We start from the raw sequence: 127,933 nt of genomic DNA, 5'->3' as shown, positions 1-127,933 counted from the left end.
AAATGGATCTGGCTATCACTCAGGAGATGAGGGCGGAATTAAATGTTGGGGGCACTGGGCATTGGTTGGGTGTTATGTCTGCAGCCTGTGAGGTATTTGGCCAGCTCGGTGAAGTGAACCTTGTCCGGAGAAAGTGTCTGTCAGTCACACTGACTCCTCTCCCTCAGCATGTCCAACAAGCAGCAGACCATTGGCCCGCTGAAGAACTTCTTTTCCGAAGGGTTTAGCGAGGTGTGCCCGGTGTTCGCCTGACATTCTCTGTGCACTATCAAGGGGAAACCGCTGGTTGGGGGGAGGGGCAATGCAGGGGTCTGTGGAGGGAGCGGGTCCTGTGTACTGATGGGGGCAGTATGGGGAAGGGGGTCCTGTGTAAAAATGGGGAGTAATATGGGGGGAGGTGGCTGTGTAATGATGTGGGAGGGGAGCCCTATGTAATGATGGGGGTAATATGTGAGAGGGGGGACTTGTGTAATAATAGGTAGTAAGGTGTGAGGGGTCCTGTGTAATGATGGGGGAGGGGGTCTTGTGTAATGATGGGGGGACCCAAAATATGTTTGCCCAGGGTCCAATCAATATTAAAGACGGCGCTGCCTATGCTGACTAACCTGTGTAAGAAAGGTGTATATATGTATCTATTTTCAGGCCGCTACGGTCTGGTCACCTGACAGAGGCATAACTAGAAACTTCAGTGCCCCGGTGCAAGAAATCATAAAGGCCCCCCCGAAAAAAGCATGATTTTGATACTATATTTCTTTCCACTGTACAACAAAGTAAAACATGTCTGTTCCTGATTTCAACTGGAGGGGGGTGGTAGCAGTGGTACTTGAGGGAGGGTGGTAGCGGTGGTACTCGAGGGAGGTTGGTAGAGGTGGTACTTGAGGGGGGGTGGTAGCGGTGGTACTTGAGGGGGGGTGGTAGCGGTGGTACTTGAGGGAGGGTGGTAGCGGTGGTACTCGAGGGAGGGTGGTAGCGGTGGTACTTGAGGGAGGGTGGTAGCGGTGGTACTCGAGGGAGGGTGGTAGCGGTGGTACTTGAGGGAGGGTGGTAGCGGTGGTACTCGAGGGAGGGTGGTAGCGGTGGTACTCGAGGGAGGGTGGTAGCGGTGGTACTCGAGGGAGGGTGGTAGCGGTGGTACTCGAGGGAGGGTGGTAGCGGTGGTACTCGAGGGAGGGTGGTAGCGGTGGTACTTGAGGGGGGGTGGTAGCGTTGGTACTGGAACAAATGATCATACTTTTTTGGTGTTTTTTTGCTTGCTAGTCTCATATCGAATACCAATAGGTTACTAAAGTTATGAAAATTCTCGTATGACAGAATACAACTTCGAAAGTGATCTAATGGGTTATTGTATTGTAATGTATTCTTTCATTTATGATGGTCTTGGACTTACACTTTTTTTTTTTACAAATCCTGTACTGATTAAACCAGTGGTCTCCAAACTGCTGCCCTTTGCTTGCTTTTATCCGGCCCCTGGGGCACTATTTCATCCACTGATACTAACAATGGGGCATAATTTCCCCTGCTGACATAAACGATGGGGCACAATTCCTCCCAATGACACCAACAACTGGGCCCACTAACACCAGTGAAGGGACACAATTCCTTCTAATGATCCAATGACACCAACAAATAGGCCCAATGACACCAATGATGGGGCACAATTCCTCCCACTGACACCAACGATAAGACACAATTCCTCCCAATGACACCAACAAATAGGCCCAATGACACCAATGATGGGGCACAATTTCTTCCACTGACACCAACGATTGGACACAATTCCTCCCAATGATACCAAAAATTTGGCCCAATTACACCAATGATGGGACATAAATCCTACCAATCACACCAACAATGGGGCACAATTCCTCCCACCAAAGATGGTGCACCATATTTTTTTTCACTGATTTCGAGACCTTTTCTATTCCCAGTGGCCACAGGGCAATACAACACACGTCCACCCAGACAGCACACACAGAACACGGATCACCTGACTCCACCCAAATATATATGTTCCCCCAGCAGGCCAAGGGATTTAAGAAAACTACTGCCCATTGGCTGAGATACCCCATATACCCATAATTTGACCTTGCATTGCCCTTCTCATATCTAATGCCACCAGGTACCAGGCCACCTAGCGGCAAAAGAGAGAAGTGCAGCAGTTACAGACTTATGCCCCGTACACACGGTCGGATTTTCCGATGGAAAATGTCCGATCGGAGCGTGTTGTCGGATATTCCGACCGTGTGTGGGCTCCATCGGACATTTTCCATCGGATTTTCTGACACACAAAGTTGGAGAGCAGGAGATAAAATTTTCCGACAACAAAATCCGTTGTCGGAAATTCCGATCGTGTGTACACAAATCCGACGGACAAAGTGCCACGCATGCTCAGAATAAATGAAGAGGTGAAAGCTATTGGCCACTGCCCCGTTTATAGTCCCGACGTACATGTTTTACGTCATCGCGTTTAAAACGATCGGATTTTCCGACAACATTTGTATGACCGTGTGTATGCAAGACAAGTTTGAGCCAACATCCATCGGAAAAAATCCATGGATTTTGTTGTCGGAATGTCCGAACAAAGTCCGACCGTGTGTACAGGGCATTAGAGTGAAATCAATTGTTCCTCAACAATTAGCCAAGGCAGCTATACCCGGCAGGTAAATTTAGGAGTGACCCTGCCTAAACACCAGTGTTCTACATCTACAAGATTTTTTTTTGTGTTTTTCCTTTTGGATAATTTTGCATAAACTGTCATGATCAACTCTCGAAAGCTTTGTACTAATGATTGGATTATTGTACAATCGCTTCCAAAGTGGTATTTATCGTCCGATTTCTCATCATGTGTACTAGGCATATGCTTTGTTTATATTTAATGTCTGAGGTTTACAACTACTTTATGATTTCTCTGAACCCATTTGCAGTCTAATGCCCCGTACACACGGTCGGACTTTGTTCGGACATTCCGACAACAAAATCCTAGGATTTTTTCCGACGGATGTTGGCTCAAACTTGTCTTGCATACACACGGTCACACAAAGTTGTCGGAAAATCCGATCGTTCTGAAAGCGGTGACATAAAACACGTACGTCGGGACTATAAACGGGGCAGTGGCCAATAGCTTTCATCTCTTTATTTATTCTGAGCATGCGTGGCACTTTGTCCGTCGGATTTGTGTACACACTATCAGAATTTCCGACAACGGATTTTGTTGTCGGTAAATTTTATAGCCTGCTCTCAAACTTTGTGTGTCGGAAAATCCGATGGAAAATGTCCGATGGAGCCCACACACGGTCGGAATTTCCGACAACACGCTCCGATCGGACATTTTCCATCGGAAAATCCGACCGTGTGTACGTTGCATAAGAAGGGGAAATCTTGATATTCAATTCAGTCCTTTTGTAGGACTGATAAACCATCTACTGTCAAATTAAAGAATGGGAAGCCAGGCACTGCCAAGGGGGATATTAAAGCGGACCTTGTTGTTTTAACTTTCGATAGTAAAACACTTTTTTTTCTGCCAGTAAATACCTTATACAGCTTGTATAAGGTATTTTACAAGGTATCCTGTTTCTTGTCTGGTCATTAGCCTAGGCTTATGACATCATGCACAGCTCTCTCTCTCACTCTCGTGAAAGTTTGCCAAGAAGGGAGGGGGGATGAGTCTTAAGAGGGCCAATGAGAGCTGCAGAGCTGGAGGTGTGCCTGTGTGTGTCTGTGTAAATCCAGGAAGTGAACAGGCAGCAGCTTCAGCTGCCCACAGTTAAAATGGATGCAGCCAGAGTTAGTAGAGGGAAAATTCTGCAGCATATTTGGCAAGTACGGAATCGCAGTATATATAAAATAATATGAAAAGTGGTTGGAGGGAAGCTTCAGAATGGCAAAATGTTTTTTATTACAAATTATGTGAAAAGACTGCAGTTCCTCTTTAATTAATGGCAAAAAAAAACATCATAAGGAGAGAGACTTCAAGGATGATATTAAAATTACACAAATCATTTAAATTACAGTTTGGGCTTAAATAGTTTTACATTCCTTGTACTTAGGCTGGCCATACACTATACAATCTACTTGTACAATTTTCCTTTAGATTTACCAAAACCATATAATATGAGGTCAAACCTAAACAATTTCAATCTGTATGCAGCCAGGCAGGCTCTTGTACTGTACTACATAGTTGAAGGTAAATCTAAAGAAAATTGAGTAAGAAAATTGTATAATGTATGGTCAGCTTTAGGTTTAATATGGTTAAGCCCAAATATTCTGCGCATATTGGCCACACCCATTTTTCACAGTGACAAGCTGCAAATGATGCACAATTTTAACCTTCCCAGGTTGTCCCAGATATAGGCAATTATATTCACACTGGTAAGACACGACAGTACCACTTTGAATCCAACTTTGCCCTGCGACTTGAAGTCCTTCATGTATCTGACTTCAATGAACAGGGATCCGACTTTGATCTCTGACAATACCAGGCACTTTGTCTGGTATTCATTTTTAGGTGGAACTCCACGCCAAATAAATAAAAAAAATGGCATGGGTTCCCCCTCCAAGAGCATACCAGGCCCTTCGGTCTGGTATGGATTTTAAGGGGAACCTGCACGCCGAAAAAACGGCGTGGGGGTCCCCCCCAAAATCCATTCTAGACCCTTATCCGACCACACAGCCTGGCAGGTCAGGAAAGGGGGTGGGGACGAGCGAGCTGCCCCCCCTCCTGAACCATACCAGGCCACAAGCCTTCAACATGGGGGGGGTGGGTGCTTTGGGGCAGGGGGGCCCTGCGCCCCCCACCTCAAAGCACCTTGTCCCTGTGTTTATGAGGACAAGGGCCTCTTCCCGACAACCCTGGCCGTTGGTTGTCGGGGTCTGCGGGCGGGGGGCTTATCGGAATCTGGAAGCCCCCTTTAACAAGGGGGCCCCCAGATTCCGGCCCCCCACCCTATGTGAATGAGTATGGGGTACATTGTACCCCTACCCATTCACCTTTAAAAAAAATATATAAAAAATAAAACACATTACACAGGTTTTTAAAGTAATTTATTAAGGCAGCTCTGTCGTCTCTTCCGATTTCTTCTTCCCACTCTGGCTCTTCTGCCTCCTACACTGACGTCTTCTGCCTCTGCCGGTTCTTCTCCCCTTTCCGGGTCTTCTACGCTCTCCACTGATGTCTTCTAGCCCTCTACGGTTTTTCTCCCTCTGTCTGCTGCCTTCTCCGCTGTCCAGGTCTTCTCCGCTAGCTTCTTGCTCTTTTGCTGGGTCTCCTCCGCTGTCCTCTCCCTCTGTTCTTCTTCCGATGTTGACTCGATAATCTCTCTCGCTCTAATGCCGGGTGCGCGGTGTGCCACTACTCCCTTATGACGTCACCACCCATCATGCCCCGGGTGGTGACATCATAAGGAGCGGGGCCTCCGGATGACGTCACACTGTGACCCCGTCCTATGCCAATATAAGTAGTGGCACACCGCGAACCCAGCATTAGAGCGGGAGAGAGCATTGAGTCAACATCGGAAGAACAGAGGGAGAAGACAGCAGAGAAGACCCAGCAAAAGAGCAAGAAGATAGCGGAGAAGACCCAGCAGAGGCAGAAGACAGTGGACAGTGGGAGAAGAACCGGAGAGAGAGTGGAGAAGACCCGGAGAGGGCTATAAGACATCAGCAGAGAAGACCTGTAGAGGGGAGAAGAGGTCGGAAGAGACGCCGGAGCTGCCTTAATAAATTACTTTAACACCCTGTGTGCTGTGTTTTATTTTAGACACTTTTTTACAGGTGAATGGGTAAGGGTACAATGTACCCCATACTCATTCACATAGGGTGAGGGACCGAGATCTGGGTGTCCCCTTGTCAAAGGGGGCTTCCAGATTCCGATAAGCCCCCCGCTCGCAGACCCCGACAACCAACGGCCAGGGTTGTCGGGAAGAGGCCCTTGTCCTCATCAACATGGGGACAAGGTGCTTTGGGCCCCCCCTGCCCCAAAGCACCCGCCCCCCCATGTTGAGGGCTTGTGGCCTGGTACGGTTCAGGAGGGAGGGTGCTCGCTCGTCCCCACCCCCTTTCCTAACCTGCCAGGCTGTGTGCCTGAATAAGGGTCTGGTATGGATTTTGGGGAGGACCCCCACACCGTTTTTTCAGCATGGGGGTTCCCCTTAAAATCCATACCAGACCAAAGGGCCTGGTATGCTCTTGGTGGGGAACCCATGCCGTTTTTTTTTTTTAATTTGGTGTGGAGTTCCCCTTCAAGATCATCAGAACACAAATCACATGCCAAAGTCTGATCAGTCAAGATGGTGATCCGACTTTGATCCGACTTCAGTGATATTCAATGGGCTGAAGTTGAATCAAAGTCGGACCAAAGTAGTGCAGGGAGCGTTTTCAAAGTCAGACCGACTTGTGCCGGACCAGTTAGGATGGCTCCCATAGGGAAACATGCAACATGCGACATGAGCTCCCAATGTCAGAGTGTTTGTTGTACCAGTTTTGATAACACCATTTGTACTTTTGCTTCAAGTGTGAAAATACTATGAAATGTACTTTACAAATTTCTCACTAGCAAACACATATATGAGAGAACAAAAACTAGAAACCACCACTAGCAGCTTCTAAGTATTATTCACCATATGCCCCTGTCTAGTCAGTGTGGTTTTCACAGTTCTACACGCTGAGGTTCAGGGGATGCAAAAAAAATAAAGAAACCGATAGATACCTAAGTTATAAATGGAGTGCCAGAGATTTAATAGAGGAGAAAAGGGGTACCTACGTCCTGTCAATGTAGAAGCGATTGTTGTTTGAGGCTATAATGGACTTTAACGGTACCATAACACTTGGGATACAAAGGTAGAAAAAAAAAGTTGAATTTTATAAAATTTACAACAACATATTAAAACATACAGATTTAAAAAGCTCTGTTAGTTCAAACATATAGGGTGCAACTAAGAGAGATAGTGATACCAGTTCACCCTGTAGCAATCATATTGGCATGCTCAACATGTTTTGTGGGTTATTAACCGCTTCTTCATAAACATCATATATATATATGATGTTTATAGAACAAAGATATTGTATTGTATAATTATTTTTTTCTCTATTTTTGTAGTATTATACAATATCTCTGTTCTATAAACATCATATATATACAAATAAAGCTCCTGAAGAAGTGGTTAATTACCCGCGAAACATGTCAAGCATGCCATTATGATTGCTACAAGGTGAACTGGTATCACTATCTCTCTCAGTTGCACCTTGTATGTTTGAACTGACAGAGCGTTTTAAATCTGTATGTTTTAATATGTTGTTGTAAATTTAATAAATTTCAGCTTGTTTTATCTACCTTTGTATCCCAAGTGTTATGGTACCATTAAAGTCCATTATAGCCTCAAACAACAATCTCTTCTAACCTATAGATACCAATAAGAAAACGGATTTCTCTAGTAGGACCAGGGAGAGGAAGTTTTCCACATATTATTATTATTCTTTTATTGTGTCTTATGAAATACTGTAAGTCTGACCGACTGAAAAGAATGAATGTGCATTAACCCATCGTCTTCCTTTACCCTTACAAATTGACAACCTGGAGTTGTTCCATGCACTGTATATTTGGGATGCACTGTTACAATTTTTTTACAGCAAGTACAAGTGCTGATACTTTTTTTTTTTTTTTTTTTTTAGGTACTCGCTGATACCAATGACTGATACCTACCGGCAACTGTTCTGTTTACATTTCAGCTGTCAGCAATGGTACAAAGCATTGAAAAGTTATTTACAAATTAAATACATTTTTTTTTCATCTTGTGCTTTTTTTTGTCACATGTGTAAATATGTTAAAGGTGTAAAAATATTAACGAACAAAGTAAACAAAAACAAAAAAAAATTGTTTATAAAATAGAAGCGAACAAAAAAATATCAGGAGGAAAAATTAAACGGAGAAGGAGAATAAAGAGTTAATTAAGGCTGATTAAAGTAAATGAAAGATTAATAAGGGATTAAACAGAGGAACATTTAATAAAGAAAAAAAATAAACTTGACAGGTTGCTTTAACCTGACTTCATCTGCAGATCGAAGTTCATCCCTTTGATCTGTACTAGAATAAACAGAATGATACAAAACTAAACAATGTCTCCCTTTTAACTTTCTGTTTCAGCAGCTGAGCAATGTTGTTGATAAACATTGGCAGCCTTTTTTTTTTTTTGACAGCTCCAAATGCCAGGACTTTATTTACACTTACACATTACACATTACACAACAAGGGGAACCCCACTGACAGCTGAATGAGTCATCAGTTGTTAAGCGTGCGATGGCTCCGCTTCTTAACAACTGGTAATTGCCTGCTTTTTTTCTGTTTTCAGTTGTGGGGGAATCCCGCTGACAGCTGAACGAACCGAGCCTGAAAGTATTGGTTTCAGGTATTGGAACATTTGCATGAGTACCGATACTGGTGCAAATGCTTAGTATATCAGCACCTTTACTGATATTGGTATCGGTGCAACCGTACTGTATTTGTACAGAACTATTATAGAAATGTATTTTCTGCTTGTGTGATTGGCTCACTCTGCACTGAGCTACAAGCTACAAGAAATCCCCTGCAATATGTTCTGTTTTCCTTGCCCGTCCTACCTGGAGAACTTACTTCAAGGTTCTGGGAGCAATTATGTCCCCATTTCACCTAGCCACAAGTCAGCTAGCCAATGGGTTTGTTACATGTCAGGGGGAACCACTCATTTCAAACCTTACTTAGACCTGGGCTATTGTGATGTCATCCTCCTTCCGCTGAGATCTGGGGAATGTAGAATTCTCCAGGTCTCACTGAGAAAACACTCCAGTCGCTGTGCTGCAGATTTCTCTAAAAAAATATAGAGTACTCAGCATTCCCTGTGATCTTGTCGGATGATGATGTCACCCCCTGCACCATAGTAAACAGAGAAGAAGTGAGCATAATATGTTATTTTTCCCCCTTACCGGAATTTTTTATTTTATTTTTTCCTAGCATTTCAACAAATGGGGGAAGGGAGTATAAACATAAACAGCAGACCCATGTGGTGATCATGTGCGAACAAGGGCCATGCTCATAGGAGGAGAAAGAAGAAGGACAGAGGGATGAGCTCATCAGTCTGCTGCTTCTCCTTTCAGTGTCCAATGACAGACTGGGGGGGAAGGACAAGATTTGTTACTGAACTGCAGCAAATAAAAATTGGGTTTCCTGCCCTGCCAGAAAAGGCTGTTCTCTGTGGGAAAGCTTTGTAAAATTTTCATTTTGCACAATTTTAAAACTAACTTCTATCCGTCTATGTTCCCTTCATAGTAAAAATATTCTAGCCGTAAAAGTGAGACTGCTTGGCTGGTAATGATTTACTTTAGGGCCTCATGCACACTGGATGTTAAAAAAAAAAGCCAGCAACGTTATCTGAAGCTGTAGAGTGAGTTTTTCAGTGTTTTTGCACTAGCATTTTTTGGCTTTTTTAGCTTTTTTTTAAGCAAAACTATACTCCTATAAAAGCTTATGGCTCAAAAACGCAGATAAACGCAGAATAGCCAAGTTTTTTAGCGCTTTTTGGCATTTTTAAGCTGCTTTTAGCTTTTTTTAGAGTTAGAGCTGTTTTACAGCTGAAAAACTCTTCTCAGAACCCGCTAGATCTGGGGGTTTTTTTCCAGCCAGAAAACACCCCTGCCAAAAACTGCTGATAACAGCCTATGTGTGCATGGACACATAGGATAACATGCTGGAGAGTTTGAGTTTATTGACTGTAGAAAAACACGTTTGAAGCCAAAAACAGCAGCTGTAAAAATGTCCAGTGTGTGTGAGGCCTAAAAGAGAAGTATGGTTGGTGAATATGGACTACACGAGTACATAAGGGCATCATGAATGTAGCCCTGATTGAAGCAGGGTACAAGGTGTTTGGGAGATGGTACTTACTACCAGAACATCTCTCGAAAATGTACCCTGATTCGTCACCCTCCTGCTTCAGAGGTTGTGGCCAGGTGGGCTCTGCTCTCCACATATGGTGGACCTGTTCCAAGGTCTGGAAATTTTGGGTACAAGTTCATTCCCTAATTTACTCACCTTGGTTAACATTACTAAAGATCCTGCTCAATGAACCGATGGAAAATATTCCTAGATACACACAGACTTTAACCACTTCCGGACCAGTCGCCGCAGTTTTACAGCGGCAGGTTGGCTCGGCTGGGCAAATCGACGTTACCTTACGTCGCTTTTCCTTTTGGCCACTAGGGGGCGCGTTCCCGCTTCGTGTGCCCGGAGCCGATGCGAGTGCCCGGCGGGCGTGATGACCGCCGGACACCCGCGATTGCTCGTGACAGAGCGAGAACCGGGATCTGTGTGTGTAAACACACAAATTCCGGTTCTTTCAGGGGAGTAGAGACAGATTGTGTGTTCATACTAAGTATGAACACTGATATCTCTCCTCCTAGACAGTCCCACCCCCCCATAGAAACGTTGGATTGAGAAGGAGGCTTGGTTAACAGTACAGGAAGTGCTCAATGTAAGGGCGGAAATACACTCTACTGTGGAAGTATTGTTTAAGAAAACGATACTTAAGATGGCGCTGCCTTACCCATGGAAACAAGTTTTTTTAAAGTTTCTTTAAACAGTAGGTAATATGCGATTTGGGCTGGATTACAGTGGCTATAGTTTGATAATTACTTATTTTAATGGACTAAATAAAAATAAGCATCAGAGTGGGAGAGTTTACCTACTCTTTAAGTTCTTTATGTGACAAGCTACTTTGCAGTCAATGGCTTGGTGCCATAGTGTTTACAATATTAGTTAAAGTTAAATCTTATATTATTATGCTTTTCATTGGCTCAGTCGGAGGGGTGGGCGGGGGTAGTCCTGCTTGACCCTTTTGCTGGGCCTATAATATTTACCAACAATAAGTCCCATTCTTGGTCTAGCCTTGGTCTAGCCTTATATTATTATGCTTTTCATTGGCTCAGTCGGAGGGGTGGGCGGGGGTAGTCCTGCTTGACCCTTTTGCTGGGCCTATAATATTTACCGACAATAAGTCCCATTCTTGGTCTAGCCTTCTAAAAATACAGTTTCATATGTTATGATACATGAGACTCTTCATGGTTGATCACTTCGAAGTAGTTTCTCATACTTGCTTATGGCCTTATTAGGGGGTCCATGTTTGGACCCCCTCATTCTCCACATATGTTATGGTCCTCACTGTTCGTACAAAGACTATACTGACAATTCTATTTTTGTACTTGACTTGGTTTACTTACAAAGTTCTGTTACGCTTTGAAATCTTAATAAAAAAGATTGAAACAGAAAACAGGTCGATGCAGCATTAATCCTATGCTGCATCTGTCCCCCGCCAGCTCTGCACCGAGAACTGATTGATCAAACACCACTAATTGCTCCGTTCTCCCCCTCCATGACTGTCAGTCAGCGGCTCCCTGATCTCCCATTCAGCGCTCACTGGAGTGTTGGGCTGGGGAGGGAGCGGCTGGCTCAGGCTCTCAGTGGCGCAGCTGAGAGGCTAAGTCAGCTGTTGGTCCAGGGATCTGGGTGGATCCTGACAGTAAAGTCGGGATCTTTCCCCAGCCTGGACCAGCTGAGGTAACGCCAGCCGACATTGTGCATTAGGCGTGCATTAGGCTGGTTGTCTTGGGTACAACCAGCATGCCCATAGATGGATAGAATGTCCCTGCAGGACTTGTCGAGATTTGATCCATCTATGGCCGGCTTTAGGCGTAGTGGGACATGTAGACAGATAAAAGAAGAGGTTTTTAGATTAAAGAAGAGGTTTTATTTTATTAAAGGACCTTTAATTTGAGACCGACAATACTGTGTTATAATTTCCTAGCATACATCACCAATAGCAAACATTATTTTCCTCCAGGGGAGTCAACCAGCTCCTTTTCTTGAGGTTCTAGTGTAAAAGGCCCGAAGACACCGTTAGTAGGATCCTCCTCTGGGGCTCAAACCATATCCATGAAGGAACAGGTCTCAGCACCAGGCCTGAGCACATCCAGATCCCTTCAGGCAGAGTAGGTCTAAAGAAGTGACTCCATCACATGCACCCTCTCCAGGCCAGAGCCTGGGGGGAAGAGCGCTTGCATCAGCCAGCTCAAAATATTTATACCCTTTCCCATAATGCACCACTGGCACAGGAGACTCCTAGTGGTGGGCTAGGAAAAGATATGAATATTCATAATCCACACCTACTGTGTAATCTCACACTAATACCCGAGGTGACAGCGTCACCTACTGACAGAAGTGAGAACTGACAACCAGACTAGACTTAGGGGACGCTGAACAAAGCACAGACTACAAATGGCTGACTGCAGCCATGCCTAACTAAATTTAGAGACACTTCTGCTTAAGGTGACTAGAACAAATGTTGCAAAGGGTGTCGCTATCAGCATTGTCATTGCTGATTCACATGCCTGTAGTTTAAAGCGGTTGTATACCCGGTTTGGTAATTTTTACCTACAGGTAAGCCTATAATAAGGCTTACCTGTAGGTAAAATTAGTATCTCCTAAATGTGCACCATTTGGGAGATATTCACCCTGCATGCAGCCAGTGACATCACTGGCGCATGCGCTCTGAAGGTTGGCATACCTTCAGAGCTTCGTGCCAGAACCGAGGGCTCCCACACGCATGCCTGCGTGACTGCATTGCAGCTCTGGCTAATCACATAGCCGGAGCGTGCAAACCCGGAAGAAAGACAGGGGGAACGTGTCAGCCCTCTCAGCGGTGACATTACAGTGCTGGAGGGCTTTGTTCCAGGTGGGTATTTCATAATGTGATGCACACTAGCACATTATGCCACTGCCTTGCAGGTTTTTATTTTTTTATTTTTTGCAACATCCGTGGTTTACAACCACTTTAACAATCAGCATCTGGTCATAGTGCTGCCCACTGCTTTCTGGATTGACATTACTGGCTCTGCTGCTGAAACGCTCCTACTGTGAGCTGTAGCCTGGGAGGGGGAGCATGTGAGACACAAATGAAGGAGTATTTGACTCAGTCAAGAAAGGTAAATATTAACACTGTTTTGTTTCAAATGTAGCTGTATGCATTCACATACAGTATCTCACAAAAGTGAGTACGCCCCTCACATTTTTGTAAATATTTTATTATATCTTTTCATGTGACAACACTGAAGAAATGACACTTTGCTACAATGTAAAGTAGTGAGTGTACAGCTTGTATAACAGTGTAAATTTGCTGTCCCCTCAAAATAACTCAACACACAGCCATTAATGTCTAAACCACTGGCAACAAAAGTGAGTGCAACCCTGAGTGAAAATGTCCAAATTGGGCCCAAAGTGTCAATATTTTGTGTGGCCACCATTTTGTCCAGCACTGCCTTAACCCTCTTGGGTATGGAGCTCACCAGAGCTTCACATGTTGCCACTGAAGTCCTCTTCCACTCCTCCATGACGACATCATGGAGCTGGTGGATGTTAGAGACCTCGCGCTCCTCCACCTTCCGTTTGAGGATTCCCCACAGATGCTCAATAGGGTTTAGGTCAGGAGACATGCTTGGCCGGTCCATCACCTTTACCCTCAGCTTCTTTAGCAAGGCAGTGGTCGTCTTAGAGGTGTGTTTGGGGTTGTTATCATTTTGGAATACTGCCCTGTGGCCCAGTCTCCGAAGGGAGGGGATCATGCTCTACTTCAGTAGTTCACAGTACATGTTGGCATTCATGGTTCCTCCAATGAACTGTAGCTCCCCAGTACCAGTAGCACTCATGCAGTCCCAGACCGTGACACTCCCACCACCATGCTTGACTGTAGGCAAGACACACTTGTCTTTGTTCTCCTCACCTGGTTGACGCCACACACGCTTGACACCATCTGAACCAAATAAGTTTATCTTGGTCTCATCAGACCACAGGACATGGTTCCAGTAATCCATGTCCTTAGTCTGCTTGTTTTCAGCAAACTGTTTGTGGGCTTTCTTGAGCATCATCTTTAGAAGAGGCTTCCTTCTGGGACAACAGCCATGCAGACCAATCTGATGCAGTGTGCAGCGTATGGTCTGAGCACTGACAAGCTGACCACCCACCCCTTCAACCTCTGCATCAATGCTGGCAGCACTCATAAGTCTATTTCCCAAAGACAACCTCTGCATATGACGCTGAGCACGTGCACTCAACTTCTTTGGTCAACCATTGTGAGGCCTGTTCTGAGTGGAACCTGCCCTGTTAAACCCCTGTATGGTCTTGGCCACCGTGCTGCAGCTCAGTTTCAAGGTCTTGGCAATCTTCTTATAGCCTAGGCCATCTTTATGTAGAGCAAAAATTCTTTTTTTCAGATCCTCAGAGAGTTCTTTGCCATGAGGTGCCATGTTGAACTTCCAGTGACCAGTATGAGAAAGTGAGAGTGATAACACAAAATGTAACACACCTTCTCCCCATTCACACCTGAGACCTTGTAACACTAACGAGTCACATAACACTGGGGAGGGAAAATGGCTAATTGGGGCACTTAGGGGTGTGCTCACTTTTGTTGCCAGCGTTTTAGACATTAATGGGAGGGGCTGGGGAAGACCCGGCTGTCATGGTGCACGTTGGCACCAATGACAAAGTCATAGATAGATGGAGTGTCCTAAAGAAATGTCCTAAAAGAAATTTTAGGGACTTGGGAGCTAAATTGAGGAAAAGGACCTCCAAGGTAGTATTCTCAGGAATACTACCGGTACATAGAGCCACACCAGAAAGACAGAGGGAGATTAGGGAAGTAAACAAGTGGCTAAGGAGCTGGTGTAGTAAGTACAGGGGTTTTTAAACTAGGCAAAGGGGGGAGGGCCCAGAAGTAGAGAAAGTCAGTGCGGAACATATTCCAGAGGGTAGTATTGGGGGTATTAGTGGTAGGTTGACTAAAGCAAATAAACCCAAGGTAAGTATAATAACAAGTCCTAGTTGCAATCTCGGAACACCCAATAACAGGATAGTATGCGACCGGTCTAAATTACGTGGCATGTTCACCAATGCCAGGAGCCTGACGGACAAGATGGGTGAACTAGAGATACTGTTGTACGAGGAGGATTTGGATTTTGTGTGAATTTCAGAGACCTGGTTCAACAGCTCTCATGATTGGCTGGCAACCATTCAAGGGTATACCCTTTATCGCAGGGATAGAGAGGGTAAAAAAGGGGGAGGAGTATGCCTATCAAGCCTATATCAAGAATAATGTACAAGTGAATGTGAGAGATGACATTAAGGCACTAAGGGAGCTAGGGAGGAGGTGGAATCCTTATGGGTAGAGCTCCAAAGAGATGAAGCTAAGGGGAAAATATTACTGGGAGTATGCTATAGGCCCCCTAACCTGAGGGAGGAGGGGGAGACGGATCTCCTATCACAAGTTGGATTAGCAGCAAGGATGGGAAGTGTTATCATAATGGGGGATTTTAATTATCCAGACATAGACTGGGTGGAGGGAACCGCGCCTTCATCTAAGGCTCGCCAGTTCCTAAAATGACAATTTCATGGTTCAAATGGTAGACGCACCAACTAGAAATAAAGCGTTACTGGATCTACTGATTACCAACAATACAGACCTGATCACGGATATGGAAATATGGGGCAATTTAGGAAACTGCGATCACAGGTCAATTGGCTTCAGTATAAATCACACAAATAGGAAACATAAGGGGAATCTAAAGACACTGAATTTCAAAAGAGCCAACTTCCCTAAACTACGAACCTTGCTAGAAGGCTTGAATTTTTTTAGGATTTTTCTACGGAAAATGTGTGATAGGACCTTGTTGTCGGAAATTCCGACTGTGTGTAGGCTCCATCACACATTTTCCATAGGAATTTCCGTCACACAAAATTTAAGAGCTGGTTCTCAAATTTTCCGACAACAAAATCCGTTGCTGGAAATTCCGATCGTGTGTACACAATTCCGACACACAAAGTGCCACACATGCTCGGAATCAAGCAGAAGAGCAGCACTGGCTATTGAACTTCATTTTTCTCGGCTCGTCGTACGTGTTGTACGTCACCGCGTTCTTGACGTTCGGAAATTCCGACCAACTTTACATTGTAGCAAAGTGTAATTTCTTCAGTGTTGTCACATGAAAACATATAATTAAAATATTTACAAAAATGTGAGGGATGTACTCACTTTTGTGAGATACTGTACCTCCTTAGACACAGTCTGTCCAGACGGTATGCTGACTTGGCATCATCCACAGGCAGCTTAACTCTTCAATAAGACACTAAAGGTAAATCAACACAAATTTTCTTCATCTAATTGCAGTATAGACAATGCTTTTTCCAATCTTTCAAAGTGCAAGGAGCCAATGACTTTCCTAAGCCCTGTCTCTGCGAAGTACAAGCACTAACTGTAGAACCTTGGAATAAATAGGGAGGGTCTTGCTAGGACTGAACTAAATAGCACTAAGCTCAAAAGGGATACCAAAGATACCAAAATCACATAGTAAACAAGTTGTAGTGGCCCAAAACTGCCACTAGATGCCAACAAACTACAAAACAATAGTAATCTGATGCAGTTCAATGCAACCCAGGAAAAATGACAAAAAAGCAGGGCAGAGAAAACATAACTGGAGTTGGTACTTGTGTAGATTGTCATACGGAGCCTTTTGTTTTACTTTAAGGATATGCCCAAATATTCAGAGCAATTAACACTTTCTTTTGCGGGGATGTTGCATGTAGCAAACTTTTTTTTTTTTCCAAAGTGTCACTTTTTCTCATGCTCAGATGTTGGGAGGTAAGTCAGTGCTCCTTCTAACATACCTCCCAACATTTTGAGATGGGAATGAGGGACACCTACTAGCAAATGTATGTAGGCATAGGACACGCCCCCTGCCACACCCCCTTAAAGGAGAATTAACCCCCAAAAAAGGTTAATTAAATCCACAAGTGATTTTTTACCACTACTATTCCTTTATATTGGCTTTTAAAATGTACAAATGCAGCAATTTAGAAATTGGATGAAAGGTTTGGCACTGGGAAACACTTTTTGAAAGATTAAAAGTGCATTTTATATACAACTATATAGATCAGACCAAAATTAGGGACAAATGAGGGGGAAAGAGGGACAGAGGGACATTGCTCCAAATCAGGGACAGTCCCTCGAAATCAGGGACAGTTGGGAGGTATGTTCTAATGCTACAAATGAGACGGATATCCTTTTGATAACACCAGTAATACCTCTGGTTCAAGTGTGGAAATACTGAGAAATGTACCCCTGGCATAGTTACATAGTTACATAGTAGGTGAGGTTAAAAAAAGACACAAGTCCATCAAGTCCAACCTATGTGTGTGATTATGTGTCAGTATTACATTGTATATCCCTGTATGTTGCGGTCATTCAGGTGCTTATCTAATAGTTTCTTGAAGCTATCGATGCTCCCCGCTGTGACCACCGCCTGTTGAAGGGAATTCCACATCCTTGCCGCTCTTACAGTAAAGAACGCTCTACAAAGTTTAAGGTTAAACCTCTTTTTTTCTAATTTTAATGAGTGGCCACGAGTCTTGTTAAACTATCTTCTGCAAAAAAGTTTTATTTCTATTGTGGGGTCACCAGTACGGTATTTGTAAATTGAAATCATATCCCCTCTCAAGCGTCTCTTCTCCAGAGAGAATAAGTTCAGTGTTCACAACCTTTCCTCATAACTAAGATCCTCCAGACCCTTTATTAGCATGTTGCCCTTCTTTGTACTCGCTCCATTTCCAGTACATCCTTCCTGAGGACTGGTGCCCAGAACTGGACAGCGTACTCCAGGTGCGGCCGGACCAGAGTCTTGTAGAGCAGGAGAATTATCATTTTATCTTTGGAGTTGATCCCCTTTTTAATGCATGCCAATATTCTGTTTCCTTTGTTAGAAGCAGCTTGGCATTGCATGCCATTGCTGAGCCTATCATCTACTAGGACCCCCAGGTCCTTTTCCATCCTAGATTCCCCCAGAGGTTCTCCCCCCAGTATATAGATTGTATTCATATTTTTGCCACCCAAATGCATTATTTTACATTTTTCTACATTGAACCTCATTTGCCATGTAGTTGCCCACCCCATTATTTGTTCAGATCTTTTTGCAAGGTTTCCACATCCTGCGGAGAAGTTATTGCCCTGCTTAGCTTAGTATCATCTGCAAATACAGAGATTGAACTGTTTATCCCATCCTCCAGGTCGTTTATGAACAAATTAAATAGGATTGGTCCCAGCACAGAACCCTGGGGGACCCCACTACCCACCCCTGACCATTCCGAGTACTCCCCATTTATCACCACCCTCTGAACTCGCCCCTGTAGCCAGTTTTCAATCCATGTACTCACCCTATGGTCCATGCCAACGGACCCTATTTTGTACAGTAAACGTTTTTGGTGAACTGTGTCAAATGCTTTTGCAAAATCCAGATACACCACGTCTACGGGCCTTCCTTTATCTAGATGGCAGCTCATCTCCTCATAGAAGGTTAATAGATTGGTTTGGAAAGAACGATTCTTCATGAATCCATGCTGATTATTGCTAATGATACGGTTCTCATTACTAAAATCTTGTATATAGTCCCTTATCATCCCCTCCAAGAGTTTACATAATATTGATGTTAGGCTAACTGGTCTGTAATTCCCAGGGATGTATTTTGGCCCTTTTTTAAATATTGGTGCTACATTGTCTTTTCTCCAATCAGCTGGTACCATTCCATTCAGTAGACTTTACAATTATCTCATTAGCAAACACAGTAATCTGACAAAAAAAGCAGTGACCAGCACTAGCAGATTCTTAGTATTATTCACCATATGGTGTAGTCAGTGTGGTTTACACGGTTCTACACGTTGAGGTTCAGGCATTGCATGTGGTGGTGTGCAAAAACAGTGATCAACAGGCACCAGTTAGATAACTAATTTCACAAGTAGCATAAGTGAAAGGAATATAAACTAGCTGATACATTTTGATACCTGAGCAAGTTGGCCTTGCTCAGAGTTACGCTTTAGAGACTCCAGTTTTATATTTGTTATATACGTAGGGGTCCCCCTTAACCACTTGCCTACTGGGCACTTTCACCCCCTTCCTGGCCAGGCCAACTTTCAGCTTTCAGCGCTGTCTTACTTTGAATGGCAATTGCACAGTCATGCAACACTGTGCCTATATGACATTTTTATATTTTTTTTTCACACAAAGAGAGCTTTCTTTTGGTGGTATTTAATCACCGCTGAGTTTTGTATTTTTTGCAAAAAAAAATGAAAAAGTACCGAAAAAAAAGTTTTCCTTAGTTTTTGTAAGAAAATTTTGTAAATAAATACATTTTCACCTTCACTGATGTGCGCTGATGAGGTTGCACTGGTGGGCACTGTCAGGCAGCACTGATGAGGTGGCACTGATGAGGTGGCACTTATGAGGAGACACTCTGATGAGCACTGAAAGGCAGCACTGACTTGCATCACTAATGGTCACAGATTGGCATCACTAATAGGCACAAATTGGCATCACTTCTGGGCACTGACTGGCTTCACTGCTAGACACTGTTGGGGCTGCACTGATAATCAGGGCACTGATTATCTGTATAGTCTCCCCTGTGAGAAGATGCCACTGACCGGCTCTCCTCTCCTCACACTCTCTCAGCAGGGCTGCTGCAAGGATTTTTGACACCCTAGGCAAAACCTAATTTTGCCACACCCCTGGCTGCTCCACCCCTGACTCCACCCCCTTTGTCCTGCCCATGTATGTCCCACCTTTTTAATGAAGCGCCCATCAAATTCAGCCCACCAGCACCCATCAAATGCAGCCTCCCCATTGCCCATCAAATGCAGCCTCACCAGTGCCCATCAATGCAGCCTCACCAGCACCAATCAAATGCAGCCTCACCAGCGTCCATCAATGCAGCCTACCAGCACCCATAAATGTAGCCTACCAGCACCCATAAATGTAGCCTACCAGTGCCCATCAATAAATGTTTGCTTGCTTCCATTCATTCAGGAATTGGGACACAGACACAGTCCTCCGCCGCCGCTGTGCCTCTGACACTATATGCGAATGGAGCGGTGGCTGCCTGCTGATGCTGAGACTTAGTTTCTTGCTGCAGAGAGAAGAGAGTAGGAACACCAGTGGCCGGGCGCCCTAGGCAGCAGTGCACTCTAGGCGGCTGCCTAGTTTGCCTAGTGGTAGCACCGGCCCTGTCTGTCAGTGTGAGGTGAGGAGAGCCGATTACCGGCACTTCCTTGTTTACATCTGATCCGCTGTGATTGGACACAGCTGATCACGTAGGTAAAGAGCTGCATCATTGCCCAGGGACACAGCGTGCCCGCAATTGCCACGTAAGCAAATTAAACTGGGGCGACGTCATATGACATCGTCCCAGAACAGGAGAGAGTAATTTTCCCATGATAACATGGCTGAAGCAAACTACCTCCCACTCGCCGTATAAACAAATGAAGGCGTGGGGGGGTAGTTTGCTTCAGTTGCGTTATCATGGGAAAATTGCGATAACATTATTTCATTATTTTCATTATTTCTAGACTCCAGTTTTATATTTGTTATATACGTAGGGGTCCCCCTTAACCACTTGCCTACTGGGCACTTTCACCCCCTTCCTGGCCAGGCCAACTTTCAGCTTTCAGCGCTGTCTTACTTTGAATGGCAATTGCACAGTCATGCAACATTGTGCCTATATGACATTTTTATATTTTTTTTTCACACAAAGAGAGCTTTCTTTTGGTGGTATTTAATCACCGCTGAGTTTTGTATTTTTTGCAAAAAAAAATGAAAAAGTACCGAAAAAAAAGTTTTCCTTAGTTTTTGTAAGAAAATTTTGTAAATAAATACATTTTCACCTTCACTGATGTGCGCTGATGAGGTTGCACTGGTGGGCACTGTCAGGCAGCACTGATGAGGTGGCACTGATGAGGTGGCACTTATGAGGAGGCACTCTGATGAGCACTGAAAGGCAGCACTGACTTGCATCACTAATGGGCACAGATTGGCATCACTAATAGGCACAAATTGGCATCACTTCTGGGCACTGACTGGCTTCACTGCTAGACACTGTTGGGGCTGCACTGATAATCAGGGCACTGATTATCTGTATAGTCTCCCCTGTGAGAAGATGCCGCTGACCGGCTCTCCTCTCCTCACACTCTCTCAGCAGGGCTGCTGCAAGGATTTTTGACACCCTAGGCAAAACCCAATTTTGCCACACCCCTGGCTGCTCCACCCCTGACTCCACTAGGGTGACCACATTTCCAAACTGCCATTCAGGGACACCCCGCCCCCCCCCCCCCCGGAAGAATGGAGGGGGAGAGCAGGACAGAGGGGGACAACATCAGGACAGAGGGGGACAGCAGCAGGACGGAGGGGGACACGGAGGGAGAACGGAGGGGGACACCAGAATGGAGAGGGACAGCAGCAGAACAGAGGGGGACACGGAGGAAGAATGGGGGGCTACAGCAGGACGGGGGGGGAACAGCAGCATAACGGAGGGGGACAGCAGCAGAACGAAGGTGGACATGGAGGAAGAATGGAGGGGGACAGCAGCTGAACGGAGGGGGACAGCAGCAGAATGGAGGGGGGTGGGGGACAGCAGCAGAACTGAGGGGGGTGAGGGGAAAGCAGCAGAACAGAGGGGGTGGGGGACAGCAGCAGAACAGAGGGGGAGTGTGGGGGACAGCAGCAGAGTGGATGGGGGTGGGGGGGACAGCAGAAGAATGGAGGGGAGTGTGGGGGACAGCAGCAGAATGGAGGGGGGTGGGGGGGACAGCAGCAGAATGGAGGGGGAGTGTGGGGGACAGCAGCAGAATGGAGGGGGAGTGTGGGAGGACAGCAGCAGAATGGAGGGGGAGTGTGGGGGACAGCAGCAGAATGGAGGGGGAGTGTGGGGGACAGCAGCAGAATGGAGGGGAGTGTGGGGGACAGCAGCAGAATGGAGGGGGAGTGTGGGGGACAGCAGCAGATCTGAGGGGGAGTGTGGGGGACAACAGCAGCAGAACTGAGGGGGAGTGTGGGGGGACAGCAGCAGAATGGAGGGGAGTGTGGGGGACAGCAGCAGAATGGAGGGGGAGTGTGGGGGACAGCAGCAGATCTGAGGGGGAGTGTGGGGGACAACAGCAGCAGAACTGAGGGGGAGTGTGGGGGGACAGCAGCAGAATGGAGGGGGAGTGTGGGGGACAGCAGCAGATCTGAGGGGGAGTGTGGGGGACAACAGCAGCAGAACTGAGGGGGAGTGTTGGGGGACAGCAGCAGAATGGAGGGGGGTGGGGGGGACAGCAGCAGAATGGAGGGGGGTGGGGGGGACAGCAGCAGAACGGAGGGGGAGTGTGGGGGGACAGCAGCAGAATGGAGGGGGGTGGGGGGGACAGCAGCAGAATGGAGGGGGGTGGGGGGGACAGCAGCAGAACGGAGGGGGAGTGTGCACTGCTCACTGTAAGTGTAAAGTTACACTAACCTGGAAGTTTGTCTGGCGACGGCAGGCGGCAAACTCACGGACTTCGTGGGCGGGAGGGAGGGAGGAGTCGGAGACTGGACTGGAGAAGTTGAAGTCGGGCAGCTCGGAGTCGGGTTGCGCTGCTGGCAATGTGCTGTTGCTCTCTGCTGCACCGGCTGCTGGATAGTCGGCGGCCCCGGGACTGGCACTGACTGGGCACAGGGCCACAGGCTAGTAAGTGTGGCTGGCTGCCTGGGCCAGGCTGGCAGCTGCTCTCTCTATCTCTCGGAGCGGAGGACAGAGGCGCGCTGCTCAGCTGTAGCCGTAGGTCACTGCCCAGTGCCCACAATGTGCCTGACTGCTCACGTGACGTTGTCCGCTGACGTCACTGGTTGCTAGACGCGGGGCGGGCGGCCCTAGCCTAGCAACCAGTTAACTGTTAAGCATATGATGATGTGTGTGTTTTACTGTTACACAGTTTATGATTATAAGGGTGGCGGAGTCGGACTGGTGCTGGCGGTGTGTTTTTTTTTCCATTCCGGGACACTGTATTGTCCCAGAATGAAGCTGCCCGGGACACGGGACGAAAATCTGAAATAAGGGACAATACCGGGCAATCCGGGACACGTGGGCACCCTAGACTCCACCCCCTTTGTCCTGCCCATGTATGTCCCACCTTTTTAATGAAGCGCCCATCAAATTCAGCCCACCAGCACCCATCAAATGCAGCCTCCCCATTGCCCATCAAATGCAGCCTCACCAGTGCCCATCAATGCAGCCTCACCAGCACCAATCAAATGCAGCCTCACCAGCGTCCATCAATGCAGCCTACCAGCACCCATAAATGTAGCCTACCAGTGCCCATCAATAAATGTTTGCTTGCTTCCATTCATTCAGGAATTGGGACACAGACACAGTCCTCCGCCGCCGCTGTGCCTCTGACACTATATGCGAATGGAGCGGTGGCTGCCTGCTGATGCTGAGTAGGGATGAGCCGAACACCCCCCGGTTCGGTTCGCACCAGAACCCGCGAACGGACCGAAAGTTCGCACGAACGTTAGAACCCCATTGACGTCTATGGGACTCGAACGTTCGAAATCAAAAGTGCTCATTTTAAAGGCTAATTTGCATGGTATTGTCCTAAAAAGGGTTTGGGGACCCGGGTCCTACCCCAGGGGACATGTATCAATGCAAAAAAAACTTTTAAAAACGGCCGTTTTTTCGGGAGCAGTGATTTTAATGATGCTTAAAGTAAAAAAAAAAAAGTGAAATATTCCTTTAAATATCGTACCTGGGGGGTGTCTATAGTATGCCTGTAAAGTGACGCGTGTTTCCCATGTTTAGAACAGTCCCTGCACCAAATGTCATTTTTAAAGGAAAAAATCTCATTTAAAACTGCTTGCGGGTTTAATGTCATGTCGGGTCATGGCAATATGGATGAAAATCAGTGAGACAAACGACATGGGTACCCCCCAGTCCATTACCAGGCCCTTTGGGTCTTGTATGGATATTAAGGGGAACCCCGCACCCAAATTAAAATAAGGAAAGGTGTGGGGCCACCAGGCCCTATATACTCTGAACAGCAGTATACAGGCGGTGCAAACAAGACAGGGACTGTAGGTTTGTTGTTAAGTAGAATCTGTTTGTAATTTTGAACATTTTTAACGTGTTTAGCTCCAGCCAAAAAATCTTTTCTAAGCTTTTTGGAAAACATAGGGAAGGGTTATCACCCCTGTGACATTTGTTTTGCTGTCTTTCCTCCTCTTCAGAAGATTTCACCTCACTTTTTTGTCCCAATGAAAAATGTTTTTTGAAAATTTGGGTTTTTTTGTGGAACAAGGATTGGAAAGCATCAGTGGAAAGGAGAAATTGTTTTCCCATATTAACTCTTACAGGAGAGAATTTCCCTTCCTAGGGGTAGATTTCATCTCACTTCCTGTTGTCTCCTTCCGTTTGCAAGTAGGAGTCGTTTGTAAGTTAGATGTTTGAAAGTAGGGTCCTGCCCTATATACTCAGCAGAAATTTGGGCCTTAGGTGTTGCTGTGGCCACAACACTGTAAGCCCTCACAGGGCCCTGCTGCAAAGTATTGCATCAAAAATTGTAATTACACGCCCCTGTTAGACAGGGGCAGAAAAATTGGGCCTTAGGCACTGGTGCTGGTGCCACAACACTGCAACCCCTCACAGACACTCTAGTTGGAACGCAGGAACGAGCCCTGCTGCAAAGTATTGCATCAAAAATTGTAATTACACGCCCCTGTTAGACAGGGGCAGAAAAATTGGGCCTTAGGCACTGGTGCTGGTGCCACAACACTGCAACCCCTCACAGACACTCTAGTTGGAACGCAGGAACGAGCCCTGCTGCAAAGTATTGCATCAAAAATTGTAATTACACGCCCCTGTTAGACAGGGGCAGAAAAATTGGGCCTTAGGCACTGGTGCTGGTGCCACAACACTGCAACCCCTCACAGACACTCTAGTTGGAACGCAGGAACGAGCCCTGCTGCAAAGTATTGCATCAAAAATTGTAATTACACGCCCCTGTTAGACAGGGGCAGAAAAATTGGGCCCTAGGCACTGGTGCTGGTGCCACAACACTGCAACCCCTCACAGACACTCTAGTTGGAATGCAGGAACGAGCCCTGCTGCAAAGTATTACATCAAAAATTGTAATTACACGCCCCTGTTAAACAGGGGCTGAAAAATTGTGCCTTAGGCACTGGTGGTGGCGCCCAGAACCAAAAATGTTCTTACAAGCTATCAGCGTGATGATTGAGGAGGAAGAGGATAATTACTCAGGGATAGTCACTCAGCATCAGCATAGGCAGTCTTTGAAGGGATCTGAGATTTCAAAAAAAATTATTCGGTTACATCAGCATCAGGTGCTTGGTAGCTGGTGGTGATCCAAGACTCATTCATTTTTATGAAGGTCAGCCGATCGACCGAGTCGGTGGACAGACGCACCCTGTGATCGGTTACCACGCCTCCAGCAGCACTGAATGTGCGTTCCGAAAGAACGCTGGATGCAGGACAGGCCAGTAGCTCAATTGCATACTGTGCAAGCTCTGGCCAGTGATCCATCCTCAAGACCCAGTAACCCAGAGGATTTTCGGTGGGAAAGGTGTCCAAGTCTGATCTTGCCCCTAGGTATTCCTGCACCATGTAAAACAGACGCTGGCGATGGTTGCTGGAACCGATCATACCTTGGGGCTGCGGACCAAAAAATTGTCTGAACGCATCGGTCAGACGGCCACCTTCTTCACCGCTCCTTCTTTGACTGACCGAAGCCTCAGCAACACGTTGTCCAGAAACAGGAGTTTGTAACCTCCCAGTCTCTGGGAACGCGTTGCACAGACCTTTCTGCAAGGCCTCCCGAAGATGTTTCATCCTCTGCTCCCTCTGCGATGGCAAGATAAGGTCCGCAACCTTACCCTTGTAACGTGGATCAAGGAGGGTTGCCAGCCAGTATTGGTCCTTCTCCTTGATACCACGAATACGAGGATCCTTACGCAGGCTTTGCAGGATCAGGGAGGCCATGCAGCGTAGGTTTGCTGAGGCATTCGGTCCGGAGTCCTCTGGGTCACTAAGAACGACATGGTCCGCAGCCACCTCCTCCCAGCCACGTACAAGTCCATGTGTTTCTTGGGACTGATCCCTTAAAGACTGCTGCTGATGCTGAGTGCCAGGCTCCACCTCCATACTGACACAATCTTCCTCCTCCTCCTCTTCCTCCTCGTCCTCTTCCTGTGTGATCGGCGGGCACGCAGGAACACTGTCTGGATAAAGGGGGCCTTGAGAGCTAAGGAAGTCCTCCTCTTCCTGCCTCTGTTCTGCCTCAAGTGCCCTGTCCATTATTCCACGCAGCGTGTGCTCCAACAGGTGGACAAGGGGGACAGTGTCACTGATGCATGCACTGTCACTGCTCACCATCCTCGTGGCCTCCTCGAATGGTGACAGGACAGTGCATGCATCCCTGATCATGGCCCACTGGCGTGGGGAAAAAAAACCAAGCTCCCCTGACCCTGTCCTGGTGCCATAGTCGCACAGGTACTCATTGATGGCCCTCTGCTGCGTGTGCAGCCGCTGCAGCATGGCCAACGTTGAGTTCCACCTGGTGGGCATGTCACAGATTAGGCGGTTCTTGGGCAGGTTAAACTCCTTTTGGAGGTCCGTCAGCCGAGCACTGGCATTATATGACCGGCGGAAATGCACACAGACTTTCCTGGCCTGCCTCAGGACATCCTGTAAGCCCGGGTACCTGCCCAAGAACCGCTGCACCACCAAGTTAAGGACGTGAGCCAAACAGGGCACATGGGTCATTTGTCCCTGTCGGAGGGCAGAGAGGAGGTTGGTGCCATTGTCGCAAACCACCATTCCTGCCTTAAGTTGGCGTGGCGTCAACCACCTCTGAACCTGCCCCTGCAGAGCTGACAGAACCTCTGCCCCAGTGTGGCTCCTGTCCCCCAAGCACACCAGCTCAAGCACCGCATGGCATCTTTTGGCCTGCGTACTTGCGTAGCCCCTTGAACGCCTACGGAGCACCGCTGGTTCCGAGGAAGAGGCCATGGAGGAAGAAGAAGAGGAGGGGGTGGAGGAGAGAGGTGTGTCACAATCAGCATTTTGGAGGCGTGGTGGCGGAACAACCTCCAACACTACTGCACCTTGTCCTGCATCCTTCCCAGCTGCCAGCAGAGTCACCCAATGCGCCGTGAAACTTAGGTAACGTCCCTGTCCATGCCTGCTGGACCATGAGTCAGCGGTAATATGCACCTTACCGCTGACCGCCCTGTCCAGCGAGGCATGGACATTGCCTTCCACATGCCGGTAGAGAGCCGGAATCGCCTTCCGTGAGAAAAAGTGGCGTTTGGGTACCTGCCACTGAGGAACCGCACATTCCACAAACTCACGGAAGGGGGCAGAGTCTACCAACTGAAAAGGCAGCAGTTGAAGTGCTAGCAATTTTGCCAAGGTGGCATTCAACCCCTGGGCATGTGGATGGCTGGGAGCAAACTTCTTTCGGCGGTGCAGCAGCTGGGGCAGGGAAATTTGCCTGGTACAATCTGACGTCGGTGTACCAAAAGCAGATTGCCCACAAGTACTTGGCTGTGACACACCTAATTCTACACCTTCATTCCTCTCACTGCAGGTCTCAGAGAGGACTGAAGGTCTAGTGGGGTTGGAAATCTCAGCTGATGAGGAGCAAGGAGAGATCCTCTTTGTTCTTTGGTGTGGGTCTTTTAGATACGCTTGCCAACGAACTGCATGGCAGGTCAACATATGTCTGGTCAAGCATGTGGTACCCAAGCGGGAGATGTTTTGGCCACGCGAGATACGCTTGAGACATATGTTGCAAATAGCAGCGGTGCGATCTGATGCACTCGTCTCAAAAAAGGCCCACACCAAAGAACTTTTTGAATAACGCGCAGAGACTGCAGCGCCCTGCACATGTGGAGCTTTGGGGTGTGATGCAGTCAATGTGCTGCCCTTAGGCTGGCCCCTGGAGGGCATCCTGCCTCGTTGGTGATGTGCCGCCGCCTCCTCCTCCTCCTCCTCCTCCTCCTCCTCTCTCCTATCAGGCACCCACGTTGAGTCAGTGACCTCATCATCCCCTCCCTCCTCATCACTGGAGCAAACCTGGCAGTATGCTGCAGCAGGGGGAGCATGACTGCCAGATTGCTGTCCTTCTTGGGCACCCCCTCTGTCCGTGCTCATGTTACTGCCTTCATCGAGCTCAGTATCGTCATCAGAGCCTTCCAAACGCTGGGCATCCTCCTGGAGCATGTACCCAACACTGTGGTCAAACAGTTCGAGGGAATCCTCATGAGGACATGGTGGAGCTAGGGAAGGAGTCACTGATGACATTGAGCTGAGGGAAGAGGCCGCTGCTTTGCCAGACAAAGCACCCTGGGCATGGGTGAGAGAGGATGAGGAGGATGAGGACGGCTTGGTCATCCACTCGACCAAGTCTTCCGCATGTTGCGGCTCAACACGGCCAGCTGCCGAAAAAAAGGCCAAGCGTGTCCCATGGCCACGTGCTGATGAGGATGCACCGTCTCCACGACCAGCACTAGACACAGAGCCTGCTTGCCCTCTCTTATTGGCTTGTGACTGTCTGCCTCTCCTTCTTGGCCTTCCAGACATACTAATGGCCTGTAGCTGCACTAAGCTGGGATAGAACACCTGTAATTTTCTTCAAGTAGCTTTATATACTGTAACCAGACAAGCCTGCCTGTCAGTAGGAAGATAACAGGAACGGATCTAGCTGAACACTGTGAGCAGGACGCACTGTACTAAATGTAAATAGTCTAGCTGCCTGACCGTGGTACTAATAGGATCAAATAGAACACCTGTAATTTTCTTCAGGTAGCTTTATATACTGTAACCAGACAAGCCTGCCTGTCAGTAGGAATTTAACAGGAACGGATCTAGCTGAACACTGTGAGCAGGACGCACTGCACTAAATGTAAATAGTCTAGAAGATAACAGGAACGGATCTAGCTGAACATTGTGAGCAGGACGCACTGCACTAAATGTAAATAGTCTAGAAGATAACAGGAACGGATCTAGCTGAACACTGTGAGCAGGACGCACTGCACTAAATGTAAATAGTCTAGAAGATAACAGGAACGGATCTAGCTGAACACTGTGAGCAGGACGCACTGCACTAAATGTAAATAGCAGGAACGGATCTAGCTGAACACTGTGAGCAGGACGCACTGCACTAAATGTAAATAGTCTAGAAGATAACAGGAACGGATCTAGCTGAACACTGTGAGCAGGACGCACTGCACTAAATGTAAATAGCAGGAACGGCTCTAGCTGAACACTGTGAGCAGGACGCACCGCACTAAATGTAAATAGCAGGAACGGATCTAGCTGAACACTGTGAGCAGGACGCACTGCACTAAATGTAAATAGCAGGAATGGATCTAGCTGAACACTGTGAGCAGGACGCACTGCACTAAATGTAAATAGCAGGAACGGATCTAGCTGAACACTGTGAGCAGGACGCACTGCACTAAATGTAAATAGCAGGAACGGATCTAGCTGAACACTGTGAGCAGGACGCACTGCACTAAATGTAAATAGCAGGAACGGATCTAGCTGAACACTGTGAGCAGGACGCACTGCACTAAATGTAAATAGCAGGAACGGATCTAGCTGAACACTGTGAGCAGGACGCACTGCACTAAATGTAAATTGCAGGAACGGATCTAGCTGAACACTGTGAGCAGGACGCACTGCACTAAATGTAAATAGTCTAGAAGATAACAGGAACGGATCTAGCTGAACACTGTGAGCAGGACGCACTGCACTAAATGTAAATAGCAGGAACGGATCTAGCTGAACACTGTGAGCAGGACGCACTGCATTAAATGTAAATAGTCTAGATAGAAGATAACAGGAACGGATCTAGCTAAACTGAATACAGTGTATATATATATATGCAACACCTGGGATGCATATATATACACAATACACTGTAAGTGCAGCTAACTGACTGACTGTTCTGCCTAATCTATCTAACTCAAATCAAATGACACTGTCTCTCTCTCTCTCTATCTCTCAGCACACCGGAACACACACTACACAGGGCCGCCGTGCAGGCGGCCTTATATAGTGTGGGGTGTGTACTAAATCCCCTGAGCCATAATTGGCCAAAGCCACCCTGGCTTTGGCCAATTACAGCTCTCTCTACTGACGGCGCTGTGATTGGCCAAGCATGCGGGTCATAGTGCATGCTTGGCCAATCATCAGCCAGCAATGCACTGCGATGCCGCAGTGAATTATGGGCCGTGACGCGCCACACGAATTTAGCGCGAACGGCCCATAACGTTCGCAATTCGGCGAACGATCGAACAGCCGATGTTCGAGTCGAACATGGGTTCGACTCGAACACGAAGCTCATCCCTAATGCTGAGACTTAGTTTCTTGCTGCAGAGAGAAGAGAGTAGGAACACCAGTGGCCGGGCGCCCTAGGCAGCAGTGCACTCTAGGCGGCTGCCTAGTTTGCCTAGTGGTAGCACCGGCCCTGTCTGTCAGTGTGAGGTGAGGAGAGCCGATTACTGGCACTTCCTTGTTTACATCTGATCCGCTGTGATTGGACACAGCTGATCACGTAGGTAAAGAGCTGCATCATTGCCCAGGGACACAGCATGCCCGCAATTGCCACATAAGCAAATTAAACTGGGGCGACGTCATATGACATCGTCCCAGAACAGGAGAGAGTCATTTTCCCATGATAACATGGCTGAAGCAAACTACCTCCCACTCGCCGTATAAACAAATGAAGGCGTGGGGGGGTAGTTTGCTTCAGTTGCGTTATCATGGGAAAATTGCGATAACATTATTTCTAGGCATATAGCCAGTTGTGACTTTGTTATATATATAGCACACCCCACGTAGGAGCTGCAAATTAAAGGTATTCCCCACTCCTGCACAGCCAGGCACACCAAATCTTACCAGGTACGCAGGGTCAGAAAACAGTCCATAGCTTTGTTTCTGTTTTATTAGGGGGTTAACAACTTGGATAGGGATGGGAGGTTATGGGATGCCCATTTTACTTTAGCACAAACTCCTGTTCAGTTTCCTCCTGCACTTCTCCTAGTTTTTCTCTTGCTCAGCCTCTGCCGGTACACTCCTAGAGGAACTTGACAGTCTCCCTGTCAGTTCAGAAATGCGCATTGCAGGCAGGAACTCACAGTCCCTTAACAGTGGCACATATGGAGTGACATAGCATGTAACTTTCCCCTCTGCTTCCTTTGTGGTCACTGGCCCCAGCATCACCTCTTTAGGCCCTGCCAGTGCCAGACCTCCTGGCTGCAGCTGCCTCTCTACACCAGTCCACCCGAGTGACTTCACCAGCCCACCTGGCTGACTCTCAGGAGGTCTCTCAAGGAAGGAGTGAAGACTTAAGCACACCGCTGTCTTCAAGGGAGACTGGCTACATGTGGCAGCCTCTCTCCTTGTTAGTCACCAACAGTCCTGAGCTACTCACACTACCCTGTCTTGCTCCCAGGAAGACCTCCTGTGAGTTTTAGCAGGATTCCTGGCCCAAGGCAGGAAACCCCTTCCCCCCACAGACTAGGGAGTACTCCTCAGGGCCACCAACAGCCTCCTCAACACTGCATTTCTATGTTCCACTCGACTGCCCTGCTGGCATGGCCCATGTCTTTTTATGGAGTTATCTCAGCCCCCTGCCAACCCACTTCTGAGGATTGGTTGAGGCCCCATAAATATTCAAGGTAGCTCCTCCTAAACCCCCCCCCTCTACTTCTAGAAGATTTTCCAACCTTCTAGACCAGGGGGAGACACCAGAGAGCTGCCAGGATGAGTCATCCAGCCCTGAACTCCAATGCACCCTCACCCAATTAAGACTCACCAACTTAACATGTGAGTCAGAGTATGGTTTGCCTACACCAGGGATATGCAATTAGTGGACCTCCAGCTGTTGCAAAACTACAAGTCCCATCATGCCTCTGCCTCTGGGTGTCATGCTTGTGGCTGTCAGAGTCTTGCTATGCCTCATGGGACTTATAGTTTTGCAACAGCTGGAGGTCCGCTAATTGCATATCCCTGGCCTACACTAACTCTAGCACACACCAGAGGTGCTACATATAGAATAGAGCACAGACATAGAACTGTATTGTTTCAGGCAAATGACACGTGATCTATCCTTATCTCTTAGCTGTACAAGCGTTTTTGTGTATTAGTGTGGGATTACATTCTGGAAAGGACCATTTGGGTTTTTTTTTCCACCTACCTTTTATTTCATCCTTTATGGATTTTATAGAACACTTTTTGGACTTTTTTTTCGTGTTTTTATTAGCACATATATATATATATTTCTTATGTGTATTTCATATCCTAACACAGGTTTAATTCAGATTTTTTCTTGCTATCAGTTTGCTGATATATGTTCTCATTGGGTTGTTTTGACGAGATATTGCACCAATCGGTGTTCCTATTCTGCACACATTTGATTTTCCTTTTGTTTGGGTTGCGCATCTACTTTCTTACATCTATTGTAGAATAAACTTGGTAATCTTCCAACCTCTAACCTCTAGAGTGTTTGCATGGCTTCTCCCTGTGAACATAGCTTTTTGGGCACATTTTTGGATATATTTTTAAGTTAGTATGCCACAGACCGCTTCTAACTTTAAGAATACCCGTTACACGCCTGCTGTCAAATTACATGAACAGCAGCTACATCTTTCTGGATGCAGCTGCTGCTCAGCCGAAAATTTTCCGGCAGGCTCCTTCAACAAAATTTGATTTGATTTAATATTTTTTTGTTGAAGGAAGTATAGCTGGCTGGGCCACCCATGGAGCAAATTTTTGACAGCTCTTCAGGAACCAGCTTAAAGTGGAACTAAAGTCAGGAATACTCACCTATTCTCCAACAGTCCAATGCCAGGAATGTCTCTCACAAGTACCAGCCTCTTCTTCTTGGCACCGGTCTTTGGCCGATGTATGATGATGTCATGATTAGAATACCTATTAGGTTTTTTTGGTATCTGTGCACCTGCTAGGGAGATTCACCCTCTCTATTTGTCCTGTTTAACATTATCACTGAAAGTGAAAGTAAAAGAAAATCCCAAATTTTGGGTTGTCCCAGAAAAGTAATAGAGGGGAAATCTTCCAATGAGGACACTAGTCCTGGTGACCTGGGGGGGGGGGGGGGCACCAAGGGATTCCCTTAATTTGCAGGTATTTACACTCACTTCCTGTTTTGGCTATGGGACAGGAAGTGAAGGGAAATCTCCAAAATGGGACACAGATGACAAAAAAAAATCTGACGGGTTATAACTCTCGCTTACTGTATCCAAAATGGAAAAAAAAGTTTTTGCCTATAGTTCTACTTTAACTGTCATTAGCCAGCAGTTTGCAATTGGCTGCAACTTCCACTAAAGAAATTTATGATGAGCACGCCAAGGTTCAGGCACTTGACATTATGGGGTGACACCCGTATCTCAACTGTGCTGCTGTTTTGTCACCCTGTCACATCCTCCTCTGGTGTAGATTACATACTGAAACCATTGTCACCATCAGAAAGCTGATCCTGACCAATGATGTACAGCTGACTCTGGAGTTAGTGAATGTAAACAGAAAATGGCTCAATGATACTGGAGGAAATCAGCAGCACTGAGATGAAATTGAAAAAAGGATAAAACAAATTGAAAAATGAATTTAATGGAAAGAAAAAAATAAAAATTGTTTATTATATATTATTTACTTTAGCAACCTATCATCCAGTTACGGTTTTCTATCCTATTTAGTCTATCTACCAGTGGCGGCCCGCTCATTAGGGTCGCAGGGGCGCTGCCCCCCTCATCCCGACCCATAATCTTCATGCAGGGCGCCAGACGCATGGATTTCAATGTGTTTTTTATTTAAGCACATGATTGGCTTTAAAAAAAGGGTGGGCGCAGAGCACTGTACCCTGAGCCCACCCAGTTATGTGACATTCTAGATTATAAGCTCTAACAATCAGGGTCCTCTGATTCTTTCTGTATTGAATTGTAATGTAACTGTACTGTCTGCCCTCATGTTGTAAAGCACTGTGAAAACGGTTGGCGCTATATAAATCCTGTATAATAATAAAAAAAAGCAAATTAATATTTGCTAATGTCTTCCTGCTTCTCCTCCTGGCCAATCAGAAAGCGGGTCCTGAGACCCGATTAGTCTTAGGACTCCCGGCCAATCGGGTATCAGGACCCGCTTTCTGCTCAGCCAGGAGGAGAAGCAACGGCCCCGTCAGTAACAGCCTCTTATAACCCCTTCCCGCCGACCGTACGCAGATATGCGTACTCGGCTTTCCGGGGTTATACCGGGATGATGCCTGCAGCTGCAGGCATCATCCCGGTACCGTTGTTTCGAGCGGGCGATGGGCTATCCGTATATAACAACCGATGCGGCTAAAAGCCGCTCGGCTGTTACACCGGAGGAGCGGGAGGGGACGTCCCCCCATCCCGCCGCCTCCCGCCGCTCTTACCGGGCCTCCAATGCGATCGGGAGGCCCGGTGTCCAATCGGGTGCCTCCGGCGGCTGTGGGCGGGCTGGAACGAAGCTGTCGGCGGCTTCATTCCAGCCTTCTCAATGTAAACGTAGAAGCGGCGTCATGACGTCACTTCCCGTTTACTCGGCTGCCAATGGCACCGAATTTAAAATAATACACAGTATTCAGAATCGCCGTTTTCGGCGATCTGAATACTTTGAAGTGTAAAGGAGGGATGGGGGGTCTTTTAGACCCCTGATCTCTCCATAAAGAGTACCTGCCACCACCTATTACTGTCACAAGGGATGTTTACATTCCTTGTGACAGCAATAAAAGTAAAAAAAAAAAACATCTTTTTTTTTAAACATAATTTATAAGTATAAAAATAAATAAAATAAATAAAAAAAAAAAAAAAATTTTTTTTAAAGCGCCCCCGCCCCCGTCCCCGCGAGCTCGCGCAGCGGAAAAAACGCATACGGAAGTCACGCACGCATATGTAAACGGTGTTCAAATCACACATGTGAGGTATCACCACGATCGTCAGAGCGAGAGCAATAATTCTAGCCCTAGACCTCCTCTGTAACTCTAACCTGGTAACCGTAAAAAAAATTTAAAGCGTCGCCTATGGAAATTCATAGCTACCATAGTTTGTCGCCATTCCACGAGTGCGTGCAATTATAAAGCGTGACATGTTTGGTATCTATTTAATCGGCGTAACATCATCTTTCACATTATACCAAAAATTGGGGTAACTTTACTGTTTGGATTTTTTAAAATTCATGGAAGTGTCCCTTTTCCAAAAATTTGCGTTTAAAACACCGCTGCACAAATACCGTGTGATATAAAATATTGCAACAATCTCCATTTTATTCTCTAGATTCTCTGCTAAAAAAATATATATAATATTTGGGGGTTCTAAGTAATTTTCTAGCAAAAAATATGGATTTTAACTTGTAAACACCAAATTTCAAAAATAGGCTTAGTCATGAAAGGGATAATCACACACATAGGTTGGACTTGATGGGCTTGTTTTTTTTTCAACCTCATCTACTATGTAACTATGCAACTATGGAGCCCTACCCCAGATTCAGCTCGCCATCGGTCTCCTCCTCGCACCTGTACTGCAGCACCGAAGCATAAGGTAAGGCCATGGATCGCCGCATCCCCGATCAATCGTGTGCCGGGGGGGGGGGTGTAGTGCGAGTGCTGCCCCCCCCCCCCCCCACAATATTGAGGACCAGCTGCCACTGCTATCTACTAATCTATTTTAAATGCATTGCGAAAACAAGCTGCCAAATTACATGCACACAGAGTTGAAGGAGTTGGAGAAATGACACACACACAGCCTACTTAAATGCCCTGCACAGCTCTGTAATGATTTTCAATTAGAGACAGACAGACTGAAAGGAAACAGCTTCTGCTATACCTTTTTTTAGGAAACCCATAATGCTCTATCACTCCAGTGTTATGAGTACACCATTTATTATTTTTTTTTTTTTTTGGGGGAAACAACGTTTATATATAAATATTACAAAACATCAGTTCAAAAACATATAAATGTAAAAATAAATTGACTTCATTGAAACCATTGTAGATTCTCTTCAAGCCTTCTTCATGGTCATTCTTTCACAGTATGTCACGTAAAACGGATCTGAAACAGGAAAACAAACTCCTCTCCGATGATACAATAGAAAATGTCTGTCTTCAAGTTCTGAGGTTCCCTTACAAAAGAAAAAAAGCATCACTAGCAATATTAAGATATTTTAGCAACTATTTGTTATGAATTAAGACAATGCTTTCCATTAGGCTGGAGTTCCTCTTTAATTTGAAGGAAATGGGCCCTTTCCATGCTCCAGGCCCCAGTGCAAACTCAATGCCTGCCCTTCCAGCAGTTCTTATTCCGAGGATTAAAAGCCTAAATGAGAAAATGTTTTATCAAACTGTAATCCCGTTTTTGGTGAGTATAGAAATATTTGTGTCCGTCCCTTGCTCTGCCATTTGTTCTTGTTTGTTTCCTGCCCTTAATACCACCAAAGGGATATAGACAAGGGGACTTAACTCATTCCTGTCATCCAGAAACCTTTTAACCCGTGGAAAGGATTCCTTTAGGTATAACAAAATGAAAAAGGTCAGTAAAATACTACAGATTACACAACCTATCCAATATTCGTACGAAGTTAAAATATGTAACTGAGTATACAGTGTATATCCAGTATACTGTACATCCATAGTGTGCACATTAAAGCTCAAATCTGGGCAGATATAAAAGACAAATAATGCAGCTCCTGATTCATTAATACATAATTTTTTTTAAATGCAAACTGAATTTGGTTTGATATCACCCACTTGCAATCCACTGTGCAGCAGAGATTACACTGGAAGAGGGAAATACAGCACAAGGATAAGGTGAGTTGCGCTGCTTTTTTATATACTAACTAGAAACATTCTGATAGGAAGATACAGCAGAGTGACAGAGAGGATAGCTCATCAGTTTGGTGCTTCTCCTTTTCCTGTCCATTCAGAGACTGGGGAAGGAACAGGAGCTGCAAATGATATTTACCGCAGTAGAGACAAATCAGACAGGGCTGTGCTGTGCGGTAGATATGTGTAAATATTGGGATTGGAGAGATGGAAATACAAATCCATGGGTACAGTGGCAGCTGTTGCTCAATATTTTTTTGGGGGGGGCGGCAAACCAACGGCGGCCGGAGATAGACAGGAACGCGGCTATTCACCCCCCCTCCCGCGTGGGAGACGGACAGGAAGGCGGCGATCAGAGGCCTCCTTACCTTTAGGAGGCAGGTGACAAGGATCCGGGGTAGGGCCGTTGCTTCTCCTCCCAGCTGAACAGAAAGTGGGTCCTGAGACCCGATTGGCCGGGAGTTCTAAGACTCCCTGGCCAATTGGGTCTCAGGACCCACTTCCTGATTGGCCGGGGGGAGACTCAGGAAGACAATAGCAAATATTATTATTATAATACTATTGTCACACAACTGGGTGGGCTCAGCTCACAGTGCTCTGTGCCCCGAGGCCACCCTTTTTTGAAGCCAATTAGAGCCTCAGGCTCTAGTCATGTGCTTCAAACAAAAAAAAAAACCTTTGGAATCCATGCGTCCGGCGCCATGTAGATTAGGGACCGGGCGCATGGATTAGTGGGGCGGCGCCCCTTATGGACAGGCCGCCACTGCTTGGGTAGGTAAAATTGCTCGTATATTTATATCATCTCTGTCTACCTGGAGATACGCTTTAAGTGATCTCCTGCTTCACCCTAACCCTCACATTCCATGGGAAGCATTCTGGCTTTTTAAACTGTTTATATATCTGTTCATCGATCCATTCAGCCACTTCCTATCTATTCATATAGCCCTAATTTTTGTCTATCTATTTCTCTATATAGTCACCATCCATTCTCCATTCATAAGGGGAAGGGAGGTATCACCGCTCCAGGAGGATCGACCAAAAGTAAATCTCTTCACCAGTTAAGAAGCCACAGGTGCAAGCAATGCATATAGCAAATAGATAAAAAGTGGTACTGGACAGCTGCACTCCGAATATGCCTTTTATTCAAAAACTACAAAAAATACATGCCACAGCAGAACAAAAGAGCTAACGCGTTTCACACTATGTAGTGCTTAATCATAGCTTAGATTAAGCACTATATATACTGTGAAACGCGTTAGCTCTTTTGGTCTGCTGTCGCATGTATTTTTTGTAGTTTTTGAATAAAAGGCATATTTGGAGTGCGGCTGTCCAGAACCACTTTTTATCTATTCATTCTCCATTCATCTATCCATTCACTCCCTATTCATCTACTGTCAAACCATCAATTTATCCACCATCCAATGTCAGTCCATGTATTCTTTCACTAAGCATACATTGATTGATACATCCATCCATTCACTCCTTATACATTCATTCCATATCCATCCATTCATCCATCCATTCACTCCTTATTATGCCCCGTACACAAAATCCATGGATTTTTTCCGATGGATGTTGGCTCAAACTTGTCTTGCATACACACGGTCACACAAAGTTGTCGGAAAATCCGATCATTCTGAACGCGGTGACGTAAAACACGTACGTCGGGACTATAAGCAGGGCAGTAGCCAATAGCTTTCATCTCTTTATTTATTCTGAGCATGCGTGGCACTTTGTGCGTCGGATTTGTGTACACACGATCGGAAATTCCGACAACGGATTTTGTTGTCGGAAAATTTTATAGCCTGCTCTCAAACTTTGTGTGTCGGAAAATCCGATGGAAAATGTGTGATGGAGCCTACACACGGTCGGAATTTCCGACAACAAGGTCCTATCACACATTTTCCGTTGGAAAATCCGACCGTGTGTATGGGGCATTAGACATGTGCAATTCATTTAGTTCCAAATTCGTTTTTTAACGAATTTTGACAAATTTGTTATTTTCCAAATTTCGAATTTCCTAATTTTCGCAAATTCGAAATTTTGGAAATTCAAAAATTTGAAATTAGGAAATTCGAAAATTCAAAAATTTGGAAAATTGAAAATCCAGAAATAAGAATGAAAATCTGAAAATTCGAAAACCCCAAAATCTGAAATAATAACTAACTAACAATAAGTATTAAATTACAGGTATTGGAATTTCCTTTCAAATTTGGCTGTTTGTGAACGTAACGAGTACGAATTTATCTGAAGTTACGAATCATGTGAAAAAACTAATCTAAACAAATGGAACGTAACAATCTAATAATAATAAAAAACAATAATAATAATAAAACTTTTTTATTAATATTATTTATTATTAATTTGTTCTATTCCATTTGTTTAGATGCGGCATTCGTTATTTTGGATAGTTCGTAACTTCAGTAAAATCTGTATTCGTTACGTTCACAAACAGCCAAATTTGAAAGGAAATTCCAATACCTATAATTTAATTGTTCGTTATTATTAGTTAGTTATTATTTCAAATTCTACTGATTTTTTTTCTTTTTTTCAGATTTTCGAATTTCTGAATTTCTGAATTTTCGAATTACGAAAATTCGAAAATTTGAAAACTCGGAAGTTTGAAAATCCGAATTTTCGAATTACGAATTTCCGAAAAAAGCAAAAAAAAACGAATGAAACGAAAATGAACAAATTTTTTGTCAGTGCACATGTCTACTACTTATCCATCCATTCACTCCATATCCATCCACTAAGTATACCTTGATTGATACAACAATCCATTTACTCCATATCCATTCATTCTCTCTCTCTCTCTCTCTCTCTCTCTCTCTCTCTCTCTCTCTCTCTCTCTCTCTCTCTCTCTCTCTCTCCCTTTCTCTCTCCCTTTCTCTCTCTCTCTCTCCCCCTCTCTCTCTCTCTCTCTCCCCCTCTCTCTCTCTTTCTCTCTCTCTCTCTCTTTCTCTCTCTTTCTTTCTCTCTCTCTCTCTCTCGTTCTTTCTCTCTCTTTCTTTCTCTCTCTTTTTCTCTCTCTCTCTCAATATATATATATATATATATATATATATAGATAGATATATATAGATAGATATATATCTATCTATATATATCAATCCAATGTCAGTCTATGTATCCATCCTATCTATCCACTAAGCAAACGTTGATCGATACATCCATCTGTTCACTCCACATGCATCATCCAATGTTGTCAGGCCATGTATCCATCCACCAAGCATACATACATTGATTGATACATATATCTATTCACTTCATATCCATCCAAACATCCAAATATCCATTCTTTATACATCCATTGATATTCCTATACATTCATCCACCCATCCCTCCGCCATCTATTTGTTTATCTCTCCATCCTACGTCCATCCTCCCACACACTCCATCAGGTTCCGTTCACACTAGTGCTACAACAAAGTCGCACGATTCCGAGTGCGACTTTGTTGCAACTTTCATGCGACTCTACACTCTCTGGCATTTAAGCTGCAAGAAGATTGCATCAAAACAGTGCAGGAACTTTTTCAAAGTCACTGTGACTTTAAGTCGCATAGATTGGAACGGGTGCCATTAAAAACAATGGGCTGCGACTTGTCATGCGACTTTGGACACAAAGAAGTCGCACTAGTGTTTGAGTGGAGCCTCAGTCTTCTCTGCCCAGATCAGGGGTAAAACATACAGGAAATGAAAAGTGAAATCTGATTGGTTCTCTTACCAAAACGTCTGGAGTGAGGATGTGTTTCCTGCAGACACCTCCCGCCTGGTGAAGAATGTTTGTAAACAGCACCAACCCAACCACCAGAATGACGACCACAAATATCACTACAATCCAATAGACTCTTCCATCACCTGCAATGAGAAGTATGGTATAACCGGTGTGCTGCTGGTATGGTACACTCGTGAGGTTCATAATGATGTTGGAAGTCAACAAGGAGTTTTATGATACACTATATTACCTAAAGTATTGGGACGCCTGCCTTTACACGCACATGAACTTTAATGACACCCAACCCTTATGCCCTGTACACACGATCGGATTTTCCCGACAACAAAACCGTGGATTTTTTTCTGAAGGATGTTGGCTCAAACTTGTTTTGCATACACACTGTCACACAAATGTTGTCGGAAATTCTGAATGTCAATAGCCAGTGCGGCTCTTCTGCTTGATTCTGAGCATGCGTGGACTATTGTGCGTCGGACTTGTGTACACACGATCAAAATTTCTGACAACAAGTTTTGTTGTCGGAAAATTTGAGAACCTGCTCTCAAACATTTGTTGGCGGAAAGTCCGACAGCAAATGTTCTATGGAGCATACACACGGTCGGACTTTCCGACAACAAGCTCACATCCAACATTTGTTGTGGGAAAGTCCGAACGTGTGTACGAGGCATTAGTCTGTAGGGTTCAATATTGAGTTGGCCCACCCTTTACAGCTATAACAGCTTTAACTCTTCTGGGAAGGCTGTCCACAAGGTTTAGGAGTGTGTCTATGGGAATGTTTGACCATTCTTCCAGAAGCACATTTGTGAGGTCAGGTACTGATGTTGGACAAGAAGGCCTGGCTCTCAGTCTCAACCATATCTTTATGGACTTTGCTTTATGCACTGGTCCAAATCATTTGGTGGAGGGGGGATTACGGTGTGGGGTTGTTTTCCTGGGGTTGGGCTTGGCCCCTTAGTTCCAGTGAAGGGAACTCCTAAGGTGGCAGCATACCAAGATATTTTGGACAATTTCATGCTCCTAATTTGTTGGGAGTTTGGGGATGGCCCCTTCCTGTTTCAACATGACTGCGCACCAGTACACAAAGCAAAGTCCATAAAGACATGGATGAGCGAGTTTGGGGTGGAGGAACATGACTGGCCTGCACCTCAACCCGAGAGAACACCTTTGGGATGAATTAGAGCGGAGACTGCGAGCCAGGCCTTCTCGTCCAACATCAGTGCCTGACCTCACAAAGACGCTTCTGGAAGAATGGTCAAACCTTCCCATAGACACACTCCTAAACCTTGTGGACAGCCTGGCTTATCGTACTGTCCTGACATTTTTTATTTTACAAAAAATCTAAGAGAGTCAAGTTATCACATCATTGAAAACTGAAAAATGGCCTGGTAATGACTCAAGTGGTTAACAACAGAGCATAGACTGTGAGAGGGATGGTCAGCCAAACAGGCCCTATTGTTTGGTATTTTTAGCAATCTAACTTTGCAAACACACTTAACAAGAGGAAAGATAACAGGCATGATCTGGCCATTGTACTGTTTTTGTACCTCATTGTGTAGTCATAGGCTGGGTCTGGGATGTTGGCCAAGCTGTTGTACACACTATAAGTTTTTTTTCTGTATCAAAGTTTTATAAAGTTTTTCACAAAGAGTAGAAAAACAACAATATAGATATTTGGGTAATGTATAGTTTACAAAATCGGAAAGGGTCATATACCGACAAAAGGACTATCAGTTTTTTTTTTTTCGTTCAACCCAGCAGGCTTGAGCGAAAAAAAAAACTGGAGAGCTTTGGAGGAGATCCTGTGTTAACAATCCCATGTTAGTAAACGTTTAAACGATCTCTCCACTGAGCTATTGTGTTCTGACGGGGGGGGGCGGCGTCCCCCCTGCCAGAATACATTGATCAACGCTCTCAGCCAATGGCCAATCTGCAGACCTCTATTTAACAGAGGCCGGTCGGTCAGCCGGCTTCTGTCTGACCGACTGCCCTTCATGCGGAAAGAACATTGGCCGGTTTCTATTGAACCAGCCGATACCGCCCAATATTCAGCCCGTGTGTAAGGGGCTTTAGTTAGTGAGGCTGAAAAGAAGACACAAGTCCATCCAGTTCAACCAATAGAAATATAGAATAAAAAAATAGAAAACCTCATAGATCCTTAGTTGATCCAGAGGAAAGGGAAAAAAAACAATAAAGCATAATCCAATTTGCTCCAGAGGGGGGGAAAATATCCTTCCTGATCCCTTAGGAGGCAACTGGGTATTCCCTGGGTCAGCTACCCCTTATTATCTAAAAATGTTAGTATCCAGTTATATTTTGGCATTTAGGAATGCATACAGACTTTTTAAAAATAATCTACTGAGCTTGCCAGAACTAGTCTTTGGGGGAGCCTTTTCCACATTTTTACAGCTGTTACTGTGAAGAACCCTTTCCGTACATCATCCATCATCATCATCATCAACATCACCCACCGTCAGCAAACAGGAAAAAGTGACTTTCCTTTTATTTTGGGTGTGAAAACTGAAAAAATATATATATTTTTTACTTACATCTTACACGTGGAGGTTTAGTGAGGATACATTTCATTGGAGATGCTACTGAAGGGTTATTAAGATTGCTAGAAGCATTTACAGACACACAGTAATTGCTGCATCCCACACTGTCTGGTATCAGTTTAGTATAAATTTCTTTACCAGCCTCGGTTTCCTGTATTGAAACCTGTTCAAATAACAAAATTAGATTACTTTAAAAATAACTTTTAAATTATCTTAGCTTTCACGTAAATCAAGAAAATTAGCAAACAAATTCTTTTGCCTTTCTCATACTGACATCAGCAATATGTGCTGGGTTAATCAGGGGTCATACTTGTTTAAAAGATTCCCTTAATTTGCAGGGATTTTATCTCATTTTATGGTTTGGCTATGGGACGGGAAGTGAAGGTAAATCTCCCCAATGGGAGATTGGGGAGATTTACCACTCCCTTACTCTATCCAAAATGAAAAAAAAAAAGTTTTTCCTCTAGATCCACTTGAACTCATATAGTGAAGATTTCCTATAGGGAGAATTTTGGGTGCTCAACCTGTGGCCCTCCAGCTGCTATGCAACTACAAGTCCCATCATGCCTCTGCCTTTGGATATCATGCTTGTTACTGTCAGCCTTGCAATGCCTCATGGGACTGGTAGTTCCACAAGAGCTGGAGGGCTACAGCTTGAGCGCCCATCTTGTGTCTTGAATTCCTCCTGGAAAATAGCAGTGCACTTCCTGATAAGTGCCTACAGCCTCATAGCTGTATATATCGATGTAGCAACCTGATGTTTAGGCAGGGTTGCTATCAAATTTAGTTGCCAGGCGATAGTTGACTTGGCCAATTGTTAGGAGATCAATTGATTCCTCTCTAGGTCTGGACTTGTTGCACTCCCTCTCTTTTTGTCACTGGGTGGCACTATGCTAGTGACCTTAGATAAGACAGGGGCTTTGCTCGGACATGAATGGATGGGGTGTCTCAGCCAATGGGAAGGGATTTTCTTTGGTCCCTTGGACTGCTGGGAGAGCCTGTTTGGATGGAGTCAGGTGATCGGGGTTCTGTGCCACATGGACGGCTGTCTGGGTGGACATGTGTTGTGCTGCCCTGGGCTGCTAGGCCAGAAACCGGAGGCCTATCCCAGGGACATTTGTCTGCTAGGCTGTCTGAGGGCCTTTCCGGGGGAGCAGCATAGGGTTGGGACTGCTGGCTTGTAGTCCAACCAGAAGTAGCAGTTCAGCCGGATGGGGAACCAGCTGTGGTCAGAGGTAGAAGGGGAAGCTCTCAGCACTAAGGGACCATCCACTGTGAGTAAGGTGAAGCTAGTATCAGAGCAGTCTTATCATTAGCCGGGGACGGTGAAAAAGTGGGAAAACCTCAGAGAGTGCCAAGCCAGGGACCCAGCAGGACAGCAGAGGTGACGCTTGAGGAGCATCAGTGGGTGCCAAGCCAGGGACCTAGCGGGTCAGCGAGGTGATGCTTGAAGAGTTTCTGTGAGTGCCAAGCCAAAGACCCAGCAGGGAGGCGGGGGTGACGCTTGAGGAAGATACTGAGTGCTAAAAGTGGAAGAGCTCAGGGGATCCAGTGGCTATTGGATCCGAAGTCTAGTGAAAGACTGGGAGTTCGTTGAGTGAAGACCCACAGTAAGTGACTGTGGAGTAAGCAGAGAACTGTTTGTGTTGCCTTTAGTTGAATATAACTACCATTAGTAACTGCTACAAGATTGTTGCCATAGGGGACAGTGGTCCTACCTATACAGAAGTGGTATCTGTCTGGAGGCCTTCACCTGTATACAGTAGCTGTCTACCTATAGAAGTCTCGGAGTCTGCCAACTATCATTGCATCTACTTAAGGGTGTCCTGGCCCTAACCCTCTCTCCCACAGTTCTGTTCAAGAGACAATAAATGTCTTTGCATTAAAAAAGTGTCTGGCGCCCACCATTTCATCTTGCAGTACACCCATCATGCCTTGTAACCCACTCTACACAGAAGCTAACTCTGGAGGTCACCATTAGGCCTCAAGGGACCCGGGACTTTGCTACTTCTGCAGTATGAGATCAAAGGCACTGCTGCATCTGACTGCTAGTTTTAGGAGATTTTGAGTGAGATTTTGAGTGTTCTTTTAAAAAGTGATTTGGACAGATATGCATACTTGATATTAACTTCTTGAACTACCAGTCAAAGAGGAACACATCCTGTGGACTACTGAGGCATAAAGCTGGTGACCCAGGGTACAGGGTCACAGCTGTTTGCTGGCCTACAATGAAAGCTACCATGATGCTGATGGTGCTACAAATCAGCATAGCTACACTTCATAGTCAAGTCCAAACTTAGAATTCATGCTGCCCTACCACTTGTGATAAATGTTCCCTTAATAGTGGCTCCACCCTGTTATTATTATCCATGTCAAGTGGTTATAACTGGAAAAATTAAAGCCAAAAAGGCAGGATGCTTTACACATATTGTAACATTCTCCAGAAAAAATAAGGACAGCTGCTTTCGTCTTGTGATTTGCCTCAGCAGCCATTGTAAAATCCCAAAGTTCAATGCAATTCCTGGATTTAGGAGTGGTATAGGTAGGGACTGGCACTCAATTAAAGGTACTTCTATTGTTAAAGGTTATAAGCATCACTGTTTTTCGCAGTTGGGCTAAAGTGTGGGGTTAAGCATTAAATTGGTAGGAGTGAGGCTGGCTTCCCAAAGTGTCAGTCAAGGGTCAGGCTCGAAGTCCAGTAGCTATAGCTTCCACTAACCAGCTGGATAAGTGCAGCAGTAGGTCATCCTAGCAGATGATACAGGCTCACCTGAGGTGCGGAGTCTAAGTACTAACTGGTGTTCACCAGAGCTCCTGATGGTGGAGATGGGTTTTGCTGCCTGTCAGTACCAGGTCATGGTCTTCAGGATCATCCCACCAAAAGGTGAGCAAGCCGGGGTCTAGTAGCAGATATAGCAGGTAGGGATCAAGCAGAACCATGGTCAGTAAACTGACCAGAGGTCAGTAACAAGTGGTTGCAGATTAAGCAGAAGCGTAGTTGAGGAACAAGCCAAAGGTGAGTACCAAGTGGTAGCGAAGATACAGATGGCAGTAGGAGTGACAAGAGTGAGATATTGGCTGGAGAGAGCAAAATAATTTGGGAAATGGTTTAAAGTGGATGTAAACCCACCACTCACCCAGTATAAACTAATGGCACAGTATTAATGTATATATACATGTAAGCCTCCTGCATGTATTCCTACCTTGCAAATGTCACCCCCCTTCAGTAGTAGGAGCCCTGCAAAACTCTGGAAGCTCGGTGGGCGGAGTTGTGATGTCAGAAGACTCCCTGCCCACCTCTACACTCTACTATTCCTGAGTTTTAAGTAAAATCGAGTCAAAACTCAGGAAAGGCACCACATGACTTCAGTATGTGCAATCATGCTGAGGTGTGGAGCATCCAATCCTGGGAGAGCTGGAGAAGAAAAAAACACAAGAGGATTGCTCAGAGCTGGATTAACTCTTTGTATCAAGACTGTGCACAGATGACTTGACATCCTCTACTGTACCAGGTAGAAGTCTTTATTAAAACATTTTATTTCAGGTTTACATCCACTTTAAATAGGAAGCTCATGGGAGGAGCAAGGAGTTCAAGGTTCAGCAGAAACAATGCAGGGTTATCCAATGGGTCAGACAGGGAGCTGTCCAGCATCTCAGGTGGCTCAGCAAGAAGAGACATCGCCAGACACAGCAGAGGTCGTAAGTTCAGACCTGGGTTCTGATACAAAGGTTAGGAGCTTTTTGATTATCCTTGATTAAATTGGCTCTTTGGATTGTGGGGACAGAAAGTTTATGTATATGGGTGGGTACCTGAATTCAATCCGAAGGGATCTAAGTAAGTTGGATTTCCCCCCTCTTGTTTTTGAAGGAGGTGGTAAGATTCTAAGACCTTTTAACTCATGTTTTATAACATAAAAATGGCCAGTTAGCTTACCTGTGTTGAGTCCTTCACCAACTGAATTGTATACAACAGCAATGGATAGACATCGTCACTCAGCATGGTAACATTGTGCTGCTCCTTTTCACTCCATAGATGAGAGACCGGAGGGCGGATGGAAACTTTTAATCCATTATCATCTGAAATAACATCCACAATGGGGGGGCCAAGGCAAGCTAAAAAGGAGATAAATACTATTAGTTAATATACAATGCTGTGAAAAAGTATTTGCCCCCATTCCCGTTTTTTTTTTGCATATTTGTCACACTTAAATGATTTAGATCATCAAACACATTTTTATATTACACAAAGATAACCCGAATAAATGCAAAATGCAGTTTTTAAGTGATGATCTTTATAAAGGGAAAAGGCTGTCCAAACCTGCCTGGCCCTATGTGAAACAGTAATTGCCCCCTAAACCCAATAACTAGTTGTGCCACCCATGGCAGCAACTGAAACCAAGCGCTTGCGATTATTGGCAATGAGTCTTTCACATCGCGGTGGAGGAATTTTGGCCAACTGTTCTTTGCAGAATTATACACCGCTCCTACAGCGCCTCAGAGATGCGGCTTGCAGGACTTTTTTTTGCTGTCCTGCCAGCGCACCGCTCCAGTGTGAAAGGACTCGGGCTTTCACAGTGGAGTGAGAGGAGAGGCTCTTTACAGACGGCATGCAGTCGCTATTTTTAGCGCTATAGCGCCTGTAAAGCGCCTCAGTGTGAAAGCAGCCTAATACGCCTGCATAACCATACCTTTGCGTTACCATATGACAACATGGCATAGCATGTAAACTTCATACAAAAAATATATATAATTTTACAACAAATAATAACACCGCCAAAGATTGTTATAATAGCCATACAATATAAGTATAAATATGTTAAAGTGTAAAGGAGAAAAACTTAAATGACAAATAGCATAATATTGAGAATAATAGAAACTAACCCAAATATATGGATGAGAAGTATAAATAAATTAAAGGGCTTGTATGGGGGTTTTTTGGGTTTTTTTTAACCTCCCTGGCGGTATGATTATTTCAGATTTTTGCGCCTCAAAGCGGTACAATTATTTTGCATAGAAATTTGGGGGTTTTATATTGCAGGCCTGTAATTCTTAGCAATAACACACTTAGATCTGTCCACCAAGAGTCTAGTAGATATCCCGGGTATGATGAAGTTTGAAAAACAAAATCATAAATTATAATATAATAAATAAATATAAATAATTTAAAAAAATAATATAATAATAATAAAATAAATAATAAAATAGATTCACTATCGCTCAATTCTGCAAGTGTTCTAATTTATTATCGCTGTTTTCTAGCTGGTCTAAAGCCACTTTTGACGTAAAGGGACACTTTTTGGTTGCTATGGACAATCTCAAGTTTCCAGGCAGAAAGAACGATATATATAATATAAAACTGCATGCAGGGCATGGGCCAAAGCATTGGGGACAAAAGGGATGTGAAATGATTTCATACAGTACTGTAATCTGTAAGGGGGGGGGGGGGACATCGCAGGATCCTCGGGACAAGATAAGTATACTGCACCAGGATCCTGAGATGTAATCCCGAGTGTGGCTCGGGGTTACCGCTAATGGTGCTGAAATTTAACCCTGAGCCACACTCTATCTAATCAACGGCCAGACTCCGTGGAGAAGAGGACGCTGGGGGACGCGCACAGCAGTTGCACGGGCTCAGGTAAGTAAACGGGGGGGGGCCGTCATTGCCAGGTGTTTTTTCATCTTAATGCATACGATGCATTAAGGTGAAAAAACACGAACCTTTACAACCCCTTTAATATAGAAATAGTGTCCTATATTGATAAAAAATTAAATAGCATAAAATAAATAAATCAGTTTGATATTGTGGACGCACAAGAACAAAAAAGATCTCTAAACGGGAAGATGTGGAGTAGGTGGTGCTAATCGAAACTACTATGTTAAAGATAGCATACTAGCTCATTATGAATTACTTACCTGAGATCAAGACCCCCGAATCGGCCCTCGTTCGCCACTTCCGACGCCGCCACCTATCCCGGAGTGACTTCCGGGTATCGCGGCTCCAGCGGCGAGCACGCTGGTGCCGCCACTAACGGCATGATCGCCGTTAGAAACGGCATGCTCAGTGCGCCTGCCCCCGATGTGCTACGGCGCATGCGCCGTAGACATCGGTGCCTCTATTCCTGCAAATATCTCCTAAACCTTTTAGGTCTGGGAGATATTTCTTGCACCTACAGGTACCTACAGGTTTACCTGTAGGCTTACCTGTAGGTTAAAGTGGTTGTAGGAGGTTTACAACCACTTTAAAACCAATAAGACTAAAAGGCATCATTTCCCCTGGCACACTACATGGTGACCCCAACCTATAGCCATAGAAAAATACTCCACAAAAGACATGCCCTAAGTACAATACAAACAATGTCCACAGTCCCATCAACCCGCTATAATAAATTGTCAGTTAATTGTATATAATAACCAATTTTGGGCAAAATATTGGTTATTACTTATCGGGCAAAAGATAAGTAATTAGACATCCCTTCCTGCCCTGGAGACTGTGAAGTGGTTCCTATAGATTTCCTGGCCACATTGTAAGTATCCAATTACAGTCTCTCCCAGGCAGCCCACCTGGACCATCAGTATTATGGAGGTGATAGTAGGAGTGCTTTATAATGGCCGTGCCACTGTTTGGAGCCCTATCAAAATTTTCTCATGGGGCCTGTTATTTCCAGTTATGCCCCTATTCAGGCTTGTGACCCAGGTACTTCTGTCAAACAGTACGGCCAAGTCCAGTCCCTGCTCTGTACAAGCAGTACATCTTGGTCACACCCTGGTTCAAAGTTGTTATAGTATTATATTTTTCATTATTAATATATAGATCTACAGAGGTGTTTCAATGTATTCAATGTATTTCAATGTATTTAGTTGACCCACTTTTTTTTAGCACCTCTTTTATACGCCATCATTTATCTCCAGTGTTTATTTTCTATACACTTCAGTCTTGCTTTTGAATCCCTCCTTTAAAACTTTTAATTCTTTTCTATGCTGCCATGTAAAATAGATCAATTGGAGGCTATGGCTTACTTAGGGGATGGAAAAACCTCTGTAGATCATATAACTTTAAATCAATCCCATGTGGACAATGTCATCCCTGCACAAAGGTTTTCTACTGCGTTACTGGTGCTTTTTAGTTTATGCACTTCCCACAGTGTATCAACTCTGGATCTGAAGTCCATTGATGCCTCCAGTTGTAACAGTAGGTAAGAATATCCCAGCCAGTGTGCAGATCGCATTTTTGTACTTACTGTCTGATATGGGGTTCAGGGATGGGGAGAAAACTGAATCTGATGAATCATTATGAGTGAAGATCTGGATTTGTGCCGCATAATTTCCAAAGATGTCTGTGAAATCTTTTGTCAGGTCACAGCGAGGAATGGTGATATTGGTGCAATCTCTGGTGGGAACCAATTCTCGGCTGTTACAGCAAAAAAAAAAGAAAGGATAAAAAAGTTATTTTTTCAGGACCAGGCTATAATTATACTATAATAAAAATATATATGTATATATATATATATATATATATATACATATACAGTGCCTTGCAAAAGTATTCACCCCCCTTGGCATTTTTCGTGTTTTGTTGCCTCACAACCTGGAATTAACATGGATTGTTTGAGGATTTGCATCATTTAATTTACAGAACATGCCCACAACTTTGAAGATGTTTTTTTTTTATTGTGAAGCAAAGAGCAAATAGGACAAAATAACAGAAAAAGTCAATGTGCATAACTATTCACCCCCCTAAAGTCAATACTTTGTAGAGCCACTTTTTGCGGCTATCACAGCTCCAAATCACTTTGGATAAGTCTCTATGAGCTTGCCACAACTTACCACTGGGATTTTTGCCCATTCTACCTTGCAAAACTGCTCTAGCTCCTTCAAGTTGGATGGTTTGCGCTTGTGAACAGCAATCTTTAAGTTTGACCACAGATTTTCGATTGGATTGTGGTCTGGGCTTTGACTAGGCCATTCCAACACATTTACATGTTTCTCCTTAAACCACTCAAGTGTTGCTTTAGCAGTGTGTTTGGGGTCATTGTCTGGCTGGAAGGTGAACCTCCGTCCTAGCCTCAAATCACACACAGAGTTGTACAGGTTTTGCTCAAGAATATCCCTGAATTTAGTACCATCCATCTTTCCCTCAACTCTGACCAGTTTCCCAGCCCCGACTGCTAAAAAACATCCCCACAGCATGATGCTGCCACCACCATATTTCACAGTGGGGATGGTGTTCTTTGGGTGATGTGATGTGTTGGGTTTGCGCCAGACATAGCGTTTTCTTTGATGGCCAAAAAGTTCAATTTTAGTCTCATCAGACCAAAGCTCCTTCTTCCATGCATTTTGGGAGTCTCCCACATGCCTTTTCGCAAACTCAAAATGTGCCATTTTGTTTTTTGCTGAAAGTAATGGCTTTCTTCTGGCCACTCTGCCATAAAGCCCAACTCTATGGAGCGTACGGCTTATTGTCATCTTATGTACAGATATTCCAGTCTCTGCTGTGGAACTCTGCAGCTCCTCCAGGGTTACCTTAGGTCTCTGTGCTGCCTCTCTGATTAATGCCCTCCTTGCACGGTCCGTGAGTTTTGGTGTGCGGCCGTCTCTGGGCAGGTTTGCTGTTGTGCCATGTTCTTTCCATTTGGTTATGATATATTTGATAGTTCTCCTAGGGATCATCAAATATTTGGATATTTTTTTTTAAAACTAACCCTGACTTGTACTTCTCAACAACATTGTCCCTTACTTGTTTGGAGAGTTCCTTGGTCTTCATGGCAGTGTTTGGTTAGTGGTGCCTCTTGCTTAGGTGTTGCAGCCTCTGGGGCCTTTCAAAAAGGTGTGTATATGTAATGACAGATCATGTGACACTTAGATTGCACACAGGTGGACATCATTTCACTAATTATGTGACTTCTGAAGGTAATTGGTTGCACCGGAGCTTTTTTTTGGGCTTCATAACAAAGGGGGTGAATACATACGCACATGCCAATTATCAGTTTTTCATTTCTGAAAAATAGTTTTATGTATATATTTTTCTAATTTTACTTCACCAACTTAGACTTTTGTGTTCTGATCCATCACATATAATTCAGATTAAAAAAACATTGAACTAAAGGCTGTAATGTAACAAAATAGGTAAAAAGCCAGGGAGGGTGAATATTTTTGCAAGGCACTTTTTATATACAGTATCTCACAAAAGTGAGTACACCCCTCACATTTTTGTAAATATTTTATTATATCTTTTCATGTGACAACACTGAAGAAATGACACTTTGTTACAATGTAAAGTAGTGAGTGTACAGCTTGTATAACAGTGTCAATTTGCTGTCTCCTCAAAATAACTCAACACACAGCCAATAAAGTCTAAACCGCTGGCAACAAAAGTGAGTACACCCCTAAGTGAAAATGTCCAAATTGGGCCCAAACTGTCAATATTTTCCAACACTGCCTTAACCCTCTTGGGCATGGAGTTCACCAGAGCTTCACAGGTTGCCACTGGAGTCCTCTTCCACTCCTCCATGACAACATCACGGAGCTGGTGGATGTTAGAGACCTTGCGCTCCTCCACCTTCCACTTGAGGATGCCCCACAGATGCTCAATAGGGTTTAGGTGTGGAGACATGCTTGCCCAGCCCATCACCTTTACCCTCAGCTTCTTTAGCAAGGCAGTGGTCGTCTTGGAGGTGTGTTTGGGGTCGTTATCATGTTGGAATACTGCCCTTTGGCCCAGTCTCCGAAGGGAGGGGATCATGCTCTGCTTCAGTGTGTCACAGTACATGTTGGCATTCATGGTTCCCCCAATGAACTGTAGCTCCCCAGTGCCAGTAGCACTCATGCAGTCCCAGACCATGACACTCCCACCACCATGCTTGACTGTAGGCAAGACACACTTGTCTTTGTACTCCTCACCTGGTTGCCGCCACACACGCTGGACACCATCTGAACCAAATAAGTTTATTTTGGTCTCATCAGACCACAGGACATGGTTCCAATAATCCATGTCCTTAGTCTGCTTGTCTTCAACAAGCATCATCTTTAGAAGAGGCTTCCTTATACATAGTTACATAGTAGGCGAGGTTCAAAAAAGACACAAGTCCATCAAGTCCAACCTATGTGTGTGATTTTATGTCAGTATTACATTGTATATCCCTGTATGTTATGGTCGTTCAGGTGCTTTTCTAATAGCTTTGAAACTATTGATGCTCCCTGCTGAAACCACTGCCTGTGGAGGAGAATTCCACATCCTAACCGCTCTTACAGTAAAGAACCCTCTACGCAGTTTAAGGTTAAAGCTCGTTCCTTCTAATTTTAGTGAATGGCCGCAAGTCTTATTAAATTCCCTTTTGCAGAAAAGTTTTATCCCTATTGTGGGGTCACCAGTATGTTATTTGTACATTTAAATCATATCCCCTCTCTAGCGTCTCTTCTCCAGAGAGAATAAGTTCACTGCTCGTAACCTTTCCTCGTAACTAAGGTCCTCCAGTCCCTTTATTCGTGTTGTTGCCCTTGTCTGGACTCTCTCCAGTTCCAGCACATTTTTCCTGAGGACTGGTGCCCAGAACTGGACAGCATTCTCCAGGTGTGGCCGGACCAGAGTCTTGTAGAGTGAGAGAATTATTGTTTTATCTGTTGAGTTGATCCCCTTTTTAATGTATGCCAATATTCTGTTTGCAGCTTGACATTGCATGCCATTGCTGAGCCTGTCACTCCCAGGTCCTTTTCCATCCTAGATTCCCCCAGAGGTTCTCCCCCAGTGTATAGATTGCATTCATTATTTTGCCAACCAAATGCATTATTTACATTTTTCTATCTTAAACCTCATTTGCCATGTAGTTGCCCACCCCATTCATTTGTGCAGATATTCTTGCAAGGTTTCCAATTCCTGCCGAGAAGTTAATGCTTAGCTTTGTATCGTCCGTAAATACAGAGATTGAGCTGTTTATCGTTTTGTCGTTTATGAATAAATTAAAATAGGATTGTTCCCAGTACAGAACCCTGGGGGACCCCATTTTTCACCCCAGACCATTCCGAGTACTCTCCATTTATCACTACCCTCTGAACTCGCCCCTGTAGCCAGTTTTCAACCCATGTACTCACCCTATGGTCCATGCCAACGAACCTTACTTTATACAGTAAATGTTTATGGGGAATTGTATCAAATACTTTTGCAAAATCCAGATACACCACATCTACGGGCCTTCCTATATCTAGATGGCAGCTCACCTCCTCATAGAAGGTTAATAGATTGGTTTGACAAGAACGATTCGTCATGAATCCATGCTGATTACTGCTAACGATACCGTTGTCATTACTAAAATCTTGTATATAATCCCTTATCATCCCCTCCAAGAGCTTGCATACAATTGATGTTAGGCTAACTGGTCTGTAATTCCCAGGGATGTATTTTGGGCCCTTTTTTAAATATTGGTGCTACATTGGCTTTTCTCCAATCAGCTGGTACCATTCCAGTCAGTAGACTGTTCGTAAAAATAAGGAACAATGGTCTGTCAATTACTTGACTGAGTTCTTTAAGGACCCTCAGGTGCAAGCCATCTGGTCCCGGTGACTTATTAATGTTACGTTTTTCAAGTCTAATTCTAATTCTGTACCCTGTTAGCCATGAGGGTGCTTCCTGTGACATGTCATGAGGATAAACATTGCAGTTTTGGTAACTGAAGTCCCCCTGATTTCCTCGTGAAGACTGAGGAGAAGAATAAATTCAATACCTTCGCCATCTCTCCATCCTTAGTAACCAGATTCCCTTCATCATTCTTTATGGGACCAATATGATCTGACCTCCCTTTCTTACTATTTATGTACCTAACGAAATTCTTGGGATTTTTTTTGCTCTCCTCTGCTATGTGACTTTCATGTTCTATCTTAGCCGCCCAGATTGCACCCTTAAATTTCTTGTTGCATTCTTTGTAAAGTTGGAATGCTGAAGATGATCCCTCAGCCTTGTATTTTTTGAAGGCCTTATCCTTTGCTTTTATATGCATTTTTACATTGGAGTTAAGCCACCTAGGACCTTCTTCTGGGACGACAGCCATGCAGACCAATTTGTAGTGTGCGGTGTATGATCTGAACACTGACAGGCTGACCCCCACCCCTTCAACCTCTGCAGCAATGCTGGCAGCACTTATACGTCTATACCTCAAAAACAACCTTTGTATATGATGCTGAGCACGTGCACTCAACTACTTTGGTTGATAAGAGCGAGGCCTGTTCTGAGTGGAACCTCTCCCATTAAACCGCTGTATGGTCTTGGCCACCACGCTGCAGCTCAGTTTCAGGGTCTTGGCAATCTTCTATTAGCCTAGGCCATCTTTATGTAGAGCAACAATTCTTTTTTTTCAGATCTTCATTGAGTTCTTTGTCATGAGGTGCCATGTTGAACTTCCAGTGACCAGTATGAGAGAGTGAGAGCGATAACAGCAAATTTAACACACCTACTCCCCATTCACACCTGAGACCTTGTAACACTAATGTGTCACATGGCACCGGGGAGGGAAAATGGCCATTATATTTACTATCAGATATATCAGTCTGGATGTCACACCACTTCCTCAAACTCAATCTATCCAAAACCGAACTTATAATTTTTCCTCTCCCATATGCCCCTTCCCCTGATCTCTCTGTCAAGATCAATGCCACAACTATAAGCCCATCCCCACATGCCAAGGTTCTAGGTGTAGTCCTGGACTCTGAACTCTCTTTTAAGCACCACGTCCAATCACTGTCCAAATCCTGCCGCCTCAACCTCTGCATCATCTCCAAAATACGCCCCTTTCTAATCAATGACACAACAAAGCTCTTAATTCACTTACTGGTCATCTCTCGCCTTGACTACTGCAACTCCCTTCTCATTGGCTTACCTCTACATACCTCTACATAGTCTATCACCTCTTCAATCCATCATGAATGTGGCTACCAGACTCATCCACCTTACCAATTGCTCTGTCTCTGCTATCCCTCTTTGTCAATCCCTCCACTGGCTTCCGCTCGCCCATAGAATTAATTTGAAAATACTAATAACTACGTACAAAGCCATCCACAATTTAGCTCCCAGCTACATCACAAGCCTAGTCTCTAAATACCAACCTACTTGTTCTCTTCGTTCCTCTCAAGACCTTCTGCTCTCTACCTACCTCATCACCTCCTCCCATGCTCGCCTCCAGGACTTTTCCAAAGCCTCTCCAGTCCTATGGAATGCCCTACCCCAATCTGTCCGCTTATCTCCTACTCTATTAGCTTTTAGACGATCCCTGAAAACCCTTTCTTTTCAGAGAAGCCTACCCTACCCACACCTAACAACAACTGTTTTTTCATTTTCTCCATCAGCTAACCCCCCCACAGTTATTACTTTTTGTTTCCACTTGACCCTCCCTTCTAGATTGTAAGCTCTAACGAGCAGGGCCCTCTGATCCCTCCTGTATTGATTTGTATTGTAAGTGTACTGTCTGCCCTCATGTTGTAAAGCGTTGCGCAAACTGTTGGCACTATATAAATCCTGTATAATAATAATAATAATTATATATATATATATATATATATATATATATATATATATATATATATATATATATATATATATATATATATATATATATATATATATATATAACTTTATATACAGTGTTTTACAGAAATGTAAAGTAAGATTTATGTCAATATCACAATGAACATTTGTTTAGCTCATTACATGAAAGTAAGGCTACTAGTATAACTTATATTACAAAATCTTCAGTTTTACTCAAATTAGTTGATGCAAAAATGAATACGCCCCCCAAACAAAAACATCTAGTATTTTGTATGACCTCCATGATTTCTAAGGACAGCACCCAGTCTTCTAATCATGGAATGAACAAGTTGGCAACATATTACAACATTTATCTTTTTCCATTCTTCAAGAACGACCTCCTTTAGAGCTTAGATGCTAAATGGAGAGTGATGCTCAACTTGTTTCTTCATAATTCCCCATACGAGTTCCAATGGGTTCAGATAAGGAGACATACTTGACCACTGAATCCCTTTCACCCTGATCTTCTTCAGAAATGCAACTGTGGCCTTAGATGTTTGTTTTGCATCATTGTCATGTTGGAAAAGTGCACGACGTCCAAGGGCACGGAGTGATGGAGCATCTTCTCTTTCAATATAGAGCAGTACATCTGTGAATTCATGATACCATCAATGAAATGCAGCTTCCTGACACCAGCAGCACTCATGCAGCCCCACAGAAGGACACTACCACCACCATGTTTCACTGTAGGCACCACACATTTTTCTTTGTACTCCTCACTTTTGCGACGCGATACAGTTTTGAAGCCATCAGTTCCAAAAACATTTATCTTGGTCCAATCACTCCAGAATGCAGAGCCTCAGTAGTCTTCTTCTTTTTCAGCATGGGCCCTGGCAAATTCTAGGAGGGCTCTTTTGTGCATGGGCTTTAGGAGAGGCTTCCTTTGATACAATCACCCTAGTTTGGCTTTCTACTTCTACTTCTAGCTTCTTAAGCTAACTGCAGTGAACTTGCATGGTGATTTTCTTCAACCCTTCTCATCAGAAGATGCTCCTGTTGAGGTGTTAACTTCCATGGATGGCCTTGATGTCTCTGTGAGATGGTTGCAGTTCCGTCTTTCTTACATTTTTGTATCACTTTTGCTACAGTATTCTGACATGTAAATCTTTGCTGATCTTCTTGTAGCCTTCACCTTTATTGTGTAAATAGATTATTTTCTGTCTCAGGCCTTGTGACATTTCTCTTCCATGTGGTGCTACTGCTGACAGCATGAAATGGGAAGGGGTTTTCTTTGTTAAGCAACGCCCTTTTATAATAAACTGTCTGCTAGACACCTGTTTAACCCCTTCCTGACCAGCCGCTGCAGTTAAACTGTGGCCGGTTGGCTCTCCTGCGCAAGCCGTCGTAGCTGTACATCGACGCTTTAGCGGCCGCGCGCGCGTCCCCGGAGCCGATGCACGTGCCCGCGATCGCTCGTGACAGAGCGTGAACCGGTATCTGTGTGTGTAAATACACAAATCCCGGTTCTCTCAGGGGAGAGGAGACAGATCGTGCGCTCCTACTAAGTAGGAACACAGATCGGTCTTTCGCCTAGTCAGTCCCATCCTCCCCACAGTTAGAACACACCTAGGGAACACAGTTAACCCCTTGATCGCCCCCTAGTGTTAACCCCTTCCCTGCCAATGACATTTATACAGTAATCAGTGGCTATTTTTAGCTCTGATCGCTGTATAAATGTCACTGGTCCCAAAAAAGTGCCAAAAGTGTGCGATCTGTCCGCCGCAATGTCGCAGTCACGATAAAAATTGCTGATCACCGCCATTACTAGTAAAAAAAAATAATAATAAAAATGCCATAAATCTATCCCTTATTTTGTAGACGCTATAACTTTTGCACAAACCAATCAATATGCGCTTATTGCAATTTTTGTTACCAAAAATATGTAGCAGAATACTTATCGGCCTAAACTGATGAAGTCGTTTTTTTTTTGGGATATTTATTATAGCAAAAAGTACAAATTATTGTGTTTTTTTCAAAATTGTCGCTCTTTTTTTGTTTATAGCGCAAAAAAAAAAAAACAGCAGAGGTGATCAAATACCACCAAAAGAAAGCTCTATTTGTGGGGAAAAATGGACATCAATTTTGTTTGGGTACAGCATTGCAATTGTCAGTTAAAGCGACACAGTGCCGAATTGCAAAAAATGGCCTGGTCAGGAAGGGGGCAAATCCTTCCGGGGCTGAAGTGGTTAATGAATAATTAGACTCACCTGTAGTTGAATTCGTGTTAATTAGGATTTTGTTGTCTAAAATTAGGCTTTGCTCCTAAGCCCCATACACACTATTAAATTTTCTGCATATTTTTGTCTTCAGATTTATCAAAACTGCAAGGGCCTACCTGATAGCATACAAATTGAAACTCTTAAGGTTTGACCTCATATTATATGGTTTTGGTAAATCTGAAGACAAAAATCTGCAGAAAATCTAATAGTGCGTATTGGGCTTAAGACTTTAATTGGGGTGCATTAATTTTTGCAACATGGTCTTGAATGAATTTATTAGGAAAAAAAATTTTTTTATGTGTGCAAATGACCAAATCTTGGTTGCAATCAATAGCCCGTATTTGTGGGAGTGTTTTGTAGTATAGTGTCCCATAGAAAATGTTGATTCTGAAAGTAAAGTAAAGGTTTTCTGACAAATCGGTGTGCCTTGCTGAATAATGAACAGACTTAAGCTTCGTAAACACAATCGGATTTTCCGCCGGGAATTGTGTGATAACAGACTGTTGGCCTAAAATCCAACCGTTTGTACGCTCCATCAGACAATTGTTGTCGGATTGTCTGCGGACAAATATTAGATGGCAGGCTTATAAATTTTCCGTGGACAGTGGTCTGTTGTCAGATTTTCCAATCGTGTGTACACAAGTCCATCAGACAAAAGTCGAAAGTACAAACACGCATGTTTGGAATCAGTGCTCACCAAACACAACATTAGCAGAAGGTGCCCAAAGGGTGGCGCTAAAGAGCTGAAAAAAGACGTAGTACGTCCCTACGTTCGTGTTTGTTGGCCGACAAGTGGGGGGCCGTTTGTATGCAAGACAAGTTCCTGGCCAACGCCCTTTGGACAAAAGTCTGACGTTTTGTCTGCGGAAAATCCGATCGTGTGTACGAGGCTTTAGGAGAGGGTTCTTGTACGACAGCATGTGAGTCAGCAAATGCCTCTCCCCCTTCAGCAAAACTGAGCCTTTGCTGTTGCTGACACTGTGATCCGCGATCCACCAATAAAATTTGCTTAGCCGCATTCAGCCCAGAAGAGAGAACTCCTCACTCACAAGGATTATATTACACAGTTTGTTGTAGCTGTTGCTAATTTCTGCTGTACACAGGTAGGATTTATAACCATATAGCTGATATGTTTTCTTTAACCCCTTACGGACCGCCGCACGCCGATATACGTCCTGAATTTGAAGAGGAATATTATTGTTATGGCAGCAGCTAGCTGCCATAACCCCGGTATCCTCTTCTTTGGTCGGCGGTCCGCTTTCAGATAAAAGCGGTCTCTGCAGCGGATTCGCCGCAAGATCACTTTTATCGGCGGCAGGAGAGGGCCTCCCCTCTCCCGCTGCGCTCCGGTGCCCTCCGCGGCTTACCGGAGCCAATGGCAGTGACGGAGGTGATCGGATGTTGTGCCTTCCTTGGCATGGAGACGACTGAGGGGAAGATGGCCCCCACCCATCTCCATACCATTGCAGGGCGGAAGTAACGTCAAAACGTCATTGCCGCCCAAAGCTTAATAATTCTAGCCCTAGACCTCCTCTGTAACTAAAAACATGCAATTTGTAGAATTTTTTAAACGTCGCCTATGGAGATTTTTTTAAGGATAAAAGTTTGTCGCCATTCCACAAGCGGGTGCAATTTTGAAGCATGACATGTTGGGTATCAATTTACTCGGCGTAACATTATCTTTCACAATATAAAAAAAAGTTGGGCTAACTTTACTGTCTTATTTTTTAATTAAAAAAAGTGAAATTTTTCCCAAAAAAGTGCGCTTGTAAGACCGCTGCGCAAATACGGTGTGACAGAAAGTATTGCAACGACTGCCATTTTATTCTCTAGGGTGTTAGAAAAAAAATGTATAATGTTTGGGGGTTCTAAGTAATTTTCTAGCAAAAAAAAGTTTAAACAACAAATCTCAAAAAGAGGCTCGGTCCTTAAGTGGTTAAAGAGATTTTGCTGTCAAACAAAACTGTCTATAGAAATAGATGGCAGGCATCTAGAGGTGTCCGCATATACATACAGCCTTAATAACCATGCTGCTATGATAGGCAAAGCTCTGATATTTCTTAATAGTAATGAATACCATATATACTCGAGTATAAGTCGACCCGAATATAAGCCGAGGCACCTAATTTTACCACAAAAAACTGGGAAAACTTATTGACTCGAGTATAAGCCTAGGGTGAGAAATGCGCAGCTACTGTAAGTGGAAAAGAGGGTCAACAATGCCCATTTGCATGCCTCACTGTGCCCATTTGCAGTCACAGGTCCCCCGAACTTCAAACTCGGTAGTTAAGGGTCCCTAGATGCCCCCTAGCTGCAGCCAAAATTTTGGGTCTCTGGACCCAAGGGGTCCCAAAATGACATTGCTGCAGATGGACACAGTTGACTGACTTTGGGGCCCTGTATCTCGGGGCCACTTGGTGCTAGGAAACCCAAATTTGAAGTGCATACCCAGTGGAACTAACACTACAACATATTCAACGCTGGGGTTCCTATCTCCAAGTGACCCTGAGATACGGACCCCAAAGTCGGTTCGGAAAATGTCAAGCACTTTTCTGCAGCAGAGAATGACATTTTCTGAACCAACTTTGGGGCCCCATATCTCAAGGCCACTTGATGCTAGGAACTTTGGATATGTTGTGGTGCTAGTTCCACTGGGTTTGCACACCAAATTTGGGGTTTCCTAGCACCAAGTGGCCCTAAGATACGGGGCCTCAAATTCGGTTCGGAAAATGTCATTTTTTGCACCAGAAAAGTGCTTGACTTGAGTATAAGCCGAGGGGGGCACTTTCAGCACAAAAAAAGTGCTGAAAAACTCGGCTTTTACTCGAGTATATACGGTAAGCTTTTCTGACCCTTCCTGCCTCCTGTACAATATTTTTGGCCACTGAGGCAGCCTATTATAGTGATGGGACAATAGAAGTGTGTAGGGTGAAATGAAGGAGAAGCTTTGGAGCTTTGATTGTAAGAGCGGACATTGGTTTGGGCATGACAGTAAGGTTTTGGAACAGCCATGGAATAGTCTATAAACTTACTAGTCTTTAGAGTATTCTACTTTGTAGTAGACGGCCAATTCATAGTTGGGGTCTTCCCAAGTCAGGATATGCTGAAAGTTGTTAGAAGAGAATTTAGGGTTCCTCGGAGGCTGCAGAACAGCTGACACTACAGACAAAGCATGAAGAAAATTATATTAATAAACCAATAAATATGATTTTTGATGTTAGAAGGAAGAGTTGTGATTCATTCCAGTTTAGGACTTTGAGGTTAATTTAGTAAAAGTGGACAGTGCAAAATCTGGTGCAGCTCTGTATAAAAACCAATCAGCTTCCAGGTTTAAGCCTAGGTTCACACTGACTGCAGGAATGGAATCGTGCTAGTTCAGCTGAACTCGCATGGTTTCATTCCTGCATGTCAGTCCCGATTTCGGGGGCGATTTCAGAGACATCTGTGCGGGTCTCTGCACAGATGTCAATGGAACCCCCCCCCCCCGAAATCGCCAAAAATAGTACAGAAACTACTTTTGGGAATCGGTGCACATGTGGCATCACACAGATTCAGGCGCTGCCATTGCCGGCAGTTGCCGTCGATTTGGCATGCGCTTTGACATGTCAAATCGCATACCAAATCGCATCAATGTGAACCAGGGCTCATTGTCAAAGCCTAATCGAACAAGCTGAAATTAGAAGCTGATTGGTTACTATGCACAGCTGCACCAGATTTTGCACTCTCCGGTTATAGTAAATTAACCCCATTGCATTCACTGCATTGACCAATCTCATAATGTCCATAGAACAGACATGACCAACCTTTTTTTTTTTGAGATTCTGGGCTGTATAAGATTATCTATGGGCCTGTGAGTGCCCCTGTGGGCTGCTCAGCCTTCTGCAGCAGCCCAGATTTAACAAAACTGTGAAATAGATTCTAAATTGTCATGGCTCCCAAATTTTTCCTCTTTTGGAACCAAATTCCCTTTGCCCCACTTTTCTTTTCACTGTTTATAAAATCATTTTCAGGTTTCAGAGAAGCCCTGCTAAAAATTAATAATCCTATAGAACAGGGTACATTAGCATGCTCAGTACGTTGAATAGGCTTTAAATTAAAGAATACCTACCATATTTGACATCAAGGGAAGATAATGTTTTATTTTTTAGCACCCGCTAGTGCTATGTAACAAAATATTTTTTAGTAACAATCAAAAAATCGTGGTGTCCCCCTACATTAGTGGTCATTGTAGAAGTGACCCCTTACATTGGCGGTTGGTGAAAAACTGCTTCCTTGCATTGGTGGTCAATGTAAGTGGGAGATCAATTTACCATTGCTCATTGCTCAAGTCAAGGAACCCCTAGCAGCCTCAAAAGAACTTTCTAGGATTCTACAGAAACCTGTCTGAGAAAGGTTGCTCTAAATTATGTATTTTGTTATTTTGAAAATCCGGTAAAAAAAAAAAAAAAACACTTGTAGGTTTAACCTCCCTGGCGGTATGATTCTTTCTGATTTTAGGTGCTGAAAGCGGTACAATTATTTTGCATGGAAATTTGGCGTTTTATATTGTAGGCCTGTAATTCTTAACAATAACACACTTAAATCTGTCCAAACCAGAGTCTAGTAGATATCCCGGGTATGATAAAGTTTGAAACACAAAAACATAAATTATAATATAATAAAAAAAAAATAATAATTAAAAAAAATAAAAATAAATAGTAATAAAATAAATTTCCACACGATTCACTATCGCTCAATTCTGCAAGTGTTCTAATTTACTATCGCTGTTTTCTAGCTGGTCTAAAGCCATTTTTGACGTAAAGGGACACTTTTTGGTTGCTATGGACAATCTCCAGTTTCCAGGCAGAAAGAACAGTATATGCAATATAAAACTGCATGCAGGGCATGGGCCAGAGCACTGGGGACAAATGGGATGTGAAATGATTTCATACAGTACTGTAATCTGTAAGATTACAGTACTGTATGTGTTATGCTTTTTACATTTTTATTAATTTGCCGCCAGGCTCCGCCCCCGTGCGTCGCGACGCTCGCAGGGAACGGAGCCTGGCACAGAGAGGCTTCGGAACAGGACACAGCCTGCGGACACTGCGGGGGACATTGCAGGATCCCGGGGACAAGGTAAGTAAGGAGGCACCAGGATCCTGCAATGCAATCCCGAGTGTGGCTCGGGGTTACCGCTAATGGTCCTGAATTTTAACCCCGAGCCACACTCGGGAATACCGCCAGGGAGGTTAACCAATCATGTTTTGGCGTATTAAATCGTAATGGTCCCTGTAACTGGAGATGTGGCAGAACGTGTCCCCTTTGTCTACATTCTTTCTTCTAAGAGATGTCTATTGTTCTTATGCTAGAAAGTTGGAAGATATTCTTATGCCGCGTACACACAAGCGGACTTTACGGCAGACTTTGCCCGGCGGACGGGATTTCGTTGGACAATTCGATCGTGTGTGGGCTCCAGCGGACTTTGTTTTCTCAAAAGTTGGAGGGACTTAGATTTGAAACATGTTTCAAATCTATCCGACGGACTCGAGTCCAGTCGATAAGTCCGCTCGTCTGTATGCTAGTTCGACGGACAAAAAGCCACGCTAGGGCAGCTATTGGCTACTGGCTATGAACTTCCTTATTTTAGTCCGGTCGTACGTCATCACGTACGAATTCGACGGACTTTGGTTGATTGTGTGTAGGCAAGTCCGTTCATTTGGAAAGTCCGTCGTAAAGTCCGTCAAAGTCCGCCGGGCAAAGTCTGCCGTAAAGTCCGCTCGTGTGTACGCGGCATTAGGATACGATAGAGAAAATGAATCATATTTTATTGTTCACAATTTAAAATAAACCTCCATGAGGCTCATAGCATCTTATAAAAACATCAATGACAGTGTTTATACAAATTATATGTTCGGTGGTGATACCCAAAACCATATACGACTGTACATTCAAAACAGATTCAGTAACAATTTTTGCATGTAAAGGGAAAACCAACGCGTTTCAAATATCTATAAATTATCTTCATCAGGAATATCTATCACCACCATTTAACATCTGCCAGTCTCTAGGAAGAGCTCGAGAGCCCTCCACCCAGAAGGGCAATTATGAGATCACCCAACAGGACTGCATGGAGGTGTGCGGTGCCAATTCCCCCTACTGGGTTAATACTGGGTTCAAAGATGGAAAGAGCTAGTAGATTTGTTGACAAATATCTTCGTTCACATGTAGTCGCATTACCCTCTTACATAAAGGACACCTCAGACCTTTTAAAAAATCTGGATGGCCTCCATGTACCACAAGGGTGTCTCCTTGTGGCCATCGACATCGAGACCTTAAATTCCTCAATCCCTCACCAATATGGTTTAGAAAACTCTGGTACAGAGTCAATATATAAAGTCTAAGAATAAACAATGTGACAGACCAGGACTTTACGAATGTGGAGCATGTGACTACTGTCACCTGCTTATTGAAGGTGCTTCTGTCTTGCTAGTGTCCCAATCCGTATCACACCCCCCCCCCCATTCCTTCTCTCCTGGCTGTGGCTTTTCCATGTGATAACCTTGAAATATACTTACCACAGAATATTTCCAGCCCAGTGAGTATCTCCTACTATCTTCCTTCAAACACTCGTATTGTTTTTTCGATTTTTTTGAATGACTATTGTCATTGTATACTGTTCTAGTTGGCGTTCTTGTACGAACACTCAAGTATCGGGAATACTATAGATGAGAATTTTTTAAAACTCTATGGGTGACACTATCTTTCATGAATTCCTCTGCAAAGTATTTCTGTATGCTGTATATGTTGCTCAGATATGATGATAATCTATTTTTAACATATGTGATTGTTATATAAAGTTTTACCTATATGTTTTCATTGTAGATAGTGAGACCTTCTTTTCTCCAACAATCCCTGAATGTGTCCTGACGAAGCTAGACAGTGAAACGAGTTGACGAACAGGGACTCACTATTATATATACTTATATACTATATGCTTATCTTTGCCGTGTATTATGTATATGTTTTTAACTCTTTACCCTTTTTTTGCTCTATGCACCATATATTGTTATAAATAAAATATACTTTTCTATATTTTTCTATATTTTTCACTGTCTATGTTGCCTTTAAAGTCCGACCTTTGTGGCTATCATATGCCCAACTTTTTCTTTTATGCCAAATTTTCATATGGATGTGGCTATAGGAGTGTCCTTTTCAATTTTTTCGTGAATTGTTCAGTGTATAGTGTCTGGTCACTTTCCTTACACAATAAGGCCCCTTTCACACGGGACAGAACTGTCAGTTGGCAAAAGGAGGCAGTTTGTCAAAACCAGTCCATGACCGCTGGATAACCCCATACACATTGCCATGGCCCCAAAGCTGTGCTTCATGGCGAGCTACATAGAGGTGAACGGGGCCGTGCCACAACTGCAATTTTAGTGTTAAATTCCTCTTAAAACATGTGTGCAGGAGGCAGCATATTGCCCCCCAATTTCCTGCTAACCATGGGCCAGTCACTACTGACAACGCAATTCACCACGGATCACAAATCAGCAGCTAGGCTGGTGAAAGGGACCTTAAAGCGGAACTTCACCCTAAAGGGAAAGTTCTGCTTTTTTCCTCCTCCAACTCTTTTGGACAATTTTTTTTTTTTTTTTGGGGGGGGGGGGTACCTGGCTTTGACAAGTTCCCACTCCCACTTCCAATTGGATCGCTCAGGTGAGTAAAAGTTTGGCCTTCGCTCTCTTTGCCCGCAGCCTTCACAAAGCGAAGCGTGGCTCACACATGCACCGTGAGAAGCCAGCTGTGTGAAACCGAAAAGAGTCACAGCCAGCTTCCTTTAGTAAATATGACAACACCAGGAACCCGAAGACCGGCAAAGAACCGACCTGGGTGAGAACGGCGCTGAGTCCTTGAACAGGTAAGTGTCCAGTATTTGTAGCTGCTGCCTTTTATTTTTTTTTTTTCTTTCTTTCAAACAGGATGAAGATTCTCTATAAGGTCAGATTAGTTGCTGAGTGTTGTGCATCATTTTCTTCAAGCAAAGCAAAACAATGAGAAAGTGCCACTGCCTATTATTGTCAGTAATGGAGAGAATACCCCCCATTCAGGGGTCACAGGGGTGTTCTTATCATGTATTTGTATATTATGACATCTCTGCTGCTAGTGAGTTGATAGAAAAGTAAAACTATTAAAAGTAAAAAAACACGTACCTATTATAGGAAGGACACAAAGCTGCAGCAAAACTTGTAGACAGGTCATCACTCCTGCAGCACAACACATATTTAAACACAAATTTTAGTAAAACAGTATTAAAACAAATTTGTTGCATAATATAATAATAATAACATATATCCATGAAACACAAAGAAAGACACAGGGGTCGACTTACTAAAGGCAAATAGACTGTGCACTTTGCAAGTGCATTTGCTCCAGAACTTAGTAAATGAGGTGACGCTTTTCTTTGCAAAGACTACCCAATCACATGCAAGAAAAAACAAAACATTTACTTGCACATAATTGAATGATGGAAGTCAGCAGAACTTCCCCTCATTTACTAAGCTCTGAAGCAAATACCCTTGCAGAGTGCACAGTCTAGTTGCCTTTAGTAAATCAGGCCCATCACACCTGACATCACGTATGACGAAACATGTAGGGCGGAGCAGAGACACTCGTCATTGCACATGTGTGAACCAGCCGCGCCCATTTATTAATTTGGGCAATGGACTACACATGTGATTTGAAAGTGCACTCAATTTGATTAAATATTGCTGTATTTACAGTTTTATCGCTATGGAAGGTGTCTCTCTCTCTCTTCTTTTCTACTATCTTGCCTGTGTTGCCTGTGTGGAGCCTCATCACATACTGATTGGTGGAATGCACTGAAGTGCAATGGCCTGTCATGATCCCTGAAGTGTTTTGGGGGCTGGATAATCATGAGCTTTTTTTGACCTCTCCTTTGTGAGGGTCATGAGAATCTGGTAAGCCCCCACTCTGTACACATTATGGTGGACTTCCAATGCTGAAAGGCTTGGAGGCTGTCTTGGGATTCACAATCTTCCATTTATCTCAATATACACAGGAGGACTTTTTCAATCACTTTTGTTTTTTCAGTGGGACTTTTTGTTTTATTCTCAACTTATACGTATACACTCACATGTGAATATTTTGTTTTTCTTATGTTGGACAATTGTTTATTATGTTTATGTGATTTTTTTTTATGTGCTGCACTGAATTTTTTCTAATCTAAGCATACCATGCATTAGGGTTTTGTACCAGCTGCTTAGTGACATCACACATTTGGAGTCTTAGAGCAATTTTCCTTCTTTAATCAACCGCTTAAGGTCAACCCTATAGCAGGTTTATTGCTACAGGGGAGCACCTCTGTGCCGTATCACCTATATACATGTGATCCCGGTCTTCTGGGTAGGAGGCATGTGCTGCTCACTCCCTTTGCTGCAAACTCGATGTCTGCCAGCACCCGCCGATCATCCAGCATAGAGGCAGAACAGCACTCTGCCTATGTAAACAATTCAGATCGCCGTTCTGACAGGAGGAAAGCCATGGATTCTGTCTCTCTGTAAAGCAGGGACTAGGATCCATGTCTTCCCCTAGTAAAAGCACCTCCCCCCAGTTTAGTAAAACACCGGTTAGGCACACAGTTAACCCTTTGATCACCATTGATGTTAACCCCTTCCCAGCCAGTGTCATTAGCACAGTGACAGTGCATATTTTTTTTAGCACTGATTATTGTTTTAGTGTCACTGGTCCTCAAAAAGTGTCAAAAGTGTCAGTTAGTGTCAGAATGCCCGCCGCAATATCACAGTCCGATAATAAAAATATCCCATAAGCTATAACTTTTGCGAAAATCAATATACGCTTATTGGGATTTTTTTTTTTTTTTTACCAAAAATATGTAGCAGAATATATATTGGCCTAAATTTTATAATGAAATTTGATTTTTCAAAACTTTTTATTAGATATGTTTTATTGCAGAAAGTAAAAAATATTGTTTTTCTTTTTTAAAAATTGTGTTTTTATTTGTTTGCGTTGTAAACAAACAAAAAAAAAAAAAAAAAACAGCAGAGGTGATCAAATACCACCAAAAGGAAGATCTATTTGTGAGAAAAAAAAAAGATTTTATTTAGGTACAGAGTCGCGTGACCGCGCAATTGTCCGATAAAGTAACGCAGTGCCGTATCGCAAAAAGTAGCTTGGTCATGAATGGGGGGTAAATCTTACGGAGGTCAAGTGGTTAAAGTGTTTGCTTATCTCCATTAAAAACAAATAAATACACATTTGTTTCAGTTTAATAAACATGTCATAAGGGGGATCCTAGTAAAACTGGAGGAAAGTCAAGTTGTTACCTATAATAACCAATAAGATTTGATCTTCTATCCCCTGTGAAAATGAGACAGAACAGTATGAATCTGACTGTTCAACTTTTTGGTTATGTATCCATAGTTCCCATTCAAGCACTAGATGGATGTCAGTATATTGTGAGGATATCTGCAGTGCAATGCCAGTCTGCCCAGGGATTGTTACCGTCACAGATCATGGTTAAGCACTATTACATATCATTAATAAAATGCATTAATACTTTATTATTGTTGCAGATTACATCAATATAAAATAAACAGTCAATATCGATTTTTTTACATTTTGTTATTGTAATGCGTCTATAACAGGTTTAACTGACTGCCATCCATTTAGCTCCTGTCTCTAAAAGTAACTTTAAGAAATATTAAAAAATTGCTGCTTAGATTTTTATTTGTTCCTACTTTTTGCTCCTAAAATGAATTTTCCTGTAAAATTCAAGGGGGTTGGAGGATAACCGTAAATAACCCTTGTCTGTACTGCACTGGCAGATCTCATTATTAGTCGTAAACTGCTGGACTGATTTACTAAAGGCAAGGCTTTCTTTCACCAGGAACGTGGGGGAACACTGTTCTGGCACCTCCAGCACTGAATGTATTTTACGGCAAGGTGCGCTGGGGGTCTATTGATGCTGGCTGCTGGGGGATCTATTGTCGCTGGTAGGGATCTATTTTTGGCTGGGGGGACTTACGTTGCTGGGGGGGTATATTTTTGCTGGGAAGGATCTACTGTTAAGGGAGATGTCTATTGTTGCTGGCTGCTAGGAGATCTGTTGTTGCTGCAGGGGGCCTATTGTTTCTAGGGTGGTATTTTGTTGCAGGGGGTCCATTGTTGCTGGGGGGGTCTGTTATGTGGGGGATCTATTATTTCTGTGGTGGGATCTGTTGTTGCTGGGGAAGGGTCTACTGTTGCTGGGGTGGGGGTCTATCAAATTCTATAGAAATTTCTTGGTAGCACAAAATGATGCTTCTGTATTTTCTAAAAGGGGCAGTACTGGGAGGTGGGTAGGGGGTGGGGCCAAGAGACAATGCTCAAAGGTGGATAGGGGGCGGAGACAAGGGGTGAGTTCTTGCATCTATCCTCAGAAAAAAAAACCCTGATTAAAGACAAATAGGCTGTTCACTTTACAAGAAAAGTTGCACTTGGCAAGGGGATTTTCCCCAGAGCTTAGTAAATGTAGTGAAGTTTCAATTTGCAAAGAATGAGAAGAAACATGCAAACAGCATTTTTTTCTTGCACCAGTTTGATTATGGACGTCAGCAGAGTTTTACCGTATTCACTAAGCTCTGGGGCAAATTCCATTGCAAAGTAAAAAAGCCTATTTGTCTTTAGTAAATCAACCCCTGTATGTCCTAACAAAGGATTCAAGTTATAGAATCGGATCTTCTATTCAGAAACATATAACATGTAGGAAATATATATGGAAAAACACTTTAAAGTGTATGTAAATCAGCCCTTTTCAACTTTTTTTTATCCTAAAGGAAATCCAAAAATAATTTTCAGGTCTCTGGGAACCCTTACTGAAACCAACTCATTGGCAATGGAAAAATGCGACTTACATTGGTGGTCATACAGACGCAGTGCTGGAACTACCAGGGTCACAAAGATCACTCTTGCAACCAGGCCCTGGTGTTCCGCCACTATAGGGGGGCCCGCTGCCTGAAGGCTCTATTTCTCTAGTTACACTTGGGAGGTAGTACACTGTACACTCAAGTCACTGCCATAGTATCTGCCCAGCGCCATTCACCTAACCTTTCCACAGCCGTCCATTGAGTTCAGAGCTGGAGGAAGATGGGCCATTGGCGGGTGGAGATGATGACTTCCAAGTCAAAACGCGTCGGAAGGATATGCTGAGACCACTGTCTTCTTTTATACAAGCGCTTGATTTTACTTTACTTTGCTTTTCATGTATTAAAATTTCCATACGGAGTTACGCTATATGCCTTCCTCTTTCTTTCAATGGTGGGGCTGACTGCCTATATCTACTGAGTCCATCCATATCTTTCACCTGTTCGGAGGTCCATCTGGAGGTCACATCTGGATACAGCATCTGATCCCCTTGGTATATTATACCACAAAGCTTGATTGACTCACTAGGTGTACACCTGTTCGAGTTCAATCCCTCTGGTAAGCAGCTTCTGGTGTCTTTGGTGGTGGATCTACTATCAACTGTTATTACATCATACATATATGAAGTTAAAGACTGTCACTATATCATATCCACATGTGGTTGAGGATTATCATCACACATGATTGAAGTTTGTCACTGACTTTTTTTGGACATCACACGTTCCTCTATTTATAGACATCACATGTCATAATAGAGGACTGCTTGGAGTATTTTTGAGCACATCATTTATTATTCACGTTTTTTGTACTCATATTATTTGTTATGGTTTATATGATCACATAAGCGCTGCACATTTCACCCAATTGGAGACTTGAAGAGAGTCAGCTGACCTGGGAAGAGGAGGAGCTGGAGGAAGTCTATGCTGTGTGAGGAGACCCCATCTTGTGATCTCGGGACAGGTGTCACTGGAGGCACATGTTGGGAGCCAGGGAGACAAGGAGGGGGAACTGAGTCGACAAGTGAATGCCACTGATGCTGATACCATCTCCACCCAGCACTGCCACTGAACCCAATCCCCCTCACCACTGCTGCAACGGATCCAATCCCCCGGCCCCCAAGCACTGCCACTGATCACACCACCCCAGCACTGCAACTCACCACCCCACTACTGTCACTGATCCCATTTCCTCCCCCACCACCACTGCCACTGATTCCATCAACCCCCCCAGCACTGCCACTGATCATGAGGGCCCTTCATGGTTTCTTGCACCGGGGTCCTGAAGGTACTAGTTACACCTCAGGTAGGATACCAGTAGAGAAATGGCCAAAAACGGCAATACAAAATTCTGCTGAGAGATATAAAGTGCAGGTACCTACAGGGGTCCTGACATACCTGCAGCGGCTTTCTGTGTCAACGCTCTGCAATTCCTGGTATTGTCAGAGTCTGTCTGCTGCCTTCCCCTATCCATTCTTATTGGCTATTATGATGCTGGGCTACCTCACTGGTCAGTAGGATTGCAAGTTACCACTGCCTGTTATTTTGTCTCCATAGCCATAGGATGCTTAATCACTGTAGATGTATGCATCCCTTTGGCTTGATGAAGGGCTGTTGCTGGCTTGAAACTGTTGCCAATTTGTTGCCAACATGTTACATTGTAAATGATTTGCTTTGATTATTAAAGGAGAAGTAGAGCCAAAGCTTGTTTGGCTGTATTTCTCCTATGGATCACAGGAGTGCAGTTCATTCTGCACTCCTGTGACCTGTTTTCAGCAGACAGCGGGCTGAATCTGCTGACGTCACAGAGCCGGTCCAAGATTGTGATAATGGAGTTGGGATCCGCCCACATGCCTGGTTCAGCCTCTCAGCAAGCCAATGGGAGCCTGAGCTGGTTGCAGTGAGTATCCCAAAATAGTGTATGCCCTACTTTTGGTGTGGTGCGATTTCAGCCCATTCTAAATGATTGGGCTGGAACTGCACCGCACAGAAGTGCATGTGAATCGCACAGGAACACACAGCTCTTTCCTGTGCTATTTCTGGGGGAGAATTGGCCCTAAGTGCATTGACACTTCTTCCTAGCTCTATTTATTGCCACAAAAATTCTTTGAAAGGTTTTCAAACTTCAAAGGTTTGAGGCGTAAAACAGGAAAATATTTATATTATAATATCGATGGATCGCAGCCAGCAGGCTCCACAACAGGCTCCCTTTGTAGCCTTTGTTTTACACAGGATGGGCCTTTCATATTTATTGTACAACAAAAAACATCTTAGACCCTTCAGAGTGCGCAAATGTCATTTTTCTCTACATCCTCATGCCACTATTGTATATAATTATCTGTAGATGAGCAATAGAAATCCCTGTATATCTTTATCCAGGAAATGTAAAAATGCTACAGATTGGGAAAATTAATTGTAGGAAAAGGAAAAATTCTTTAAAAACATTAGCATTTCTCCAAGAAAAATATACTTCCTACATACATACCGTGATCAGCAGTCCAATCATGGAATAATACGCCCTTTACTAAACTTTGTAGTGTAATGCTATTTCAACTTTCATTATATTAATGCCTATCACTGTTTACGGTAAAGAAAGATTCAGTATTTTCTTGTCTTAAAAAAAGCATTAGGGATTGGTTACCTTGAAGCAGGGGTCTCCAAACTGCGGCCCAAGGGCCAGATGAGGCCCTTTGCTTGCTTTTATCCAGCCCTTAAGGGACTATCTCATCCACTGATACAAATAATGGGGCATAATTCCCCCCCACTGACACCAATGAACGGGCACAATTCATCCCAATGACACCAACAATGGGACACAATTCCTCTCAATGATACCAATGATGGGGCACAATTTCTCCCAATGACACCAACAATGGGACACAATTCCTCCCAATGACAGCAATGATGGGGTATAATTTATCCCAACAACACCAACCAAGGGGCCCAATGGCACCATTGATGGGGGACACAATTTTTTCCAATGACACCAACAATGGGACACAATTCCTCCCAATGACAGCAATGATGGGGTATAATTTATCCCAACAACACCAACCAAGGGGCCCAATGGCACCATTGATGTGGGACACAATCTTTTCCAATGACTCCAACAATGGGACACAATTCCTCTCAATGATACCAATGATGGGGCACAATTTCTCCCAGTGACACCAACAATGGGACACAATTCCTCCCAATGACAGCAGTGATGGGGTATAATTTCTCCCAACAACACCAACGAAGGGGCCCAATGGCACCATTGATGGGGGACACAATTTTTTCACCAACAACAATGACACCAACAATGGGACACAATTCCTCCCAATGACAGCAATGATTGGGTATAATTTATCCCAACAACACCAACCAAGGGGCCCAATGGCACCATTGATGGGGGACACAATTTTTTCCAATGACACCAACAATGGGACACAATTCCTCCCAATGACAGCAACGATGGGGTATAATTTATCCCAACAACACCAACCAAGGGGCCCAATGGCACCATTGATGGGGGACACAATTTTTTCACCAACAATAATGACACCAACAATGGGATAAAATTCCTTCCAATGACAGCAATGATGGGGTATAATTTATCCCAACAACACCAACCAAGGGGCCCAATGGCACCATTGATGGGGGACACAATTTTTTCCAATGACACCAACAATGGGACACAATTCCTCTCAATGATACCAATCATGGGGCACAATTTCTCCCAATGACAACATTGATGGGATATAATTTCTCCCAACAACACCAACCCAGGGGCCCAATGGCACCATCGATGGGGGGACACAATTTTTTCCAATGACACCAACAATGGGACACAATTCCTTCCAATAGCATTTAACCACTTAAGAACCAAAAGGATTTACCCCCTTAATTGCCAGGCCATTTTTTGCAATACGGCACTGCGTCGCTTTAACTGACAGTTGCGCGGTCATGCATCATTGTACCCAAACAAAATCAATGTCCTTTTTTTCCCCACAAATAGAGATTTCTTTTGGTGGTAATTAATCACCAAAAGAAAGTGGTGATTTATCGCAGTCCCGATAAAAGATCGCCGCCATTACTAGTAAAAAAAAAAATAATAATAATAAAAATGCCATAAATCTATCCCCTATTTTGTAGATGCTATAATTTTTGCGAAACCAATCAATATGCGCTTATTGCATTTTTTATTTTTTTTTACCAAAAATATGTAGAAGAATACATATCAGCCTAAACTGAGGAAGACATTTGTTTTTATATATATTTTTGGGGGGATATTTATTATAGCAAAAAAGAAAAAATACTGCTTTTTTTTTCAAAATTGTTGCTCTTTTTTTTGTTTATAGCGCAAAAAAATAAAACCGCAGAGATGATCAAATACCACCAAAAGAAAGCTCTATTTGTGGGAGAAAAGGACTTCAATTTTGTTTGGGTACAACGTCGCACGACTGCGCATTTGTCAGTTAAAGCAACGCAGTGCCGTATCGCAAAAAATGGCCTGGTCATTAAGGGAGCAAATCCTTTCGGTCCTTAAGTAGTTAAAGAAGTCGTTTGCAAGCCGCGCTGAAGTCGCGCTGTGCGGGGCGGCTTCAGAGTTGGGCGACTTTGAAGCCGCCCCAGTGTGAACTGGCACTTAGTCACCTTTGATGAACTGTTACTATGTTGATATGCTTTAATAATTTTGGACTATTTTTATTAAGTGGGTATTTTATTTCACACTTATTTTATTTATTTATCAGTTGTGATACACTTTATAATATGTGGTGACATACTTATATTATGAATTGGTAGCGCAGCATCTATATTTTTTTATTTACACACTCGGGTTGATTTGCTAAAGGCAAAAAGGCTGTTTACTTTGTAAGGGACATTTCACTATACAAGGGAATTTCCCCCAGAGCTTAGTGAATGTGGTGAAGTTTCACTTTGCAAAAAAAAAACCCTTTTAACTTGCAAGGAGAATTAAAACGAACAAAACAGTTTTTCTTTCCATTTAATAGATGATGGAAGTCAGCAGAGCTTCACCTCATTCAAAATGCTGTTTTTTTAACTTTTCCTTGCAAGTAAAAGGGTATTTTTGCAAAGTGAAACTTCGCCACATTCATTAAAGTGTTTGTAAAGCTTGTTTTTTTTTTAAATGACAAACATGTTATACTTAGCCCCTCTGTACAAGGGTTTTGCACAGGGTGGCCCCAATTCTCCTTTTCTGGGGTCCCCCCGTGGCGCTCCTGGCTCCTCCTCTTCTTGAGTGCCCCCACAGAGAGCCGTTTCCATGGGGGCACCCTTGCAGGCGCACTCTTCAGTCCTGCTGCTGCATCTGTTGACACAGACAGCAGGACTCGGCCCCGCCCCCCGTGTCACTGGATTTGATTGACAGCAGCGGGAGCCAATAGCTCTCGCCACTATCAATCTATCCAAAGAGGACCCGAGACAGCAGCTGGAGCTGGTGTGCTCGTCCCTGTCGCTGGAACGATCAGGTTCAGGTAAGTAAAGGGGGGGGGGGGCTGCAGCACAAAAGTTTTTTTCACCTTAATGCATAGAATGCATTAAAGATGAAAAACTGTGAGGGTTTACAACCCCTTTAACCACTTCATTACCCAGCCATAGTCATATGACGTCCACAGATGGGATCTCCCATCCTGGGTGGACGTCATATGACGTCCTGGGATTTCCGGCCACCTAGGGGGCGCGCGCGCGCCGCCGGGAGCGCGCGCGCCCGCCGCGTTACTCGGGACCCGGTGCGTGTGCCCGGCGGCCGCGATGTCCGCCGGGCACCCGCGATTGCCCGTTAACCGGGCCGGCATGTGGATCTGTGTGTGTAAACAGACAGATCCACAGCCTGTCAGCTCTGAGGAGAGCGATCTGTGTTCCCAGAACGGAGGAACACTGATCGGTCTCCTCCCCTTGTGCGTCCCCTCCCCCTTTATCGCTGTATAAATGTGAATGGTCCCAAAAATGTGTCAAAAGTGTCCGATGTGTCCGCCATAATGTCGCAGTCACGGAAAAAAATCGCGATCGCCGCTAAAAAAAATAAATAAATATTTTTTTTTTAAAAATGCCATAAATCTATCCCGTATTTTGTAGACGCTATAACTTTTGCGCAAACCAATCAATATACGCTTATTGCGATTTTTTTTACCAAAAATATGTAGAAGAATACGTATCGGCCGAAACTGAGGAAAAAATTAGTTTTTGGGATATTCATTATAGCAAAAAGTAAAAAATATTGTGTTTTTTTCAAAATTGTCGCTCTTCTTTTGTTTATAGCGCAAAAGATGAAAACCGCAGAGGCGATCAAATACCACCAAAAGAAAGCTCTATTTGTGGTGAAAAAAGGACGTCAATTTTTTTTGGGTACAACGTCGCACGACTGTGCAATTGACGTTTAAAATGCGACAGCGCTGAAAACTAAAAATTGGCCTGGGAAGGAAGAGGGTGAAATTGCCCTGTATTGAACCGGTTAACCACTTACGGACCGCCCACCGTCATTATACGTCTGTATTTTGAAGAGGAATATCGTTGTTTTGGCAGCAGTTAGCTGCCATAACACCAGTATCCTCTTCTTCAGTGGGCAGTCTGCTTTCCAATAATAGTGGTCTCTGTGGCGGATTCGCCGCAAGATCACTTTTATCGGCGGCAGGAGAGGGCCCCCCCTTCCGCCACGCTACGGTGCCCTCCGCCGCTTACCGGAGCCGTCGGTAGCGGCGGAGATGATCGGTTTCTTCTCCCTGTTCGGTATGGAGACAACTGAGGGGAAGATGGCCCCCACCCGTCTCCATACCATTGCAGGGCAGAAGCGACGGCAAAACGTCACTTCCACCTATAGCTCTTAAAGAGACATTTTTGTTTTACATTTTTTTCAAGTGACATTAAATTTTATTTTTTATTTTTATTGCATTTTAGTGTAAATATGAGATCTGAGGTATTTTTGACCCCAGATCTCATATTTAAGAGGTCCTGTCGTGCTTTTTTTCTATTACAAGGGATGTTTACATTCCTTGTAATTGGAATAAAAGTGACACCATTTTTTTAAAAAAAAGAACAGTGTCAAAATAAAAAATAAAAGGTAAAATAAATAAGAAAAATATATATATTTTTTTAAACGCGCCCCGTCCTGCCGAGCTCGCGTGCAGAAGCGAACGCATACGTGAGCAGCGCCCGCATATGAAAACGGTGTTCAAACCACACATGTGAGGTATCGCCGCGATCGGAAGAGTGAGAGCAATAATTCTAGCCCTAGACCTCCTCTCAAGACAGGCAACCTGTAGAATTTTTTAAACGTCGCCTATGGAGATTTTTAAGGGTAAAAGTTTGTCGCCATTCTACGAGTGGGCGCAATTTTTAAGCGCGACATGTTGGGTATCAATTTACTCGGCGTAACATTATCTTTCACAATATAAAATTGGGCTAACTTTACTGTTGTCTTATTTTTTAAATTATAAAAAGTGTATTTTTTCCCAAAAAAGTACGCTTGTAAGACCGTTTTGCGCAAATACAGTGTGTGACAGACATAGCCGGGACAGAGGCTGTTGGAGAGGACTGAATGCAAGCCTGTTGCCTTTTGATTATGGGCCCTGGATTTTCAATGGAACAATACTCTTTGTGAGGTGAATGAGAAATCCAGTCTGAACTGTACTAATGGGACTCAGTCGTATATATATGTATATATTGTATGTTGTTTGATTCTGTTGGGGACTCCTTGCTGTGGATCTGTGTCCCTGAAGAGGGAGGGGGGATTCCTCCAGCAGCCCCCTGCTGATAAGAATGATTCATTCTGTTGGGACACATCCTGTGAGGAGATGCTGGTGTCATCAACCTGTGTTTATGTTAATTGAGAGAGCTGATCACATTAGCCACCAGCACTGGCTAGGAGACGAATGGTCTAGGCTGAGGAGGGGGTAGATCGTTGTTTGTATTGTTAATTGTAATTAGCTCCAGCTATTGTGTTTATACTACTGTGTGAAGCTCGGTGCCCACAAGTCTGTCATCTGGTCTAGGTAAATTTTTTAGGTAAGTAGCTCATGTTAATTATGTTATTTAGGTTACAGTTGTATTGTTAGAGGAGGTTCCAACGGCATATAAAGTCTTGTAATTTTGATTCTAAATAAAACAGTTCATGGTAGCAACAAGCAAGTGTCGCCTTGTTTTGTGCTCAGAGAGGTTGGAATATCTGATATCTGTATACAGACTGGGAGGAAGTGGTATATGGTGGAAGCACTCAAGCGGAGTGTGGGACGTTCCGTGACACAGTGTGACAGAAAGTATTGCAACGACCGCCATTTTATTCTCTAGGGTGTTAGAAAAAAATATATATAATGTTTGGGGGTTCTAAGTAATTTTCTAGCAAAAAAAACCCTGTTTTTAACTCGTAAACACCAAATCTCAGAAAGAGGCTCGGTCCGTAAAGTGGTTGTAAACCCACTTTTTCGACTTCTACCTATAGGTAAGCCTAGAATACGGCTTACCTATAGGTAGTGGAAATACCTCCTAAACATGCGCCGTTTAGGAGATATTTCACCTGTAGCCCGCTGAAAATTCCAACAGCGCATGCACGGGGAAGAAACAAAACTGAAGGCCGTAACCTTTGGATGGTGGGTCGTTTGTGTACCTGGAGGGAAGGTGTGGTGGAGGCGGGGAGGGACAAGGTTTGCCTTTTTGTGTGAATAAGTGTAGACGGGTGCATGTATGGTGTGGATGTTGTGTTCATGGAAATATCCCTGCTGTATATAGCATTGAGATTTTAGGTTGTGGTGCCCTACGATGTCCACACTCATTACCCTTATGTGACCAGTGGTATACTTCATTCCTCTGTTGAGGAATTTGGTAAATATCATGTATAACTATAACAGTTGGCCCCCGTTGGGCTATTGCACTTTCTTTTATATTTTGTAAAAGAGATTTGTTTATGGATGCATTTGTACTATCTGAACCTGTACACTACTTTCTATCAAAACAAATAAAAACTATTTTGTAAAAAAAATAAACAAAACTAGGAGCTGTTTTTTCCCTAACCTGTGCCGTTAATCACGGCTCCCGCGCGCATGTGTCACGTGGCTCCGGCGAATCACAGAGCCGGAGTACACAGCACGAAAGGAAGAGGGGCCAGAAGATGGATGCTGCCTACACAGGGAACATCGCTGGATTCTTTTGCAGGTAAGTGGCACATAATGGGCTAGTATGAGATGCATACTAGCCCATTATGCTTTTCATTTGCAGGCTTTGCAGCAAGCAAAAGACAAAGTAAAACCCATCAGGGTTTACTTTCTCTTTAAATGGTTAAGCTCTAGGGGAAATTCCCTTGCAAAGTGCAACTTTCCTTGCAAAGTGAACAGCTTATTCACCCTCTTTCTCCCAATCACTTGCCCTTCATTACATAACGTTACACCATTGGTATGAATGTTTAGTATGTAATATTGAAATAAAACAGAAGATATACCCTCCAGATTCTTCATTACATTTGGCTAGATGCTGGCAGTCTACATCACTAGCTGGCTATTTCCCTCCCCAAATAGTGATTCCCAGCTCCACCTACCTCCTGCGGTGATGAGGATCTCCGGTCTCATTTTCCTTGTCAGATTTTGCATTTATGGAGATATTTCGCTATGGAGCACGCAGCAGAAGGAGTGAGACTCAGTGAAGGAAGGGATCATAGCTAGGAGATCTTGATTGCTGGGTCCCAGTTCCTGGACAATCAGCAGTGATTCAGCCAACCAGCATCTACCCATGGTGGAAATATCAGTATTTAATGGACTGATCCTTAAAACAGCTAAAAAAGATAAATAGTTCTTAGAATACCTGTCTGGAGCGGACGGTGACTCTAGTAGAGCAGAGAGGGTGACACCTGTAAGACAAAGACTTGTCCAGCAATGTGATTACCTGTGCAGGAATTCTGCTCTGCTCGATCCGCAGCTCTCTCACTGTAATCTGTATTTCAGCTCCACCCTCCTTTACTTGGCAGGCGGAACCCGGAGAGAAAAATGTTGTATTTCCAGTAAATGTAAAACAAAGGAGTCAACATAACGACAGGGAAGGAGAAGTATTTCTATTGACCATTGCCACTATTCCGACTCCAGCTGGGGTAAATCAGTGAGGGGGTCCTCTGAAAATGTGCATTGCCGAAAATATGAGAAGAGCTTAGATGAGGTTCAAAGGAGAACTCCATTCTAAACAAGAATTTATCGGTAGAATTCATGTGCTCTGAACCAATCAGAGGAAATTTACTAAAACTGTAGCACACAGAATCTGGTGCAGCTGTGCATAGTAACCAATCAGCTTCTAGGTTTTATCATCAAAGCTTAACCACCTGCCGCCCGCCCACCGTCAAGCGACGGCTGGGCGGTGCGGCTCTCGTTCTGGGTGGACATCATATGACAGCCTCCCAGAACGACCGCTCTCGCGCGCCCCCCCGGGGGTGTGCAGCGTGGCGATCGCGGCCGTGTTGCTAGGACACTGCGCGACCCCGATCTGTGTAAAGAGCCGCGGCTGCGGCTCTTTAACCATGTGATCGGCTGTGTCGAATTACAGCCGTTCACATGTAAACACGGAGATGCCGGTGTTCTGTCGAGAAGTGCCCCCCATCGAATAGTGCCCGCGCATGCGCAGGATGGAGCCGCACTTCAGCTGATTTGCCAATCAGCTGGAGCGACGTGACCAGGGCACAAGCACACATCGTAAGAGGCATCTCTTGATGGGAGATACCATTTCATGGCCACAATTGAAACCTATACAAACAGCAGGGGGAGACTGTAGTTCTCACATTGTGCCTCGCTGTTGCGGGGCGGCTTTACAGTGTGCTGATGGTCGGGTTTCGTCTGTGTTGCAGGGCGGGTTTTCTGTGTTGAACAGCCGGTTTTGCCTGTGTAAATGGGCGGGTTGCAACACAGACAAAACCAGCTCTTCAACACAGCCACTAGCCGCCCTCCAGCAGCAGCGATGCACAATCTGAGAACTATAGTCTCCCCCGCTGTTTGTATACAGGGATGGTGCAAGGATTTTTGACACCCTAGACGAAACCTCATTTTACCGCCCCCCCGGCTCCACCCCTGACTCCACCCCCTTTCCCCTGTCCATGTAAACCCCACCTTTTAAATGAAGCGCCCATCAAATGCAGCCTCACCAGCGCCCATCAAATACAGCCTACCAGCGCCCATCAAATGCAACCTCACCAGCGCCTATCAAATGCAGCTTCACCAGCGCCCATCAAATGCAGCCTTACCAGCGCCCATCAAATGCAGCCTCACCAGCACCCATCAAATACAGCCTCACCAGCACCCATCAAATACAGCCTCACCAGCACCCATTAAATACAGCCTCACCAGCGCCCATCAAATGCAGCCTCACCAGCGCCCATCAAATGCAGCCTCACCGGCACCCATCAAATACAGCCTCACCAGCACCCATTAAATACAACCTCACCAGCGCCCATCAAATACAGCCTCACCAGCACCCATTAAATACAGCCTCACCAGCACCCATTAAATACAGCCTCACCAGCGCCCATCAAATACAGCCTCACCAGCACCCATTAAATACAGCCTCACCAGCGCCCATCAAATACAGCCTCACCAGCACCCATCAAATACAGCCTCACCAGCACCCATTAAATACAGCCTCACCAGCGCCCATCAAATACAGCCTCACCAGCACCCATTAAATACAGCCTCACCAGCGCCCATCAAATGCAGCCTCACCAGCACCCATCAAATACAGCCTCACCAGCGCCCATCAATGAATGTTTGCTTGCATCCATTCAATCGGGAGTCAGAACACAGACACAGTCCTCCGCCGCCACTGTGCCTCTGACACTATGTGCAAATGGAACAGCAGCTACCTGCTAATGCTGAGACTTAGTTGCTTGCTGCAGAGAGAAGAGAGTAGGAACCCCAGTGGCTGGGCGCCCTAGGCAGCAGGGCGCCCTAGGCGGCTGCCTAGTTTGCCTAGTGGTAGAACTGGCCCTGTTTGTATAGGTTTAAATTGTGCCTGTGAAATGTTATCTCCCATCGAGAGATATCTCCTACGATGTGCGCATGCGCCCTGGTTACGTCAGCCCAGCTGATCGGCAAATCAGCTGTTGTGCTGTTCCGTACGGCGCATGCGCAGTACATACCAGGCACTATTTGATGAGGGGCACTTCTCGACAGAACACCGGTAATCGGTGCTACTCACCTCACACTGATAGAGGGTGAGGAGAGGAGAGCCGATCAGCGGCATTTCCTCACAGGGGACAGCTAGGAATGTAATCTGGGCACTGATCATCAGTGCCCTGATTACAATTACGATTACGATTACAATTAGTTCCCACCACTGCTAGCAATCAGTGCCAACCAGTGCCCACAATTGCCACTAATCTGTGTCCACAAATACCAGCAATCAGTGGCCATTAGTGATGCCAGTCAGTGCTGGCTATCAGTGCTGCCCATCAATGCCCATCACTGCTGCCCATCAATGCTCATCACTGCTTCCCATCAATGTCACATCAATGCCCATCACTGCTGCCCATCAATGCTCATCACTGCTTCCCATCAATGCCTATCAGTGCCGCCCATCCGTGCCGCCTATCTGTGCCCACCAGTGCTGCCCATCTATGCCAACCAGTGCCACCTATCTGTGCCCAGTGCCCACCAGTGCCACCTATCAGTGCCACATATCAGTGCCACCTATAATGTCCCATAAGTGCGGCAAATTCGTGCATTATCATCAGTGCCACCTAATCAGTGCCCATAAGTACCACCTCATCAGTGCAGTCTATCAGTGCCCATCAGTGCTGCCTCATCAGTGCCCACTAGTGAAGGAGAAAAATTACTTATTTGCTGACAGAAACTAAGAAAAACTTTTTTCTTCAAAATTTTTGGTCTTTTTTTTTTTGAAAAAATAAAAAACCCAGGAGTGATTAAATACCACTAAAAGAAAGCTCTATTTGTGTGAAGAAAATGATAAAAATTTCACATGGTTACAGTGTAACATGACCGCACAATTGTCATTCAAGTGTGACAGCGCTGAAAGCTGAAAAATGGCTTGGGCAGGAAGGGAGTGTAAGTGCACTGTATTGAGGTGGTTAAAGTGATTGTAAAGTCAGAAGGTTTTTTTATCTTAATGAATTCTATGTATTAAGATAAAAAACCTTCTGTGTGCAGCAGCCCCCCTCTACTTACCTGAGCCCCATCTCTGTCTAGCAATGTCCACGAGTTCCTCGGCCCTTCCTGGACTCTCCCTCCTGATTGGCTGAGACACAGCAGCAGTACCATTGGCTCCCACTGTTGTCAATAAAACTCAGTGAACCAATCAGGAGGGAGAGGGGGCAGGGACATACTCCGGCTCCTCGTTTGAATGGATATACGGAGCTGCAGCTCGGCTCGGGTGCCCACATAGCAAGCTGCTTGCTGTGTGGGCACTTAACGGGAGGAAGGGGCCATGTTGATGCTTTGGCAACCACAAAAGAAAAACAAAAATGAAAAAGTCTCAAAACAACAGCAAAAATTATATAAACTTACAATTGCTGGTATGTTTTTGTTTCAGTGGTCCCGGAAACTGAACTAGTGGTTGGTCCAGGGTAATCCACCGATGTTCCCGGGTAGTATTTCCTTTCAAGAGAAGGCGGAACCTGACTGGGTGTAGGCTGCCTAAGTTGGTGAGTGGTCGGGGGGCCAAAGGTAGAGGTAGTGGGGGCAGGAATTGGATGCAACATGCGTGGCCTTGAGGGATTCAGCATATTACCATACTGGTCACAGTATGGCCGGTTTATTGGTGGAGCATACTGTGTACTTTGAAAGTGAGGGTATTGTTGATAAGGGGGATATGGGGGGGGGGTTGCATATATGCTGAGGATGTTGTTGGCTCCTCACCCACAAAGGATTGAGCAGTTGGCATCAAAGCCATCCTGAGTGCATATTTTTTCTCTCTGGGAACCTGTTTACATATGCCTAAAATTACAACGAGAAATGCTGTGTCTTCACACTGGTTTTAAGCCATTTTAGTGGACATCTGACTGACTACATCTAAGATTTTATCCATGGGTTTCACAGGCCTGGCACTTCCCCTTGAAGATCTTCGCAAAGGCCTAGAGACATTGCTAGGCCCTGGTTCTGCATCCTCCACATTCATTGAGTTTGTTGTTGACCTTGATTCATCTACGAACAGTTACTTGTCAACATTGTCTTGGAATTGTTCTTCCTCCTCCTCCGCAGTAGCTTCCTCTGACTTATCTTCTGGTGCCAAACCTTGTGTGCTCTCTTCCCAGCTTGCTTGGGTTCTCAAATACAAATAACATATTTTTAAAGTAAGCATTACAATTTGATATGTCAAGTTCATAAAATATGCCTGCTGATAACTTACTCTCGCATTTCCAACACCGGTTTTAAAAAATCAAGATCCCCGACATGGGCATATGGGGCTAATCTTTTTTGAGCCAGAACCACTCCTTCCTTCTTTTAATTTTCATAAGTAACGGTTGTAACAGTCTTTGAGACTTATGCTGCGTACACATGACCAGACTTTACGGCAGACTTTGCCCGGCGGACTTTTCGACTGACTTTACGATGGACTTTCCAAATGAACGGACTTGCCTACACACGATCAACCAAAGTCCAACGGATTTGTACGTGATGATGTACGACCGGACTAAAACAAGGAAGTTCATAGCCAGTAGCCAATAGCTGCCCTAGCGTCATTTTTTGTCCGTCGGACTAGCATACAGATGAGCGGACTTTTCGACCGGACTCGAGTCCGTCGGACAGATTTGAAACATGTTTCAAATCTAAGTCCGTCAAACTTTTGAGAAAAAAAAGTCCGCTGGAGCCCACACACGATCGAATTGTCCGACGGACTCCGGTTCGCCGGACCAAGTATGCCGTAAAGTCCGCTTGTGTGTACGCGGCATTAGGCCCTTTTCGCACGAGGCGGACTCCGCTTTTACGGAGCCCGCCCCGGTCCGCCTGCTCAGCAGGAGATCTCTCCGTTGATCTCCGTTGAGCCAGCGGATGACAGGTCGCTCTCTGCTCACTGAGCGGGGAGGGGCTTGTCAGGCGCCGCTGCTGCCTATGGAGAGATCGGATGAAAACGGACAGCATGTCCGTTTTTATTAGATCTCACCCGATCCGTCTGCTTTTAGCGGATCGGACCGGGTCGGATGTCAGCGGACATGTCCCTGGTGACATCTGTCGCTCCATAGGCTAAGTCAAAGGCTATGGTCAAAACTGACAGGCGGACCTGAACGGTCCGATCGTGTGAAAGGGGCCTTCTCCATCGACTTTGTAACGAGTGCACTGCAAAATATAAAGACAATACCAAGTTCAAAAAAATCATTCTTTATTAACTGCCCATAGGTCATTCATTTGCTAGGCTGCATAATTGATGTTGATGGTGGGAAAACAACCGCTAGATATATTATCCATGACACCTGCATAATTTGTCATGTGCTGAAGGATGTCGACAGGGCCATCTTTTATATTATTTGGACCATGGGCAAATATTATTTGGTGTGCCACACACACACACACACACACACACACACAGATTTACTTTCCTGCAGCCACAGGTTGCAGGAAAGAAACTAGCTAAATTCCACCATCAACACAGATAGTGTTGACAGGGGATTCCCTCTTGTCAAACCATTGTGATCTCCTGGCAGGAGAAGCGGTCCCCACCAAGAAAACACAGTGCACATTGTTAACACACATCCATTGGTTGCTGAATATTTAAATAGGTGCAAGGCGCAAAGTGCTAAGCAGCATATATCAACCATTTACTTTTTTGAAGATATATGCATGCCACTTCCAATCACGCTCTCCCCTTCTTTACATGATCTTTGTAACATGGATCTCTGAGGTCATATATTGCCGGACATTGTCTGACAAGCCGAATAATTTCTTCATTGTCATGAACTTGTCGCTTGTTCTTTCTAGCCCTAGTCATGTTTCCTGCTGTCTTCCACACTCATGTACATCAATATAGGAAGTGATGTATTTGGGAGGAGCAGAGATCATGTGCTTCCGTAGACTTCCGTGGAAGTTGCAACAAAGTCGCGGTGTCAGACATGTAAATGCGACTGCATTGTGACTTAATTCCTTTTCTATGGAGAACAAGTTGCACTGAAGACGGAACAAAGTAGAGCAAGAACCTTTTTTGGAGTCGCTGTGACTTGAGCCGCACCAATTCGAACGGAGACCATTGAAATATATGGGTTTTGACTTGTCATGTGACTTCACATGTGTCAAGTCGCACAACAACTCGCAGTAGTGGAAACAGAGCCTAAAAGTGCATGCAGGGCACTTGACAAAGTACTGGGGACAAAAGGGAGGTGAAATGATTTGAAACAGTAACGTAATCTGTAAGATAACAGTGTACTGTATGTGTTTTACATACACTGACCTACCTGACATACACTGACATACATGACTGACCTGACTGACATACACAGATTGTTGCTGCTCAGTGCTCAGCCTTACCTGTAGTGTGCGAGTACACTCATCCCGGGCCCCGGCATTCACCACCACCCAGACAGCCTTTCAGGCACCAGGCAGCCAGAGCCAGGATAGAAGAGCCGTCCATCCATTTACACAGAGTGAGCGGCTCAGCGGGGATCTCCCAGTGCCCAACGCGGCCGCAGGGTCACTCCTGCCTCCTCCTGGACCTGACAGCGCCTATGATGGCTGTCACACTTCCCGCGGTCTCGGCATTGGACGACTGTGACGTCTGTCATAGGAGCCCGGACTTTTTGTACGTCACTCGGCCATGCTGGCGGGAGATCGTTCCTCGTTGCCGCAGATCGGGGCTAATAATGCGTTTAGGGATTTTGAGACCCGGGGCTTATTGGGGGCACACTCAGGGCTCCAGCCCCCGTCAGCCCCCCTCCCGACACCACTGGAGGTTAATTAAACAAGCTGAAGTTAGATGCTGATTGGTTACTATGCATAGCTGCACCAGATTCTGTCTGCACCAGTTTTAGTAACTCTCACCCATAGGGGTTAATTTACTAAAGGGAAATGAATTACAACAGCAGTTGCTCCAGGGCTTGGTAAATGAGGCGAAGCTCTGCTGACTTCCATCATTCAATCACGTGCCAGCAAAAATGCTGTTTTTTTTTATTTTCCTAGCATGTGATTGGGTATTCTTTGCAAAGTGAAGCTTTACCTAATTTACTAAGTTCTGAAGCAACTGCACTTGCAAAGTGCACAGTCTATTTGCCTTTAGTAAATCAACCCCATAGTGTCTGATAATGTGTGTAGGAGATGATCACCTGAACTAGACCGTCGAAATAGCTTGATCAATTAATAAGTAGAGGGCTATTAAAGTGGTTGTAAACCTCAGACCTGAAATGTGAACAGAGCATATCCCTCTATAGTGTGTATTTGTCTTAATTAAGAGTGCTAAGTGTCATTTCTGTCTGCTGCTTCATTCCTCTGCTATCTGCATGAGTCACTTCTGACATGTTTTCCTGACACCAAGAGAAAAAAAGGTGACAGGGGAGGGAGCTCCAGCACACAACCTGTGATTGACAGCCTCAGCTCTGTTCCTGTGTGCTGTGTGAAGGGGGGGTGTCCCTTCCTTCCAATCAGCTCTCAGAGTGGGAATTCAGTTCTCATTTTTTCAGAACGCTCAGTCAAGCTTTATAAATCCTGGACTTTGAATGGCTGGAAAGAAGAGAAGACTGCAGATAAACAGGCAACTTATGTAGGACAATTTATTTAATTTCTGTGACTATTAAAGCTATGATTACATTACCACTAATTCTACTTAACATAAAGGGAAATTCCACAATCTTAATACCGAATACTAATTCTAATACTAAAATAAAATCTGAAACTAGTTTTAAAATGTGTACAGACTATATATAGGACGCTTCTAAAAATACAATCATTCTGGAGCTATAGGGAGCGCCCCTTTACAAGCTGTGTGTGTGTCATGTTTGGGGGTAGTGGTGGGTACGGTGACATTTAGAGGTGTCTGGAAATATTCACAGTTAGTGGCTTTTGCAGTTTGCTCATCAGTATGCACAGACAAAAAAGTGAGAGGTACACATTCTCAGTAATATTCATCATAGACTCGAGTTCCCGATTTGAGATATGCAGCTTATGTCATAACTCCATTATTTATTCAGCTAAAGCCCAATTGTTCCCTCAGTTTTTTTACCTTACTCAAAGTCAGGGCGTGTATTAATTATATATTTTAAAAATAATGCTATGTTTATATATTTTATATTTTTATATTTATATTTTTATGTTTATTTATTAGAACTGAACTAAAAAAAAAAAAGAAAAGTAGATTTACTTTGTTACAATGAACATTTAGAAATCTTAATTGCGCTTAAAGAGGAACTGCAGTCTGCTCACATGATTTGTAATAAAAACATCTTTGCCATTCTGAAGCTTCCCTCCAACCACTTTTCATATTATCTTATATATACTGTGATTCTGTACTTGCCAAATATGCTGCAGAAATCTCCCTCCGCTGAGTCTGGCTGCATTCATTTTTACTAGTAATGGCGGTGATCTGCGATTTTTATCGGGACTGCGACATTATGGCGGACAGATCGGACACTTTTGATACATTTTTGGGACCATTGACATTTAGACAGCGATCAGTGCTATAAAAAAGCACTGATTACTGTGTAAATGACACTGGCAGGGAAGAGGTTAACACTAGGGGGCAACCAAGGGGTTAAATGTGTTCCCTTAGTGTGTGTTCTAACTGTGGGGGGAAGAAACTGACTAGAGGAGATGACAGATCATTGTTCCTAGCTAGTAGGAACACACAATCTGTCTTTCCTCTCCTCATAGAACAGGGATGTGTGTGTTTACACACACATCCCTGTTTTGGCTCTTGTGCCCGTGATCACACATGGCCGGCGGTCATTGTGGCGACGCGCAACGGTTCCCCCGCAGTTCAACGGGCGCGCGCCCCTGCTATCCCTGCTTAAGGGCCGATGTACAGCTACGACGGCTCACTGGAAACTTGCCGACTTGCCGCAGTATAATGACGGCGGCTGGTCGGCAAGCGGTTAATAGATAGAAAGATGAAAAAATGACTGCAGTTCCACTTTAACCACTTGCGGACCGCCCGCCGTACATATACTGTGGCAGGGTGGCCTCTCTGCGCCAGATCACGTACCTCTGACACTTCCGGATCTGGAGTGTGATTTTACACAGTGGGCACCCAGCAGTGGGTACCGCGTACTCGATGTCCGTCGGCACCCGCTGATTACACAGAGCACAGGCAGAACGACAATCTGTGCATGTAAACAAGGCAGATTGTAGTTCTGTTAGAAGGGAAGGCACAGATCCTGTGTTTCTGCTAAACAGGAACACAGATCTTTTCTTTCCCCTAGTCAAAGCACCTCCCTAATCAAAGCACAACCTAGGCTCGCAGTTAACCCTTTGATCTCCCCTGATGTTAACCCCTTCCCTGCCAGTGTCATTAGTACAGTGACAGTGCATGTTTTTTAGCACTGATCACTGTATTAGTGTCACTGGTCCCCAAAAAGTGCCAAAAGTGTCAGTTAGCGTGTTTAATTTGTCTGCTGCAATATCGAAGTCCCGCTATAAGTCGCTGATCACCGCCATTAATAGTAAAAATAAAAAAATAAAATTAATAAAAATATCCCATAGTTTGTAGCCGCTATCACTTTTGCGCAAATATGCGCTTATTGGGATTATTTTGCCAAAAATATGTCGCAGAATACATATTGGCCTAAATTTATTAATACATTTTTTACATTTTTTATCGGGTATGTTTTATAGCAGAAAGTAAAAAATATCGTTATTTTTTTAAAATTGTCTTTATTTGTTTATAGTGCAAAAAAAAGGGAAGTGGAAAAAATGGACTTTATAGGCACCAATTATAAAATGAAATATAAATATTTTATTATACACATAGTACACAAACCAAAAACACGAACATGTTAAAACATTGCAATTGAAGTGCAAAAGACTAGCTAGATCTCTCTCAAGGGGGTCATAGACTCCAGAGAGGCATACCCTTAAAACAGGGACATATCCCTCTAATCAAAATAAAGAAAATCAAACTAAAAAAGCTCTACATGTTTCGCAATTAAATGCTTCTTCAGGAGCTCGTTTGAATGGTCTGTAGAGAAAAAGAGAGAGAGAAAAAACACAAAAGCAAAAAATACATACAATTAATATTGACTTTGAGCCTTTTGGTAGTACGTCTCAATCAGTAGCAGGGAGTACCACAAAGAAACCAGCGGGTGGACTTCACATAGGACATGCAAAGGGTGACAGAAGCTCACATGTGGGGACGTGCCTGGTAGTAGAGCCATAAGAAATGTAAAAAGACAAAACGGACAGAGGCAGCAGAGAAACAAAAGGGTTGTAATTTCAACTGCCAAAAATGAGGGAAAAATAATATGTGTAACCATACCAAGCTTAAAAATGGGGTAAAGTAAGCAGTATCACTCCATGCAAGGGGGGAAAAAAAAAAAATTATAGCGCAAAAAAAAACAAAAAACGCAGAGGTGATCAAATGCCACCAAAAGAAAGCTCTATTTGTGGGGAAAAAAGGACATCAATTTTTTTAGGGTACAGCGTCACACGACTGCGCAATTGTCAGTTAAAGCAACGCAGTGCAGTATTGCATAAAATGGTCTAGGGGGGTAAATCTGCTATAAAACACACCCAATAAGAAAATGTAAAAAATCGACGGTAATTTCTTCATCAGTTTAGGCCAATATGTATTCTGCTACATATATTTGGTAAAAAAATCCCAATAAGCGTATATTGATTGGTTTGTGCAAAAGTTATAGCGTCTACAAACTATGGGATAGATTTATGGAATTTTTTTTTTTTTTACTAGTAATGGCGGTGAAGTAATTGGTGCAAATAAATATTATTCGAGGGTGGTTATGTATTCCCTCTATCTATTGCACCTATGTATTACCTTGTCTATTCTTATAGTAGACTTTTGACAAATCACATATTTATGGGGCAGTCCTCCTCAAAATATTATATTACTGTCCGTCCTTCTGTATTGGCTTCTAGGGGCAGCATTGTCCATGTCTATGTATCCTGGTCAATCTTTAATGCCTTTGATCTTTTGATCTTCTGTAGCAGGACATTCATCAATCATCTTGTCAGCTATGGTCCCTTTCAAGCTGGAGCTTGTCTGGAGACGGTCTGGAGCACAGAGCTGTTCAGCTTTGATGGAGGCCTGATCTCTTCTTTCAGATATGCTACAAAGACATTCCAGACCGCCCCCAGGAAAGCAAATGCTTGGTTGTATCAACCAGAAAGAAACTCCAGAAATATTATATTAAATCATGTTGCCTTCCAACAGGCGGCGATCAGCGATTTTTAGTGGGACTGCGACATTGCGGTGGATAAATCGGAAGTGACACTTTTTGGGGACCAGTGACATTCTTACAGTGATCAATGCTAAAAAAAATGCACTCTCACTGTACTTATGACACTGGCAGGCAAGGGGTTAACATCAGGGGTGATCAAAGGGTTAACTGTGTTCCCTGGGAGTGCTTTCTAAGTGTGTGTGGGCGGTGGCTTAACTGGAGAAAGACAGAGAGCTGTGTTTCTGCTTAGCAGAAACACAAGATCTACATCTTCCTCTCAGACAGAACGGCAGTATATCTGCATGGGGCGGTCCTTAAGTGGTTAATTCATAATTCTCTGCCTATTGTTACCTTATTGGTATCTGGATGTAGAATTCTGTAATCTTTTTCAAACTCACTGTAGCCAATAATATAATGTACCTTCTCCAGTACAAGGTTCCCATTTTGTAATTTTTTTTGTTAGGAACATATGCAGAATGTATGCTTTACTTCCAAAGATTTGATTATATTTCAGGTCAGACTTTCATTTCATGGCTCATATAGAGTTGTCTCTGTTTCTTTTCCAGATAAGTGGTTTTGGAGATATTGGGCTGTCACAATTCTTTTTCCCGGTCTGCTGTTGGCCTATCCACATCAAAAATCATGCTTCTGCCACTTACATAAAGTGCAGTTTATTGTCTCTGCAACACCATTTTGTTGTGGATTGTATGGTGCGGTAGTCTGCAATATAATTCTATGCTTCTTCGGAATAGCTTGTGTGTTGCAATTTCTGTTTTGTGTGTTTTAGTCATTTTGCCAAATTCATACCTCCCAACATTTAGAGATGGGAACGAGGGACACCTACTAACAAACGTATGTAGGCATAGGACACGCCCCTGCTGCACCCCCATAAAGGGGAATTAACCAAAAAAAAAGTTAATCAAATCCACAAGGGCTTTTTTTTACCACTACTATTCCTTTATATGGGCTTTTAAAATTTACAAATGCGGCAATTTAGAAATTGGTTGAAACACTTTTTGAAAAATAAAAAGTGCATTTTATATACAGCTATATGGATCAGACCAAAATGAGGGACAAATGAGGGGGAAAGAGGGACAGAGGGACATTGCTCCAAATCAGGGACAGTCCCTCAAAATCAGGGACAGTTGGGAGCTATGCCAAATTTGTTGCTAACTATGGCAAGACGGGCAAGATATTGTTTAACTGCTTGCCGACCACCTGCTGTCATGATACTGCGGCAGGTTGGCACAGCTGCGCGAATCGCTGTCATTGTAGGTCAGCCACTTTAAGAGCAATAGGGTGCCCGCAGCGCGATGCAGGAGCCAATGCACGTGGCCAGCAGCCGCGATGTCCGCCGGCCACCCGCGATCGCTCCTCAGAGAGCCAGAACAGGGATCTGTCAATGTAAACAAACAGATCTCCGTTCTGACAGGGGAGTAGAGAGAGACCTGCTGTTCCTAGCGATAAGGAACAGTGACCTCTCTCCTCCTCCAGTCAATCCCCCCCCCCACACAGTTAGAAACCCCTCCCTAAGGAACACTTAACCCCTTGATCGCCCCCTAGTGTTAACCCCTTCCCTGCCAGTGATATTTATACAGTAATCAGTGGCTATCTTTAGCTCTGATCGCTGTATAAATGTCACTGGTCCCAAAAAAGTGTCAAAAGTGTTCAATCTGTCCGCCGTAATGTCGCAGTCCCACTAAAAATCGCTGATCACCGCCATTACTAGAAAATAAATAAATAAATAATAAAAATGCCATAAATATATCCCTATTTTGTAGACGATATAACTGACCTAATGCATTACCAACATAACCATTTTATTGAAAGATAAAAAAGTAATCAACTTACAAACACTTATGCCGCGTACACACGGCCGGACTTGCCAATGATTTAGAACATTTTTATGGTCCAGTTTATTGAGGCCCCAACTAGGAATGAAGCTCTGTTGGACCTGGTAATCTCAACCCATGCAGAGCTTATTACTAATGTTCAGATAAAGGAACACCTGGGTAGCAGTGATCATAACATGATTTCATTTGATGTTAGCTGTAAACAAGAGATACATATGGGAAAGATAAAAACACTTAACTTCAAGAGAGCACATTTTCCAAGGATGAGGGCTGCTCTCCAGGATTTAGACTGGGAGGGAATATTTGCATTGATAAACACAGAACAGAAATGGGAATTCTTCAAAAAGACTGTTTGGGATCTCACTGCAAAGTATATTCCCATGGGCAATAAGTTTAAAAGGCTAAAAACAAAACCTATGTGGCTCATGGCCAAAGTTAAAAAAGCTATAAACAATAAGAAAAGAGCTTTTAAAAAATATAGCAATGAAGGAACACTAGTGTCGTTTAAATGTTACAAAGAATTTAACAGAATATGTAAGAAGGAAATCAAGGTTGCAAAACTTCAAAACGAATGACAGATTGCAAAAGATAGTAGGACAAACCCCAAAAAATTCTTCAAATATATTAATAGTTAAAAGGTCAAGTCTGAGCATGTAGGCCCTTTACAAAATAATCTAGAGTGGGTGACTGGGAACAAAGAGAAGGCAAATTTATTAAAAACTTTCTTCAGCTCTGTGTATACAAAAGAGCATGGGGGAGCTCATGTCCATAATGGGGGTAGTAGTGACACAGCTCCGAATGATCCACAATGGCTCAAAAGTGATATGGTCCAGAAATATTTAGACAGAATAAAGGTGAATAAAGCACCTGGACCTGATGGCATCCACCCACGGATCCTAAAAGAATTGACCTCTGTAATTTCAAAGCCATTGTATCTAATTTTTAGGGACTCATTACTGACGGGCATAGTACCACTGGACTGGCGCAGGGCAAACATGGTGCCTATATTTAAAAAGGGATCAAAGTCTTTACGAGTAACTAAAGACCTGTTAGTTTAACTTCTATAGTCAGAAAGATACTGGAGCGTTTAATAAAAGACCACATAGACAAGTTCTTGCTGGAAAAAAACATTTTAAGCAACAGACAGCATGGATTCATGAAAGACAGAAGTTGTCAGACAAACCTGATTTCTTTTTATGAAGAGGTAACTAAAACCTTGGACAGAGGGGTGGCTGTGAATGTGGTATACTTGGATTTTGCAAAAGCGTTCGATACAGTTCCGCACACACGGCTCATGTATATGGTAAAGTCTACAGGCTTGGAAATACCAGTTTGTAAATGGATAGAAAACTGGCTAAAAGACAGAATTCAGAGAGTAGTGATTAATGATTCTTACTCTGAATGGTCTAAGGTTATCAGTGGTGTACCCCAAGGTTCAGTGCTGGGACCCTTACTTTTTAATATCTTTATAAATGATATTGGGTCTGGGATCAAAAGTAACATTTCTGTCTTTGCAGATGACGCCAAGCTATGCAGTGGAATAACGTCCTTACAGGATGTCTACAATTTACAAGCTGACCTCAATGCACTGTCTAATTGGGCGACTATGTGGTAGATGAGGTTTAATGTTGAGAAATGTAAAGATTATGCACTTGGGGGCTAAGAATATGCATCATGCATACTAGAGGGAGTACAACTGGGGGAATCAACGGTGGAGAAGGATCTGGGGGTTTTGGTAGATCATAAGCTCAATAATAGCATGCAATGCCAAGCTGCGGTTTCCAAAGCAAGCAAAATCCTTTCTTGTATTAGGAGAGGTATGGACTCCAGAGAGAGAGAGATCATTTTGCCTCTGCACAAATCATTAGTATGACCTCATCTGGAATATGCAGTTCAGTTTTGGGCAACAGTTCTCAAAAAGGAGTGCAGAGAAGAGCAACTAAACTGATAAGAGGAATGGAGGAGCTCAGCTATGAGGAAAGATTAGAGGAACTGAATGTATTCACTCTTGAGAAAAGGAGAATAAAGGGGGATATGATCAACATGTTCAAATATATAAGGGGTCCATATAGTGAACTTGTTGTTGAGTTATTCTCTTTACGGTCAACACAGAGGACAAGAGGGCACTCTTTACGTCTAGAGGAAAAGAGATTTCATCTCCAAATATGGAAAGGTTTCTTGACAGTAAGAGCTCTGAAAATGTGGAATAGACTCCCTCCAGAGGTGGTTCTGGCCAGCTCAGTAGATTGCTTTAAGAAAGGCCTGGATACTTTCCTAAATGTACATAATATAACTGGGTACTAACATTTATAGGTATAGTTGATCCAGGGAAAATCCGATTGCCTCTTGGGGGATCAGGAAGGAATTTTTTCCCCTGCTGTAGCAAATTGGAGCATGCTCTGCTGGGGTTTTTTGCCTTCCTCTGGATCAACTGTGGGTATAAAATTGGGTATATTGGATTGTATGATATTTTTTTAATTTTATTTATTTATTGTTTTTAAGGTTGAACTGGATGGACTTGTGTCTTTTTTCAACCTAACTATGTAGAACATGTTCTATATCTGAGTCTGTCAGTAATGGTGCCAATGAGAGCACCTCAAGATCCACAGTCCTCAGCCAGTGGTATGGGAAGCCCTCATAGCATCTAGGCTAACGCGTTTTGAGGGTCGAGCCCTCTTTGTCAAAGCCAAAGTATGGACGTTTGACATCAGCCTTAATATCGTAAAGATCTTTTGGCCCAAATGTGACCCACCCTCATGCCTTTAAAGAGGGGAGGGGTTAGAGGTGGGACACAGGTCACATGAGCCAATAAATAGATAATAGGTAATACATGTATTAATAAATAGATAAATTCAATAATTCATAGTCTTCTTAGCAACAGTTACATTCAAAAGTTACATTCAAAAGTAGGAACATGTAGTACATCTGTGATAGGTATCTTTTTGATGACTGTTTGAGATAGAAGGCAGTGTATGTAGTAACATTCCCCTATCCCAGTGGTCATCAACCCTGTCCTCAGGGCCCACTAACAGGCCAGGTTTGCAAGATAACTGAAATACATCACAGGTGATATCATTTGCTGCTCAGTGATTGCAGTATTCTAGTCTGCATCTCCTCAAGGTAATAGATAAAACCTGGCCTGCTAGTGGGACCTGAGGACAGGGTTGATGACCACTGCCCTATCCCTTTTAAAGCCATATACTGTCCATTAGTTTTTGTAACTCTTTGTGAGTTATTTACTAAAACTGGAGAGTGCAAAATCTGATACAACTCTGCACAGAAACCAATCAGCTTCCAGGTTTTATTGCCAAAGCATAATTGAACAAGCTGAAGTTGGAAGCTGATTGGCCACCGTGCACAGCTACACTAGATTCTGAGTGTACCAGTTTTAGTAAATCTATTCCTTTCTGTCTTGCTTTGATCCAGCTGGGTGAAGAAATTTGAATCAGTCATATGACTTGTACCTTCAGAGTCAATGTACCAGGTGACAAATGATGAACATTTCCTCTCTGGAGTGAAATCCACAAAGAGGGGTTGATTAACTAAACGCAAATAGACGGTGTACTCTGCAAGAGCAGTTGCTCCAGTGCTTAGTAAATAAGGAGAGCCTCTGCTGACTTCCATCATCCAATCATGTGCAAGCAAAAATGCATTTTTTTTTATTTTCCTTGCACGTGATTGGCTATTGTTTGGGTATTGATCTACCTAATCTTGGCTTGGTATCAAGAGATCCCCAAATTTTCCACTTCTTATTAAACGATTGAACAGTACTGACTGGCATATTCAAGGCTTTGGGTATCTTTTTATATCCTTTTCCATCTTTGTAAAGTTTCATTACCTTGTTACGCAGGTCTTTTGAGTGTTCTTTTCTACCTCCTCATGGCTCAGTGTCTAGCCTGCTTAGTGCATCCATGTGAGAGCTAACAAACTCATTGACTATTCATACACAAACACTAATTGTGATTTAAAAAGCCACAAATGTGATAAATTAACCTTTAATTGCCATTTTAACCTGTGTGTGTGCCACCTTCCGTGTCTGTACCAAGGCCAAACATTCCAGGGTATGTAAACTTTTGATCAGGGCCATTTGGGTAATTTCTGTTATCATTATGATTTAAAAAGAATCCAAAAAAAACAATGTGATAATAAATGGCTTCATGTGATCACTATCCTTAAATAAAAGACAGGTTTTTTTTGCATGATCAGTCATATTTTCAATATTAATGCCCAAATTTCACAATTTCTGCCAGGGTATGCAAATATTTGAGCACAACTTTATACAGCTATTGTGTTTTTTTACTATTTTGGGCCAGTTTTCCTTAGATAATAAAAAAATTAAGGCGATATCCATTAACATTTACCACCAAATGAAAGCCCAATTTGTCCTGAAAAAAAAAAAAAACGCGGTACAATCCACCTGGATGCGCAAAGTAGTTGTGATGTTATGTACGGTTTTACTGACACATGTCAAAGTTGAAAAATTGTGCTTAGGCATTTCGATTTGTTTTACCCTTAGGTGCAAAGGGGTTAAACATAAGAATTCTGATCGTATTATTGCTGTAAAGACAAACGTTGTTCAGGGTGAACCCCTTATAGGGATCTTCGTTGTTGTCTCCATCTCATTCTTATGGTAGGAACGGTGACATTTAGAGGTGTGAGGAACATTCAGTAGTTAGTGGCTTTACACATTGCTCATCCTGAAACTAAGGCAGCATTGATATGATGATGGAGGATGCCACGTAATATTCACCGCATGCTGCTGTTTACACCACAATGTCTCTAGATTAGGCTATTATACTAGGAGGATGTTGTTGTTATTATAGTACTATTATTATTTTGTGTGATTTATTAACCAGTGAGTTCCACCGTCGGAAGTAAACAGGTTATTTACTCAGGCACAGTATGTACTAGGAAAGTACAGTCAGGGGAGGCATGAACATAAAAAACAAAAAAACCCCACAAAAAACAATAAAAAATACAAAACAATTGAGCTTTGAGGGTCGTAGCTGGGTGATCCCAAATTTGAGAGGTAGGTAGGCAAAGTCCTTTCCCACCACTGGTCAAAATTTGGGGCTCCTGTCATCTATGGTTCCGGAGATACGGGGCTCCTTGCACAGCCTGTCAGAAGCTACATACAGAGTGGCCAGTTTAAATACAAGCTGACACACTCTGTTTGCAGCAGACTGAGAGGATGAGCTCACAGTGCCTCTCCTCACTTCTTGTCAGAGGCACTGAGCTCAATGGACAGCTTGGAGTCTTGGACTAAAGGTAAAGTACGATTGGTCCAAGCTGTCCAATAAAAATACTGCAGTGGAGGCACGCCTCTCACTGCAGTGTCATAGAAGGGGGCATGTGTCTAAAAGACACGTGCTCCCTTCCAGCCCAACCCTCTTAACTACAAGGAAAAAACACGGGTTTATGTGTATAAGATTTACCCACCATCCCATGTTTTTCTCACACAGTTAGGAGGGAGAATGAGGATCTGCTGATGCTGAAAAAGAGATCAATCTATCAATCAATCTAAATAATATATTATTATGCTATATGTTATAAGATAATAATTTATTATTTATCTATTAACTGGGAAATTACTGGTTTGAGGTTATGACTTCGAACTTCAGTAATTCAGTAATTTGTCCATTAAGCCACCTGCTTTAGTATAGTGTTTGAAAATATAGTAAATTACCTTAAAAACAATATATAATAGTTATTTGCATTAGCATTTGCCTGAGTACTTGTGGCGGGGGGGGGGGGGGGGTTATAATCACTGATCTCCCTGTGTGGCTTTCAATAAAGCAGCTGACAGCCGCTTCTCCCTTCTCCTCCCTGCGGCTTTCAGCTGCTTTATTGAAATCTATACAGGGAGATCAGTGATTATAACCCCCCCCCAGCGACGCACCGATCGTCCCTGACTGTCCCCTATATGCTCCTCCAGTCCCCCTCCATGCTCCGATCCCTGTCCATAATCCGGTCCCCCTCTGTTTACCTCGGTCCCCCTCTGTGCTCCTCGGTCCCCCTCCATGCTCCGCTCCGTTCCCCCTCAGTGCTCTGGTCTGCCTCCATGCTCCGCTCCGTTCCCCCTCCATGCTCCGATCCCCCTCCATGCTCTGATCCCCCCCATGCTCTGATCCCCCTCCATGCTCTGATCCCCTCTCTGTGCTCCGGTCCCCCTTCGTGCTCCGATCCCCCTCCATGCTCCGATCCCCTTCTGTGCTCTGATCCCCCTCCGTGCTCCGTTCCCTCTTCGTGCTCCGATCCCCCTCAATGCTCCAATCACCCTCCATGCTCCGGTCCCCCTCCATGCTCTGGTCCCCCTCCGTACTCCGATCCCCCTCCACGCTCTCATCCCCCTCCGTGCTCCATTTCCTCTTCGTGCTCCGATCCCCCTCAATGCTCCGATCACCCTCCATGCTCTGGTCCCCCTCCGTGCTCCGGTCCCCCTCCGTGCTCCAGTCCCCCTCCGTGCTCCAGTCCCCCTCCATGCTCAGACCCCCCTCTGTGCTCCTTGGTCTCCCTCCATGCTCTGCTCCAGTCCCCCTCCATGCTCCACATTAGTCCCCCTCCATGCTCTGATCCCCCTCCATGCTCCGATCCCCCTTCGTGCTCCGATCCCCCTTCGTGCTCCGATCCCCCTCCATGCTCTACTCCAGTCCCCCTCCATGCTCCGCATTAGTCCCCCTCTATGCTCTGATGCTCCTCTGTGCTCCGATCCCCCTTCTTGCTCCAATCCCCCTCCATGCTCTGATTCCCCTCCATGCTCTGGTCTCCTTCCGTGCTCCTCGGTCCCCCTCTGTGCTCTTCGGTCCCCCTCCGTGCTCCACTCTGGTCCCCCTCCGTGCTCTGCCCCCCCTCTGTGCTCCTCGGTCCCCCTCCATGCTCCACTCCGGTCCCCCTCCATGCTCCGATCTCCCTCCATGCTCCGATTCCCCTCCATGCTCCGGTCCCCCTCTATGCTCCGATCACCCTCCATGCTCCGATCCCCCTCCATGCTCCGATCCCCCTTCATCCACCGATCCCCCTCCATCCACCGATCAGCCTCCATACTCCTCGGTCCCCCTCCGTGCTCCAGTCCCTCTCCGTGCTCCAGTCCCCCTTTGTGCTCCGATCCTCCTCCGTGCACCCCCACCCCCTCTGTCCTCGATCTGTCAGGATGGAGAGCAGAGGAAGGAGCCTGTAAATATGTCATTTACCGGCTCCTTCCTTTTCTGAATGAAGAGTCAGTGATCACTGACTCTGTTCTTTCACAACTGTCACTGAGCACCGTAAACTGTGTTTACAATGCTTTAGTTTATGAAAGGAGAGGAGCCTCTGTCTCCTCTCCATTCATCTCCAGTGCATTAGATCCTGCAGAGAAAGGGACAAGGGAATCTGTGTCCTCAGTCCCTTTCTCTGTCTCAAAAGGGAGATGTCAGGGGTCTGTTGAGACCCCTGATATCTCACCAAAGCCTCCCCAAACAGGGATAGAAAAAAAAAAGAATTGTAATAAATAAATATTAAAAAGGTTAAATTGTAAAAAATATTTGGAAAGAAACAATTTAATGAATAACTGTATAATATGAAAGATGAGCTTTCAAACCAATCTATTAACCTTCTATGAGGAGGTGAGTTGTCATCTAGATAAAGGAAGGCCCGTAGATGTGGTGTATCTGGATTTTGCAAAAGCATTTGACACAGTTCACCATAAACGTTTACTGTACAAAATAAGGTGTGTTGGCATGGACCATAGGGTGAGTACATGGATTGAAAACTGGCTACAAGGGCGAGTTCAGAGGGTGGTAATAAATGGGGAGTACTCAGAATGGTCAGGGGTGGGTAGTGGGGTTCCCCAGGGTTCTGTGCTGGGACCAATCCTATTTAATTTGTTCATAAACGACCTGGAGGATGGGATAAACAGTTCAATCTCTGTATTTGCAGACGATACTAAGCTAAGCAGGGCAATAACTTCTCCGCAGGATGTGGAAATCTTGCAAAAAGACCTGAACAAATTAATGGGGTGGGCGACTACATGGCAAATGAGGTTCAATGTAGAAAAATGTAAAATAATGCATTTGGGTGGCAAAAATATGAATACAATCTACTCTCTGGGGGGAGAACCTCTGGGGGAATCTAGGATGGAAAAGGACCTGGGGGTCCTAGTAGATGATAGGCTCAGCAATGGCATGCAATGCCAAGCTGCTGCTAATAAAGCAAACAGAATATTGGCATGCATTAAAAGGGGGATCAACTGCAGAGATAAAATGATAATTCTCCCGCTCTACAAGACTCTGGTCCGGCCGCACCTGGAGTATGCTGTCCAGTTCTGGGCACCAGTCCTCAGGAGGGATGTACTGGAAATGGAGCGAGTACAAAGAAGGGCAACAAAGCTAATAAAGGGTCTGGAGGATCTTAGTTATGAAGAAAGGTTGGGAGCACTGAACTTATTCTCTCTGGAGAAGAGACGCTTGAGAGGGGATATGATTTAAATTTACAAATACTGTACTGGTGACCCCACAATAGGGATAAAACTTTTTCGCAGAAGAGAGTTTAATAAGACTCGTGGCCACTCATTACAATTAGAAGAAAAGAGGTTTAACCTTAAACTACGTAGAGGGTTCTTTACTGTAAGAGCGGCAAGGATGTGGAATTCCCTACCACAGGCGGTGGTCTCAGCGGGGAGCATCGATAGCTTCAAGAAACTATTAGATAATCATCTGAATGACCGCAATATACAGGGATATGTAATGTAATACTGACACATAATCACACACATAGGTTGGACTTGATGGACTTGTGTCTTTTTTCAACCTCACCAACTATGTAACTATGTAACTATATCTTACGCTGAGTAGATAGATACCTAACATGTCACACTTTAAAATTGCGCACACTTGTGAAATGGCGCCAAACTTCAGTACTTAAAAATCTCCGTAATTTTTACAGGTTACATGTTTAGAGTTACAGAGGAGGTCTGGTGCTAGAATTATTGTTCTCCCTCTAATGATCGCGGTGTATGTAACCTGTGTGTATCTGGCTCTGATACTAGCCAGTGCCTCACCAGCCACTGACCTCACCGCACGTCTCTGGTATGTACTCAGGCACAGGTATGTACACCCTAAGAACAAACTTATTTTATTTGTTCCCTTTTAGTTTGTTGAATAGACCATTGAAAGTGTTTTGTTATATGTGTTCAATAAGTGCAAAAAAAGTCTGTTGATCCTGGCAGAAATCGAGTGATCCTGCAAGCTGCTCTGCCTTTGCTTTGATAAAAGCAGTGTTATCAGCCCAGACACCTCCATGAACAACAGAACAGCTCCCCCTACATTATGGAGATGAGGAGAGGGGGAGGTGTTCCATAAACGGAGACTCTTATGTGAAGGGAGGGACTCTCATGTAATGGGGGAACTCTGGTGTGATGGGAGGACACTAATGTGAAAGTGGGGGAACTCTGATGTGATGGGGGCTGACTCCAATGTGAAGGGAGGAGGTGTAAATGTGGGGACCCTAATACAAGTGGGACTCAATTGTTATGAGGGTATTCCAATACTCTGATGTGATGGAGGACTCTGGTATGAAGTGGGGACTCTAATGTGAAGGGGGAACTGTGATGTAATCAGGAGCTCTGTTATGATGGGAGGCCTCTAATGTGAAGGGAGGGCTCTGATGTAATGGGGGGCTCTTATGTGAAGGGGGGGAAATCTGTTGCAATGAGGGACTCTGGTGTGATGGGGGGACTATGATGTGATGGGGGCCGACTCTGATGTGACGGGGGCTGAGGGAACTCTAGTGTAAATGGGGGGACTCTAATATAACAACTCCATTGTTAATAGTGTATTCTAATGTGAAGTGGAGGGGTTTCTGATATAATGCAGATACTCTGGTGTGAAGGGGAACTGTGGTATGAAGGGGGTCTATAATGTGAAGGGGGAAGAATGATGTAATGAGGGACTCTGGTGTGATGGGGGGGGGACTCTAATATGAAGGAGGGCCTCTTATGTAATGTGGGGACTTCAATGCGAAGGGGGGAACCTTGTTCTAAAGAGGGACTCTGGTGTGATGGGTGGACTCTAATGTGAAAGGAGAACTCTGATGTGAAGGGGGAACTGTGATATAATAGAGGGACTCTAGTGTGATGGAAACTCTAAAGTCAAGGGGGAATCTGATGTAATGGGGGACCTCTTATGTAAAGGGAGGAACTCTGATGTAATGAGGGACTCTGGTGTGATGGAAAGTCTAATGTGAAGGGGGACTCTGGCATGATAGAGGACTCTAATGTGAATGGAGGAGACCTAACGTGAAGGGGGAAGCCAATGTGAAGCGGCAACTCCTCCATGGGAACTCTTAAGTAATGGGGAACTCTGATGTAATAGAGGGACTCTAGTGTGATGGAAACTCTAAAGTGAAGGGAGGACTTTGATGTAATTTGGGAGGGGGGGGGGGGACTCGCATGTGAAGGGGGGAACTCTGATGTAATGGGGGACTCTGGTGGGATGGGGGAACTCTAATGTGAAGGGGGGACTCTGGTGTGATAGGGGACTCTGATGTAATGGGGGAACTCTTAAGTGAAGGGAGGAACTCTGATGTATTGAAGGACTCTGATGTAATAGAGGGGCTCTGATGTAATAAGGGACTCTGGTGTGATGGAAACTCTAATGTAAAGGGGGGGACTCTGATGTGAAGGGAGGAGACTCTAAAGTCAAGGGAGGAATCTGATGTAATGGGGGACCTCTTATGTGAAGGGAGGAACTCTGATGTATTGAGGGACTCTGGTGTGATGGAAAGTCTAATGTGAAGGGGGGACTCTGGCGTGATAGAGGACTCTAATGTGAATGGAGGAGACCTAACGTGAAGGGGGAAGCCAATGTAAAGCGGCAACTCCTCCATGGGAACTCTTATGTAATAGAGGGACTCTAGTGTGATAGAAACTTTGAAGTGAAGGGAGGACTCTGATGCAATGGGGGGGACTCGCATGTGAAGGGAGGAACTCTGATGTAATGAGGGACTCTGGTGGGATGGGGGAACTGAAATGTGAAGGGGGGACTCTCGTGTGATAGAGGACTCTGATGTAATGAGGGGACTCTTATGTGAAGGAAGGAACTCTGATGTATTGAAGGACTCTGATGTAATGAGGGACTCTGGTGTGATGGAAACTCTAATGTGAAGGGGGGACTCTGCTGTGAAGGGGGGACTCTGATGTGAAGGGAGGAGACTCTGATGTGAAGGGAGGAGACTCTGATGTGAAGGGAGGAGACTCTGAAGTGAAGGGGGGATGCTGATGTGAAGAGGTGGCGCCCCCATGTGGCTCCAAGGAGAAGGTGATCTCTTCATCCAGTGGTGATATCCGTGTCCTTCAACCCAATAAATACAGTTGAAGACTGGGGGGGGCCTCATGATTTTTTATAAGGTGCCTTTATGGAAAAAAGGTTAAAGCCCGCTGGCCTTATACATGTGCTTTTCCTTGCAGCCAATGGCCATGTAGGGATGCAGGTGGTCTGGCGCTTCAATTTACATTCTTGTTATATTTGGATGAGCGGCAGTGTCTCCAGGCACTCATTCAAGCTGTACGGGCCGCAGTGCCCATGTGAATGAACCCTAAAAATCTGAATATGAACTACAAAAATAAAAAAAATATGTGAAAATTGTAAGAAAACAACTTGCAGATAAAGGTTGCCCCAGCGTAAGGTCCACTATGGTTTCCCATGGTATGGCATGAGGTGGAGGGGGCAGTAGGGAAAGTTTGGCGGTGGTCATGCTGGGCACAGACACGATATGGTTCTATGAACAATCACACCTCTGTATTTTCCATCCCCAGAGATAAGACGGAGTTGTGAAACAGGCGCTGTTGGGACACCTCAACCACATCCTGATCCCTTCATATATTGTCTTCTGAGTACAAACTATAACTACTAATAGATCTTCTGAATGTGTATGCTTTGTATATGGTTAGTATACATCCAACTGTGAAATCTCTATGCTTGTTAACATGATGCCATGCATATAAATAAATAAAGTGAAAATACATAACACCCGCCAGCCCCTCTAATCAGTCGGCAGTGAGGAAGGTAATAAGCAAATATGTAACAATAAATGAAAATAAAGACAATCATCAATAAATCCCAAATCAATGTGTAAACAATACACACCCGGCTGACCATCAAATGCATATATATATATATGCAAAACATATAAATAATTAAACAGAATGTGAAATATATAAATATAGTGAAAATAAAGTTCAGTTAATAGTAATACAAGTTCCAGTGTTGTGGAATGGTCCCACTATACTCAGCATTATCAATCCACAGTGTGAATTTTCAAAGCAATCCACCGCAGTGCTCATTCACCCCCCGCCGTGCGCTCACCTCCTCTTATGGGCCGAGATAATATACAAGTCAAAAAGCGCTCAAGTAGTCTCCACGGTCATTCCATCATATCCAATATGGGAATACCCTTCAGAGGGCTCACTCAGATAGATAGATGCTCAGAATAGAAGATAAAAAGCTTCCCCCTGTCCCCCCCCCCCCCCCCCCCCCCGAGTGCGTTGATGGGGGAATTAAGTGATTTTAATTCCTGTGATTGCAGGAAAGAAAATCGCATCATCTATGGATGGCTTTATGTAGAGCAACCCTCGTAGGAGCTGCTGGATAGGGCAAGTTCAGAGGGTGGTGATAAATGGGGAGTACTTGGGGTGGTCAGGGATGGGTAGTGGGGTCCCCCAGGGTTCTGTGCTGGGATCAATCATATTTAATTTGTTCATAAACGACCTGGATGATAGGATAAAAAGTACAATCTCTGTATTTGCAGACGATATTAAGCTAATCAGGGCAATAACTTCTCTGCAGGATGTGGAAACCTTGCAAGAAGATCTGAACAAATTAATGGGGTGGGCGACTACATGGCAAATGAGATTTAATATAGAAAAATGTAAAATAATGCATTTGGGTGGCAAAAATATGAATGCAATCTATACACTGGGGGAGAACCTCTGGGATGGAAAAGGACCTGGGGGTCCTAGTAGATGATAGGCTCAGCAATGGCAATGCAATGCCAAGCTGCTGCTAACAAAGCAAACAGAATATTGGCATGTATTAAAAAGGGGATCAACTCCAGAGATAAAACGATAATTCTCCCGCTCTACAAGACTCTGGTCCGGCCGCACCTGGAGTATGCTGTCCAGTTCTGGGCACCAGTCCTCAGGAAGGATGTACTGGAATTGGAGAGAGTACAAAGAAGGGCAACAAAGCTAATAAAGGGTCTGGAGGATCTTAGTTATGAGGAAAGGTTGCGAGCACTGAACTTATTCTCTCTGGAGAAGAGACACTTGAGAGGGGATATGATTTCCATTTATAAATACTGTACTGGTGACCCCACAATAGGGATAAAACTTTTTCGCGGAAGGGAGTTTAACAAGACTCGTGGCCACTCATTAAAATTAGAAGAAAAGAGGTTTAACCTTAACTAGTTGCCGCCCGTGGCCGCGTTGTGTTGCTAGGACACGGCGCAACTCCGATCTCTGTAGAGAGCCACGTCCGCGGCTCTTTAACCATGTAATCAGCTGTGTCCAATCACTGCCGGTCACATGTAAACACGGAGATGCCGGCAATCGACGCTCCTCGCCTCACACTGACAGAGTGTGTGGCAAGGGGAGCCGATCAGCGGAATCTCCACGGGGGGACGTCTACACATGTAATCAATGTCACCAATCAGTGCCCACCATTGCCCACCAGTGGCAGCAATCAGTGCCCACAAGTACCACCAATCAGTGCACATTAGTGATGCCAGTCAGTGCTGGCTATCGGTGCCGCCTATCAGTGCTGCCCATCAATGCCCATCACTGCTGTCGATCAATGCCCATCAGTGCCGCCCATCAGTGCCCATCAGTACCACCTACCAGTGCCACCTAAAAGAGCCCACCAGTGCCGCCTATCAGTGCCCACCAGTGCAGCCTATCAGTGCCCACCAGTGCTGCCTATTAGCGCCCATCAGTGCCACCTAACAGTGCCCATCAGTGCCGCCTATCAGTGCTCATCAGTGCCACATATCAGTGCCACCTATCAGTGCGCATATTAGTGCCTCCTCATCAGTGCCACCTAATCAGTGCCCATAAGTGCCACCTCGTCAATGCCGACCAGTTTAGCCTATCAGTGCCGCCTCATCAGCGCACATCAGTGCTGCCTCATCAGCACACATCAGTGAAGGAGAAAAATTACTTAGTTACAAAATTTACTGACAGAAACTAAGTAAAAAAAAATATTTTTTCAAAATTTTTGGTCTTTTTTTTTGTAAAAAATTAAAAACCCAGCATTGATTAAATACCATCAAAATAAAGCTCTATTTATGTGAAGAAAATGATAAAAAATGTGTTTGGGTACAGTGTAGCATGACAGCGCAATTGTCATTCAAAGTGCGACAGCGCTAAAAGCGGAAAAATGGCCTGGGCAGGAAGGGGGTGCAAGTGCACTGTAGGCGAGTGGTTAAACTACGTAGAGGGTTCTTTACTTTCACAGGTGGAGGTCTCAGTGGGGGGCATCGATAGTTTCAAAAAACTATTGGATAAAAACTATTAGATAAAAACTATTAGATAAAAACTATTAGATAAGCACCTGAACGACCGCAACATACAGGGCTACACAATGTAATACTGACATATAATCACACACGCAGGTTGGACTTGATGGACTTTTTTTAACCTCACCTACTATGTAACTATATGTGTAACAGAGAGCACGCAGCGAGGTTGCACTTACCAGAAATGTAGGTACAGTACACATTGAATTTGTAGTGAAGAGATATCTGCACCAGCCTGCGGAGGAAGGACATAATAGCCAGGGATTGCGACCTGCCTTTGTTTACAATTTCAGACAGGTTGTCTATGGATAAGACCACGGTCTGCTCTTCTCAGGTGTGGCCCCAGATCTGAGCTGCTGCAACATTATGGTAGAGCTCGAATAAGGAGGACATCTGGCTAAACCCGGGGACCAGGAGGATCTCTTGTGGCCATGGATCTGTGAACCAATGAGGGCCAAAAATTTGCAGCGAAGCCTGTGGAGGCTGCTGCGTCTGTCACTACGTGAGGTGATTAGGCTGATGCCATGGGGATGAACATGGACACGTCATTCCAGTTTTCGAGGAAAACATCCCACATTGCCAGATCCGCAGTAGCTGCAACTTGTGAGATGGTGAAGGCATAAATGACAACCTGATCCGGGACAATTTGTTTGGAGGTAGGCTGGCCTGCATGGAGCGGGTGTCAAGAGTGATGCCTAGAAAGGTGATGAACTGCGCCGAGCCGTCCACTTTATGCTCCGCTATGAGCACATGGAGGTTGCCAAACATTTCTCTTAATCTGTCTATATCTTGCTGGGCTGTTCGATCAGTAGGAAGTCATCCAGGTAGTGGCTTTCTTGGTGAGTTAGAGCCCTTTCACACTGGGGCGGGGGCGGCGTCGGCGGTAAAACGCCGCTATTAATAGCGGCGTTTTACCGTCGGTATGCGGCCGCTAGCGGGGCAGTTTTACCCCCCGCTAGCGTCCGAGAAAGGGTTAAAAACCACCGCAAAGCGCCTCTGCAGAGGCGCATTGCCGGCGGTATAGCCGCGCCGTCCCATTGATTTCAATGGGCAGGAGCGGTAAAGGAGCGGTATACACACCGCTCCTTCACCGCTCCGAAGATGCTGCTAGCAGGACTTTTATTACCGTCCTGCCAGCGCATCGCTCCAGTGTGCAAGCCCTCGGGGCTTTCACACAGGAATACATGCAGCGGCACTTTCGGGGCGGTTTGCAGGCGCTATTATTAGCGCAATAGCGCCTGCAAACCGCCCCAGTGTGCAAGGGCTCTTAGGATCCAGGTGAGGGACTGAGCGAACGTATCGAACAGCCATGGACTGCTCTTAGAGCCGAAGCTCAGTTTAGTGGCGAATTAGTATGAGCCTTTCCATTTGATGCCATGCCACTGCCACAAGGATGGCTTAATGGGTAATAGTTTAATGGTGTCCGAAATGTCTTCTTTGGACAGCCATGCGCCCATGCCTATGCTAATGATGAACTATATTGCTTGGTCAACGGACGCATATTTAAGGGAGAACTCTTCAGATGGAATCAGTGAGTTAAGACTAGGGATGTGGGAAGAAAGGTATAAATCCAGCTCTTCCCTCCTGCTGGGGCTGGCCGAGCACAAGACCTCCCTAAACATGTCAAACGCCAACACAAATTTGGTGACAGACAGCTTGCGATCGAGTCTAGGGTCCTTGGACTTCACTACCACTGAAACATCCCCCCAGGCATAGGACTTGTTCTCGGCTACGACATGCACTAAGATGAGAAGGGAGGCCAACTTAACGTCCTTGCCCTACTTCCTAATGCTGGCTGGGATGAGATGTGCAGGGAAGATGGTGGGACTGACGTTCGTCATACCTGTGGGTCGGAGACTGCCGTGGTCAATGTGTCAACCATGTTATGCAGCTGGGCGAGAGAAGAGGAGATAGACTGCAGGGACGCCTGCTGAGTGATGGGTCCAGCTGCTGCTGGTGTTGGGAACAGCAGTCTGAACAGATTGGCCTTCCTGGCTGTGGGGTGGGGTAGGGAATGGCCCTATGCTGCAGTTCTGCCGTGAGTTTGGGGATAGTCCATCCCTCAGGGTCTGAGTGCTGCCATAGTCTGAACACATGGAGGGTGACAGAGGGGTGGAGGCGAGGTCCTCGCTGCAGGTCCATCCACTCCCATATACAGTATGTATTTCATCTGTGTATTTAGATGTTTGTCTGGAGTTTGGCCATAAATTTAAATGGACAAAGAAAAGTCAACTCTAGATACAGGTCTACCCTGTTATCCCACATCTCTAACTTTCCTAAGATTATCTGTGTCCAGAAAAGGCTGTCATTAATTTTGCCAGGGTGGTTGACGTGGAATACCTGTATTTCCCTAGTCATGTAAACACAACCCTCAGCATGGAGGTACAGGTCTATGTGTCCATGTGAATGAAGCCTAATAGCATATTTCTCCAGTATGAGGTCATCTAAGACACTGCTGCCTCCAACTGCTAGAGAGATTTGTAAATATCAGTATTATGCCACTCGAAGCTCTCCATGCTGGAGAGGATGTTGTACCTGAGGACCTGCAGTGCAAGGATCTCCCTGCTTTTGCTTCATCCATTCTGTGGATCTGAGAAGTTTCCACCTCTCCTGCTGTTTCTTTATCTTTAACCCACCAGTCATCAGATCACCAGTCATTTGAGGAGCAGCTCTAACATTAGGAAGTAAAGCCCTGCGCCTCTACCAAGATGGCCTCATTCACACCGAGACACGATATAGAGCAAAGCATGGTAAGTCAGTCAGAATCAGCTGCAGGGTACCTACAGGCAATACTATGACTAGTTCTTTGCCTGTTCCTGTACATTGTATATGGGTTGGGATGGGTCAATCCTTTAACAACTTCAGCCCCGGAAGGATTTGCCCCCTTAATGACCAGGCCATTTTTTTGTGATACAGCACTGCGTCGATTTAACTGACAATTGCGCGGTCGTGCAACGCTGTAGCCAAACAAAATTTACATTCTTTTTTTCCCCACAAATATAGCTTTCGTTTGGTGGTATATGATCACCTCTGCTGTTTTTTGCGCTATAAACAAACAAAGAGCGACAATTTGGGAGAAAAAAATTTTTTTCTTCTTGCTATAATACATATACAAAGAAATATATATAAAAAAAACACATTTATTCATCAGTTTAGGCCGATATATATTCTTCTACATATTTTTGGTAAAAAAAATCACAATAGGTGTATATTGATTGGTTTGCCCAAAAGTTATCGCGTCTACAAACTATGGGATAGATTTAGGGACTTTTATTTATTTTTTATTGTTTTTACTAGTAATGGCAGCAATTTTTAGCGGGACTGCGACATTGCGGCAGACAAATCTGACCCCAAATGACACTTTTTGGGGACCAGTGACATTATTACATTGATCAGTGCTATAAAAATGCACTGATCAATGCAAAAATGACACTGGCAGGGAAGGGGTTAACACTAGGGGCCAATCAAGGGGTTACGTGTGTTGACTGGGAACAGTAGATCTCTGTCATGTCCCCTGTCAGAAGGGGAATCCACTTGTTTACAATGGCAGATCCCCATTCTGTCTCTGTACGAGGCGATCGTTGGTCGCCAGTGGACATCGAGTCTGTCCGACCTGCTGGCACGTTCCCGCTGCAGCGCGCACCTGCCAGTCAAACATTTATTGTATTGCAGATATAATGGCTGCATTCGTTTTTTTTATTTTATTTTTTTGGGCTTTTTCATTTGGTGATCCAGCCAGTAAATCTGTTCTTTTTCTACTTCAATCTAAATTTACTGGAAAATTATTGTACAAACAAACACGCATTCATACATAGATGGCATAATCATACTATCAAACATATTACAAAATATTACACAAACCAACAACTAAAATAAAAAAAGACAACAAATAGACATCATGTATTGGTATTGAAACCTTACTTAGTCACATTTAAGTCCTACGCTACTTCCCATAGTTTCCTGTTGATTCCCTGAAAGTCCACTAGGGGGCCCATAACTGACGGAATTTTTCATATGTATCCAGATCGTGTGCTAAGAGGGTCTCCGACCTCTCAACGCAGGCCATTTCTATAACTCATTCATTCACTGATGGGGAGTGTATTGACTGCCAATGCAGCGGAATGACCAATCTCACCCCTGTCAACCAATGTCTGAGAAGACCGTTTTTAATATATTTATATGGGCCTGGTAAAATGGAGAGCAGGGTAATTTGAGGCGTATTGGGAACTAACCCCCCGTAACTGTAGTATACAGCTACATAATCCTATCCCAAAAGTTATGAATTTGAGGGCATTCCCACCAAATGTGTAGCAGCGAACCCTTGGCCATGGGCACCCGCAGAACTTTTTTAAGGGGGGGGGGCATCATTTTAAGGTCACCCATGCACCGCCCCCTTTTCGACAATGTCATTATCACATTATTATGGTCAGAGACTGCAGACGTATTACAATCCTTAGGATAAGCAATGGATAATTGCCAACCGGCCCTCTTACCAGACCCAGTGAAACTACAGCAGTGATCCCTCTGGCTGGACGATCGGTCACTCTGGGTTCCCCGGGGGCGACTCTTGTCAGTAGTGTAGCATGTCTGTACCCTGGCAGTGGCTCAGTCTTTCTCTCTCTGGTGGCGCTGGACAGCATGGCTCTCTTTGGTGGCGCTGGGTAGTGTGGCTCTCTTTGGTGGCGCTGGGCAGCGTGGCTCTCTCTCTGGCTTCTGCCCAGCTCACTCCTCGCTCTTTGTCCCATAGCACTCTCTCCCTCAGCTTTTTTCCAGGCTGCAGCCTCTCAATCTCTCTCTTGATCGAGCTGTAGCCTCCTCCCTGTGGAAAATGGGGCCACCAATCTTTGGGACTACATGTCCCATGATGTTCTCCTCTCCTAGTCTCCTTTGATTGGCCCCCAGGAACGGAGTGGGCAGGAAGCTGGGTGGGGGAACCTGGTGAGAGCCGCCGTCTCTTCTCCCTGTCAGGAGAAAGGGGGGGGTGAGTGGGGGGAAACCTGTGACAGCCCACAGCTTGCCTTTCTCCTGTCACAGCGCCGCCAAGTTCTCAGCTGGACTGAGCAGGTAAAAGAGCCAAAGTCACACTACACTGATGGGGGGGCTTGACAGCATCTCAGAGGTGGCACCCCGGACCTTAGAAATAGAACAAGTTTCAAATCTTTCCGACGGTCTCGATTCCTATCGAAAAATCCGTTTGTCTGTATGCTAGTCCGACGGTTAAAAAACGACGCAAGGGCAGCTATTGGCTACTGGCTATGAACTTCCTTATTCTAGTCCGGTCGTACGTTATCACGTTGGAAAGGATCGGGCTTTGGTGTGATCGTGTGTAGGCAAGTCCGTTTCGTCGGAACTCCGTCGAAAAGTCCTTCGGAGTTCAGTCCGATGAAAAGTCCGCTCGTGTGTACGCGGCATAAGGAAACTTGTCCGGTCCACTGCCGGTGGGAATTGAGGATTACCGAATAGGGGTGTCATAGGCAGGGCCGTTTTTAAGGCAGGGCAAAAGGGGCAGCTGCCCTGGGCCCTGTCATTGTTGTGGGGCCCAAAGCAGCTGCCTCATACTTGCAAAATATCCTGGTTTAAATTCCCTCATCCCTTGAGGTTTTAGTCTTGTGCTGTGTCCCAATATCTGAGTGTGAAGTGCTGCTCCTAATGCTGCCCAGCTCTGCCCTATTGTTGTATACAGATGACTCACCTGCAAACCTTAAGTTTACATGTAAATTACCGGCATTCATATGTAAATAGCGACGGCATTCATATGTAAAAAGTGGCGGCCGGCGGCATTGATATGTATAACATGCCCCCCTGAGGTCATATCCACAGTAATCTCTAGCAACCAATCAACAAGCAGAAATCACGTGCTGTAACCTCTAGCAACTAATCAGTGAGCCATAATGTGTGCTGTAACCTCTAGCAACCAGTCAATGAGCAGTAATGATACCCTGTAACCTCTGGCAATAGCTGCCTGATATGATTTAGTAACCTGATTTTGAGTCTAGCTACTATTTATTGTATGTCTCAGAGCAGGTGGAGAGCGAAACTGCATGGGCAGGGGGGGCCCAAGAAAAGATTTGCCCAGGGTCCAATCAATATTAAAGACGGCCCTGGTCATAGGTCCTGCTTGTGAAGAAAGTCCTAGCCGCAAGATCATTTTATCCCAGATATTCAATAGATGAGAAATAAGAAAGGGGTAGGGCAGAGTTTGAGTCTCGGTGAGTATCACGGGAAGGTAAATCTATCCAAGGGAGTGCCTGAAGATCAAATTGATTCAATCACTGTTCTATTAATACCCATTGTTTAGTATCAGAATGGTGAAACCAGTTCACTAACCTGGTCAGGACTGCCGCAACATAGTAATAGTATAAATCCAGTGCACCCGCTCCTCCTTTCATTTTCGGTAATGATAGAATTTTCTTATGTAGTCTGGGTCTCTAATGCCCCCAGATAAACCTTGTAAAAGCAGATTGTAGAGTGGTAAAAAAAGATCTAGGGAAAAAAAAAACAGGGATAGTTTGAAAAAGATATAAAAACCGAGGTATTATGTCCATTTTCAATATATTGATCCTCCTGAACCACGAATATAGATTAGAATCATATTTTTTGAGATCCTGTAGAGTACGTTGAATAAGAGGGATATAATTTGTTGAGTATAGTTAGTAAGGTCGAATAAAGACACCAGTCCAACCCTAGTGCGTGTCTACAATTGTCCCTATCCCTGTACAGTGTGTCTCATTAAGATGTTCATCTATTATATCATTTTGTATTTAAGGTACCCATATAGCACCGTCAATTTATGCAACGCTCCACACATACATATCAGTCCCTACCCTCAAGGAGCCCACAATCCAAGGTCCCCAACTCACATTCATATACTAGGCCCAATTTTGGACAGAAGCCAATTAACCAGCATGTCTTTGGAGTGTGGGAGGAAACCAGAGTACTGGAGGAAGCCCACGCAGGCACAGGGAGAACATGCAAACTCCAGGCAGGTAGTGTGGTGGTTGGGATTCGAACTAGCGACCCTTTTTACTGCTAGGCAAGAATGCTACCCACTACACCACTGTGCCGCCCGGATCAGGAGGAATATTAAAGAGGAAGTAAACCCTGGTGGGTTTTTTCTTCCTCTTTATTTCCCTGCAAAGGTAAAGCATAATGGGCCACTATGCATCGCATAGTAGCCCATTATATGTCACTTACCTGAAACCGAAGCCCGCAATGTCACCGTTAACCCCGCTAGCAGGGAGCGTCCATCTTCGCCCCTCTTCCTTATGGGGCCACGAACTCCGGCTCTGTGACTGGCCGGAGTCGTGTGACGTCATGTGTGCGGGAGCTGCCAATCACGGCATGAACCCTATTAGAAACGGCACAATGTGCCCTTTCTAAAGTGCATCGGCGCATGCGCCCTAGTCATCGGCACTTGCTTTTTTCATAAATATCTCCTAAACCGTGGAGGTTTAGGAGATATTTCCAGCACCTACAGGTAAGCCTCAATATAGGCCAGGGATATGCAATTAGAGGACCTCCAGCTGTTGCAGAACCTCAAGTCCCATGAGGCATAGCAAGACTCTGACAGCCACAAGCATGACACCCAAAAGCAAAAGCATGATGGGACTTGTAGTTTTGCAACAGCTGGAGGTCCGCTAATTGCATATCCCTGATATAGGCTTACCTGTAGGTAAAAGTGGTTGTACAGGATGTACAATCACTTTAATACCTAGATATTTTAGTGAAGAGGAGGAGATTTTAAACGAAAAATGAGTCCTCAGCGCCGTGACTTGTTGTGGTGTAAGTGTCATATTAGGGAATTTCCGATTTTGATACATTTACGTTAAAATGACCCAAGGCTCCAAAACGCTGAAATTTAGATAGGATAGAAGGCATAGAAACATGTGGATTGGTGACATAGAGTAACATAGGGGTCATCAGCCAACAGAACTCATTTTATTTCCTGTTGTTTTTCAAAAGCTCAAGCTCTCCAGAAAAATGTATCAGTTTACATGAATGAGAAAAATAACTTTTAACACTGGCATGAGTCCTTTTTTTTTAAACAGCTTGAATTTATTCATGTCAAACTTTTATCCCAAAATGAAAAAAAACAAAACAAAAAAAACTCTTTGCTGTAATTGATTATAAAGTGTGAGCTGGGTCTGGTTTTAATTGTTAGTGGTTCTAAATCTGCTAATACATTTAACATTCCTCTCCCTCCAGACTGACAATGCTGCTGTCAGCCGTGCCTCCTGTGCTCATTCCTCCAGAGTTGTACAGAAGGTGGGTTGCTGATCACCAGGTAAAAACACAGGGGAAAAAAGTCACAGAAAAGAAAACTGATGCAGCCACCGCATCTAATGATTGGTAAGCTGCAATATATTACAGCGGTTTAATACCGCTTTTAAATGCTCTCATGCTTTCTCTGGCCTGGACACACAACTCTCAGTATTATTCATCATAGTAAAACTAAGTGACACAAAGTAAGTCTAAACTTTGACAGTAGAAACTGTGCAATGAGTGATAACCGGCCCGTGATCTGATTCAGATATGTAGAAAGACTGCCACCCAGTGATCAATGTTAGTATGCCACCCTGGAACTATTCATCATGTTCAGAAGATATTGACTAAATGCAGCACCACTATTCTGCAACTGCACGCAGTAGCAGCATGGCCCCATTCACCTGAATGGGTCACATTTGGGGGTAGTAATGCCCACCAAATGCAACAGGGGGTATAGTTTATGCTGCGGCCACACATCCGTGTGTGCAACCCTGGCCACTGCTTCCGCAGCTACAGGGGGAATAGCTGGGGGGGGGGGGGGGGGGGGGTAAAAAGACAGCTCAACTGCATGGTTTTACCATCCTTCAACCTCACGTGTGAGCGAGCCCTTAGATTGGGGTACCTCAGGACGGAAGATACTTTTAAAGGGCGCCCTGGCTGAAAAAAGGTTGAGAACCACTGATCTAGACCAACCTTTCCCAACCAGGGTTCCTCCAGTAGTTGCTAGGGGTTCCTTAAGCAACGGGCAACTTCTGCCTCTCAGATGAGTAACTACTGACAACAATGATATTAAAGCAGAAAATTGCACCAACATTTTGTTTTTATGGGGGGGGGTCCACTTATTTTTGGTGGAGAGCAGCCACCCTTCTGAAGAATGGCTCCTCTTTGCCTGAATCTTCCTGGGATAGCCATAACATGCATCCCAGGAGGCTTTGGTGCTATGTAGATTAGAGCGTCATTAGGAGGAGACCATTGCTAGAATCTAGAAGAGACAACTGACATCCTGTGAAGGCCTGTTCATTAAGGGCACACGGGCACCGCCCCCTCCCTCCTGCCACCCCTTCTATCACCAATAGATAGATTCATGCATTGCATGAATCTATCTATGGCCGCCGCTGCCACCTCCTATTCAGGCACCCGGCCCCTTTTTCGGGTGCAGGACGCCTGAATTACAGCAGTGGGGGGGGGGGGTGTGTGGTTTTGAAGCACCTGATTGGAGCCATAGGCTCTAATAGGCGTCAAAAAAGGTGACCTGCGAGCGTCATGCTGGGTGCTCGCAGGTCACTCAGCTGTGTTAGAAAAGCGAATGAATATTTGCTTTCCTAACACTAAACCGCCTCTCCGCCAATCAGGTGCTCGGGTCTGTTACCTGTCTCCTGATTGGCTGAAATGACAGGCGCCGCTATTGGACGCCTATCAGGAAGAGAGGACGGGAGACACAGGACCCCTACGAAGGACCCCGCTCGTCGCCGTCACCCGCTACCCCACCAAGACAGGGTAAGTGCCGGGCAGACGGCGAGCAGGAGGGGGTCACACTGGGGGCATTCAAGAGCACACTGGCAGCATTTAATGGGCACACTGGCAGCATTTGATGGGCACGCTGGCAGCATATGATGGGCACACTGGCAGCGTTTGGCACAGTGGCAGTGTTTAATGGCACCGTGGCTGCGTTTGATGGGCACAGTGGCAGCATTTGAGGGCACAGTGGCAGCGTTTAATGGGCACAGTGGCAGCGTTTAATGGGCACAGTGGCAGCGTTTGATGGGCACAGTGGCAGCATTTGATGGGCACAGTGGCAGCGTTTGAGGGCACAGTGGCAGCATTTGATGGGCACAGTGGCAGCGTTTGATGGGCACAGTGGCAGCATTTGATGGGCACAGTGGCAGCGTTTGAGGGCACAGTGGCAGCGTTTGATGGGCACAGTGGCAGCGTTTGATGGCACAGTGGCAGTGTTTGATGGCACAGTGGCAGCGTTTGATGGGCACAGTGGCAGCATTTGATGGCACAGTGGCTGCAATTGATGATTTTTTTTTCAAATTTTTTTGCGCCCCCCCCAAAAATTTTGAGTACCAGCTGCCACTGGTCCTGATGACATCACAAAGATGATGGTGGCACAGGACCCAGTGCTGGCAGGTTTCAGCAGGGTACAGTTGGACCACGCTGGATTCACTGAGCGGGTGGACATGTTATTACAGCTCAACCCAGCAGACAACGTAAAAAACGGGTTAAACTCAAAATGAGCCTGGATGGGGAAAAGTTCCTCCTTAAACACTAAAATGTTAATAGCAATTAGAACAGCTTACTTGTCTGCTGCTTCTTTTTCTTTAAAAGATCCCTGTCGCAGCCTTATTTCTCTGGGGTGACTACGTTGCCTTGCAGGGTCCTATGAAGCCACCCTTACATAGTTTATAAGGTTGAAAATACATTCAGTTCCACCTTTGTGAGAGATTTTTATTCTCTAAACAATTCCCATAGCCCTGTATGTTCAGCTTCCTGAGGAAGACACCAAAAAATGTTTTGAAGTTGCCGACACTCTCAGCTTGTACCACTTCCTGGGGGAGGGAGGTCCACAATCTAAGGTTAAACCTCCTTTCTTGTATTCTCAAATCATGGCTGCACGTTCTCCTCAGGGACCTTAGAGTAAACTTTTTATTACAGTTGCTGAAGTCACCTTTGATCTACAGTGCCTTGAAAAAGTATTCATACCCTTTGAAATTTTCCACATTTTGTCATATTACAACCAAAAACGTAAATGTATTTTATTGGGATTTTATGTGATAGACCAACACAAAGTGGCAAATTATTGTGAAGTGGAAGGGAAATGATAAATGGTTTTCAAAAATTTTCACAAATAAATATGTGAAAAGTGTGGTGTACATTTGTATTCAGCCCCCCTGAGTCAATACTTTGTAGAACCTTCTTTCGCTACAATTACAGCTGCAAGTCTTTTTGGAGATGTCTCTACCAGCTTTGCACATCTAGAGAGGGACATTTTGCCCATTCTTCTTTGTAAAATATCTCAAGCTCTGTCAGATTGGATGGAGAACATCTGTGAACAGCAATTTTCAAGTCTTGCCACAGATTCTCGATTGGATTTAGGTCTGGACTTTGACTGGGCCATTCTAACACATGATTATGCTTTGATCTAAACCATTCCATTGTAGCTCTGGCTGTATGTTTAGGGTTGTTGTCCTGCTGGAAGGTGAACCTCCGCCCCAGTCTCAAGTCTTTTGCAGACTCTAACAGATTTTCTTCTAAGATTGCCCTGTATTTGGCTCCATCCATCTTCCCATCAACTCTGACCAGCTTCCCTATCCCTGCTGAAGAAAAGCATCCCCACAACATGATGCTGCCACCACCATGTTTCACGGTGGGGATGGTGTGTTCAGGGTGATGTGCAGTGTTAGTTTTCTGCCACACATAGCGTTTTCTTTTTAGGCCAAGAAGTTTAGTTTTGTTCTCATCTGACCAGAGCACCTTCTTCCACATGTTTTCTGTGTCCCCCACATGGCTGCTCGTAAACTGCAAACGGGATTTCTTATGACTTTTTTCAACAATGGCTTTCTTCTTGCCACTCTTCCATAAAGCCCAGATTTGTGGAGAGCACGACTAATAGTTGCCCTGTGGACAGATTCTCCCACCTGAGCTGTGGATCTCTGCAGCTCCTCCAGAGTTACCATGGGCCTTTTGGCTGCTTCTCTGATGAATGTTCTCCTTGCCCAGCCTGTCAGTTTAGGTAGACGTCCATGTCTTGGTAGGTTTGCAGTTGTGCCATACTCTTTCCATTTTCGGATGATGGATTGAACAGTGCTCTGTGAGATGTTCAAAGCTTGGGTATTTGATGTATTGATTTATTGTATTTTGTGCTGTATATACACAGGAATGGAATGTTAAGCTATGGAAAGATTGTTCATTTAAGTTTTTTTGTCCTTGTTTAACCAGTAGATATCCGCGCTATGGCCGAATGACGGCCACAGCGCGGACCTGCATTCCTAGGAGGCCGTCATATGACGGCCTCCCCTGTGTACGCTCGCTGCACGCGCCCTGCAGGGTGCGCTGTGATCACCGAGTCACTGAGACTCAGCTGATCACCGATCCGAGTCCCGGCCCCTTACCATGTGATCAGCTGTCAGCCAATGACAGCTGATCACATGATGTAAGCAAAAGATCGGTAATCGTTTTTTTTTTTACTCACGCTGACAGCGCGAGTAGAAAAAAAAGCCGATCACCGGCTCACATGTCAGGGACATCGGTCCCGAAGTGGAAGAGGCACATCTGCCTCATCAGTGCCACCTAAAAGTGCCACCTAACACTGCCCACAGTGCCACTTAACACTGCCCACAGTGCCACCTAACAGTGCCCACAGTGCCACCTAACAGTGCCAACAAGTGTCACCTATCAATGCCCACAAGTGCCACCTATCAATGCCCACCTGTAGTGCCAATCAGTGCCACCTGCTAGTGCTGCCCATTACTGCCACCCATCAGTGCCCATCACTGCTGCCTATCAGTGCCCATCACTGCCGCCTCATCAGCGTACATCAATGAAGGAGAAAAATTACCTGTTTTAAATTTTTTAGAACAAAATATAAAAAAAAAAAAATTAAAAAAAAAAAAAATTCAGTTTTTTACATTTTTTTAACAAAAAGTAAAAACCGCAGAGGTGATCAAATACCACCAAAAGAAAGCTTTATTTGTGAGGAAAAAATGATAAAAATTTCATTTGAGTACAGTGTTGTATGACCGCGCAATTGTCATTCAAAGTGCGTAAGCGCTGAAAGCTGAAAATTGGTCTGGATAAGAGGGGGGTTTAAGTGCCCTGTAAGCAAGTGGTTAAAAAAAAAGAAAAAGAAAAATAAAGAAATTAAAAAAAAAAAAAAAAAAAAGCTTGGGTATTTTTTAATAAACTAACCCTGCTTTAAACTTCTCCACAACTTTATCCCTGACCTGTCTGGTGTGTTCCTTGGCCTTCATGATGCAGTTTATTCACTAAGGTTCTCTAACAAACCTCTGAGGGCTTCACAGAACAGCTGTATTTATACTGAGATTAAATTACACACAGGTGGACACTATTTACTAATTAGGTGACTTCTGAAGGCAAGTGGTTCCATTAGATTTTAGTTAGGGGTATCAGAGTAAAGGGGGCTGAATACAAATGTACGCCACACTTTTCAGATATTTATTTCTAAAAAAAATTAAAAATCATTTATCATTTTCCTTCCACTTCACAATTATGTGCCACTTTACATTTAAGTTTTTGGTTGTAACATGACAAAATGTGGAACATTTCAAGGGGTGTGAATACTTTTTCAAGGCACTGTATTTGTACATTGTAATCAGATCCCCTGTAATCCATGTAATTGATCCTCATAGCTGATCCTCCATCCCCCCTTATTATTTGGTTGCCCTTTGCTGAAGTCTTTCTAAATCAGAAACATTGTTCCTGAGGATTGGTGACCAAAATTGAACTGAATATTCAGGATGAGGTTGGTGAGGCTGGTGAGGCTGGTGAGGCTTACATTGCCACTCTGGGGAGAGAGACTACACGCCGGCTGACATCCATAGGCAACAACAGAGGACTAAGACAAGGCATGCATACATAGTGAGGCTTAGACTCATAGGACATAATCATTGTGTGCGCCATGACTGGAAGTTCAGGGAAGCGGTATTGGTATGGAGCAAGCCTGAGGTTGCACTAGGAAGCATATCGGATTGTTAGTCTTTCTGTACTTTTTTTTTTTTTAAATTATAAAATAAATGTTCTCTTATAAACTATGTAAGGGGGGCTCTGAAGGACCCCAAGAGGCAACATAGCCACCCCAGAGAAGGAAGCCTGCAGAAGGGATCTGTGGCCCAGCTCAAGAAAGAGAAAGGCAAGCTTTTATATAAGAAGCATTAGACAAGGTAAGTACCCAGGTAAGCTGTTACAATTGCTCATAACATTTTAGGGTTGAAAAGAGGAACTCTCCCCATGTTAATTTTGTTATTAACCCCGTGTTACCTTGTCAACTGGCTTTAGCTGTAATAGCATGCTCACCCACCCAGCAAATCACTGCATGTGTGCAGACCTGTCAGGGTTATTTTAGAATTCTGCTTAACACCCGGGGGGGGGGGGGGGGCTGCTTGTTTTTACCCCCCACCAACCACTGTGAAAAGGGTCCATCATAGCAGTAAAATGTGGATAATGTTGAACAGAGTGCAGTCAATGTACATGTGCTTCTAGAGCAGCCTTTCTCAGCCCGGGTCTAGGGGTTGGTTGCTGGGGGTTCCATGGGCAGCCAACAATGGCCAATTCATCTCCAACCTACACTGACCACCAGTGCAAGGGGACAATTCTACAATCATCACCAATGTGGGGAACACACCGTTTGTACTGACTGAATTATTATGTTTTAATAATTCATTTAGTTCTATGATTGTTACTAAAACTATTTTTATTTAGAAAAGGAAGGTATAAAAAAATGACCTGCCCAAGGTGTCAATAACTCATGCCATATTAAACAAAAGAAAGGGGAAATGGTAGGCATGTGCAATTCGTTTCGTTCCGAATTCGTTTTTTTTTAACGAATTTCGACAAATTCGTTAATTCGGGAATATCCGAATTAACGAAAACCCGTTTAACAATTTTTTTCCGAATATTCGTAAATTCGATAAAATTGGACATTTGTAAATTCGGGCATTCGTACATTCGTACATTAGTAAATTAGTGAATTCGTAAATTTGTAAATTCGGAAATCTGAAATAATAGTTAACTAATAATAACTTAACTGTTAGTAATTACTAGTAACTTTTAAATTATAGGTATTGTAATTTCCTTTCAAATTTGGCTGTTAGTGAACGTAACACATACAAATTTATCCGAAGTTATGAATGATCCGAAAAAACGGAATGGAACGTAATGAATTAATAATAATAAATAACAATAATAATAATAACAACGTTTTATTATTATTATTATTTATTATTAATCTTTTCCGTTCCATTTGTTTAGATGCAGCATTTGTTTTGGATAAATTCGTATGTGTTACGTTCACTAACAGCCAAATTTGAAAGGAAATGACAATACCTATAATTTAATAGTTAGTTCATATTTCAGATTTTTGAATTTTCGGGTTTTTGGATTTTCAAACTTCGAATTTACAAATTTCCGAATTTTCTAATTTACAAATGTACGATTTTACGAATTTACGAATGTACAAATGTAAAAATGTACGTATGTACGAATGAACGAATGTTCGAATTTACGAATATACGAATGAACGCATTTACGAATTTACGAATGAACGAATTTACGAATCGCGATCATAACGAATGACCCGAAAAACGAAAAAAATAATAAACGAATGAAACGAAAATGAAAATGAACAAATTTTTTGGCTGTGCTCATGTCTAGGAAATGGGGTAAATGAACCCCGGGAACCAGCTCAGCAGTGAATCTCCACATCAGGGGGATTTCAAACTGCTGCCTTAACTTTGCATTAAGGCTGTATAGCCTCCAGCAAACAACTCTTGATTCAACTTAAGGTAACTTTTTGTTTATCTGGGTGTTGACTTTCAGCGGCTTGTAGACTGTATGTGCTTGATATTGCTATCATTCACTATATATATATATTTTTTATATTTTATCTGGTTCTCCAACAAGGACATATTTATGCTTAGCCCCTCTGTGACCAAAATTGATGGGAACCTGTATGAGTGAGACCTACCCATACCGTGAATGCTATTCACCGCGTTCATTAAATCTCTACTTTAATAAATTGCTCAGCCTGGTAAGACTATCTTTATCATTACTTCTTGATGGAATGTATCTCTGTCTGCTTAGCCAGATTTATTTTGTTTTTTGATGATTGATTGTTGCCTTAATAATTCTTTGTAATGTTGACTAGACATGCTATTTCTGCACACATTAATTAACTCTATCCATGTGATTTTAAAGTTTTAATATTGTAACGCGACATTTCATCTATGTCTCTCATTTTCAGTATACCACAATTCATACCAGAACTCCTGATGAAGCTCGAAATGAGCGAAACATGTCGAGTGGTATTTATTGAGTGCCTTTTTTCCATTGTCTTTGTCAAATTAGATATGGATATTGAGAGACTTTTTAACTTTTTTGTTAATATGTAATAAATTGAATAATAAAAAACTTTTGTATGGATAGATTATGTATGTCTGTTTACTTCAACTATCATTTATCCTAAGCACCTTAAAAGTCCGGGGTTCATTTACCCCATTTCCCCTTTCTTTTGTTTATTATTCTCATGGGATGTGGTGCTAAGGTTGATTGCTTCTGCCCTCTTCATCCAAATTGTAACTCATGCCATATTGTTTATCCTTCTGTTTAAACATTATAAAATTCAGTGATTGTGCTAATGTACCGTAAATCATGAGTATAAACATTTAAAGCAGGGGTTCCCCAAAACAAAAAAAAATATTTTAAAGGCAAAAAGGTTGAGAAAGGCAGCTCCAGAGACATCATTTTATGCCTGGATTTTGAAACAAATCAGCTCAATGCACTTGAAAACATTTACTAAAGCTAAAAATCTGACTTAGCACTTTATCCACTAGGTGGCAGATGTGCATAAGAAAGAATATGACACTGCTTACCTAAAGACAAAGCAAACATTTATTTTATTTCAGCCTACCAATTCTTAGATGTCATGTCTGAGTCCGTTTTCTTTTTTTTTAGGCTTTCTTTCTTCTATTTTCATCTGGTGATCCAGCCAGCAAGTATGTTGCTTGTCAAAAGAACAATCTCTCCAGCAGAATGTGTTTGTTAATACTACACTATACTGACCACTAGACTGTCCACCACACTGTCCACTGACCACTATGCTACACTGACCACTATACTGACCACTAAACTGACCACTATACTGAGCACTATACTACACTGACCACTACACTATCCATTACACTACACTATCCAGTAAATTACACTGTCCACTACACTACACTGACCACTACACTACCCCCTCCACTACACTGACCACTACACTACACTACACTGTCCAATATACTGTCCACTACACTGCACTGACCACTATACTGTCCACTACACTATACTGTCCACTATACTGTTCACTATACTGTCTACTACACTACACTGACCACTATACAACACTGACCACTATACTACACTGACCACTATACTGACCACTAAACTGACCACTATACTGACCACTAAACTGACCACTATACTGACCACTAAACTGACCACTATACTGAGCACTATACTACACTGACCACTACACTATCCATTACACTACACTATCCAGTAAACTACACTGTCCACTACACTGCACTGACCACTACACTACACCGTCCACTACACTGACCACTACACTACACTGTCCAATATACTGTCCACTACACTGCACTGACCACTATACTGTCCACTACACTATACTGTCCACTATACTGTTCACTATACTGTCTACTACACTACACTGACCACTATACAACACTGACCACTATACTACACTCTCCACTATACTACACTGACCACTACGCTACACTGTCCTCTACATTACACTATCCACACTCTTTAATGAAGCTTATATATTAATGAAGCTTATATTGAGCTTCATTTCCACTAGTGCCCAGCATGGGGATTATTGCATCATTTCCTGACTGCAGAGAGAGAGAGAGAGAAACCACTACTAAAAGCAGGTGACCGTGGGACACATAGTCCAGAAAGCCGGGATTCCAATGGATCTAATGCTGCTGCAAACTACAAGTTCCAGAGAAAGAATTCTGGGTGTGCAGATAAAAGCCTCTTGCACACTGCAGCTTGATAAAGCTCAGTACAGCTTATTTTTTTCCTGAGCTAAACTACAGCCCATTAATTTTAATGTGCCTATGCACACAGGCGCATAAACATGCGATGTGTATTCTTCAGTAAAAAAAAAAATAGAAAAAACAGCATTTATGGTCAGTAATTTACACCTCATGTGCGCAAATTTCCATTAACCTAATGTGAATGCGAGAATAAGTTTGCGCACGTGTGCATGAAATTACATGAACGCATATGCGCGAAAAAACGCGCAGATACATACAAAACTGCTGAAAAAATAGCTGCTCAAACAGGAGTATCCTGTGCAAGAGGCCAAATAGAACGGTCCGGGGAGGGGCTGGCTCTCTTGGGGCACTGGATCTACAGCTGCAGGAGTCTGAGGCCAAGCTCCCCTGGCTGGTGTGAGTGGGCACCACGGCTTGGATGGCACAGAGGGCCTTTCTGTGAGTGAGCCTTATCCCTGGAGCAGATCCTCAACTACTGGCCTCTTATCGGCAGAGTGGGCTATCCGGGGCCACTCTCACTTAAGCCCACACAGATGCTGCTGAATCCCTGGGTCATCAGGTGACCAGTTAGGCATTTTCATATGACTGCAGGTTCTTCAAGAGCCTGTTCTGGACATCCCTTCTCTGTGAACTTTTGGTATCTCCAGGAGAGGTGAGCAGGCAGAAGCCAAACCTTAAGGTGGAGTTCCACCCAAAAATGGAACTTACGCTTATCGGATTCCTCCCCTCCCTCCGGTGTCACATTTGGCACCTTTTAGGGGGGAGCAGATACCGTACCTGTCTAATCCAGGTATTTGCTCCCACTTCCAGGCATAGATCGCAGGCTCCGCGGTGATCTACGCCATGTCCAGCCCCTCCTCCGTCCCCCTCCCGCTGTCTTCTGGGAGGCACACGGGTCCCAGAAGACAGCAGGGGCAAGAGAGGACGCGCAGCGCGACTCGCGCATGCGCAGTAGAGAACCAGGCTGTGATGGCGGCGCCTCCACCCGAGAACCAAGGGACAGATCGGCTTCGGGTGAGGACATCGCGGGGGCCCTGGACAGGTAAGTGTCCATATTTTAAGAGCCAGTAGCTGCAGCATTTGTAGCTGCTGTCTTTAAAAAGAAAATTCGGCGGAACTCCGCTTTAACCTTACATTCAGAGACACTGCATGCAGACACCTTTACCCTTCACATTCCTACTAGACATGTGCGGTTCGTTTCGTTCCAAATTGAAATTTGGACACATTTTTTGTTATTCGGAAATTCGGATGTATTTAAATGAATCGAAAGAATAAAAAAATCAAATTTCCAATAGAATAAATTTGATTTCAAATGGAATTAGATTTGAATGCAATTCGATTGGAATTCGATTCTAATTTGAATGGAATTAGAAAAATTTGAATCAATTCTATTCTGAATAAACTAAACTTAT

The 127,933-nt window shown here is 44.3% G+C and overlaps 1 protein-coding gene across 6 annotated transcripts; it reads right to left on the bottom strand.

The window, feature by feature from the left end:
• Nucleotides 1-35,816: 35,816 nt before the first annotated feature.
• On the bottom strand, nt 35,817-80,741 carry LOC141129241 (interferon alpha/beta receptor 2-like). Of its 6 annotated transcripts, none has more exons than XM_073617146.1 (10): nt 80,641-80,741; nt 80,297-80,481; nt 67,039-67,092; nt 61,879-62,005; nt 50,299-50,468; nt 46,995-47,173; nt 43,055-43,223; nt 40,500-40,633; nt 36,360-36,454; nt 35,817-36,222 (listed from the first exon to the last, which is right to left on the bottom strand). In XM_073617146.1, exons 2-10 carry the CDS (start codon nt 80,346-80,348, stop codon nt 36,129-36,131), a joined length of 1,074 nt encoding a protein of 357 aa, XP_073473247.1. In that variant the 5' UTR covers nt 80,349-80,481; nt 80,641-80,741; the 3' UTR covers nt 35,817-36,128. The 6 variants fall into 6 exon arrangements, with proteins under 6 accessions (XP_073473247.1, XP_073473246.1, XP_073473250.1 ...); XM_073617145.1 differs by having other exon boundaries at nt 80,560-80,716; XM_073617149.1 differs by lacking the exon at nt 80,297-80,481 and having other exon boundaries at nt 80,641-80,720.
• Nucleotides 80,742-127,933: the final 47,192 nt, after the last annotated feature.

This window comes from Aquarana catesbeiana, linkage group LG02 (assembly GCF_042186555.1).
Source record: "Aquarana catesbeiana isolate 2022-GZ linkage group LG02, ASM4218655v1, whole genome shotgun sequence".
NCBI lineage: Eukaryota > Metazoa > Chordata > Amphibia > Anura > Ranidae > Aquarana > Aquarana catesbeiana.
This window is presented reverse-complemented; position numbering and strand designations above follow the sequence as displayed.

What these genes read in the sequence shown, in the direction of transcription:
- LOC141129241 (XM_073617146.1), bottom strand. Translation starts at nt 80,348, where the DNA reads ATGCAAAATCTGACAAGGAAAATGAGACCGGAGATCCTCATCACCGCA. An exon ending in GATCCTCATCACCGCAGGAG is followed by an intron (nt 67,093 to 80,296) that starts GTAGGTGGAGCT and finishes GTTGTGCTGCAG; the next exon opens with GAGTGATGACCTGTCTACAA. An exon ending in GTAGAATACTCTAAAGACTA is followed by an intron (nt 50,469 to 61,878) that starts GTAAGTTTATAG and finishes TTGCTGTAACAG; the next exon opens with CCGAGAATTGGTTCCCACCA.